The sequence below is a fragment of the Brienomyrus brachyistius genome, chromosome 9 (assembly GCF_023856365.1).
Source record: "Brienomyrus brachyistius isolate T26 chromosome 9, BBRACH_0.4, whole genome shotgun sequence".
Lineage (NCBI taxonomy): Eukaryota > Metazoa > Chordata > Actinopteri > Osteoglossiformes > Mormyridae > Brienomyrus > Brienomyrus brachyistius.
The window spans coordinates 19,846,332-19,986,263 of record NC_064541.1 but is presented as its reverse complement, the minus strand read 5'-3'; the positions used below and the strand labels follow the sequence as shown (position 1 = coordinate 19,986,263).

Genomic DNA, 139,932 nt, shown 5'->3' with positions numbered 1-139,932 from the left:
TACTATAGATTTGCATTGCTCTCTGAAAATAAAACCCCAGGCTGGCAGTTCATTGTTGTTCACTGTGTATTTGTTGCATCAATCTCAGGAGTTTAGAATTCATTATCTCTCATCCATCCATCCATCTATCTATCCATCCATCTATCTATCTATCTATCTATCTATCTATCTATCTATCTATCTATCTATCTATCTATCTACCAGTCTGTTATATATTTGGAAATGTTTCCTTTCACTCAGTACAATAAGACTTGCCCTATAGTACTTCCATGTCGCTGTTTTTAACGGCCATGTGATGCTACAGAGGTCCAGACCAATTGTAAGGAGAGTATGTTCATCACAGACCATGTAACAACATTTTTAGGTTTACAGCCACAATGTTCACCACAGTATTGCCTTTTATCTAGGGGAGATTATTGCTTAAGCTAGTGGTTCTTATCTGCTCTTAATATTTGTGGTAGCCTTAGGACCAATGTCTGCCGTATATCTTTCTGAAAAATGTGGAGAACATCAGCATTTTCTCAGTGCCTCTATGATTCACTGCGGTGTGGATAAATTTTTGTCAGCTGCGGAATCAGCTGCAGCAATGAAGTTCATCACATTAACGCAGAGATGAACCAACGTGCACCGGATCCCTCACAACATCCTCACCATCCCCCCTCTTCAGTGCTTCTGATGCCCAAATGCAAATCAACACTGCCCTCACAACCCTACATTTAATTTAAGTTACTACCAAAACAGATAAGGCGATGGGGACTTTTAATTTACAGATGAATGTTACAGGTGTTCCAAATTATATGCGTAGAGAAAGATGACAAGGCACTTACCATACCCCCAGTAAGAATACCACGGAGTTAGGGAGTGCGGGTTGGGGCCTCCGTCTCGGAGTCGGTACACTGGTCTGGGCATGAACACTCTCCGGTGCGACACGCCTATGCTGTAGCCTCGTCTTCTCTCCGCTAAATTGTTGGAGTAATGAATAAGTTCCCGTTTAGCATTCATTTTGCCGCAAACACATCTCACACTATAATTTACGCCCAAGAACTGTCTGCCTTAAAGGCTACTTCACTAAACTATGTTTTAACCTCTTTTACCAATGTTTTACCTACTTTAATTGTGTATTTATGTTATTTTAGGGGGAATTATTATCTCAGCAGAATCTGTCATAGGGTTGCAGTGAGCCTGGAGTCTGTCATAGGAATCGCAGGGCACAAGGCAGGGGTGCATCCTGGACAGGAAGCCAGTATGCTGTGGGGGGGGGGGGGGCATTCGTACATTATGGCCAATTTAACTGTACAATACAGTTACGATTACCCCTCCACTTACCTTTCACAAAAGCTCACATCCAATGCAACTTTGGGATTCTGAAAGGCGCTATATAAATGTAACCTATAATTATTATTAGTATTACTAATTCAGGATCACCGTGAATCAGACCCTAAGGTCAGTTATCAGATCGCCAGGCTTCCGACCCATGATTTTGTAACCCATTTATTAATTTTCCTGTCAGTTTGCTGCCACTTGTCATGTTTGCTCGGCCCTAAGCTGACTTCCTGCTGATTCCCCTGCTTTTGCTTTATCCCGGCGACTCCACCGGGCTTCTCTGGCGACTCTCTTCATTTCGACATTATTTTTCCCACCTGCACAAGCATCCTGGCATTTTACTGCGGAGTTCATCTGAACCTGACCCAGCTACTGCTGTTCTGGTCATGAGTCAGCAGGACATTCAATATTATGGTCTTAGCCTTGTGACTCAAACATATAGACGCAAAGTCAAGCGAGCACAAGGTGATGAGTCAAACTTAGATTTTAGTAATCTTTCCTTAAATACATTTATTAAAAGCACATTTAATTCAAAATTTTGAACCATTGCTGTAATTGCATTACAATAAAATAGCCAATGCATTTCTTTTTCTATTGTATAAATTACTTTGGAAGTTATCTTTTTATTACTACGATTGTCCATGGAAATACTTAATAAAACATAATTATTAAAATAAGAATATTTTTATATTTAAAACAAAATTAATCAAAGTTAATGATACAGTACTGCAAAAATAAAAAATAAGTCCCAGTACTGGTCATGTGTGTCTGCCTCACATCTTCACGTCACTCCACGTTACTATAATTAGTAGATTTTCCAGAAATACTCCAGCTAACTGTCATCTGATCCTAGATACAGATCAGACGCAGGAACAGTGTACACTCACCGGCTCTGATTTTCATGATTTTCGTTAGCGGGTGTCCAGCTTAGCTTTCCGTCTGTGATTAACAGCACTGTAAGTGTTGCTGTCTTCCCTGGTTTTTACACAGACTCACACGAGTCCCCAGTTCTCCAAGCACGACACTAGTAGTCACAGGAAGTGGTTAGCAAGTAGACTATGGCTGATGTCTCTGAAAAGTGACACAGTATTATGACTCAAGAGTTACAGTTCTTCTTAACAAACTAAAACACTTTGAGATACAGTTTTTTTGTTGAGATACAAATTAAGAGACCACTCTATATTTGTAAACTAATCTTATAATCTAACGTTTCCAAGGCTAAAGTGAAGCAGGAGACACTGGGAACGAGCAGAAACCAGCCAGGTGGAGGGCAGAAGCGACTTTATATTCCCAGACATGACCGTTAACTTATCCGACAGCTACTCATGAATTGTAGGATGACATCAAGTGATCTTCAAAAGGAATGGGAAACATTACGGACAGTTCGTATCAGGCTCCTAGAAGCAGGACTGAAGTCCGATAAAGCAAGGAAGGAGCCCTTCAGTAATGAGAAACAGGGAAGAGCCAGGCTGCAGTTTGCAAAATATATATAATGTACAACGTAGCTAAACTCTGGTGATAATTTTACATACCATACACCTGACATGGAATTTCTAAAACATCCTATTATTCTTCCATTTGCTGTACCTGTTTTTTCACATATGTCTCTCCACTAACTTTCAAACCTCTCCAGTCTTTGACACGATATTCGCCAAATATAAGCATGAGTTTCTTTTTTTTTTTTAACAAGGCTGCTCCTTCTTGGAATGCCGACATGCAAGTCTTGACCTGAATGTAGTGGAACGCTGGAGCATCCTTCATGAAGAAAAACCTTCAGTTGTCTGAACGGTGAACAGGGTTGAAATGTATTTATTCTGCACTGCAAGACGTCCCATTATCATTCAAAGATGTTTAGGGATGATTGGACGGTCCATCGAAATGCATCTGACGTTCTGGTATCTTTGAAAACATTCACGTTTCTCGAACGCTGTGGATAGGGGCATTATCTTCTTGGATAGCAGCACACCATGAGGAAACGGAAGGTGTACCTACTCTTGTAAAATGGCCTCATTGTTTGTTGACCATTACAGAATTATGGAGAGCTAGCATGGAATCTAATGACTCCCACAATCTGGTTACCACAATACATTAACCCCTCCACATATCTGGCAAACGGTCAGGTTTTAAGTCCCTCTTCCAGGTTATGCATCTGTGCGTAACCCCTACAGGATTAAACAAGATCTATCTGTCAATGCTAACCGAGGGTCACTTCATCCACCAAAAATGGCGATCAAATGCACAACTGCCATGAACGGAAGTTTTCTAATATCCATTTTCCATAATTATTTCAGCGACAGAGGGTCACAGTAGGAATGCAGGCTATTCCAGGAGGCAGAGGACCCACCGTGAACAGAACAATCACAAGGTACGCACACACACACACACACACACACACACACACACACACGCACAGCGCGTATAGCAATTCCGAGACACCAACCCACGCAACTTTAGGCCGTAGGAGGAAACCCACGTAAGTAAAAGGTGCAGAATATCTCCCAACACATGGCACTAGGGCAGACATCAAAAGCGGAACTGTGTAGAATGAGGTTCCCTGCTTTATGTACCAAGAAGGACCCCGGGATAAAACACAGAAATCAAGCAACGCAGCACCATCCATTTACATCATGCTGTACTGATTCTGCAGTTCTGATTCAGGCACGAGTGATTTCAAAACAGCAAAACGGGTGCTGGGCTCATACATATCAGACCGGATCATTTCAGTTCTTACGTCCTCCTTCAGGGTCAGATTTGTAGAACAAAAACCATGAGTTGGTGAAAAAGATTCCAGAAGAATTTCAATTCCCTCGCATTTTGAATAGAAACAAGCACTTCTCTCAATTGTCTGAATGTAGAAATCAGCCTTGTCGTTTAAGTGAAGACTTCAAAGTAATTTAAAACAGTCTGTGATGATAATAGACTTTGCCTTTGACAGACCCTTCACTAACTCATGTTTCTAACACATTATAATTAGTATCTATAACTAAGACTCTATAAACATTAAGAAACAGACCTCAGACACATTGTTAAAATGAAATCTGTTTAAAAAAACAACCAAGATAGCACACCAAACTGCTTTGTGCCTGTTAAGCTACACAAGCTAAGTTTGTTCGTACACTATGCTGTGGCAGAGTGTTGCTAAAATTAATATTATTTACTAGCCTGTCAGCATATTTTGGTCGACAGTCACCTAAAGGGAATGTGGACATCTGTTAGATTTGGACTGCCAAGAACAACTGTAATATTTTTTAAAAAAGCATGCAAAATTCTCTGGCGGATTTTGCTAAGGAATAAGGACGGCACTTTCATAAAGACTCTAAGAAAGAAAGTAGTTTTTGGTTATATAGAGTTTATAGGATATGACATTTTCCTTTTCACTGCTTCGGATTTTGAATATTGTCACATTTCAAGGTCAATTTGATCACTCTTAGTGAGTGATAGTTAATTTCAATAGGAATGATGTCATTGAGAATGATGTCATAGTTAAACATACCATTTCTTCCACTCTCAAAAATATAAACTTAAAATCCATCCATCAAGTCACAGGGGGCCTGGAGCATATCACGTGGCAACAAGTGTTATTAGCAGTAAACGGACTGTGTGAGGGAGGCATGGTGGTGCAGTGGTTAGTACTATTGCCTCACGCCTCTGGGAGCCGGGTTCGAGTCTCCGCCTGCATACATGTGTGCGGAGTTTGCATGTTTTCCCCAAGTCGTTGTGGGGTTTCCTCCAGGTACTCTGGTTTCCCCCCATAGTTCAAAGACATACTGAGAGTATTTGGAGTAACTAAATTGCCCATAGGTGTGCATGTGTGAGTGACTGGTGTGTGAGTGTGCCCTGCGATGGGCTGACCCCCCATCCTGGGTTGTTCCCTGCCTCATGCCCGTAGCTCCTGGGATAGGCTCCGGACCCCCTGCAACCTGGATGGATGGATGGATGGACCGTCTGATTTATTCAATATGAAAAGAACAAGTTCAGAAGTATTTCTTAAACTGTAGAAAAGATTGTGCTCGCTGATTTCAGAGCAATATTAAAACTGGTACATAAGACTACATATTCCGTCTAAATTTCTACTCCCTGACCATCCACCTAAACGATTCCCTACATCTATATATTCCTTTAGGTGTGTAGCTAATTAACTCATATCACGTATTCAATTGCGCATATTATACCCTAACTTGCAGGTGTGAGCCGTAAGACACCCAACTAGCTGCCACCGAAAAACCATGAATTACTTTTCTGCATATTTTCTCGTGACGAGGATGCGCACCTGAATGTGCTGATGTCATGACGTCACACACGCCCTCCGATGGGCGGCGGTTTCCGGGTGTCTGTGGTCCTGTGACCGTCACACGCCGGCATGGCCAGAAGCACACGGTCAGGCTGACCAGCCGGTCACAGACATACATCGTACAGCACTGAAAAAATAGTGACGTTCTCCACATTTTTCAGAAAGATATACTGCAGGTATTGGTCCTAAGGCTGACAATACCGACTTTATACTACCGGACAGTGAGATCGGCTCCTCACATGCCCGCAAAATAATCCATCTGAATTCAGGCACTAGATGACCACCTCTGAAGGTTATAGTCACACAACGACAAAATTTACATGCGTTATAATCGAAGGCCGGCTGCTCTTCACTTCACAATGGAGACGCAGCTTAAATGCAACTAAACAACTATACAAGGTTACAGAAAACAAAAGAGCAACCGTTGGCAAGCGAGAATTGATGATGGCATTATTATCCAGCAGGCTATTCAATGCTTTTAACCAAATCCAGAACATTGTTCATTTATACAGCTATATGTTAAATGGTAATTACTGAAGTAGGCCTACCTTTTTTAGCTATTTTAGTCTCCAGGGACATAAACTGGCAATCCTGACAATAAATATATACCCTTAACTATCACTATGTTACCCACTGACCTGTCAAAGGAGGCAGTGAAAGTAATTGCTAAAAATGTCTTTAAAAGATCAGTTCTAGAAAACAAATGATCTACATTAAACTATGATAATCGTAGCAAACACAAAAACGACGTAAGACTGCGTTGAAATTGGGCCACGTCTAATTTCACTGCGGTGTGGGAGTTAAGTTTTAAACCTGAACCTGATTTCAGAATTATATCAGAATTGATCATCTTCAATACATCTTCAAGCAAGAATCCCAGGGAGGTTATTCCTGAAAGCGGATTCGGGTTTAACCTTAACTCCCACGCCGCGGTGAAGTTTGCTTTGTATTTATTTTTCCGGCTGTACCTTTCAACAAAATCAAGCTACAACATTTGGTTTTTCCAGATGTCTTTACGGCAGTTGTAATTCATATTTCAGTGTTTACAGTTCCGCTGCACAGTCGAAAGCTGTCTCGATTATAATAACTGGTGATGAATGGGCGCAATTCATCCATCCATCCATCCATTTTCCAAACCGCTTATCCTACTGGGTCGCGGGGGGTCCGGAGCCTATCCCGGAAACAATGGGCACGAGGCAGGGAACAACCCAGGATGGGGGGCCAGCCCATCGCAGGGCACACTCACACACCATGCTCTCACACATGCACACCTACGGGCAATTCAGCAACTCCAATTAGCCTCAGCATGTTTTTGGACTGTGGGGGGAAACCGGAGTACCCGGAGGAAACCCCACGACGACATGGGGAGAACATGCAAACTCCACACACATGTGACCCAGGCGGAGACTCGAACCCGGGTCCCGGAGGTGTGAGGCAACAGTGCTAACCACTGCACCACCATGCCGCCCCCTGGGCGCAATTCAATTAATAATTATTACGTGCAAAAACACATAATCTGAAAGTTAAATGGTACGCATTTCCCCCATAGCATAATGCTCAAAGCACACTTTACTGGACATAATTTCATACTTATTAGTTAATTAACTCTGCCTCTTAAACTTTGAATGGATACAGTGCAGTTATTAATGGTAACGCAACGGACTCTCCTCCCATGTCCCTGTAGTGAGTCTCTATGTGCCATCAATCGCCAGTGTGGCGATTAAAAAAATTATATAACAACCCAACTTACAACACAATGACCTCTTTTACTTGTCATTTCGAAATCTTAGCTTGCAAACTTAGCTTGTACTTTCTTGCAAGTAGCATTTTTGTCAGAAATGAATAAGTATCGCAAGTTTACGTTTGTAGGTAGGCCTACATTAAAATGATGTCATTTGTTGCTCTGATTTGAAGGTTTTTAAAACTATTTTTACAACATAGGCAGTCAATATGGCATGTTAAACTGTATTACATTTAACTCATAAGAAACGATCAGCTTCTACGATAAGATGCATATTTTACTCAGTTTTTGGTTAGTTTTAAATGCTGATCTGATTAAGTACCTAGAGGCTAAATCGACAGTTCAAACCATGTTTTACTTGACATGCTAAGGAAATGAGTCTGTGTGAATGACTCATATGCTCCCGTTTGTCTTGATGTGACGCAAAAATACTTAATAGTGACTCAGCTACTGCTGAAGTACAAATCATGGACAAATATAGATGCTACTTAAGAAGAAAGATGTGTCATGATTCATTAATAATGACATCAGTATTTCACTTATGTTATTCATGACTTGTTCCTTCAGTACTTCCTTTGCAAGTTACAAAGATTTAGAGAATTAACAGAAATACTAACAAGTTTAGTACTTGCTTGAGATAAAAGATGTGTGACAATTCATTAATGATGAACAAACATGAGATCAGTGACGCTTGACTTGTGGTTTATTAACACACAATGGTATTATACTGCATTATTTGTGTCCCCTCAAGAGAAGTGTTGCTCTCCATTGGTCTAGATCAGTGTTTCCCAACCTTTTTTGAATTGTGTACCCCCTGAGAGATTTTCTCATACCACAAGTACCCCCTTTGTCAAATGTGTTGATGATTCAATAAAAGTAGAACGTACAACTGATTATCAAATTTAAAACATTTTATTAAATCTCCATAACTTGAACATTTAATTCATTAAGCAACACATCCCAGATAGATTTTCTTTCTATACCAGGGCACAGCTAATGGAATGGCTGATAATATTTACCCATCATCAGGGAAATTAAATATAAAATTTTTTTCCACGTACCCCCTGTAATGTGCTCGCGTACCACTAGGGGTACGCGTACCCCCGGTTGGGAATCACTGGTCTAGATAGCCACCACAGTTGCAGTACAGTCAGCCAAGTATGTGAGACACAGACACAGGTGGCTGTACTTCTATAATACTCTAATACAGCCAACTTACTGTAAACTGCCAAGCATTTCAAACCACTGGCACAATCTCAGAGGGAACCATTTTTATGATCCATAAATCGCTGGGTTGTATACCATTTTTTATAAATCAATTAAATTATGGAAGCATAGTAAACAAATAAGTTTTACCTCAGTACAAAGAATTATAATACTTTAATTTAACATTGCACTATTGTAAATTCAATTTTAAATGCATTGATATTTTCTCTGGAAATACCCGATTCTTACTAAAATGCATAGTTAATGCTGTATAAATGCATGCTTGAACTGAACTGTCTAATAATCAGCAATGAAGAAATCCTTTTATATAGGCCTACTGAAAAGCATAATATATACATGAAGGTATTTATAGTGCATTATAGATGAGAGCTTCACAGAGCATTCATAATGCATTATAAATATTGCTATAAACGCGTTATGCCTTTTTTATAAATAGTTATAGCTCTATTTATAGTACTTTAAGAATGAATTTTAATGCATTACAATATGAAGGTATCTATAATGCATTATAGTGACTGCTTTAGTAAAGTGTTACCAAATTTTCTTTATTATTGACCTACTTACCCACCCCCACAGTGTTATCTACTTAAACAGTCTGAACAATTAAGATTTTTAATGGTGACACTGCAAAAGTACCAGTTTGTGGGCTCGGTTATTTCGGGTTTGGGTGCTTTTCTTAAGGACTGTTTAGTGCACATGGAGCGAAGGTTTATTTTCAAGTCCGAAATGCACAAAAAGCACGTCCAGCTTAGCAAACAGCGACGTGGATCCCGACCAGACGAAACCTTACAGCTTCCTGCGTCTGCAGGAGGTAACAGAAAGACACATACTGTGAACATATTCCTTGCAAGTATTCTTACTTGTGTGTCTAATTTGAAAATATAAGGTTAGAAAATAACTAAAAATATCAGTCAGCATAGACTAAATAGATATTCTATTAGCATAGAAGAAGGAAATCTACTGATCTGTCAGCATAGATGTTGCCAGATCAGCTTACATTTTTCTTGGCGAGCACATTTCCCACAGGGTCTCTGCGGTCGGCTTAACAGACCAATAGCCCCTAAAATAATAAGTGATTGTATTTCTCATGCTAATAATGACTTTAGCCAGTAAGCAGCAATGTGGGACAGATCTGCTCTTACTGTAGATGTTCAGTGATGATTGAAGATCTTTAACACACTTTAGCCAAATTTACAGCTCAGCAAATCTTACTTCTTGAATTGCAGATGATTTAAAACATATAGAAACCCAACAAATGTCAATTATTGATATTAAATATTAAATATTACACCCAGGAGTGCTGCTAGAAATTTTGGGTCCCATGAAAGTCCATCATATTGGGCCCCCAACCCAGACTAATACAATTATATTTTTAGGGTCCCTATCACTCAGAGACCCTTGGAATCGCCCTTCCCCCCCGAATAAAACTCCTTATTACACCAAACAATTGATTTATTTTCTTGTTTGCTGTAACTCAGATAAAAAATACAATTATCAACTTACCGAAACTCTTTTTGTTTTATTGACATCGTTCAAGTTCAGAATATTGCTCAAGGTTACTACCGATCTGTAGCACACCATGAGAATAATATCTAAAAATGAAATAATTTTACTTATTGCTGTGATTGATTATTAACGTGGATTAATATATCGGATTAACATACAGTATCTTAAAACAGAAAGATTGTTCTGACAAAAGTAAAAATATATAGATTTCAAGTGTATATTGCAGATGCAGCAAATATTGCAAAGCTGAAGGTAAAAGTTCCCAGATGTTTTCTTTTTTCCCAACCTGTATGCAGTTAGTTCTCTCATTATTCTTCTTAAAGATACACCGACTTCTGCTATCAGCAGAATCTTTACCACTGATGACAATGACTGATGTGTCGTGCAGATAATGGTGGAAAGAGAATTGGTGTTTGATGCCATCTGACTGAATGAAGGTTTCAGTTGAAATTATAGCAATACAAGGCCCCGCTACCCCATGTATTGAAGAACCCCGAACACCCCCCCCCCCCCCAAGGAAAAATGTCGTTTGATGACAAGCTTATGAACTGCCACTGACTCATGTATTTTTCCTGCCAGTAAACTCAGAATGAAGTGCTTTTGCAACAGGTCAGCAGATCCCGACATTATCACATCTCTACATTCTATAAATTGTGGCAATTCTGCTGATTTTTACTGGATCTTGCACATTTCCCCAGTTTTGTGTCCGTGTTAAAGCTGATGTCCTGTCTGGCGCCTGAATGCCAAGCCGAAGGTTGAATTGCCTGAACGTCTTCTTTATATGGCAACATTCCTTAAAGGTGCTTCTCATCGCACTGTAATAACACCTTTGTCTTTTATGAATCCCTGTTTTTTTTTCCAAACTTGAAAGATTTCCCGCTAACCGCGGCTATCGTCATATACGTCTTCTTATTAAGTAGATCTGCAATAGAATGGCAGCTTTATAACCCATCGTACGTGAGTCTCTCCGAACGCCCTTTGACGTCCCTGATCCTTTCCTCTAACTCAGCCTTGTCTGCTGGGTTTTTGAAGACCGATGGAGGAGCATTGCGCTCCAGCAGGTGTACGAACACGGACAGCCCCGTTCATCCCAGCTCCCCTCCATGTCTGGAGCGAGAGTGCTCCCTCGGGTCGGCAGCAACAGAACGCAGGAGGGGGGTTAGGAAGAGGTCAGTCGCGTGGTCACAGATAAAGAAAAGGAGCTTTTCTGTGTCTGTCATAAGGGTGGAAATCGTCCCAGATGCTTTTTGGTTAGGGGGTAACATTGTGACATTGATTTACTAAGTGAATTGGTATGATTTATGGGTGCTTAACGGTGATTTATTTCAAGTATAGCGACTACATGCAATATTTTTCTTTATGAGTATAGGGGTGACAAATTAGACTGAAGCCAATAAGAAGAAAAGATGAGGCACAAAGCTCATCGTGATTTTCGGCAGGAAAGGACAGGCCTTTATACAGGACGTATATTCAGTTTTAATTCTATATGTGTATGAGTACACTCAGCTGGAATTGTCTTTAGGTATAACAGACAGCTCCTACAAACAGAGAGTCCTGTGGGTGTGACTCAACACAGGAGGATGCAGAAAAGGTCCAGAGGTTAATAAAATTTGCTTCATCAAAAGCGTCGGGGTGCTTTGCAAACCCTACAGATTATTTACAAGGTAATAAGACTGTTACATGTAAATTCTCCATCTGTTAGTGAGTTTTGAGGCAGCTAAAATAAAGCTTAAGTAAGAGAGAGACAGATGTCAAAAGATTATGTGGCTCCCTCATACACTAACTAACTGCATCTAGTTAACTGAAACGTTATAAATGACCTGCTCTATCACAACACTACATCTGATGCTCTTAAAGGCATGTAACTCCTGCCTATCCTCTCCCTTGTCCACACTGCATTCTGGGATAGGATTGACCAACCCTGTGACCCAATGCCAGATAAACAGTTATGGAAGATGGATGAGAGAGGTAGACGTGAGGAGGAAGTGCTGACAGCTCGGTGCCGCACCCCCCACACGACGATCCACCTCAGGGATGAGAGTGCAGCCATGTGGCAGACGATACCTCAGCACCACACCAGTCTGAATGGACCAGTGTGAGGTTTTTTCCAGTGGCTGGAGTGAAAATCCTGCAACCAGCCTGCAAATTCCCTTTTAAGTTGTAGGACCTGCTTGCAGAGCTGCATGTAGATTAACATCCTACCCAGGAAGAAGGGACGAATAGATGGTAATTAAACATACTAAATGTAAAATGTTCAGTATTGTTTATTATTATTTATTGCTCTTGTGTCTTGTGAATTGACATTCACTGACTGAGGAGTGTGCCATCGCACAGCAGTGTGAAAACGTGACTCTGCCTAGTTCTGTGTTTATTACATGACCTGCTATGCACAGAATGTCACGCAGCCTTTCATAAACTACATTTAATAACCACAGCATCTCCGTTCCATTACTTCCAATATCCTCCGGTATCTGCCTTCTCCACTTCTGCTCTTCCTTTTAGGCGTATATTCTAGATTATCCAGATTATCCGCCTCCCAAATGCGGGCGGTTTGGTAGCTCAGGCTCTCATGTCCGCAGGCCGCGCCCGGGAACACACACTGCGAGGGATAATCGTGTTCCCAGAGCACACGGGCAAGAACAAGCGGGTGGGGCCTCCCCCCCCCCCCCCCACTTGGCCTGTAGGCCTTCCACTCACAAGTCACTGCGCTTGCAAATTACAGAACTGGTTCCATCACACCAGAGCTGCTGGACGTCTCGCTAAGGTCCCAGTCTGACATGTGCTGCAGTGTTACTGATTACACCATCACTGTAACGTCTAACGTTTAGAAAAATGGCATGTTTTGTTTGTCCACATCGAAAAAATCCCATTCAATGTTATGTTGTGTTTAAACCTTTTTTAAGTTTCCATTTTTCTCTGAATGACATGACCCTTTGACTTAATTTGTGCTTGATTCAAAATATCACAAAGACTTTTATAATTAAATACTTCATATTGCCAGCTTGTTATCAGTATTCATTGCTCACTATAGACTGCCTACGTCTCCTAGACTGCCTACGTCTCCAGCCTGAAGGACCTGGTTATGCACTGGATAAGAGGGCGTGCCCTGTGTGGGTTTTTGCAGTGCGCCCATGCTCCGCATCTGAACATGTTCCACCCTATTTTTGTTTTCCTCTCACCCCTTTCCAAGTGTTGTAATCTAAGTGCCAATCAAACGCTTACGCTTTGAATTAAATATGCTGCTGAACTGCAGGGAATCATCAGTGGCCCTTTTTAAGGAACAGCTGGAATCTGCAGTGAATGTGTCATGCAGTGCTTCTCGCAGAACCAACCGTGGCATCTCGCTCTGGAGCTTCCTGGCTGTGATAACAAGGTTTAAGACCCAAGGCTTGGGCGTTTCGTGAAAGGTTACAGCACCACCTAGTGCATGCAGTTAGACGTCATCCTGGTTCGTGTTAAAGGGTTAATAGACTGAGTACATTATGGCATGAAAGACTATGAGTTATTTATTCTAGTGACATCTGGTCTAGCCACAGGATCAAAATTCTAATAAGTATTTTAAGAATATAATGCTTTGCTGTCATTGCAGCTAGTACAACAACATTTTGAGATCTTGAGTGCTCACTTTTCTGCATTCCCCCCATACTCGCCCCAGCAACAAATCCCCCAGGCCCATTGCATGAAGCATTTAAACAGCGTGTGCAAAGCATTTAAAGTCAGCCCACGGCTGGCCCGGGTTACGGCTTCAAAACCAAGAGTCCCCCGCCCACCCCAGCAATTGGTCTTCAAAGTCCACCGTGGACCAAAAAGCCCTGAACGGCACGTCTTTTCCCACTGTTTAGATTACATCACTGATCATCAATGTGACTGTTTGAGGAGGGTGAGTCTTTCATCTGCAGAGAGAGCAAAGGCCTGTGAGATTAGCGTCGATTATATGCAGATTTGTCATCGTCATAAATCCACAGCTGCCCAGCTCTTCACATTTTTATATGTCACTTCAAAGAGCCCTTCACCATCTATCTGTCTTTTGACTGCTTCTGTTCAGCTGACAATCGTCTTCGCTTCGGAATCCCCGTCTTTGTTTCCTGTTTTTGTTTGTCTTATTAAACAAACACATTTTTATTGTTAACTCAGAACCGGTCTTTCTAACGTTGTAGTCAAGACTGATTCTCATGAAGCCCTGGAGGCAGATGAGGTGCTTGGCCTTGAACCATGACAGATCAGCTTCTTTTCACCCATGGGAGAGGAACGAGTGTTTGAAGACGAATGCCAGGTATTTTCTGAAGCAGTTCGTCCACGCAACATACTGTAAGGGGCTACCATAAAACATGCAGGTGTATTGTGAGAAATGAATCAGACGTTTGCATCTGTGTTCCAGCGACCAAGAAATTCACAGATCCAGTACTACTGTATATACACAGCCGATACATAAACGGTCGTACAGAGGGGATCGATTACACTGAAAAAGGCTGGTAAATATATGTGGAAGGGGATATGTGGACGTTCACACATACAGCAGGAGTTTGTTCTGCAAACCTCAGTCATCTGACCTTTGTTCACACAATGAGGATGATTTGTACCCTTTCATAATTCTTTTAGAATTATGCTATTTATTAATACGTGTGGGATTTTTTTGGTGGTGCCGTCTTTACCTTGATGTACTGTTCATGTGAATTTAGCAAACCTGACCTCTTGGGACCGCTAATGTAAGCCTTCAACACCCATTTGTAGCTATACACTGATTGGACCATTAGCTGATCCTGTGTCAGTACTGCATTGGCTGAGTTGGTTGATCGTGAGCTTGAACAATATTAACCCTGAGTGAAATTTTAATTATATTGTAATTTTGTACATTTGCATGCAAGCATAATATTATCAGAAAGTGAACAAAAGGTCCAATAAACTGAAGATGTTTCCTTTCCCTCAGTCTAGTTGGTTTGCCTGCTAAATGTTAGGAAAACAAGTTAAACTACCAGAAATGTGACCTTTAACGCCGGCTGATTGCTGAGTTGCATACTCTAAGTCTCCATAGCAACCAAAGGCCCACCTACTCTCATGCGTTTTGTTTAAGTTGAACTCGTGCTCTGTGAAGCTCGTAATAATATTACAATTAACTTCTTGTACTTTGATTTTCTTTTACAGATGAATGTTTTAAAAAACTACACTGTATTAGCCAGTATAACTGTATTCCTGCAGTCAATATAATCGTTCCAAGAAGGCAACTTTGCTTAATCATTCTACATCAGTTCCACCGTATAATACATTACATTGAAAATGCTGGAAATCATTTGTTCGGTGAGAAACTGTGTTGAAATGCCTCTGTGTTTAGCTCAACGCTGGTTAAATACAGAAGAGGACTAAAAAGCATTATTTATATCCATATATTTATATCCATTGTTATTTATCTCAGCCGTGTTTCACCTTCGGTGGGCGAATGTACAGATTCTTATCGGAATGTCCAGACAGCAGCCGAAAGGCTCGCTGAGTGATGGTCTTCCAAATCGCTTTTCCATCGCTTGCAGATGTTTCATAAAAACACCCGACTACCGAAAAAGGCACTCGTCACAAGAGCCTCATGAATCGTCACTCCGGGGCCCACTGGGAGCCGCCGGGGCCACCTGCAGGGCTGGAGAGAGGCACTCCATAACTCTGGGTGGTGGGGGTGGAGTAGGGTCGGGGGGGGGGGTAACACCCCTTTCATCCTCTCAGGATCTACGTGCTCCAGCTGTTCACAATTTATCACGCTAGTATCTAAGGGGGACGACTCTGCAGAAGTGCAGCCCAGTGGACTGTACTGGATGTGGCTTGCGGCCTCCGGGGAACAGACCGGATCGGAGGTGCTGATCGCCAGGAGGAGTCCTTTGGCTTTACGTGCCAGGGATAAATACCTCATAACGATTAATGGCTTGAAATCGAGCCACACCATTTTTAGACCATCAAAATGCATACGGTCAATGATGAGCATCTTAGAAGAGTTTGTCGGGTACTAATTGGATTTTAATCAAATATCCATTTTGTTTTGCCAAGAGTGCGTAAATCGTTAGTCTTCGGACACTGGTTTACTGACCAGGAATGCTCATAATCCATATTTGAACTAGTGGAAAAATGACCCACAGCTAACCATGACGAAGCATTTAAAATAAGCTAAAGTTCATACATAATGCGTTGTCACACACCGTGAACAGGATAATGTTGCAATACAAAATTATAATGTAGTCTAAATTTGTTGCATTGCTTCCAGTTATTGCATAATGCATTATTACATGGTGGCTGATAACACTTTATGTAATAACATTACATTATGTGATGAAAATTTGTTACATTTAGTGTAGTTATTAAATAATGTGGCATTATTACATAATGCATTGTTACATCCGTCTGAGTTTAAATGTAAAACACACATAAGAGTAAATGCCTGCCCACCACTCAGAAAGCCTCCCTTGCTAACCTGGGAGCAGAACCTCTCCCAAACTCCAACAGCGCCGCCTACAATGTGCGTCACTTGCCAGCTGTCTGTCCCGTAATCACTCATAGGGTGTGGGTCCAACCAGACTGCATTGTTTTATAGATCAGGAGGAGCAGATGCTGGACAGGTGCCACAAACGAGAGCACATGAGAGGAGTCACCAGGGGTGAGAAGACATGGGGAGCGAAGCCTTGAGCGGCCAATAGCTGATCCGACACGCGTAGGAAGCAGAGACGGGCACCTTGGCCTGGCACCTGTTTTCTCCATCTCGGCTCCTTTTCTCTCATCTCCCTGCATTTTACACCCTTTAATTTCATTTTGTAGGGACCCATCTCCCCACCGCCCCCCCCAACTCTTTTTCAACATCTCAGCCACCCCAAGCGAGAGTGCATTCCAGCCATTGCACTTGGGGTTAGGGGACAGATCTGAGAGGATTAATTACTCCCAGCTGAGGGAAATGACAGCCCCCCCCAAACCCCCACCTCTCTTCAGGAAACTTGAGAACCTGTCAGAGAAGCACAGATCGCACGGCCTAAATGCTTCCTCAGTGTCCCATCCTGGACCATTCTTCTTCATTCCTTCATTGCCTGTTACATGTTACATGCTCAGATGAAAATCCAGGGAGGTCATTGAATGAATGAATGAATGAATCAATCAATCGATCGATCAATCTGTCAGTCAATGGATAGATATCCATCTATTAAACCAATTCTCATGATGAGAGTCAATGCGATTATACTATGTTTTATGAAATAATTATTGTCATTTCATGCTTTTTGGGTGGTGAAATGAAGTGCGTCTCTTAATGCTGATGTTACTTTTAATACCTAAATACCTCGTTGACCCTCCTCCCCCCCTTCCAGCCACCTGCTCATGCCTTTTCCACTTTCTTCCATGAGAGGGTGGCAGCCACTGACAGCCAGTTCTCTGCACAAACCACCCGCATGGAGCCCCACATTCACAGCCCTTTGCCTCCCTCATTCAATCTCCCTCCCCAACCCGGTTGTTTCTAACTTGTTTGCCCACCAGCCCACAACCTGTGCCTTGGACCCCATCCCTTCCCATCTCCGCCAGGCCATCTCTCCTATATTTACCCCAACACTTCCCCCTTTGATGAACTCTTACCATTTCACCGGGACATTCTCTGCTGAATTTAAGCAGGCTCAGGTAACACTGCTGCTTAAAAAACCCTCATTCAATCCATCACAGACTGAGAACTATAAGCCAGTCTTCTTCCTACTATTCTTGTCCATAACTCTTGAAAGTGCTGTCCTCTGTCAAATCTCTGAATAAAGAAGAACCTCCTGGGCCATCTTCAGTCTGGCTTCAGACCTGGACCCTCGACTGAGACACTCAGAAAGTCATGTTCTGATCCTACTAGACCTCTCTGACACAGTTAATCAGCGAATCCTCCTGGCCACCCTTTCTAGGCTTGGCATCACAGGGACGGCTCTGCACTGGTTTGACTCGTACTTGTCAGTCAGATTATTCTAAGTGTGCCTTAGGGTGCAGAGGTGTCTAAATCACAACAGGCAACAACCGGTCTTCCCCAAGTCTCTGTCCTTGGTCCTCTCCTCCTGTCTCTTTATATTACCTAGGTCAGATCATCTAGTTTCATGGTTTCTCCTATCTCTAATATGCCAGTGACATCCAGATCTACATGACCTTCTTTCCTTATTGCACCATGGTCCCTGCTTTGATCTCTGCGTTCCTGGCTGACGTTGCAGTCTGAATGAGGGACTATCACCTCCATCTCATTCTTTTCAGGACTAGGCTTCTTGTATTCCCTCCCAGCCAACCATCCATCATGACATCACTGTTCAGCTTGGATCATCCACACTGTCTCCATCAAGGAATGCCTGGAGCCGAGGGGTAATGATGGACAACCAGCAGTCCTTTGCTGAGCGCCTAACAGTTGAATAGCTGTGTAGGTGCTGTGTAGCTCCTGCTTCAATACCGCTTACACTTGTACATGGACATTCATTGGAAGCTCAACCTACTGTAGCTGCATCTATGCCTAGTTGACCCCGTAGAAGCATGAATGTTTGCAAAGTGCTATTCGCCTTGTTTGTACATCACTTTGGTCAAGAGCATCTGCTAAATATTTCCATGTAAATGTAAAAATGTGTTTCACACTCATTTAAACATATGTGACTAAAAAGAATAGTTCTTTATGTTGCTTGTGTCTTTAAAATAATACTCTTTCACACAGACACACTGTTGCATTCAGCAGATTTATTTTATTATTTTATTAACTTGTTTTATGGTAATAACCCTCTTTGGAATGTTCCCAACTGCGTGGAATCCTAAACTATGGCATCCCATTTCCAGAGGGAAGACTTGGACCTGCATGCTCCTCGGACAGCCATTCCTGAACAACTGGTGCTGGCACTTCTTACTGGAATTTGCATCGAGGCCAGTGGGTTGTCTCTGGAATTCCTGCAACAGTAGACTGGCATTCAACTCTAGAGATAAGCCTGATACTGCTAGATGCACTGGAACTGCACGTGCAGATCACAGCACTCCTTCCCGAAATGGACTTTTTCCACATTTCCAGCTGATATTTCAGATAAAGCAACAAAATTATACCTGTAAAAACCTGCAGGGAGTCACACACACACACACACACACACACACTCATATATATAAATTTGTGGGAACAGTGTATCACTTGAAATACATCGTTCGTATTATAAAATGGAGTTTATATATTGTTTTTATTCATATTCACAGTGCTTACGTTGATTATTTTTTTATTTCAGGGCATTTCATGCAACACATGATGGTGCAGCCAGAGGCACTGTTCCAGTTTGAGGTGCAAAATAGGTTTCGGTGATGAACACCAGCATTCCTGTCACATGCTGAGTTTGTCATGAGGAACCAGGCTCCCAGAATCACTAGTAGCTCAGATGGAATTCAGTCGCACCAGTCTGAAGACCAGATTTCATAAGGGAGCCTGCACAAGGATAGAAGTTCTAAATAAACACCCTCCGACAATCAGGCAAGTGTTCCTGAGTTATATTCAGAATCTATAGAAGAATAATCCACTTTCAGTTTTGTTGTTTCGTAATGTCTAAATTTAGCACAAGTACCACTTGAAACAGTGCAATACTGCCATCTAGTGGTTATAAAAAGCCAACCTATATTAAAACAGAACAAATAACATGGGCTGAATTGTACACATTACTGAAACACCTGCTTAATGATTACATGTAATGGCTGTCAGGTACGCAGTACTGCACATTATATGATGACCACAGTGCAATCCTTCATTTTTCTCTCAGAGGCACATTTGTTTTGAGAATCTTTTTGGGTGTTTGTATAAGATTTACAAAAACATGTATCCATTCATCCATCACAAGCAATGGCGTAGGTTTAGGAGAGTTTGATACAGTGGAATCCACTTATAGTGATCACGTCTGTCTGGGTGAAATTGACCACAATAACCGCATACAAAACAATTAGCCTCGAGTAGCCGGAAGCAGATGGGTTACTGCATAGCAAAATAGTAGGCTTATCAATGTTAAAAGAAAAAAGGATTCGCTTAGTTTTAATTTTTTACTCATGTTGTCATATATGAAAAGACACAAAATGAACACTGAAAATGGACTGCTTGATTAGTATAAGTGAATAAACAGTATTTGTGCAGAAATGATTCTGTCCCAAGCTTTTTGATCCACGTTCATCCACTGCAGCAATGCTGCTGTGTTTAGACGCGAACCAGGAAACAGCCGAGGAAAATGGACCCGTCAAACTTATTAAATCTCCTCTGCAGATCGAACCACTGGCAGCATCACCGTCTTTTTACCACTGGCAAGTTATCCCTGTGCCCCCCCCCAACAATTCACAGCTGGTGCCAGGCCTGAGTCAAGCTTCTTTTTTTATACATCATCAGGCCCCATTCTTCCACTGACTGTGGTCTTGTTTTGCCCCCATGTACTGACAGTGAAAGTGGTAGGAATGGGAGCCACTTGGGGAACAGCTACTTAAACAACAGAGCCCCAGGACAGGTTGACTTTTCTGCCCTCTGCTGGCCATGTAAAGAAACACCAGCTCACTCGCATTAGCACCCCTGTACCATCCTCCAGCAGTCTTCCGTTGACTGTGACATCCGTGTGTCATGGTGTTATGGTCTTCACTATTATAACACAGCGCATTTTGCATGTTAATCGGCCCATTTAATGAACTGAACAGACTTGCAATTTTAAAAAGAAAAATGAGAAGAGATCTTTTCTGACCTCAGAACGGGTCGTGCCCAAAAAACGACAATGTGCAATCAACAAATGGGTTATAGGTATCTTTTTAATGGGCTGGATATGCAGGATAAGGAAAGTCAGGGCCGAGCAGAAAAAATGATGTGTTTCACTTCACAGCCATTAGGGGGCAGCTGCGAGTCTGCACTTTGCTTAGTAAAAACAGGAACTGCCGAGTGTACGGATCAGGCATGTAAGCAGATGACTATACAGAACGATTTACCCAAACCTGAACCTAATTATTATTAATGGGGTGTTTTTAAATGTGCTTTATTTTATTACGTAGTTTAAGCAAACTGAGCACAGTGTCTGTCTCAATGAGTCGGTATAAACGAAAATCAGCTGAGCTTAAAGTATCAAAGGTAATGGCCGACCCAAAGACGAAGAGGAAAATAATATCACATACAACATGTACCAGTTGGACTCCTTAACAAATTTACTTTTAAATTAACGACAAACATGAAACACTTATTGGACATTGCAAAATATATTACTAAATGCCAGAAAAATGTTTTATAAAGTAAACCAAACTGTTAATTGCGCAAATTTCACGCATAGTCTCCTGTGAGTGGTACACGTTCTTCCTGAATAAATCCTACGGCAGGAGAAACGTGCGTAAACATGGAGGCCGACAGCAAACCATCCCTGTAAATTCTGGCATTTATTCTCATGGACCTGCCCAGCCACCTCGTTCATCTGAATCAGCGTAGGCTCACTATCATTTAATGTTCTGCGTATTTCCTTACAAAATGTGCGTATTCCACGTCCTAACCTTTGTGGGTTGATCTAACCCGATGTGAACAATACTGCCCACTTGCAGCCCCCCCGTGAAACACTGCAGCTCCATGACCCCCACCTCCCCCCAAACTGTACAACTTCAGGTAATACTCCATACAAATGGTTGTAACAAGTATAAAAATCTTTTTTAAAAAAAAACCTTAAAATTGAAACCTGTATAACAAACATTTTTATAGAAATTACTACAAAAGTTTGTTTTTCTTCACCGAAATTTAACATACTGTTGGTTTTGCTTTGTTGAAAAATGGTCCCAACAACATCAAAATAACACGTTTTTATCACACGGTGGGGGACAATTGGTCCCCACAATGTAATAAAAACCTAATCCACACACACACACACACAGAGGTTTGCAATTATATCTTTGTGGGGACTCTCCATTCATGTCTATGGGAAATATTCTAATCCCAACATGACGACCTTAACCATAAGTAACCAAACAAAAGACTTTTGCCATTTTTAGTTTTTCGATTGCATTCACAGGTGTTTGTGGGGACCTGAAAATGTTCCCCGTAACGTCAAAATAACAGGTTTTCATCACATCGAGGGGAACATTTATACCCCAGCCTCCCATCTCCGACATTGTGCATTGTTGTCCCTTGAGACCACTGCTAAGAAGTCCCCCCCCCCATTCCGGAATCCCCACCGGCGGACACTCAGCCGAGCCATGGGCGTGAGGACCTTGCAAAGGCCCCCAGGAAGAGGTCAGGGTACAGGGCGCTCATGCAGGGAAGCTGCTGCAGTGGCTCCCCCTGCTGTTGGAAGGAGGACAGCATGCAGGAGTCCTGGTAAAACACGTCCATGTCACCGTTGCCACTCTGAAACGTAGATAAACATGAAAATTAACAAGCAAGAGAGCAAAAACACACACAATCCGCAGACACACTCCTGCGTCAGGCAAAATTTCCGAAACAAGCATTTTCACCTTTTCTAAGAATTCCGCTCAACTACAAATGTACGGTTTGAATACAGCCCATTAATATTATACACACAAGGCCCGCATTTATCACGCTAATAACACTGCAGTAATAACTAGCATGGTGTGGCAGCCTTTGGACAGATCTGCATACCGTATTAATGCACATCTGCACACCCGCTTATTCTGTGTGACATACCATGGGGTCCAGTACCTGTGAGTGGGCCTGTGAGTGGGCCTGTGAGTGGGCCCATGGGGGCACGGCTCTCTCCTCCAAGCCAGGCAGGTCAGCCACAGACACACACTGAGACACGGGTGGGTCGTCGTCAGTGACGCCGGCTTTGCCCCCAACACCTCCAAGCTCTGGGATTCCCAACAGCTCCTCCAGGTCTAGTGCAGGGAAGTGGTCCTCCGGAACCACAGGGGATTTGGGAAGCCGGGCTGAAATTAGGCCCTGAAGGTGGCCATCGGGGTCCGAGCCCAGCCCATCCCAGCCGTGGAGCCCTGGGGGTGCCCCCTCCCCAATGAAGCATTCATATAATGGAGGGGACAGCATCTGCAGGTCGGGATGATCCAACTTGAATGAGGAAGGATGTCCGTTCATAGCGTCCATGGCAACAGAAGAGGGCAGGTCCCCGCTGACCTGCATGTGGGTCAACCTGTGATGTAGCTGCTGCAGATTTGGACAGTCGGCCAGGAGATCATCCCGAGGCGGTAACAGTCGCGGATGTTTACACGAGTTCTGCTGCTCCGCCGCCCTTCCTTGTGTCCATGCATCCAGGGACGCGTCCGGCCAGGCGGGTGCTGGTGAACACCGCTGCGGATCCGGGGCCTGTTGGTGGCGGCTCTGGCACGGAGGACTGTGAGCTTTCTGGCACTGTGTTATTCGGGCTGCCGTCCCAGAATCGCCGGCGAGCACACAGCCGGACTGGATCGTGAGGGATTCCCCTACGTACGCCAGAATCTCATCGGCTACATCGGCTACATCGCCGTTTCCAGTCGTGTCCTTCTTGAATAAGGCCTCATCGCGCTGGAAGAGCCCGAGGTCCTCGCTGCACATGCCCAGGCTGCTCATCAAAGTCCACAGGTCGGCGTTTTTATCTTCTTCTGATCGGCTATCCAGCTCCGCGACGATACTTTCCGGAATTATCAAATGGTTGTGGTTCCAGTCACTGTGAAATACGGAGCCCACATCCCCAGCGGTGTTGGGGAGGGAGCCCTGGTCTTGCCCTGGAACGCAGACATAGATGGAGTGATCCTGCTTCAGCATGGCACCCAGGAGGGAGTTGGGGTCCAGTGACCCCTCCCCTGAGGAGACTCCACCTCCCAGGGCAGCATCACTGAGGGACTTATGGGAGCCGGTGTCATACAGGAGCGCCTCTCCTGTGGCAAAGTGAAAAGGCAGCCTGAGATTGCGTTTTCTAAGGTTGTCCTCCCCCTCTTCATCCCTGTAGACCAACAACACGATGGAAAAATATTAAAAATAAGAAAACATTTGCTTAATATGGATCACCAAATATAGGAGAGAGATATTCTCTATTTCACTAACAAAAGAGTCCGTGCCGTTGTATCGCAACATGAAGGAGGAAAAAACTCCTTTGGATTTGCACTCCAGCCACCGTAAAGAAACTCACACTGGTCCATTCGGACCAAAGGTGGACCTACGTGAGGACCTTCTGAGAAGCGATGATGTAGTCGGGTTTGCCGTTCTTGTAGATCAGCTGGGCATTGGCCTGGATCCACAACCATCGGCTCTGTTTGTTGAGCAGCCTGAAGACGGTCATCCCGCTGTCTCCGGTCTTCATCACTGCAGAGGAGACAGTCAACAGCCATTGGTTGGAAGCGTGGCAGGTCTCAGCATCTACAAATGCGTCTTTCTGTCAGGTCACACGGCCACTCATCGACCACGCAGGCGCAGTTTGTCGCCCGCATCCCGAGGCTCAACATCAGGGCATCCTCGCCCAGCGGGGACCCCAGCACTCACTGCGAATGTGATTCTCGGCGCAGTACAGCATGTCTGCCGCGTGGATGAACTGGTAACCTGTCCCTCGGTCACAAAGCTCGGCCTCTGTGTAGCCCAGAACAACCTTCCCTCTGAATATGGGGTAAAAAAATTTGAGAGAAACAAATAAATAACAGAGTAAGTAAAAAAAGAACAATATTCCCCCTAATAACAATTATCCTATAAAGATACTTCTCTGCAACCATTTAGACTACTGCTATTCAAAATACCCAAAGATACTTTGGATGGATGGATGGATGGATGGATGGATGGATGGATGGATGGATGGATTATTTAATTTAAGTTATCTACCTATTACATCTCAAACTGTATTAGCCTGTCATCGACCCCCCCCCCAAACACACACACACAGTGAACTTCCCAGTGTGTCCAGGAGCTCAGCCATCTCACCTGGCATCACAGGCCGTGGGGGTGAAGTCCAGCTTGTGTTTGGTCCTGAAGAGGAAGTTCCTCGTGCGGATCTCCACAATGGAGGGTGGCTGGAGGGGCGTGACCAAGGCAAAGAGGGCCAGCTGAGGCGGCACAAAGGAGCCATCCGGGGATCTCCGCTTCTGCCCGTGCAGGAACTTTAGGTGACCTTGAACATTCATGGCCTGCAAGAGCCACGAAGAAACATCCTGCAGTTAAGCTGGGGCGGGGAGACACAGGGGAACCGGTAAAGATGCATTTGGCATTTACCCAGTTATTTTACAGCACTGTTATAAACGCATGCTTCTCACCTCTTTTTAAAGCAGATCTGCTGAATTGACTGTTGTTAAAAGCACTATATAAATAACTCAATTTTGCATGATTGTCGTCAGGCACGCAGCTATATATTCTGGGCTCCCTGAAATAATGTCACATTCCATCCAATTTTATTTATAATTTTCTTACTCAAGGGCCCCTGCAAAGTCCAGGACCCCCAGAATCTGCCAGGGTATCCATGCCCCTATTGCAAGCCTGACTGTCGTCAGTCTCTAAACGCTGAGACACAAAGTTGTCATTTCACATGACGTGTGACAGGTTGAACCTACATCTGGTACACCTGCATATTAACACCCTGCCCCCCCCTCCCCCGACCCCCCAGCAGAAAATCACGGGGCCTGCAATTATATATGTAATGCATGAAAGAGGTTAAAAGGTTTGGCCGCCGTCCCACTAAACATGAGAAGAATCAGGGCGCGAGATGTTAGTGATGTTGGTGTGACTGTTGGTGTCAGACATGGTGCTTCCTGCATCTCAGAAACTTTCCATCATCTGAGGATTTCCACACAATGTCTGGAGTTTACAGGGCATGGCGCAATAAACAAATGCAAAGCATCCAATCAGAGGCAGCTTTGTGGGAGAAAACACAATGTTGATGCAAGTCATTAAAGGAGATTGACCAGACTTGTTTTACCCACAAATAAAGGTCATAAATGTATAGATAACAGCTCAATAGAAGAGTGTCCACAATCTGAGCAGGCAATGAATGTACACCATTCTAGAGGGGGTCCAAACTGGTATGGGGCAGTTGTAGATACTATGTATGTACATAGTTGTAGAGTATGTACCTGACATGGGTGTCAGATGACCATAGCAACAGGAATGAACCATTCGCATGGGACTAAGAAAATGGTAAAACTCACGTGGAGTTCAAAAGGTCACCAGGAAATCAAAGCTTGTGTTTTACTTCGTGTTTTCATTTCCCGTTGTACGTTTATGTAACCATTCGGCTTCTGACAGCTCCTCGCAGACCGCAGCCGCACGAGCGGCGCCACAACGCAGCTTGGCCGTACCAACCACGCTCCGCTTGACTTCAGCTTAACCAGCGACGAGGGCTAATAACGGCACGCGAGGAGCGGACGCCGGTGGGTGGGATTCCAGAAACGCCTTTGTGTGCAGACTGTGAGAGCAATGCAGCCCCAGCGGGCCCCCAGCTTGCGTGCTAAACCAGCAGTACGATCGTTTCCTGTTCTGAATAAGCAACCGGTGACCCTTACGTGAACCCACACGGAGGGATGGGAAACGAAAGAAACCTTGGTGTGAACTTTAGCCGACCAGCCCTCAGCCGTAACTCAGAGACACACCTAACCCTTCGCTCTCCTTCAGAGTTATGGAAATCAACGTATCGCAGGCAAGGCGCCAATCGCCCGACCACACCTAGACCATCTCCCTCAAACATCTAGGGCTTCACTGTCTAGCAACGCAGGCATTTTTGCTTCTCGGCATAAACCCATTTCTCTCCGACTTACCAGAAATCCAGATGAGTTGTCCAGAAAAGATCTCAACCTGCACACGAAATTCCTCTTGAGGAAGGCGGAGTTCTCAGGAGGAAGGTTTTCGGGATTGCAGCCGGTTAACGGTAACCCTGGGCTGATGCCCGCTGGAAGAGGGCAGCATTTCTTTGTCAGATCACCAGTATGACATCTACCTTCTGGCAACTTGACAGGCAGTTACATTTTAACAATACCTTATATTTTTAAGATAAATTGCAATGATAACACTGGGGGTATTATGGGCTACAGGTTTGACACAATCGCTTCCTTTCTAAAAGTAAAAAAGTCCCTCTTAATAAGCAGGTCAAATAACCACTTAGAAAATAAACTCAAAGGATAGAAAATAAAATTCAACTCACTGCAGCTAATCAGACAGGTTATCGTTAGCTATTTATTCAAAATATGCAGACCCACAATCTTGTCTTAAGGCCAGGGAATGAAGATCAGAACGCCATATACGATTGCATACGCTTCATATCTTAGAGCGTCGTAAAACTTCATTCTTCCCGAGTTAATCAGATGAAGGAAAATTCTGAACGGGGCTATAAAGCTATGAATGGGAGATTCTTTATCACAATGCGTGTTGTCACAATAGCCACATCTCAGTGTCAATCTCAAGGTGAAGATAGAATCGAGAGGCCGAATCACCACTGTAGAGTACCGTCGACGTCCTCGTGAAGTTCAGGCAGCGAGTGGACAGCAAAGGAAGAGAAGCCCCTTCCCAAACTGAACCAGATCTCAGTGGATCTCAGTGTTGAATATGCTGATCCTGAGCAGGCGCTGCCACTCTGTGGAGATATCTGTCCACAGTACTCAGGGAGTTTTCTTTCCAGATAGCCACACAGCACTCAGACATACACACCTTTCCTTTACAGGGTCTTCTGGTACTTTCTACCCTGTCAGTGATTCCTTGAAGGGTCTTAAAGGTCTTAGAAGGTATGGGAATTACAGGTGAATTACAGGTGAGACACCAAGTAAGCCCAGTTATTCCTCAAAGGTGTCAGTAATGCATTGGCAGGTCCAGCAAAATGCCCAGTAAACAAAGACCAAAGAAGCTCATCCCCACACATATTAAAACCTTCTCAAATTGGGTAACTGTCACACTGATATGCTATTTTGGGCAGAGACCAGAAGAAGGGAGATTAAATCCAAGCTGTGAAAACCAAAAAAGAACAAATATGGTGTGAAAAGCGGGTCACGGCACAAGCCGCAATGATACAAAAGGGAAAGAAAACTGAAACAGGTGATGTGTCTTTCCCATGGAGGGAACAGCAAGAATGGAGGCAGCTGATAGCTGGATTTGAAAACTTGATTTTCCTTTGAAAGGTTTTTAAAAGTTTGGCAGTTCACAATGCACCTCCTGAACTCCCCATGTCTGTCCGTCTGTCTGTCTGTCTTCCAACCATTTCACCAGGATCAGGGAGGAGGCCTGTATCCTTTCCCAGGCAGCATACAGCATGTCACAGTGGGACGTGGTACATGAGATGCCAGTCCTACTCAACCAATCATTCTTCATTTCTGAGCTTCTCTGCAGTTCAAAGGTTGTCACCAAGCAGACAAGAGGAAAGCCTTCAAGCTAGCAGTTCCTGCCACTGATCTTAAATGTCCCTAAACGCAAACAGAGCTCTCCACTGGCTTTAGAATCGGCCGGCCATATTATTTATACGTAATGTATCACTCTGGACCTGGCTCATGTTTCAGGAGACGGGTCTTACAGGAGTCCTCTGGGCTGCCTTCAGGGCTGGGGGGCGGCTTGAACGCCCAGTGGAGCTGCTTCCGGAACTCGAAGCGGTCCTCTGTGTGGATGAGCTCGTAGGCACTCTGGTGGATGACGTCAGACTGTCGGGGAGAGGGGTTTGCATCAACCGAAGGACGGACACGTCAAAATGCACACGGGTGTCATTCTTTAAAGTTCTCTTTCTACCTTCGATCCATGTTTTTTTGCTGTCCAGTAGGGTGGACATTTGGTCATTTGACGTTTTATCCAATAAAAATTCGGACATTCTGGCAGTTTCCCACAGGCCGCTAAAATAACATAGCATGTTTCCCTGCTTGCTCGTGTAACTCACTATCCAGGAGTAATTTGGTTCCAAATTCATTTCACGGACATATTTAACAAAATAAAGTATGGTAGCTGATAACTGCTGCTATTCAAAATGTATAAACCAATAGCATTGCTTGACAGACACTCCTCCCGCCTCCTCAGTCGATGCCTAAATGACAACCACGGCAGCCATGGCAACAGCCATTTTGTTGTGCGAGTCGGCTTGCCAAAGGTTTCATGTGCAGTGGCCCACCCCATTAACCTCTGCGGGACACCGACGCCTGCCTGACACTAACCCCAACCTTAGGGTAACCGCAGTGGTAGGTAATGGTGTAGCGTTGGTGGAGGACTGGAAAGGCTGAACGCCATCCAGGAGCTATCAAGGAAACACAGGCTCAGAGACTGTGCACTCGTGAGCTTTATTTACAAAGGGGGACATTCTGTGTTATAAATAAAACCACAATCCTGCAGCCTGCAAGCTAAACTGTGAAATCATGTCCAAAACAAGAGATCAGAGTTCAGTCTGATTTATGGTACCGCTGTTTATCAAGATCGATCAAAATATGACAGATATCTTACTTATAAATATTAACAGTTTCTTAGTCCATTTCCATTAACCTAACATAAACCAGGTAAAGTAAAATTTGTTTTTTCGTTTTCCAAAAGTTGAGAAAATCTGTCCCCATGTAAACTGCTAAGATGAAGATGGAATCAGACGAGCAGGAAACGCATGCGTTGTGTTCGTAACCTTAATGTCAGGCCTTCAACTTTCAGAGCAAACGGTCACCTGATGGAAGCCGAGGTAGTCCTTTATGCCAGGAGAGACGTAGAAGATCATCCCACCAGCAGTAACCACCAGCAGGAAGCCATTTAGCACCTGATGGAGGTCGTGAAGAATTTGTTCAGGAACAAATATAATTGCAAACATAAAACCACTTCTACTTAGAAGAGAAGTGAATAAGTGTTTTAAAGTAACAATGCTTTGTTTAAACTAATCCAGTGTCATTGAAATGTAGCTTAAGAGGAGAGTCAGCCTCTTAAATGAGATCATGCTTTCAGGTCATGGTGTTTGTAAAAGCAAAAACCGAACATGTCCCGTTCTGAGAGCTTGGCATAGCACTGACTTCCGCATGCAGACGCCACGGCACGCACCTTCAGCAGGAGCTCCACTTCCAGAAGCTCCTCCCCCTGGAGACTGGGGCCGCTGGCGTCCGAGGATCCGAGGACCACTGGAGCGCACAGACATTCACACAACGTAAGGGTGGGCCACACGTAAGGAACCGAGGTCCGATTCAAGCGACCGATACAACGATTCATCACATCACACACCCGGCCTCCGCATCAGCTGGCATCAGGTTCACAGCCCAGCCCCGTGTTCGTGCAAAGGCCCAGTGCACACAGGAGACCAGATGCACAGCCTGCGATTGGTCAGCGTGCAGCGCGTGCGTGAGAGCTACTGTGGGCACGAGCCAAACTCCAGACAAGCCAAACGCTTCCGAAGAAGACTCTTCAAATCTGTCATCGAAAATACTGCTGATCCAGAGCCAGGCAAAACAAACCGGGTTTAACGTGACAACAGAGACAGATTATCTGTACTTGAAAAACTGCAGGGACACAGTGCCAGTATCTAACTGAAGCCTCACGGGAGAGAGAGCAGCACTTATGTATCACATAAGTGAAAGTCACTAAGTGATGACGATTTTGCCAGAAGGACGACGTCTAATCAAATCCCGTACAGAATGTCTGGGGTGCATTTGACTTCAATCACACAGCGTTTGTAGAAAAACCACAAAAATGGCCTGGACTGAAGCCCCATGTTTACAGAAGCTCTGGAAATGTACTTACGGGCAGAGACAAGAGTGTGACAGATTTGCAACAGCACTTATATTAGGCACTAGATCAGACTGCCTGCGAAATTACACATCCTGTTATTCTTGGCCATAATCCAGCACAGGAAATACAGGCTTATTCACTTCCTATAGAGTTTTCTCACCTAAGAGAGCAGGCTGAGCCCAAGATGCTAAGATAACCAGGAGGAGCGTCTAAAGCAGGGGTCTACAACTCCGGTCCTGGAGAGCTACTATCCAGTAGGTTTTCTATCCTACCCAGCTTCTGATGAGTCACACCTGTTCCTGGTATTTACCTGACAGCAGGTGTGGCTCATCAGAAGCCAGGTATGATAGAAAACCTACTGGATGGTAGCTCTCCAGGACCGGAACTGGAGACCCCTGGTCTAGAGGCACTTCATTACCCAAAAATGGGCATCGTCAGTGGGACAAGCAGCTGTGACTGGGACCAGAGCTCTGATTATTGCCTTTGCAACTCATTAATTGGCCATTTATAAAATATATCCATCCATCCATCCATCCATCCATCTTCCAAACCGCTTATCCTACTGGGTCACGGGGGTCCGGAGCCTATCCCAGAAGCAATGGACACGAGGCAGGGAACAACCCAGGATGGGGGGCCAGCCCATCGCAGGGCACACTCACACACCATTCATTCTCACATGCATTCCTACGGGCAATTTAGCAACTCCAATCAGCCTCAGCATGTTTTTGGACTGTGGGGGGAAACCGGAGTACCTGGAGGAAACCCCACGACGACATGGGGAGAACATGCAAACTCCACACACATGTGACCCAGGCGGAGATTCGAAACCGGGTCCCAGAGGTGTGAGGCAACAGTGCTAACCACTGCACCACCATACCACCCCAATTTGTTCAGGAACAAATATAATTGCAAACATAAAGCCACTTCTACTTAGAGGAGTGAATAAAATACAATTCTACTTAACTGACTGCACGATATTAAAATATCATTGAAATGGGAGGACTGTCTGATATGATAACAGGAGTAAAAGGTTAAAAGGTTTTAAACGTTCAATGAACGCTAGAAAATGTATGAATCAGCCTAATTGTTTGAGGTCCCACCGTAAAGCACCGGCAGGCCTATCTCAAAATAAGCAACCAATTCAGGTATAAACACAGCTTATGATCTGGGAAAGATAAGAGTACGATGAACACCTCCACAACCCAGAAGGTTGCAAGGAGTATAAATAAAAAATCTGAACTGGGGGGGGGGGTTAGTGACACACACCAGCAGACACGATAAGACTTTCCGTTTAAGAATCTACTTTAGATATTCCTCAAAATCATCTCTACGGTGACTGTGAACATGACGCATGGTGCCATGAAACTGGGCTACATTTGACGTGCATCCGAAACTCTTCCAGCCACAAACTGCCCTCATTCTGCCTGCCATGGATCTTCAGCGCTTACCTTCCTCTCCTCGCCAATGATCTGAACCCCCCGAGCAGTGAACGTAAGCATTTGATCATTTCCTCATTCTGAGCTACTGCATGACCAGATTTTCACACCAGTGCAGCAAAACTCCTCTTGCAAGTCAAATGTTTTTATGTAGATTGTAAATATATACCTATCAGGCACACTTTTACCTTCTATCTAAGACTTCTGCAGTGAGAAAGTCACCAGTTCAAATCCTATGGTTTGCATAGTGTCCATACCACTGTTGGCTCCTTCAGCAAGGCCCTCAACCCCAAATGACCCCCATGCTTTGCACTCAGCTTTGTGTGTCTTATAAGCACACAAAATGGAATATGTGAAAACAAAGGGACTGCTATGTCCCCGTGCAAACCACAAAATAAAGTTACTGTTTTGTTTTCAACGAAACGTGCATTTCCCATGACATCAGCGGGAAGCGTTTGCATTCCTTGCATTCTACACAGAAACTGCACACATGGAGCAACAGTGCGTTCATTAAAGCTATTTTAGACATAAAGACACCCAGAGCACCAATGAAGGCGAGACAGTGTAACACGACAAACAGCCGCAGTATTTATGCTCTGAAATGTAACACGTGTATCAGTTAGATATTGTTCAAAGCTCAGGAACCAGCCAGTGCAACTTCAGCTCAGCTTGTTCTCACACAAATATTTAGTAACAACACAAACAGACCAAGAACAAATCAATTTCTGTGCAGCTTTTAGGTTTGGCCTCTTATTACATTCCCAGCCTAGCTGACATTGGGTTGGTTTTCCCATGCATGATTTTAAGCAGTGTTCTATTAAAGCTATTTTGCAGTTATCCTTCACAATATGTAGCTAATATACATTAGGGCTGGGTGACAGTGATAAAATATCACATTGTATCTCTTTGAGAGGATTCAAGGAAAATACTCCAATTTACGTGTTTCTTTTTAAATAAAATCTTACATACATTCAAAAACAAGTGAACAGCTCTGAGATATGAAACCCAGCTATTCTTCTGCAGCCTTGTTACTGTACTATGGGGCCCCCAGCCCCCGCCAGCAGGAAAACCGTCCATGACCAGCTGATTCTAATGCCTTAAATAAACAATCCCTCAGGCTTAAACAATCTGTGCAAGCAAATCATTAAGATATTATCACAAGCAGGATCTCAGAGTCACTCACATGCAAACCCCCTTTGACCATGAAGACCCCGCCCCCCCCCCCAACACACACACACACACACACACACACACACACACACACATACACACACACACACGTACTACAGAGTCACATATCAGCGCTTCAAATCCCTGGTATTCAGTTATACAGGTCAGGGTTTGCAGTTTGAGCCAGCAGCTATCTAAGTGTTTCGTAACCTATGTCTGCAGAGTCAAGAGTTCAACAAAAGTATTCTAGATTACTCACGCAAGCCCCCACGGCCCCCCCTCCCCCGGGAGTCTGTCTAAACGGCAGCACAGTGCGGAATGTTCATAACGCAGCAACCGTCGAAACAAAACAAGCCCCGACAGACAGAAAAGGCCGCACAGCTCATACAACCTGAAGGACAGACGCAGCGGTGAAACATTCCCCGAGACGATTTCCCGGGCAGTGCCGCGCTGCTCGTACGCCTCACCCACTCCAGCCGCTTAGCTCATCGTATATTTCCTTTTTTAATTTATTATCTATCCATTCATTCATTTTTTTATCTTCTTATCCTGGAACTTATCCCAGAGAATACAGGGCTGGCGTACACACTGGGCGGGATGCCAGTCCATGGTAGGGCATGTTTATGTTATTATTTATTATTATACTACATATTTAAGACTTAGCAGTTGGGGTGGCATGGTGATACAGTGGTTTGAACTATAGCCTCACAGCTCTGATGTCCAGAGTTCCAGTCTCCACTGCATTCCCTCCCATCTCCTATGTGTGTGAAGCTTGCATGATCTCCCCAGGTCGTTGTGGGGTTCTCCCCAATATCTCCCCAAGATCCTAAGACATGCTAAGGGGAACTGGAGGTTGCCAGATTATTCCCTGATTGCATAAAACAAGTGGGTATGAAAAACCACGGCCTCACCAGTGACATCACTCAGATCAGCTGTGGGATTTGAACCCGTAACATAACTGTACGAGTCGCGACCCACAGACACAAACACTCCCACTGGTGCAGGAACAATAAATGTTACCTAGAAGCAGCTTCGGTGTGTGATAACCATGATTAGGGAGCCAAACCCTCGACGGCCTGCGCAGACAGGCCACAGACACCCCAGCGCATGCAGAAGGACGGACGTCTGCACAGCTGCGGCTGCAAACCGCCTCAGGAAGGTAAAGGAACAGGAGAAAGGAGGGAAACTCGAGTAGAGGACACAGGTCCACGCATGACATTATGCTATGTGTGAGATCACTTTAACACCTTTAAATAATGATCGTTAAAAAGACACAGACTGTCAAAACAAGGCAACTCCATGAATATGGGAAAAAAGAACTTTTTCCAGAACCTCAGTGTTGGCAAGTTAGGGCATAGAGGGCCCTTAAAATCCATCGCAGGGCCTTGGATGGAACGATAGCATAGCAGAGAACAACATTTCCCATAAACCAATGCAGTCCAGATGATGTGCTGAGACATTTGCTCAAGAAGACAATGATGGTATATAGAGGTATGAGCAAGGTGTACATGGGACACACTTTCAAAGGATGTTTATGCAGTAACAAGGCCTGACGGCAAAACAGCTGAAGGGGGAGTCGACCCAACAAGGTGACCCTGCGATCCTGCACAGGCGGCTTCGATCCTGGCAGAATCTCACAGCAGATGCAAATGGGGCAAGAGGACAGATGACCAATTAATCAGACTTAAACGAACAGGTAGCTAGGTCAGGTGAAATTGTCACTCTCACAGTGTCCATGGACGGCGTTCGGGTCCATGTCAAGGCCTTCTGGCCAAAATCAATCCTGACAAACAGGCTGATAAGAACGTGCATAGTCATGGCAAATGTTTGCTGTTATGGAGGGCAACTACCCACCTATATACCCATATGCCACCTGCCACAGGACAAATACCCCTCATCTGATCTTGCTGCCATTTAACACTCAGCTTGAGTTATTTAATCTCGTTTCATCTTTTGCAGAACTAAATCACAATATAGGCAGTAATGTTTCTAAACACTCAAAGAATGTTACCAATATCATACATTTAACGATTAAATAAGCAACTGGAGCAACAGTTAAATAAAGTTCTGCAATCTCTACAAATTGGAAGCGTTTCCACAATTTTGTCCACTAGCAGGACAGGAACAATTCAAAGTATTGCGTGTAATATCTGGGTCTCTTTTGAAGGTTTCCAAAAACAAAGCATCTATATGTTTATTTTTCTTCAGAAAAGCATCCATTGTTGCAGCACAGACTTCCTCAGAGGAGATTATACGATTATGCATTTTTTATTTCACTTTCCGCAGGATCTTACACACCCTAATAGCGTCCTGTTATTTACTGGAGAGCTTCCCCAGGCCCCACTCAGTGTGTTGGCTTCGTGAATCATGCGACCCCCCCCCCCCCCCCCCCCCCCCCCCCCAGCGCCCCTTTCTCAGTTAATAGCTAGGAAATATTACTTTGTCACTACTACCATTGAGAAACTACTGGGGAGTGGCTGGGTTAGGGGGCACAGATAAAACAATAAACACATCCAGGAACCATCAATGGTTCACTTTCACTTATCTGGGCAAAACCAAGTCCTGTACAAAAGAGTTAAAAACGTCAGATTTAACAGATTTAAGATCTTTAGAGCGCAGGATAATAAACAATAAAAAATACTGCATCAGCAGACATTTCACTCATTGGCTCTTTAATGAGCAACACTATATTCATATAGATAAAAACTGCAGACGTATTCCTTTTTGCTAGGGAAAATTAGCCCGCATGCAGTGAAATGTACCCCACTGAAATCGACTTCACTGGAGAAACCACGGTGATGCTTGGCACACAGCACAGCCCGATGCTTCTCAAAAACAAAACTGACGGTGTTTCAAATAATCAAGGGTCCTTTCTTGTATTATCACCGTGCATCTTTTCTTTCATGCAAATTAAATATTTCTAATGATGCAGGGTCTCCCACGGGCAGGTCTTACCGCTGAAGAAGCTCTTGGCCCGGAGGTAGCTGACGCACAGGCGGAGCACAGTAAGCTTGTCCAGTTTGGAGACGACATCCTGCGGAAACGGGAGCAAGCTGGCCAGAATCTCCAGTTCTCCATTCAGGCGGTCCCGGTGCCTCTTGGAAGGGTTTGATTTCACACCAACAGGGCTGGACTTTACACTGCAAGGAATATATGTGTGTGTATACATATAAAAAGTATTTCAACCTGCATGATTGAGAAAATACTGTTTAAACAAAGTAAATAAGTAAAAGATGAAAAAGTATGAAAAAAAAGTTTACAAGTTAAGTTCTGGGGAAAAGCAGGTTTGGTTGACGTATGCTGGTTGATGCATGTTCGCATGAAAGTTACGAATGTCTATCTGTGAGTTTAACGAGCTTAGCATTGGAGTTAAGAATGACAGTAAATGAGAGGATTCTTGGAACAATAACACTATTCCATTTCCAGGATCTGTGTTATAGTATTCTTTTAGTAAATCATCGGCTTAAAACACCTCTAGGAACAATTAAAACTCAATTCTATATTTAAGAGGCAATTTCAGGGTGTAATTCGTGGGAATTCCGATGCAAGCGATTCTGGAAAACGTGCACAATTTCCTTGTCCGTCATCTTCAATTTTGACCAAAAACTACAGATAGTCTGTTTCCATGTATTACTAACGTTACAGTATTTTTGAAAATGCAAGTTTCCGACATTCACATTTACAGAAAGACATGACGGTACAAAGCAGGAAGCAGAGCAACGCAGTCTTTCGGAATGAGTGGAGCTGCAAAAAACATAATGGGTTTGAGCGCGTTACGAAAGAAATCAATGTCAAATGTTTTTTTGTTCATACAAAGACGCATGAACAGCTGAGTACTTTGCAGTAACCAGGAAGAACCATATCGAGTGAAGATATTACATCTGAATCAGACTCATTTAGAAAACGGCACGAGACATAATAAACGGCAGGGTTAATGCTGTCAGTATGCAGCACTGGCTCTAACTGGGACTCTAACTTCAACTGCAAACACTTAGAGGAATTTCTGATTCAGCAAATTACATACTAACACTTAAACCGATGGAAAAGTAAGACAGGAAAAGCCCACCGTGCAGCCCCCCTTCAAAGTTGCATTACACCCATATGGAAAAGTTTAAAAAAAATAATAATAACACATGACTTTTATGCATTTTACCCAAATCATATAAGCTCTTTATTTGATACTCAAAATAAATATACAATCCATATTAACTTTCGACATATGTCTCCTTTATTAATGTGAAATATATATGAAATGAATGTACCAGTTTGCACCTTTGCTTGTCACTGCGACTGTACCTTACATTTCTGTACTTTTTAAGGTACAGAAAAGGACTCCCCAAGGTACAAACAACATTAATGTAGCCCAATGGTACAAAAAAATCCTCAGTGTCAATTTCTGTACCTTAAAAGGTATAACGACCTACAGCTAAGGGTACAATTCTCTGACAAACTGAGTGCACGTGTCATCTATTCATGTAAAATATACATGTTAAGTTGATGTTTTCGTTTTTATGCATAACTCGATTATGAATGAACTCGACTGAGTCACACACAGAGGTTCCACACAACTAGAATGAGCATTTTGATAAGGAAACATTTTTTTTTAAGTTGATGCATTTTGTGTTCTGAGAACAAAACATTAATTTTCACACGTATAATTAAACAAACTGGGTGTGGAGAGATACGTATACATGCCTTTTATTAGAACAATATAAAAGCAATATACATTTTTATTAAGAAACAACAAGCAATAAACATGTATTTTCCGCTAAAGCTAGATGTTTTTCATGTATGGTATAATATAAGTTCATATAACGCTTTTATATTTTTCCTATAGGTTTTTCCCGTGGGTCAACACATGTCAAGTGTGGTTTTGGTATGAAAGTGACCATAACCAAACGAGAAAAACACTGACTTGTATAGTGAACAAATAAGAAACGCCATGTGTTGTCATATTAACTGAAATAAGAAAAACGCTTGATAACCTTAAATGAACTAAGCTGGAACTGGGACGGAGAGCAGATGTCTGAAAAAGTGACGTTAAGCCTTAACATTTCATTCCGCACTACTGTTTAACGTCTGTAACGTAGCAAAGCACTACAGCCCAACGATCCTACGTGCTCAGAGAAGTGTTATGAATTCTTTACAAAAAAATACCCGGAAAACAAATCTTACCACGTAAACATCGTGCAGTAAAGACACATTTTATATGCTCATAAATTCATCTGCACACCTATAATTTCTTATCTTAACTTTCCAACCAAAAATGAAGTCAAATAGACTAATTAAGCAAACATTTTATGCTATAGTATTACAGGTATAAAGCTATCAAATAAATTATTTTACGGGCAAGAAGATAGGAAGTGAGCGCACTACAAAGTGAGCATTAAGAAGTAAATAAGAACACGTGTTTTTGTAATTAGAGCAAGATTAATATTTCGATGGACTGCGCAGGTGAGGTCTATGGTGGGGACAATGTCCCCGTCTCACGTACCTTTTCTGCACGGGCTTTCTCCTCTTTGGCTTTGCATATAAACCATAATTGTTGTTCATCTTCAGCTCTATAAAAAGTTCGTTTCCGCTTAAACGTGACTTCGCCTTATATTCTTGGCAAACATATACAAATAATAATGGAAATGCCAAAAACTCGAGTGATCAAGTGTCACCCAGCACGGAAGACGACGCATTAATGGTGTTTTCCTGCTTGAATCGGGCCACTCAAGCAATTTCGGTGATCAGCCAAGAATCAAACCTCGTGTCAAGCTGCCTTTACAGTGATACCCAGCCGCACAACTACAAATCAGATATATAATCAGCAACGCGGCGCGGCCAGGAAACTACCGCAGGGCGACGCCTACAGAAGCTCAATGAGTTCGAATAAAAGACAGTGTCTCGACTCCGCTCCATAAATATTTCGGGACAAATTAGGTTGTCAGCGATCCGTCGGAGACGAATCCTCCTTTATGTACCGATCCTGGTACTTGCCCGGCTGGGCGCTGCACCGAGCGGCGCTTCACTTCCACTGTCGCTCGTTCCTTTTTACATATAAAATGTGTTTTGCATAAATTTTTCTGGTGTCATTCTGTGACAAGTTTTAACATTGAAATAGACCCGCTAATGTTGGACTGACTATATTTTGTTTTACAAAAAAGAGCGCGCCAGGGGCAGGACGCAAAGAGGCTTCGAAGCAACGCAAATGTGCACATATAAAGTATTCTGACTCCGGAAAGCAAATGTCAACCTGAAACAACGTGAAATCCCGAACATTTCAGGTCCGGGGAAAAGAGTACTTGTCAGCGTAGCTCATGTGTCGCTTTGGCTGCCTATGCATTCCCAAGAAGCAGGTAATACCACTGAATAAAATAAAATAAATAAGCCCATGTACCGTTGATAAAAATAGGTTAGATAATGCCCACTAAGTAAATGGAGCCGTATCTCTGACCGAGGTTAATTAAGGTTTCTTCCTTGGCATACGGTGCTTGAGAACAGTTTTTATTTGTAAAGCTTTTTCATTTATCTGTCTGCTCAGCATCCTCCTATCAAGGCGGTCGGTCGGGGGGTCGCAATGTTCAAATACGCATTTATTTGTTTAAAGTTTTTTGGTTTGAGTGGATTTTGATTAGGAACTTAATGTTTAACGTGATTTTCGTTTCAATGATGCTTAAGGTTAGACTTGTTTATTATAATAATTATGAAGGATTAGATGTAATATTGGCTTATGGGTCTCATATAGCCAGTAAAGAGCACTTATATTAAAACTTTAATATCCTAATAAGTGTAATAAAAACAAAAACTGGATTGTTAAATTTATTTCCACTTTTATTTGAATACATATGCAAATAATTGTGCTGCTTTAACAAATACAGATACAGATACAAATATTGGGCTCTCTGTCCGTCCTTACTCGGAACTTCGGGAGAACATGTAATACCTCACACAGAAATCGGCAGCAATCACACTCAGAGCCCAGAAAGGGAGGCCACTCCCCCACTGACATCATACCGTGATGACATCATCGCCCTAGTTCATTGGTTTATGTGAAATCGTCCACTTGATCTGTGTTCTGCCATATTCTATGCTAATTCTTTGTTTCTTTATATACTTTTTATTGATCCCCATGGGGAAATTCTCCTTTCACCTCCCCCATCTTGCTCTGGAGATGAGCGCAAAGCGGCCAGGAAGGGCAGTGACCCGCATCAGCTCCTTATGAACATTGCTGAAGGTCAACAGACATGCCAAGGCCAGGCTGGAACCAGCAACCTTCTGATCACAGACACAGAGGCTTAGCCCACCAAGCCAACAAAGAGAGCATGGCATTAGTTGGGCATTAGTTGGGCATTGCGCCACTTTAGAGCCCTGAATGTTCATTCCCGTACAATTCAAAAGAAGTTACATTCCCTTTCGAGTAACTCATTGTAACCTGAGGAACGCTCTTGCGGATTTGAAGAAATAAGAGCGTCTGGTTCCTTCTGCTTTCATTTTTGAGACAAGCCTGGCATCGTGGGCTAGGCGACAAAAATGACATAAAAAACATTCTGCATATAGTATTCAAATTAGTGCATCTCCTAGGTAGATTTTACAGAAACACTCTTTTCAATAATGCCTACAACCTCACTGGAATAAGTGTTCCATTCAAATTGACATGCTGTACTTAAAAAAAATATGATGAAGACGTACAAGCAGGGCATTCGATGCCTGTTTAAATCCTAAAACAGGATGAACAACCTTTCGCAACTAAAGTACCTGGAAAATTGGCCTCGCTTGAGCAAACGAGAAGGAAGTTGTCATTTACAAGTGTAGCTTTACAACAAACGGAATTTTGCCAGGAAAAGTGGCATCACTGTAGTACTAAAAGCGTAAAAAAAAAAACATGTAGTAAAGATGTACTGGAGTCGTTAGTCTCCATCTAACCTGATGCTACAACAGGTTGAGATTAGAAACTTCCATAAATTCTGGAAACGTACACATAGTAATTCATAAATGGGAGATATTATAGGCCTCTATTGATTGTTATTGTTTTATTGTCCAACCAAAGTCAAGAATGAAATTAATTCTCAAGTTAACAGTGTTACGTAGTGATGTTTACATTGTGAAATGAAATGAGGTGCTTTATTTGCCATTCGTATTAGTAACGGTCCATTGAAATGCTTCTTTTCATACATCCCAACTTCTTGCTCACCTGTGAGAGGCTATATATATTATTTGCCTTATTAGTGTCATGACGGATGGGACGAAGGACTCGGGGGCAGATATGGTAGCAGGACAAAAAGGAGTTTTATTGAACAGAGACTGGAAATAAACAGAACCGCAAGGGATCAGAATGGGGGCACTGGAACAAAGCAGGCCACAGGTAACAAGAAGGTTAGATGACTAGGAAACACAGGACTGGGAAACACATGTATATATGAGACTAGTGAGGGAAATAATGAGAGGCAGCTGGGTAACAACAAGTAACAGGCGTGGCTTGTTAGGGTCACGCTGAGGAGGAGACAGGAGGGTCACGTGGACATAACAGGCAGGACCTGACAATTAGCTACTCAATGCTGTATGTCATTCAAAGACGTTTTCACATCTAACATTTGTAAATTTAAGTTTTTATGATATTAAAAACGATGATAGAACATAAACAGATACATGAAATTCGTAGTTTGTGTGACAAAAACTATTCAAAGTTCTTTGTTATACATAATGCCTCAGCTGTGGTCATATGATTGATTGTAAATCTGTATTACTCAAATGGTTACAAAGTAAACAGCCATGATGTTGAAAAATAACTCCTACTTAAAATAAAGCCTAAATGTTTCCTTTGTGAGTTGGATTCTGCGGTACTCGTAACCGGTAGTTCCTCTTTTAAAATAACATGCAGCAGATAATCTGACACTGCAGGGCTGATGTTGGAAAGAGTCCACTGGCAGTGCTAATTAATGCAGTATTTTCCTTGCCCCAGGTTTTGGAAAGTTATGACACAATGAATGTAATCTAAGGGATGATGAAATATATTTAACATTATATAAGTATAGTGACATTAATGACATTAATGATTAAACAACTTCATTCTCAACAACATTGAAATGGTTAGATAACTTAATAACTTGGTAATATCACTTCTCAACCAACAAAGAAAAAACAATTAAAACGGATAATGAAATACGTGTCCCTGCCGTGTACCTGTCGAGAAACGCCAATAATAATTGAGGTGACTCAATAAGTGGGGTTTTGGGAAATACCGTCTAGATAACCGACTCATTACACCACCTCAGATTATCACACTGACGGTCATATTCGCTGTGTTGAACAGTTGTTTGTAACGTTTTTATCTAAACGACAATTTTTTTGTTAATATCACTTATCAAAGAGCATAAACAGTACGTTGTTATCTCCTATGTGCCCATTAGATGGAGACAATGCTCCATAAGGTTGACAGTCCATTACCTCGCGTTAATGTCTATTAGGTACGAATACAACGTAAGTCCAAAAACAGAATAAGAATTATTCGCTGCATCTTACAATCTTTTACGTCCACTAATTAAAATCACCAATAAAACTAACTATATACTATCTGCCGTGATATATGAAAATAAAGAGAATAAATTGAGTATTTTATAAATAATTAAGATAAAAGTCCACTCCTCCCGACCGTGCGCTTCACGCGTCTTTGTGTTTCGGCAGCCGATAGTATTGTAATCGGCCTTTCATGTGTAATAACTGAAACTGATTTAGCAATAAACTGAATGGTCCAAAATCTGGAATATCAGAGTCAGTCTGCCTCAAAACTCTTCTGGAAAACATAGATCCAGCCAAAGCTTTGAATAAGCTTGATAGAAACCAGGTTTGGTCATATTTAATGCCATATATTTTTCCATAAATAAAATACATTTTAAAATATACAAAACAAAACGCAAAAGGTACCAAAGCAGCGTTAAAGAATAATAACTATCAATGGCCTCGACAACAAAAACTTCAAAAAAGATATCCAAAAAGCTAAACAGGTTTCAATGGGTAATTAATCTTCACCGTTTTTCTGAAGCAATTCCCCAAAAATGCTCGTGGGCTGCTTCAGTTTGATTTTTCTGTTCAGGGTGTTTTGTGCACTGAGGTCTGGACACTGGGTAGCTGTCCTGTGCTCTCATTCTCTGCCATATTTCTCTTGCTGAAGAACGAGGCACTGGCCAAGCAGCTGTAATCTTGATGGAATGGTGTGTCTTTGAAGCATACTAAGGCAGTCACGCGGGTTGAGAGTGATACGGACACTGCACCAGCAAAATAACCCCAACGATGTCAATGCCACCTCAGTGCTCGACAAAGGGAACCAGACACGCAGGATTCATGTTGTCATCGTATGTGTCTTATAAATACAATAGGTGGACCCAAATATTTCAAATTTCAACTCATTAGTCCATAAGACCAGATTGCTCTCCAATACCAGTTTAAAACGCCCAGAGATGGATAGTTCAGGTCCAGAAAGTAAAAATCCAAGATTTTGTTTCAACCAACCAGCTGAGTCCTCTGTGACTCTGTGACCATGACTCTTCATACTCAATTGGTTGGTTGAAACAAAATCTTGGTCTGGATTTTTACTTTCTAGACTTTTACTTTCACACCCCTGAACACACAAACCTTTTATCTGTCTGTGTATAATTCGTTGTTTGTCACAGTTCTACTTTAGACAAGCAGTTAAAAACATAAACACTACCAAATTACACAAAGAATGTAATTAACTGTTGTCTCGTACTTATATTAATGTCCCTCTGTGTGTGTGTGTGTGTGTGTGTGTGTGTGTGTGTGTGTGTGTGTGTGTGTGTGTGTGTGGATGAACTGAAATAACTGAACTAACGCGTACAAATGTTTGGTCCTTTTAAAAACCAAATCAGCAGCGATCCTTTAAGTAAAGCATCTTCAAAGGAAAGGCTGCAGCCATCACAACAGGGGTTAAAGCTTTCGCTCAGTCTCAGCAATAGCGGACCTACCGTAGCCCTTTTTGCTGCTGGTCCGGCCCCCTTTTGCAGCCAATCAGTGCAACTTTAGCTCGATGACGGTGGCGGTAATGTTATGGACCTTTTTGTGCGTGTGTATGCGCTCGTGTATATACCCAGCCGTGGTACACAGAATAAGCAAAGCGCAGGGTCTGGGCCCAATGCACAGTACGGAGAGAAACGAGTAGCGATCTGAAGCACGCCTGTGCCTCTGAGCTCCTCCACAAGCAGCTTGGATTTCAATGAGTTTTCATGCTATACGGGATCCCCGACGACGCTGTGCAGACATGGCGATCCTCAGGATCCGTGAGCAGGTACGCGGCTCGCCACGCGGGGACACGGCGGCTCACGTGCTTCCGAGCCGAACCTAACCGAAGCGAAGCGAGCGGTCGCCAGCTGTCAGCTCGCGCCCGCCGACTATCTCCGGGCCGATGGCGGTGTGCAGGACTTCGGCGGGTAGGACTGTGTCAGTCGCTTAGTCAAGTAAAACGTGCGGTGCTAGTGGTAATAAGAGTGCCGTATGTTTGGTGTGCATGTGAGTTGTTTGCGGAGCACGGTGTCTTACCGACGCATTACCTCTAACCTGTATATTAAAGGTTCGCAAACGGATGTCATGCACAGGGTGAGTGGTACCGTAAATCGTAGGGGGTTACCTGGTGAAACACCGGATTAATCACAGTGCCTGGGTAAGAATACACCCCCCATCCCCGTTACCATCTTAAAAAGGGAAGCAAACATAGAGCTCGCTTTTATTCAAGTGTGCTACAGTCATATGGGCGGGTACAGCAAGATGTACCCCGAGGTAACTGACATAATACCATCATTCCAAAGTACATACCAAACATAGAAAGGAATGTTCCTTAGTGGTTTTCACGTGCGTGTTTTGAGACATAATAAGTACACTTTCATAAGTGTTTTGGGAGTCGACGACGAGATTTATGCCAAGTTTTACCAAAAAACTAGCCATAGCAACATAAAAACATTAGAATGTCAACTGTATAAGCAGTTCTGAAAATGGATGTATTGGTAATTGTATAGCAACCTGTATGGCCAGGGGGGAAAAGTAAAATATTTTCTCCAGTGAAATGTATCTATGTGGTGCTGTGCCATGCCAGAAGTGCTGCATGTTGTAAAAAGAAATATTAAGTGACATTTCCCCTAAACGCAGGCTTTCTGGGCTTTGCACGGAGCTTAAACATGCGCACAAGGACACAGGAAACCTGTCACTCAAACCCCTTTGCAGGCTTTGGTTACAAAGGGCTTCCTTTAGGAAATAAGAATGTCCTCAATGAGTTTCAGACCAGTTACTTTTAAATGGCAAATAATAAGAAACAAAATAGACCGTCAAATAGAGAAAGGCATCCTCTGTTGAAGCATTTCTTGTTAAAGCTGTAGTAGAATTAAAAAAAATAAGTAAATAAAACCAGCCAGCAAACTGCTATGGTCAGCGTGGCCGGAAGGTGAGTCATTGTGGCAACGTGACAATTGTAGGAAAGAGCTGTGTGTCTGTAATTAGAATTACCGCTCCTCTGACAGAGTTTCTCCTCTTCACTGGTAGTCTATCAAAATCCGGTGCTTTTTCACACAAGTATCTTGGCCTAAAGTGCTTTACATTTGTGTAAATCCGGAACTGACTATCCCATAACCCTCATGCAGGAATGTGATTGGATGTAATCCTCAGGGCAGCAATAAATGCGCAAATCACAGACGAGTCTCTTCCCCGCGGTACAAATGGGCGTCTTTGTTCCGCGGCTGACTGTCTGAGGCTTTCACGATCAGCTGATCCCATTCCCAGTGGCACGCTGTCTCACAGGGAGTTTGTTGTGGATGACTGGATGACTTGTCCCCCCCGCCCTGAGGCTGCCGGTCTTCTCCCGGGCCGGACGCGTAGGTGCCATCGCCACTCTGTGAGGCCGAGAGCAAAAACTTCATTGTCTCGTATTCTGCGGTTTTCCGTGTGACCACTGATAGTGGATACTGCTTATGGTACAGTCATGAATAGGTTTTGTAGTGCCTTATTAATTCACAGATATTCCAGTTTGTCTGTTACTGCCTGACCCCCTGTGTGGTTATTAAAGTTCTTAAATAGCTTTTTAAAACCTCACTGGTTACTGCTTCACATGGTGTCTCTTTCAGTAGATGAACAAAATCTGATAATGGTGATTAGTCCCCGTCACAGTTTCTGCGTCCCAGTGCAAGTTCAGGGTTCTCCCCTCGTCAGGGAAGCCGCCGGCCCCCCCACATCGATCCCCCACGCCGGTCCCCCACACCGGTCCCCCACGCCGGTCCCCCACACCGGTCCCCCACACCGGTCCCCCACACCGGTCCCCCACATCGATCCCCCACACCGGTCCCCCACACCGGTCCCCCCACACCGGTCCCCCACGTCGGTCCCTCACGCCGGCCCCCCACATCGATCCCCCATGCCACTCTCCCATGCCGGTCCCCCACGCCACTCCCCACATCGATCCCCCACACCGGTCCCCCACACCGGTCCCCCACACCGGTCCCCCACACCGGCCCCCCACGCCGGTCCCCCACGTCGGTCCCTCACGCCGGCCCCCCACATCGATCCCCCATGCCACTCTCCCATGCCGGTCCCCCACGCCACTCCCCACATCGATCCCCCACACCGGTCCCCCACACCGGTCCCCCACGTCGGTCCCTCACGCCGGCCCCCCACATCGATCCCCCATGCCACTCTCCCATGCCGGTCCCCCACGCCACTCCCCACGCCGGTCCCCCACACCGGTCCCCCACGTCGGTCCCTCACGCCGGCCCCCCACATCGATCCCCCATGCCACTCTCCCATGCCACTCCCCACATCGATCCCCCACACCGGTCCCCCACACCGGTCCCCCACACCGGCCCCCCACGTCGGTCCCTCACGCCGGCCCCCCACATCGATCCCCCATGCCACTCTCCCATGCCGGTCCCCCACGCCACTCCCCACGCCGGTCCCCCACGCCGGCCCCCCACATCGATCCCCCATGCCACTCTCCCATGCCGGTCCCCCACGCCACTCCCCACGTCGGTCCCTCACGCCGGCCCCCCACATCGATCCCCCATGCCACTCTCCCATGCCGGTCCCCCACGCCACTCCCCACGCCGGTCCCCCACACCGGTCCCCCACACCGGTCCCCCACGCCGGTCCCCCACGCCGGTCCCCCACGTCGGTCCCTCACGCCGGCCCCCCACATCGATCCCCCATGCCACTCTCCCATGCCGGTCCCCCACGCCACTCCCCACATCGATCCCCCACACCGGTCCCCCACACCGGCCCCCCACACCGGTCCCCCACGTCGGTCCCTCACGCCGGCCCCCCACATCGATCCCCCATGCCACTCTCCCATGCCGGTCCCCCACGCCACTCCCCACATCGATCCCCCACACCGGTCCCCCACACCGGTCCCCCACACCGGCCCCCCACACCGGCCCCCCACACCGGTCCCCCATGCCACTCCCCACACCGGTCCCCCCATGCCACTCTCCCACGTCGGTCCCCCCCATAGTTTTTATCCCGATCTCCTGGGCTTAGCTGTGTGTTTCGGCGCAGTTCTGTCCTGTACCCGATGTCCTGTTATATAATCTCGTCCCCCTGCCTCCTGCCCTGTGCTTCTTTGGACAGGCATCTTGCCAGCTGTCACCATTTATTGGCTTTGGGTTATTGAAGACGACTGGCTTGTGTGTGTGAGATTTCCTCGTGGGTGTGTTTGACAAGATGTCTTGCTTTTTGTCTTTTTTTTTGTTGTGCGTAGGGTGTGACCTTAGGTGGTGTGTAAAGAGGCCTAACTGCCATTCTGCAAACCTAACGTGGCTGTAAACCTCCGCATAACTAGAGAACGGGGTCTCCGTGTTTACAGGTGCCCCGCTGCCAGCCAGGGGTTACTCCGGGCCTTTGGCTTCTCTTGTTGCCCTCCGACCGCAGGGCAGTTGGATGAGTCCTGCACTCCTCTCACCCCCCCCCCCCCGCCCGCCCCGCGCTCATTTGCAAACAGACCTACACAAAGGAACGCTTGTTGGCCACAGAGAGACTGGATGCAAATGATTCGTCTGACGTGCTGGTCGGGGTTTCGTGGATGCAGCACGGGTTGCTTTTGTCAGTCTAATGTCCGCTCAGGGTCTCCTGGGCTTGGGATTCTGTCTGCTTTTCGGAATACGGGTTGGGGTATGACACTCGAACAAGCTTGCTGCCCGGCCTGGAATGCTGCCGCTCTACTCCATTAGAGTAGGATTGTTTCGTACCGAGTACCGAACGGCTTGGTGGCGGTTTAGTGGGCCGCATGAGTCGTGTGTGCGTGGTTGTCCTGGAGGAGGCGACGGACCGGCCCGTGAGGCGTTCCCGTCCTCCCCGGAACGATTTCTCCAGGGGTGCAGCTGAGCGTGACTCATTGAAATCAAAGGTAAGCAGGATTGGCTGCTCCTGCTTTCTGTTCGGCATTCGTTACAAACTCGGAGCGTCTGTCCCGTGAGCCTTCGGGGGTCTTTGTACCTGTCAGTGTGAAACGCTCGCCATTATTAAACTGACACGTGTTAATCTTTAGTGAAGCAGGGCCCTCGCTGTCTCTGTCGCGTACAGATCATGCCACAGGCTACTGGGAATTTCAACAGTCCAGCAGAAGTTAGGAAAATCGGGCTTTGCTGCTCAGTGTCAGGGTGGTGATGTAAATAAAGGAAGCCAACCTGCTTTGTTTCCAGTGAAGCTGCAGGCGTGAACCAGCCAGTGAGTCGGCTTGTCAGGTGACCAGCTACGTGAGATGGGGGTTGAGATGTGCCCTCTGGTCTGATTGTTTTGTTTTCACTTTTGTCTGTTTGCCTGCCCTTCCGCGACTGGTGCTTTGTTTCACTTAGTGTCTGTTTTATTTCTGTGAGTAAATAGTTATGAAGTACCATCCTAGCCACACGCTGCAGTAATTATCCAACCACCTTTTGTCTGTAAAATTATAAGATAAATGTATAGTGATGTGCGCTAACGTTATGCGCTGTAGTGACTGGGATTGAATTTGGTGTTTTCTGCTTTTGTTTTGTTTGGGTTCAGTTGGTGATAAATGTCTTAGTCTGCCTGCCTTTCTGGAACTTTCCATTGTAAGTCCCCGCCTGCGAAAACACACGGCCCACGCCAGGAGGGCTGAAGCCCAGCTCCCTCGTCTGCTCCCTCGGGCTTCTCCCTCTTTTCGGCCTGCTGTTTACAAACCCAGGAAATTCCCCCCCAGGCGGAACCTCAAACTCTTGGCGTTCCCCCTTCAGCAGCTTCTCCACCTGGCGGGTGGGGTTTGTGAACATCTTTGTCCGTCCTGCTGGCAGAGCCTAGCCGCTCTACTCACGTTTTGTTTACCACAACTAACTTGTGTGAAAAACTAACTTCGGAATCCCGCCCTTCGGTAACCATGCCGCCTGTTCCCATCTCTCCTCCAGCCCGCCCTGCTTAAGGCCATATTTAACGTGGACCCGGACGAGGTCCGCACCCTCGTACACAAGAAGGAAGATATCAATGTGCAGGTGTGTTATCCCGGTCACCTCAGCAGTGTCCGCTCAGCATGTGGCGGAGCAAGACGTTCCATCTGCCTAAATCCCAATCCTGACTCTCTCCCTTAATGCTTGACGTAGGACAGCGAAAAGCGGACCCCCTTACACGCAGCCGCTTACCTGGGCGACGCTGAGATCGTGGAGTTGCTCATTTTATCAGGTGATGGTCTGCGTCTCCCGGTTCTCCAACACCATCGGGGTGTTTAGTGGGGCCATTGTGGCATTGCTGGAGTGACCGTAAAGATTAACATGCAACCTTTGACGTTTGCCGAAAATACAAAGAGAATAGCCACGTCTCCTTTGGGCCCGTGAGCGAGGCCCTTAGCCTCCCAGCATGCTCCAGGGGGGCCAGATAAATGTCAGACCCTGTGTGTGTATATATGTCTTGAAGGAGAGCATGATGGGATATGCAAAGAGAAGCATGCCGTTGTAACCTGTACTCAGACTTGTGCAAATGGCAAATGAATGTTTATCTTGTATGGATTTATCCCCAGAAATTTTGCTTAACAAGTAGAATTGTCCAAATTTAGGAGCAAGAGTGAACGCCAAGGATACCAGATGGTTGACCCCTCTCCATCGGGCGGTGGCATCCTGCAGCGAGGTATGTTGGTTCAGTCTTGCTGTGCACGCATACAGGCGCACGCGTGGTCTCTCCTAATGACACCCACCCCTCCCCGTCCCGCACAGGAGGCCGTCCAGGTCCTGCTGAAGCACTCGGCCGACGTGAACGCGCGCGACAAGAACTGGCAGACGCCGCTGCACGTGGCAGCCGCCAACAAGGCCATGCGCTGCACCGAGTCACTGGTGCCGCTGCTGGGCAATGCCAACGTGTCGGACCGAGCCGGCCGCACACCCCTGCACCACGCTGCTGTCAGTGGGCACCAGGAGGTTGGTGCCCAGGCCATGCACACGCAGCTGGGGTCGTTTAAATTGGCATGTCGTATTTGCGTGATGCTATTGCTTATTGTCGGCAGTCTTGTGTTTATCCCCAAGGAAACCGGACAGCTGTAATTCAATTTATTGTCATTTGTTTGATGAGCTAGAACTCAAAAATGTACTCTGTTTATGAATGCAAGCTGTCCGTTCATTTTTCAGGGGAGAGTAGCTTCGTAGTGTGTCGCATGGCATTAGACGCGTTTATCATTTGATGGCGTTCTGCGATGCAGTGTGCTTTACCTGCCTGAGCTCTTCCTCTTCAGTATTCAGGCTAGCTGTCATTTTTAAAATACGAACGTCTGCAGATAAAGGTTTAGATTTAACGCATGGTGATGATTCGTATCATGTGACCAGCTTGTCTCCTCACCTAGATGGTGAAGCTGCTGCTGTCCAGAGGTGCCAACATCAACGCCTTTGATAAGAAGGACCGGAGAGCGATCCACTGGGCAGCATATATGGGTGGGTGTCTGTCTGTCTGTCTGTCTGTGTGTGTGTGTGTGTGTGTGTGTGTGTGTGTGTGTGAGAGAGAGAGAGAGGTGCCCCATCACCACCAGAGGGCGTGGAAGGGGCCACTTAGATGACATTTCCATCCTGAGATACCTGTGCCTTTACACCCCCCTCAGTTACTGTGAGATATCGAGATACCTGTGCCTTTACACCCCCCTCAGTTACTGTGAGATATCGAGATACCTGTGCCTTTAAACCCCCCTCAGTTACTGTGAGATATCGAGATACCTGTGCCTTTACACCCCCCTCAGTTACTGTGAGATATCGAGATACCTGTGCCTTTAAACCCCCCTCAGTTACTGTGAGATATCGAGATACCTGTGCCTTTACACCCCCCTCAGTTACTGTGAGATATCGAGATACCTGTGCCTTTAAACCCCCCTCAGTTACTGTGAGTTATCGAGATACCTGTGCCTTTACACCCCCCTCAGTTACTGTGAGATACCAGGATACCTGTGCCTTTACACCCCCCTCAGTTACTGTGAGATACCAGGATACCTGTGCCATTACACCCCCCTCAGTTACTGTGAGATATCGAGATACCTGTGCCTTTACACCCCCCTCAGTTACTGTGAGATATCGAGATACCTGTGCCTTTACACCCCCCTCAGTTACTGTGAGATATCGAGATACCTGTGCCTTTAAACCCCCCTCAGTTACTGTGAGATATCGAGATACCTGTGCCTTTAAACCCCCCTCAGTTACTGTGAGATATCGAGATACCTGTGCCTTTACACCCCCCTCAGTTACTGTGAGATATCGAGATACCTGTGCCTTTACACCCCCCTCAGTTACTGTGAGATATCGAGATACCTGTGCCTTTAAACCCCCCTCAGTTACTGTGAGTTATCGAGATACCTGTGCCTTTACACCCCCCTCAGTTACTGTGAGATACCAGGATACCTGTGCCTTTACACCCCCCTCAGTTACTGTGAGATACCAGGATACCTGTGCCATTACACCCCCCTCAGTTACTGTGAGATATCGAGATACCTGTGCCTTTAAACCCCCCTCAGTTACTGTGAGTTATCGAGATACCTGTGCCTTTACACCCCCCTCAGTTACTGTGAGATACCAGGATACCTGTGCCATTACACCCCCCTCAGTTACTGTGAGATATCGAGATACCTGTGCCTTTACACCCCCCTCAGTTACTGTGAGATATCGAGATACCTGTGCCTTTACACCCCCCTCAGTTACTGTGAGATATCGAGATACCTGTGCCTTTAAACCCCCCTCAGTTACTGTGAGTTATCGAGATACCTGTGCCTTTACACCCCCCTCAGTTACTGTGAGATACCAGGATACCTGTGCCATTACACCCCCCTCAGTTACTGTGAGATATCGAGATACCTGTGCCTTTACACCCCCCTCAGTTACTGTGAGATACCAGGATACCTGTGCCTTTACACCCCCCTCAGTTACTGTGAGATACCAGGATACCTGTGCCATTACACCCCCCTCAGTTACTGTGAGATATCGAGATACCTGTGCCTTTACACCCCCCTCAGTTACTGTGAGATATCGAGATACCTGTGCCTTTACACCCCCCTCAGTTACTGTGAGATACCAGGATACCTGTGCCTTTAAACCCCCCTCAGTTACTGTGAGATATCTGCTGATGGGTGGTGGATACCTTTCAGGGCATGTGGAGGTGGTGAAGCTGTTGGTTTCCCATGGTGCAGAGGTGACCTGCAAAGACAAGATGTCCTACACCCCCCTGCACGCAGCCGCCTCCAGCGGCATGATCAGCGTGGTGAAGTACCTGCTGGGCCTGGGAGTTGACGTGAGTTTGGGTCTCGCGCTCACCGCCGAAGGTGTGCCTACGTGCATAGTTCCATGTCACCAATTGATTAGTGCACAATAATCCCGCCCATCTTGAATTTCAATGCCCCTCCGCCGTTTTCTGTCAACAAGCGAATGAAAACCCGAGCAGTGAAATGGGAGCTAACCACCACCACCTCCCCCCCCCCCCCCCCCCCACCAGATTAACGAGCCCAATGCCTTTGGCAACACTGCGCTCCATGTGGCCTGCTACAACGGGCAGGATGTGGTGGTGAACGAGCTGATCGAGTGCGGCGCTAACGTCAACTGCAGCAATGGCGAGGGCTTGGGGCCGCTGCACTTCACCGCTGCGTCGCGCCACGGGGCACTCTGCCTGGAGCTGCTGGTGGCCAGCGGGGCCGACGTCAACATCAAGGTGAGCGCGGGGACAGTGCCCCCTGCAGGTTCTCTCACCAAAATGCAGCTTTAACACTGTTAACCCCCTTCGCCCCACCCTAGAATTCCACCTTCAGTTTTAATATTAAATGTCTTGGCTTGGGTACGCCACGCACAGCAACCAGCCTGGCTCACGTGTCGCCCACCATTCCGACTCCGGCATTTCCGATGCCGGCGATGGGCGGACTGATGCTGGAGCAGAGAGAGACATGGAGACGTGCTTGCTTAGGAAATCGCGATCTTTAACAGTCCTTTACCCTTGTATTGTTGTTGTTGTTAATGGTTGCATTTCCATACTGTCCCACGTGTATTTGCCCGTGTCTTGTACGTACCCGGTCCGATCCTCGCGTGTATTTAGTGTGTGTAAATCTTCCACCGTATGTGCATTTTGCAGTTCGGCGTCTTACAGCCTTGTGTTTCCCGTTTGTTTATTTGGGTTCATTGCTCGTTGGGTGCCTGTTCTGATTCTTCTATTTACAATTGCACGCGGGGCATGCTGGGATATGCGCCCCGCCGCTACTACACTAGTATAAAAAAAGGAATCTGGTGCAGGAATCTGTTCATCGGCCAAATTTTGTACGCGAACCGATGCATTTTTTTCACAAAAGTTTTGGTCGTGGACCAAATTGTTCATAAACCACAGCGTTTGCAAACCACTGTATAAGGCTGAGGCTGGAGGTGCCTCTTACTCACAGAACTCTAACGTCCATGGGGATCTTCCTCCCGTAACCCGGTGTGAATGGGTGACCTTATTTCCTCACAGTCCACATAATAACTCTGCCATCCATGTTTTGCCGAACAGCTGTGACGTGGCCCTCACTGTTTATGGTATGTTGCACTAAGGCCACAAGAATTTTCACTACTTTTATCTGATAGAAAATCTGATCAGTTTCTTACTCCCACACCCCCCCCCCCCCCCCAATAACTGTCCAGAATTTTTGTCCACTATCGGTACGATGTCGATAGTGGGTATTGGAAACGTTCCATCCCTTTGTGTGTGCAAATAAGCCCCTTTCTTCCACCGCAGAGCAAAGATGGGAAGAGCCCCCTGCACATGACGGCCATTCATGGAAGGTTTTCCCGTTCCCAGGCTATCATCCAGAGTGGTGAGTGTGCTCTGTGAGTGTGCTCTGTGAGTGTGCTCTGTGAGTGTGCTCTGTGAGTGTGCTCTGTGAGTGCGCTCTGTGAGTGCGCTCGCTCTGTGAGTGCGCTCGCTCTGTGAGTGCGCTCGCTCTGTGAGTGCGCTCGCTCTGTGAGTGCGCTCTGAGTACATTCCTTCTTCAGCTTTGAAGAACCACCCTGGTCAGGGACACAGCAGTTTGATATCCTTTGGTTTGATGTTTTGGCCCTTTGACCTTAGGTCACACACTGTGTGTCAGGGACTCGCAGGGAAGACACGCCCACTTTGTCCATTGTAGAGCTGAGTGTGTTTTCCTGTGGTTGTGCTGTGTTTGACACACCAGCATAAAGTAGCGTGTAATTACCCGGGGGAAGAATATTCTGGAAGTGCAGTCCCTTGCATCCCCAGGCGCCGAGATAGACTGTGAAGACGTGAATGGAAACACTCCCCTGCACATAGCCGCACGGTACGGACATGAACTGCTCATTAACACGCTCATCGCCAGCGGGGCTGACACTGCCAAGTGAGTACTCCCTCACCTCCCCCCCCCCGGTGGGCCAGTTGCCCACCCCACTGACCCCCCTCCCTGTATCCCTGCAGGCGCGGCATTCACGGCATGTTCCCCCTGCACCTGGCCGCCCTCAGCGGCTTCTCCGACTGCTGCCGCAAGCTCCTCTCCCCCGGTAAGCACGCCGTCCGCTCTCTCTCTGCGTCTCTCTCTGCGTCTCTCTCTGCGTCTCTCTCTGCGTCTCTCTCTGCGTCTCTCTCTCTGCCTGTTTTTCTTCATTCTCCTTCACGCTCTCTGCCGCCCTCTGCTGGTGCCCCATACTCACTTAAAGTCTCCTCAGACTTCAGCGTTGACAGCCCCGACGACCTGGGAAGGACCTGTCTGCACGCGGCAGCGGCCGGAGGGTAAGCCGGGGTGGGCTGGCGTGGTGCCTACGCCCCACCGTTTATTATGGTCTGGAGTGTTAACCGGACACGCATGTCTGCATCTCAGGAACCTGGAGTGCCTGAATTTGCTGCTTAACACCGGGGCAGATTTCAACAGGAAGGATATGTCCGGAAGGCGAGTGCACATCACTCTTGTCTAGGGGTGACGGGTCAGTGGATAAAACCTAAGGCTGTGGGGGGGGTGGTGCTGCTTTGAACATTACCTCCGTCTCACGAACAGGACCCCCCTACATTACGCTGCGGGCAACTGCAACTACCAATGCCTGTTCGCCCTTGTGGGCTCCGGCGCTGCTGTGAACGATGCTGACGAGCGAGGCCGCACTCCGCTGCATTTCGCCGCCGCCTCCGACGCCCACGGCAAGTGAGTAGCCCCTCCCACCGCTGCGGGCCCTCATGCGCTCCGCCAGACTCTAGCCATGGGCTTGCCACAGTCTCCACACCGTTCCCCACCCCAGGTGCCTGGAATATCTGCTGAGGAACGACGCCAATCCGGGGATCCGCGACAAGCGGGGCTACAACGCCGTGCACTATGCTTCTGCGCGCGGCCACCGCCTGTGCCTGGAGCTGGTGAGTCGCGGCCCGGCGCCACACGTGCACCGTGCCACCACCAGGGGGTGCCAATGACACAGCGTAAAAACTTCGCAGCAAGTTTGCGGTCATCTGCATTGCCATGGGGTTAGATCTCTCTCTCTTTCTCCCTCTCTATTAGATCGCAAGTGAAACACCCCTAGATGTGGTGAGTGGTCCCCACCCTGCATGTTCTGGGGGCACCTGAGTTGTCGTTTTGTGCTGCTTTGCTGGGATGGTTGCATACTTCTGCATACTCATTAACCCGACTGTAATTAAACCGTATCCAACAGCAGTGACTTCAGACGCTGCGTTTCGTTTAAACGGCTTAAGTTTAGCATTGCTAGCTTTCAACTGTTGGCTTCTCACAGCTCATGGAGACGACTGGGCCAGATCTTCTGTGCGACACTGATATGCTGGTTCCCGTCAGCCCACTGCACTTAGCCGTGAGTTAAATGGCCGTTCACCAACGCCAGTTGCACCATGGCGCCGTCAAACTCTCAGATCTGAAGGGTGCTGATTTAATTTTCTATAACTGCACGTGTGCAGCCAGCGAGGCGAATCGCGGTAGTTTATCAATCAGTATCAACAGAAATTATAAAAGCGAGGGAGTCACTGCATTCATGTAGACTGTGCTTCAGGCCAATGACCAGCACCTGTGGTCAGTGATTAAATACCAAAATGATTTACTGATATAATGCAGTTGTAGTCCAGTCCAGTGTACTAAGCCTAAACCAGTTTTTATAATTGGTAAACACTAAATAAGTTGTTTTTTTCCCATAATGCAGCTGAGTACCAGGAGCTACATGAAGCTAACTTAATAAAACAGTGGCTGAATATATATTTATATTTGCATTTATAAATGTATAGTACGTGTTGGTGCTTGTCAGAAGTTGACCCTCACGTAAATTAGCTACTCTTGCAATGGTTACATTCCTTCTCCTCGTCTCTGTGCCGGTCCATTAGTGCAGACTTTCCTTTTCCAGGCTCGTCACGGCCACCACCAGGCAGTGGAGGTCCTTGTGCAGTCCCTGCTAGACCTGGACGTGCGGAATAAAGACGGCCGCACACCCCTGGACCTGGCAGCCCTGCATGGTCACGTGGAGTGCGTGGACATCCTGATCAACCAGGGCGCCTCCATCTTGGTCAAGGACTACGTTCTGAAGCGGACTCCCATTCACGCCGCAGGTTAGAGAGTCAGAGGTCCCACAGATCCTGCTTATGGTGGCCCTGAAGGACAAAACACATCGAGAAAATGCATAACTAAAAAAAGAAGACCCACTGGCCTGGGGCAGGCGTCCGCAGCTGTCGCAGCTCCTGCCAGCATGACTTCTCTGTTTCTCTGCAGCTGCAAACGGCCACGCGGAGTGTCTGCGTCTGCTGGTGGGGAATGCAGACGCGCAGGCGGCCGTGGACGTGCAGGACGGCGCTGGGCAGTGAGTGCGGAGCACAGTGCCGCCGCTCCAGGGCCTCGTGAGCCTCTCTGACGCTGTCCCGTTGACTCCTGTCAGGACCCCCCTGATGCTGTCCGTGCTGAATGGAAACTCGGACTGCGTGTGCTCTCTGCTCAACAAGGGAGCTGACGTCAATATCAAGGACAGGTTGGGTAGGACTGGCTTACACCGTGCGGTAAGAGCCCCCTGCTTCCCACACCGCCCTGGTTAATTGTGTTGACAGAAGTCAACAGATGTGTTGTTTAGTTAACCTAGTCTGTTTTCCCATTCAATTAGCCGATTATGTGACCCTACTTGATTCACCCTGGGTGCTGGTGAATCCGTTTTTAGCTTCATGAAATTAAATTAAGATACTATAATCCATGATGGGGTCATATCTAGTTTCCTGTTTAATGCTAATAAATGTAACGTGATTGGTTACCGGTGAGCCTATGAGGTTCGACCGCATGCCTCGGCCATGTTGAGTGTGGCTCTCCCGCCTCAGGTGGCGATGGGCCGTGAGGACAGTGTGGACCTCCTGTTGCAAAACGGGGCAAACATCTTGGCCCGGGACAGTAGGGGCCGCACTCCTGTGCACCTGGCGGCCGCTGGCGGACACGTCAGCATCCTGGGGCTGATGCTGCAGGCTGCACGGTCATTGGAAACGCCCCCCCTCATCACCGACAATCGGAGATACACCCCTTTGCACTGGGCCTGCTACAACGGTGACTTGGTGTTCCTCAGGGTTGCATGTGCTGCTGGCTTGTACCGCCCCTACTGAAATCTGACTTGCGGTTCTCTCTTCCAGGTCATGACCCCTGTGTCGAATTGTTGCTGGAGCAAAACGTGTATCATGGAGATGGAAACCCTTTCAGTCCTCTGCACTGTGCCGTGTAAGGAGTGCGCCCCTGACCTGCGCCTTTGTCTCGGTGAATCGCTCACGTGGTCACACCCTCCGCCTACCCTTTCAGGATAAATAACAACGAGGGCGCTGCCGAGATGCTAATCGAAACCATGGGTCCCGCCATCGTGAATGCCACGGATTCGAAAAACAGGTCAGCTGATCTTCTCCCTTCTTCCTTAAAGGCTAAAACGAGGAAAATTCAAACGATTGGAGATGTTGGAGTCGGTGTGGGTTAAATATCTTTAGTGTAAATCAACGAGTATTTTATCTTGTGGTACCTCCACCCTGCCACCTGAGGGTGCTCAGGGATTGGCTGGGTGGCCCGGGATGCTGACGGTGGTTATAATTCCCGGTGCTCACCCTCTGGTGCAGGACGCCACTGCATGCCGCTGCCTTTGCAGACCACGTGCAGTGCCTGCAACTCCTGCTGGGACAGAGCTCGCAGGTGAACAGTGCCGACACGTCCGGGAAGAGCCCACTCATGATGGCCGCCGAGAACGGGCAGACCAACGCCGTCGGTGAATAGTCCTGGGGGGCATCCAGAGATCAGTGTTTTATACAGGTTGTGTGTCTGGGGGTGTCACCACTGATGAGTCTTGTCCTGCCGATTACAGAGGTGCTGGTGAACAACACGAACGTGGATCTTTCACTGCAGGATGCCAACAAGAACACTGCCCTTCATCTCGCCTGCAGCAAGGTGCCCGGCATTACTGCCTACTACCAGCAGGGGGTGTATCCCTCCTGACCTCTCAGTACCAAGAGATGTTGACTTCTGTCTGCTGGAGGTTGGCTTGCAAATGATTTCTTTCCATTTACCTTCCAAAGGGGCATGAAACTAGTGCCTTGTTAATACTTGAGAAGATAACTGACCGGAACCTCATCATATCAACGAACGCTGCTTTGCAGACGTATGTATTCCCACGGCAAATGTCACCCACCCTGCAAGTTTTTTCTTTGCTATTTCAACTTTACCCATCATCCTGTATGTATATTCTGAAAAGGTGGACCAAGGTTTCTGGTGCCCTCTAGTGGCACTGTTATGCAATTGAATTTTCAGGTTCCTCCACTTGAGTGTGATGCTTTTTCCTGATGTGATGCCCATGCATTCCCAGCTCCTGTTGAGTTTCCTGTCTCCTCTGTGCTGTCTGTGTTTATCTGTGTGCCTCCCATCTCTCACAGTCCCCTACACGTGGCGGCCCATAATGGTTTGACCTTGGTGGTACAGGAACTGCTCGGAAAGGGTGCGAGTGTTCTTGCCATCGACGAAAATGGTAAGGAGCCGTTCCTGTTCAGCGTGACAGGTGGCCGTGTTGTCGTGCCGGAGTTCCCCTGCGTGGGGTGCCATTCGATGTTTGACGTTTTGTCCGTTAATCGACCGGGCCTACACTCTTGAACTCGGAAACTACGTTTAAGAAACGCTGTCCAGTAACCTCCAAAATGAATCTCTAACATACGGGTGCCCTCCAGGATACACACCAGCCCTGGCCTGCACTCCGAACAGAGACGTGGCCGACTGCCTGGCCCTCATCCTGGCGACGATGATGCCAGCCTCCCCCAGCCCAACAACCCCCAACCTCTGCTTCAGTGCCCTTAACCACTACCCAAGTGCCTTCAAGGCAGTGACCTTCAGGGGCAGCTCTGTCTCCTACTGCGGCCTCAACAGCATCAGCCGGCACGATGGCGTCCACGCGCCAGGCGAGGAGCTCAACGACTCCGACTCCGAGACCTACTGAGGGGGGACGGGTGCCTGAACCCTGGCTGGAGACGGAGGAGGCCACTTGGACCTCTCTGCAGAAAGCCCCTCCGTCCAGCTTCATCCTCTTCTACTGCCTTTGCTCTAGTTCCCCAGGTTGCTTTTCTTGTCTGGTTTTTAAAAATGGAAAAAGGAAGCTCAGAGTGAATTGGGGTGGAGTCCTTAAAGACCCCACGGACCGATCCGGAAGACGTTACCGGTCCAAAGAAGCAATGGGCTTGTCACAAAAGAGACACCAGCTAAAATCTGTGCCATTCCGACTGACAAAAACACGCGACCTTTTCTATAGATGTGGGCAAACAGCAGTTGGGGAAATGAACTTTCCCGTGACCCTTGACGAGAGAATGTGGTGCCGTTTTTTTTTCCAGAAGGGGCGGAGAAACTGTATATTTACGGTATTTATGAGTTAGAATCTTAGTGGATGTGTTCAGCACTGTGAGGGGAGCTGAGTAGCGAGCACATGCCCCTGATTGCTAGTGATCTTTTTAATGACTGTTTTACATTAGCGACACGTGCGGTGTGTCGATGCACGTGCGTTTGTGCCTTCATGAAGTGTGACGTGGCCCAGCTACATCCCCGCGTCCCTCTTCACTGAGTAGCACTGCTAGTCTGAGTAAGTGATCCTGGATTTCTGTACATCATACAGTTTGTACCAGTTGCAGGTCAGCGGTGGGATTTTTCCCTAAATATTATTACGGTTGAATTAAAAATTGGATAAAAGTGTATGATTGAAATACATCTGTTCAAACATTCTTACAAGTGTTTTAAATTGGAGATGTGTACAATTTATAAAGCTTATATTAAACGTGGAAGAACATTAATTTGACTTTCATTCTTATATTTTTTGATTTTTATAGGGAGATGGTTTGATCATTTTTGTTCTAACAGTAGTTTTTCATTCAAAGGAGATGCATTTAAATATGAGGTGTGGCCTCTTAAGCAAAAATGGGCCCCCAGTGGCAGGATTTTCTATCTGGGGAAGCATGAGAAAAACATGGGGGGGCAGAGAAGCAAATAAAAGAGATTCTGGAAGAGGTTTTTAAGACCAAAAGAAGGGTAAAATAGCAAAAAGCAAAATGGGAGATGAGAAGAATGCTGTGGAGAAGGAAGAGAAGGCTGAAGAAATTAAAGTGGTAGTGGAGGAGAAGGAGGAAAGGAATGAGGTTAAAGAAAAGCTGGAGCTGGAAGCTAAGATGTAGGTGATGGAGGAGATAGAGGAGATAGAGAAGGCGATAAAAGATGGATACCTGGTTCAAGGCAGTTTGGAGCAGTTTACAGCCTCTGCGTGAGACAATCAGAGACTGTCGATATCAGGGACATCGATTCCATGTATTTCAGGGGTGAAATATGTTATATGATTGTCACACCAGGCATGTGCAAATGTAAATAAAAATACAAACCAATTAGAAGATCAATGAAAACTTAAGACCAAAATAAATTAAACTATTTGTTGAAAATGTAATAATAGGCTTAAAATGTGATGATGTGTCCTGTTTATAAAAGTGAGCAGCAATAACGAAAGGAAGTAGCACCTCAAAAGAAGCCTTAAAACAACTTGAGGAGGTGGTCAAAATATACTTTAATAAAGTGACTACTGTAGTGTCATGCAGCATACTACACATAACAGGAACAGCATGGCAGCGTTCATGGGGAAATCTCAGTGCTCCCAAGGACTCGTGTGTGTGTGTGTGTGTATAGGCACCAGAATCTCATCTTCCACATGCCCAAAGCACACCCTACAGCAGCGTGTGTCTATGCTGTGCAGTGTGCTACATCTCCGCAGTCACGGCTTGGGGATTCAACACTGGTATCAGCAGGTATTTGCTAAGAGGATACCTGCTGTCTCCCAGTAACCAGCCACCAGTAAACACAGCATCCTTTGCCGACTCTCCAAGCTGCTCTCCAAGCTCCGGTCTCCAGATATAAGCATCCTGTGTACTCAGGCCACTTGGTGACAATGTCTGTAAGATATCCTTCATGGGTGCATATCAGCTGGACATTTAGATCTAGTGCCATGAACAATTTTGTACAGATGCAGGTGGGATTCGAGGGGCTGTGAGTAAAGTCCAGCCTGCAGAATACAGTGCCTGACTTAAAGGATGCACACATCTCCAGACACAGATAGACTGCGGTTGGTCATGCAGTGCTTGCTCGTGATTAAAAGTGAAGAACAAGATGAACACTAGGGGTTGTGAGTGTTCAGACTGGCCTGCTCTTGTACTGCATTGATGCAGGCGCCCCTGAGGAATGGAGACTTCATGTTGACCAGCTCCTCCCTCATCAGACCCAACCCATCTCTGACAGGTCAGTAAATCAGGACCTGCCTTTTCTACCAGATGCTGTTATAATAACCTCCACAGCTGATGTGCATCTTCCAGCAGAACCAAAAACAACACAGGGTAAATTTAAGGGTAATCATGGGGGGGCACAGAAGCCATTCCTGCTTCACAAACCACTGCCACAACTGAGGAAGGTGACAGGAGTTATCGCCGCCGCCGGATCAACTGACACTGTAGTACAGAATTATGAAGAACATTATGGAAAGTCATGGACTGGATAGTCTCCTTAATGATCCTGTTTCAAAAGAGATAGAGATGGAGTTAACATTTGTAGACATTCTAAATAAGTGCCGTTGCACACACAAAAGTTACGTGTTAACATTTGTTAATGTTAAGTGCGTTTTTCTTCTAAAAGGGGAGGAAAATGTTATGCATTAATTTCAAGTTGCTGTTTTTACAACCTGTCAATAGGTGGCACTCTTACTTCTGCCCAGAAAGTAAAACAAACAGATATACGTCATTAAAGGAAGCAGAGATGATCTCAAGTGAATGCGTGTCACCTGCGTTACTAAACGCTCCTCAATCCTTACGCGGATATTTGGTGGGCAGTGCAGCAGCCAGGGTGTAATATCGGGCTGGTCGCTAGAGGGTAGTGTAACTGCGTGAAAGAGGGAGTAAAAGGACCGTCATTACTAGCAGATATAAAACACAGCGGAGAAAGTTGTATTGTAGAATAATGTAAATTGGAGGTATTGATGAACATGGTCTCTTTCCTGCCTCAAGTCATTACATGTAACTTTACTTTATAATGTTGTCAAAAAGCGGAAACTTCTACGAACATGAAATCACCAAAAAAGTAAGTCTATTTATCCAACGTTTTCCACTTCAGCTTTACGATTTCAGGACAGAGCAGCCACTCTGCTAGGAACATTGCTGCATTTTGGTTGAGGGTGTTTGATTTGACCGCTGTTAACAATAACGGTAAATGAGCGCAAACAAAAGGGCCGCTTACGCCCAAGTACGTCTTGCCGAGTCTGAATGAATGAATGTGACGCCATTGGCGCGGGAAACAGCGGCTCTAGTGTTAAAGCGCCGCTCCGCCCCAAACAACTGAACGCTTCTCAAACTGTAGGGTCCTTGATCCTACCGGAAGGGTGAGCTCAGTGCCTGACCTCTGGAAGTCAACACTCATACTTTCTGGTTTGTCAAAGCCATTTTGTCTTAAGTTTTCTCCAGTCCCTCATCTCAGCGCTATGCGGGTTCATCACTGCCACCACTGTGGCACACGGTAAGATCTTGGTCACAGAAAGGAAAAAAAATCAGAAAACCGTTTATCAATAACAATAATAATAATAATACAATAACACTAGGCTAATAATAATAATGATAATAATTGATAATAGTACTGATAATAATGGATAATACTGATAGTAATAATAATAATTAACACTTTTTTCCTCGATATTTTTAAAGTTCTGACTACGGCCCTGATCCAGAGTAATAAGAAAGAGTCTGTCAACTACTTCAGCAGCAGCAACCGTATAATCCATCTCAGGTAGTATTTTACTTGAACTTTGAAAATCGTATTTTAAAGGCATATTTATTCAAGCACTCATTAGATATTGAACGGCTGTAAGTGATGTGTACTATTATTGTTTTAAGCATTATTTACATTTATTTAACAGACTTGTCTGTCCTGTGAAGTGCTCCGGTAAAGTCTGACATTCTGACTGATAATAACGGGAAAGTAATGGATTTTTTATTCGCAATCAAAGCAACGCAGTTTAACCCAAAATACAAGCGGAGGCACGCAACTTGCGGTCCGGTTCCGTAACCGCGGCGCGCACGTCACTACCCGTGAGTGTATTATGGTAAAGCTTAACGGGCTACAAATTATGATCAAACGAGGTGGTTGTTTGAGATGAAAGATGCGTCACAATTAATGATGAACAAACATGAGATCAGTATTTAGGCCTGACTGATTCATCCCTTCCGTGATTCCTTCAGTAGTTCCTGTTCACAAAGTTCACAAAGGTTTGCAGAATTTATAGATATGGTAACAAATACGACGTAGTTTGTGGTTATGATAGCATAATATTTTATTTGTGCCAAGTTGCAAGTTGTTTTATTTGTGTCAAATTCAGTGTTACCTGCATGCATCAATCCAAGGATCAAAACAAGAATCAGAATTTATGAATGATAACATCCATCCATCCATCCATTTTTCAAATCGCTTATCCTTCTGGGTCGCGAGGGGTCCTATGGGCATGAGGCAGGGAACAACCCAGGATGGGGGGCCAGCCCATCGCAGGGCACACTCACACACCATTCACTCACGCATGCACACCTACGGGCAATTTAGTACCTCCAAATAGCCTCAGCATGTTTTTGGACCATGGGGGGAAACCGGAGTACCCGGAGGAAACCCCATGACGACATGGGGAGAACATGCAAACTCCACACACACGTAACCCAGGCGGAGACTCCAACCCGGGTCCCAGAGGTGTGAGGTAACAGTGCTAACCACTGCACCACCATGCTAACCACTGCACCACCATGCTAACCACTGCACCACCATGCCGCCTCCTGAATGATAGCATGTTAGGACTAAACGCAAGTTTAATAGTAACAATGATCTTAATTTTGATTTGACTCAAACATTTAATGACTCCTTCAGATGGACTTCAGTATAGTAGTGGCAGCCAGAGGCACCATAAAGGGGAGGGAAGTTCAGAAGTTCAAATAGCACATTTCATACACGAAGCAGGCATTCAAGAAAAAAAATAGTGTAATCTGAGTAATGGGGGGGCCTGTGCCCCAGGAAAGATTTATGTCCAGCAGGAGCCCTGCTTTTGTCCAATGTAATGTAGCGATAGAGGATACATTAGAAGCATACGACTGTCGACACATATGCTGCAGGCTGAGCTTGTAATGAATGATCACAAGCTGAGCAGCGTAAAGCAGCGTGAGGGTCAGCTATGTATTGTATCTGTATTATAAGATGCAGTTCTCCACCTCAGCTCATAGACATGCATTTCAGTATTATGGGGGTATTTCATGTGATATTTTTGTCAAGTTAGAAGTTTAAATGTGAGATGCCTGGCGAAGCCGTGTTTGTAAGGTCCATAACTAACAGTGACTCTGCGTCTAACTCTGTGTCTCCACATGGGAACATCTACACCCCTAATTGTGTCTGCAAGGGCAGCGTGAACTCTGTGAAATTTACTAAATGAGGGGCCTGGTTCCCAACCCATACAGATGGAGGTATGACCGTCAGTCAGACGTAACACTACAGCCATCCGCACTATGTACTCTGCTACCGTGACAACCTTAAGCAATAATACAGAACCAAGATAGTTCTGTGAGGGTTCTTACAGGATCTACAGGATACTGTGAGGGTCTTGGCGTGAGGGTCTTGGCATGTGTGTCACTGAGAACTATTTTGGTTTCCATTGTTCCTCAAACCAGTCCTTGGGTACCCCCCGGACCGTCCACCTTTTTGCTCCCCTCTAATGTTGGGAGGGAGCAAAAACGTGGAGATGTATATACACACAGTGAAGAATATGCTTTATCTATGCTGAAGTTTAAGGCTCCTACACGAACATAGCAGCTGCGTGACTGACTGACGCTACAGGTGATTGTGAGATTTTAAAAATTTTATGTTTAAAAGCATCAGATCCTGAAGGCTTAGACCACAGACAGCCAGTCTGAGCTTTTATCTTTCAGAATATCCTTCATGTATGAGTCCTGGCATCTTTCATCTCACTTTTCTCTGACTGTAGGCTGGTGATCAAACTTCTCCTGGTCCTCTGGCTTGTACAATATCTCCAGTTTGTCTTGGCGACAGGTAGGTGCCTCGTGTTGATTCTGTGAGCTAATTATCGGTATGAATGTAAATTCATGTCCATTCGATCAGTTGTGTTGTCATGTGATTGTCCGACAGGGCTGTATTCTGTAAAATTCTCCTCTCTAAGGGGATAATTGCATCTCTCACTGTTTATCAATCTCTTGTGCTTTAAAGACTTTAACATAGTCGATTGCTTGTTTGCTCTCTGTTCTGTAGGACGGGTTGTAGTATGTAATCAGTGCAAATACCCCTGGTACAATGTGTGGAGAGCTGGCGCTGTATGTAATTGTAATAATGACCTTTTAATGACTTTCTTCTGTATATTAAGCAGATATAGAAACTCATCTTGGAAAGACTGTCACACTGCCCTGTGATGGACCAATAGGTGAAGTCAGCGAGGAGGTTGATGTCTTGTGGCAGTTTAACGGAATGCCTGCCGCTCGGTTTCACAACGGGACTTGGTGTGAACATGGTGACTTTGTAGGCCGAACTCAGCTTGGATCCATCCGACAGAACAACTTCTCTTTGGTCATTAACAATGTCAGACTGGAGGATCAAGGGGAATATAGGTGTCAAATCAACAGCAAAGAAACGCAACGGTTTCACCTCTTCGTTAAAAGTAAATCATTCTTCTGACCTTTCGCCACATAACTCAGTCTGTCTCCCCTGATCTGTGTGACCACATCCCTAACCCAGAAGATGAGAGCAGCAGGGAGATCTCTCCGCACCTCGTCTTTATTCCCAGACCTCCAGGTCCCTTGGTCACCTTGCGTTTCCCCCCCAAACTGCTGTGCCTCTAGTATTTTATACGAGTCAGCAGACTCGGCTGAATGCAGTGCTAGTGGGAGAACATTCCAAAGCCTTGGAGGAACAGACTGAAAGGCACAATCCCCATGTGTGGTTAGCTGGGTACAGGGGACGACGAAGGGGCCCTGTAGCCCAGACCTAAGTACCAGAGAAGCTGCATAATGGTGCATGAGGCCAGTGATATATTCCAGTGCTTTCCAATGCATTTAAGGTTAGGGTTGGGTAAGAGTGAGGATTAATATAGTTGGGATTAGGGGTATGCCCATAGACATGAATGGAGGGGTTAGGGTTAATATAGCTGGGATTAGGGGTATGCCCATAGACATGAATGGAGGGTTAGGGTTAATATAGTTGGGATTAGGGGTATGCCCATAGACATGAATGGAAGTCATCAGAATTCATGCAGGATTATCTGATTTTGTTTCTTTGCTTCCTACCTAGATCAAGGTAGTCGTGTATGTAGGCCATACAGAGAGAAACAAGCTTCAGATGAAAACACCTCAGGTGAGTTTATACCCTGTGAAATAAACACACTTCTGCTCCGGTGTGAATCTCATGTTAGTTTTCTCTGCTGAGATATGGGGGTAAGATGTGCAGGGAACTGAATGATGTGACTCTACTTACCGTTTAACCCAGATTGCAGACTTACTGAAGGTTTTATGCCTGTAACGAAACGTGTCTGGACAGTTCTTTCTCTTCACTCCACAGCGTCCCCTTCAGGAGGACACATGTTAGTGGGGCTTTGTGTGATGGGTGGTGTTGTGGCCAGTTTGGTGGCTGCAGTGTTAATCATACTACTGAAAAAGAACAGATGAAACCTGGGCTGATCCAGCACCATCTTCTGAGGATCTTCTGTAGATGTTCATGTCTGTTTCCTCATTCCTTGTGTAACAGGTTGTTATTTTACTTTTTAATTTATAATTATACAAGATTCTGTTTTCCTTTTTCTGTTTTACCTGATGGGTACAATATCCCTTAAACTTCCCATGATGCTCTTGTCCTGCATCGCCCCTCCCTCTGTCTTTTCCCCTTTATAAGGGTCCCGACCTCATTTCCTCTTCCCTTTGGTGTATTGCACACGCGGGAAGAGGTGAGGATCTAGTGGAAGGGTCCCCCCAGTTAATAAATCAATTGTATAATTATGTTCCATATATCATATATTATATTTGATTTATTATAAGTAGGGGATATAAAACATGGCTATACATAAGTATGTACATCGTTTTACTTTGTGCAGAGACAGCGAGAGGGCCAGAGCAGACGAAGTTTACCCCTTTCCCTAATGTTCCCAACAGGTTCAATAAAAAAATTCGGGAACGACAACGGCGTCTAATATCCTTTCCTCCTGCACCCCACACACACCTGATAACACCCTTAACACAACGCAGAGTACAGGCAGGGACTGACCGGTTACACTTACAGTAACATGCAGCCTGCACTATTTCTACTTTTGCACAGTGCCGTCCAAACTCACAGGAGTGCCATAAAAATCTGTAAAAAATAAGGAAGCATGTTGAAATAGGAAAGCAAAAGAAATACAAATGAAAGTAAAAGTAACAATATAAATGTTTTCCTTTGCTGCTTTTGTTTTTACCCTGTAACTTTCGGTATTGCTTATTGTTTTTGCTTTCCCCTTATTGCTTTTACATTTATTTATTGCTCGTCCTGAGTACAGAAGTACGTAAGAGTACACTTTATTGTCCTGCCGAAAAGTTTAACTGGATTGGAGTGGCAAACACCTCTGAAAAATAAAATCTTTACTTTTAGCATCCATACATTTTTTAACTCGCATTGTCTTTAGTGTTTTTATGTAATTTGTAGTACATTTAATGACTTTAAAGTGAAAATATTACGATGTTTTGTCATTCTGCATCTAAATAAGTAAACTGCTATGCAATTCACTGCAAAGAGAGATGCACTTTTTTTCTTTTTAGTCTGTCATGAGAGAATTCACCCCTTAATTACAAGAGTATAAAAAAACTACGAATCACTTGTAACAAACACTCATCATAGCATTGTAATAAGACACATTTATTACAGTTAGAGACAGAATTGTTTTTAAAAATCTAGCATAGCCTCTGTTAAATTTGTGTCCATGATAGCATCCGAGCGAGGCGCACGTTGGCTATCGGATCAAATATTAACTATATCGTAATTCCAGTTAATTAACTGGCTGACCATATGAAACAGCAGTGTTGACGTTTATTTATTGCATAGTATTTGCTTTTGTTAATGCGAAGGTTAGCGATCATCGATCAGTTTTCTTCAGCCAATCAGAATGGGAGCCCACGCGCCTCCGGCGGACGGGATCGCAGGGGGCGTGGTTACTGGAACTGGGTTGGAAATAGCGCTTGCACGTTTTGTTTGGCCGTCAGTTCGGTGCTCTTTCACCCTTATTGGAAATGGGGGAAGTGACAGGGGCGCAGGTTATTGCCGAGGCTCTCAGGGTTCAGGTGAGATATGAATAGCTTTTTAATTTGCAAAGCCTATAGCACAGATTGTTAATGAACCCACTAGTCAAAGATCTTAACTGAAAACTTTGTAAATGGTTCGCAGCTAGCTAGCTAGTTAGCTTCTTAGAAATTTACTGGATGTTTCTGAGCAGAGGGGCTCAATACTTTACCTCGCAATGAGCGATCTCATAAGCTACAGGAAAGGGCATGGGAGTTATTTTGTAAAATCAATCGATTACTCCCTTTACAGTATATTTTATTTATATGTATCAGAGGCGGCTGCTCCATTGCGGTAGTACATGCTCTGTGTTTGAAAGTAAATTATGAAACAAGTAACTTTGACATAACACATTACTAGAATTTAATAATTATTTAAAATTTCTCCGTTTTTTGAAAAAAATTAAGTATTGTCATACTGTTAAACGTATTATTCTGTAATCTATTTGTTTAGCCACCAGCCGCCACTGATACTTACTGCCCCACATTACACTACAGGTGCGTGCAAGAAAGATACACTATATAGGTCAAAGTACTGGGACACACTACTTAATCATGGAATTCGGGTGTGTCATTCAGACCCATTGCCACAGATGTATAAAATCAAGCACCTATCCATGCACTGCATGCAGACATTTGTGAAAGAATGGGTCATTCTGAAGAGCTCAGTGAATTCAGGTGTGGTGCTCTCACAGGATGCCACCTTCACAATAAGTCACTACGTGAAATTTCTTCCCTGCTAAATATCACATGGTCAGCTGTAAGTGGTATTATTGCAAAGTGGAAGTGTTTAGGAACACCAGTAACTGACTCGATAACTGCAGAGCTCCAAACTTCCTCTGGCATTAACTGCAGCACAAAAACTGTACACTGCGACCTTCATGGAATGGGCTTCCATGGCCGAGCAGCTGCATGCAAGCCTCACATCACCAAATGCAATGCCAGGCGTCAGATGGAGTGGTGTAAAGCATGATGTCACTGGATTCTGGAGCAGTGGAACCATTGCCTGTATTACTGCAATGTGTGAACTGTAAAGATTAGTGGAGGAGGGATAATGGTATGGGGTTGTTTTTCAGGGGTTGGGCTCGGCCCCCTAGTTCCAGTGAAGGGAACTCTTTGTGCTTCAGCATGCCAAGATATTTTGGATAATTCTACACTTCCAGCTTTGTAGTAACAGTTTGAGGAAGGCCCTTTTCTGTTCAGCATGACTGTGCCCCAGTGCACAAAGCAAGGTCAATAAAGACAGTTGAAGTTTGGTGTGGAAGAACATGCCTGCACACACAAGCTTCTGCAGGTGTAATGGCCAGGTGCCCCAATCTCCATATAGTGTATATTTTTGTGCCATTTTTAAATGTGGTGCGTGGATATTTTTGCACTGCTTTCTTGTTAGTATTTAGGAGTACAGGCACAGAACCTGTGATTTATCACATTTTCAAGTCAATATCTCATAATCACTTTCAATCTTCTTATGATCAGAATGTGGAGTATATGTTTGGCATCGTCGGCGTGCCAGTCATTGAGATCGCCATGGCAGCTCAAGCCGCAGGGATCAAGTACGTGGGAATGCGCAATGAACAAGCGGTGCGGTATTTCTCTGAAACTCTTCGTGAACCGTAATCCCATAAGATGATGATGTTGATGATGACGACGATAATGATGAAGGTTTGTCTTGCTGCAGGCTTGCTATGCAGCGTCTGCGGTCGGGTACCTCACTGGACGGTATGGACATGCTTAGATCTTCAGAAATCAAAGTTGAATTTAAAGATGTTAATCGGGCTGGTGAACAGTACTTGAAGATCTGTCTGGCACCCAGCAATGCCGCCCACTAGACTGCTCAGACATAATTCAACCAGATATTGTGTCGTGATTATGAACATTCATATCGCCATTGCTTTGAATATCATTTGTATTGCAGTATAGCCAAAACACTTGTTTGAATGTTATAATGCATTATTTTTTGACAAATTCCATCAAGGCATTAGTCTGTTGTTGGTGTAATTCATCATCATACCATCACACACTCCATAAGCTCCATAAATATTAGTAAAACAATTTGGCCATCATAATAAAAAAAAAAACTAAAAACCACCTGCCGTATTTTACTATTTTCTACATATGAATTTTAGAATATCATGAGAAATATTGATATTGTGAAAATCTCGGAAAATATCGCGATGATATTTTTAGGGTTGCCACTAATTAATGTTTTTTTATGGATTGATCAGTCGACTATTTTACCGATTGGTCAACTAAATCTGAACGATTCATTTTCCTTCAGATAATCAAATAGACCGTTTAAATATTACAAAGTGATATTAAAGGAAAACATTTGTTATAATGCGTTGAAGCGTTTTAGAAATCATAATGGTAATTTAATAAAAAATCATTAAAAAAAACGATGTGTCGATTTCAAATATTGCTGTCGACACTGTAAAGTATGTTGACCAATCCCGGCAACCCTAAATATTTTTAGGGCATGTCGCCCAGCCCTGCCCATGACGTTTGTTTAAGTAGAAGTTTGGAGAAGACAGAATAACTTGTCAGAGAAAATGCTGGCCTCTAATTTAGGTCTGTATCTTAAGCACTATAATACGTATCATTTATTTATTTAACTTTTTTTTTTTTACTTACCCACAGCCCTGCAGTGTGCTTAGTGGTATCAGGTCCCGGGCTCATCCATGCCCTGGGAGGGATGGCGAACGCCAACATTAACTGCTGGTACGGTACCACTCAGAGCCACACTGTTACACAGTTGGCTTCCTGCGGGTCAGTTTGCCTTCCGTTGCCCCAAAGGGCTGATTCCTCCAGTTTCACATCCGCAGGCCTCTGCTTGTTATTGGCGGCTCCTCGGATCGAAACCAAGAAACCATGGGGGCTTTCCAGGAGTTTCCTCAGGTACAGCACTACTCCATAACCTGCTTATGAAGTACAGGGTCTGGATGGGGTCTGCTGCATGGTACGCTGATCCACAGAGGTTCAGCCAACCAACTTCTCTGTCACTCTTTATACTCGATTGGTTGGTTGAAACATAATCTTCGTCTGGACCTTCTGGGCCTGAACTGTCCACCTCTGCTAATCCGTCACAGAGCAAAGTCACACACAAGAAGGTCTGCCTCTTTTTTAAGGGCTAAAATAATCATCCTCCTTCCACTCAACCTTCTCAGGTGGAAGCCTGTCGACTGTACAGCAAGTTTGCCGGCAGACCGAGCAGTGTTGGGGCCATTCCGTCAGTGATCGAGAAGGTACCTGGGCGGCACCTGGGCGGCACCTGCGCTCTCATTTGACAAACTTTGCTTAAGTTTTATTGTGAGAAATTGCATACATAAAAAATAAAAAATGTTCAAACCTGGCGTACGCATATATTTACGCAATTTCCTCTTGATAAATCTTTTAAATTCACATAAGCCTGACGTCCTGCCTATTTGGCACCCATAAATAACCGTAAATGAACAATGAAAATGAATGCAACACTCATATAATATGCAAATTAAGCCTTTCTGACTACAAAGTCCTGCAGTGCCTGCAGGTGGCGTAAAGGAGGAATCTTTTAACTTTCTGTGCAAGTTTGCAAAGGGCTTCGGCTTCGGTTTGGTCTTTAGTGAACCTTAGTACTGAGTAACTAGATGGTTTTGTCCAAAAATGCGTAAGTTTTATTTAGTATGATAATGTTCATGAACTACATGAACAAGAATAAATACTCCATGCACCTCCCACCCACTTGTATATAAATGTTCTCCGTCAAAATTCTCAGATACCTAAAACTGTTGGTGAGTTTTTCCACTGTCTCACATTTCAATCTGGGATGGGCTGTGTTGTCCCGCAGGCCGTTCGGACCAGTATCTACGGCCGTCCAGGTGCCTGCTACATCGATATCGCCGGAGACATGGTGACCGCTAGCGTGGACAAATCTGGAGTGAGGTCTGCTCCAAGTGTCGGCACTGTAAACCGAAACCGGACTATCCCACTAAAGCAGGGGTCTCCAACTCCGGTCCTGGAGAGCTACCGTCCAGCAGGTTTTCTGTCCCACCCGGCTTCTGATGAGCCACACCTGTTCCTGGTATTTACCTGACAGCAGGTGTGGCTCATCAGAAGCCGGGTAGGATAGAAAACCTGCTGGACGGTAGCCCTGCAGGACCGGAGTTGGAGACCCATGCACTAAAGAATAAAAAAAAAAATGTATTGCGTTATTGCACAGTAATGAATATTACACACATTAGGTTAGAATTGGACATATTTGGGCACATTTTCATGCTCGTGTCTGATTGATTCTGATTGGCAGGGTCGTGCCACGTTGCCCGCCCCCACCCCTGAGCTTGGCTGATCCCGCGGAAGTCGCAGAAGCAGTCTCTGTATTGAAGGCATCCAAACGGCCACTGATAATTGTTGGAAAAGGTGAGGGGAGAGAGATCCTCAAGGGGGCGTTTACGGGACGGGAGAGTTTAAGTATGGGCTGTAAGCAACTTACCTGGGGGGGCGCTGTTCTGCAGGGGCAGCCTATGGGCGAGCGGAGGATGAGATTTGCCAGCTGGTGGAGCTCTGCGGATTGCCCTTCCTGCCCACCCCCATGGGTAAGGGCGTCCTGCCAGACGATCACCCGAACTGCGTGGCTGCAGCTCGATCCAGGTCTGTGCCCCCCCCTCCAGTTGCTGTCAGTACTGTTGATTCCCGAGTCTTTTTCCTCAGGTACCTGGCACTTCATCCTCCCAGTAACATTAAAGTATTATACTCAAGAATTATCAAGCTCTTGGATTTAAGTTTCTGGTTCAGGATCAGGACCTTAACCTCAGCATGATCATATTTTGGTTCTACACCAAAAGGTAGAGGGGTGTCAAGCTTGTGAATTCATGTCCATGAAGATATCAGCCTGTAACCTTTAAGTTGCTGGTTCTGTTCCCACTGAGGTACTCGTTTGGAATCGGATCAGTAAAGTGTATGAACGAGGTCAAAGGGGCGGCCCTTTTGTTGAATTTGGATGCAGGGCTCTGCTCGAGGCTGATGTCGTGCTGCTCCTGGGCGCGAGGCTCAACTGGATCCTGCACTTCGGCCACCCTCCCAGATTTAGCCCCCAAGTGAAGGTCATCCAGGTTTGTTGAAGGTCCCTGAAGGTGCAGTAGCCGCCTGTGATGGGCACCGCCTTGTTTCGCGTGCGGGTGTCTGTATATGGTGTGGCGCGGTGAGTATTTATGCTGTGACCACACATGCATGCTGATGGATGCTGGTACCCAGTAGTGTTATGGCTTTCCAGCTTAGTATGGAGGTGGTTGAGATTACTTCTGGAAGTGGCCCAAGAGTGGCTGTGCCATGTGGCTCTAGGTTGACCTTTGTGCGGAGGAGCTGGGGAACAACGTGAAACCGGCCGTCGCCCTCTTAGGAGATGTTCGCAGCGTCGTCACTCAGGTGCTGCTCCCTTAAGGCCGTCTTTCGTCCATTAGACTGATAAGTTTGCCGGCCTGTTAAATGTCAGGGCAGATTTGAACAGGTGCATAACTTGAAGGCTCTTGTTGATCTCTCTGCTGTCTTTTGTCGGCGTGTTCGGGTTTTCAGATTCTGGGGTGTGTCCGCAAAGACACGTGGAAGTATGGCTCTGATACAGAGTGGTGGAAGAGGCTGAGGGAGAAGATGGCCGCCAATGAAAAAGTGTCCCAGGTAGGTGACTGGCTGATGAACAGACGAGAGTGTGTGTCCGATTTGGGTCGTGTCAGAGATGTTCATGAGATGCAAAATGCAAGCCTGACAAGTCTGTAGCCTCTGAGTTAGACCAAGTCATGTCCTAAGTTTCTGAGGGACGATTCCAAGTCGAGTCTCAAGGCTCTGCTTACAACTTATATATTCCGAGAGCTGCGCCGTGGAGGACTGTGTTAAGTCAAGCACCTCCAATGGGATAATGCAATATTGCAGTGTTAAGTTCCTCCTTAAAAAGTTCATGAGTTCATGTTCATGAGTCAAGTCAAATCTTACGTTAGAAACAAGTTGTAAGTCAAGTTCGAAGCCTATTTATGTGATACAGGTGCCCATTTCTGGGTTGTGTGCATCTAATTTGCATAGTCGAAGCGTCTCACTGTGATTGGTTCGACTCTTGTATACATTTGCCAGGTGATGGGATCAGTCCAGTCAGGTGACGCGTGCTGGCTGTTCTCAGAGCATGAGGAACGCTTCTCTCTCCACAGGCGCTGGCTCTTCGCTCATCACTCCCAATGAACTACTACACCGTGTTCCAGCATGTCTCTCAGCTCCTGCCACGCGATTGCATCATCGTGAGTGAAGGAGCCAATACCATGGACATTGGGCGCACCATGCTCCATAACTCCCTCCCGAGGCACAGGTAGAACACTAATAATCAAACACTAGGGGGCAGTGTGTGTCATCGAAAGAATATCATTTTGAATCCAGGGGCCAGCAGGCTGATGCCGCCTTTGGGCCCTTGAGTAGGGGCCCTTAACCTGCTGCTGCAGGGCCGCTGTATGCTGGCTGACCCTGCGTTGTATCTGTGTGTCATGGAAAGCAAGGTGGGAAAGGTGAAAAGACGATTTCCCCATAGGGATGCATAAAGTATCGCTGTTCTATGTTTTAGAATGTGAAATGTGAGCAGATGATACTAATAAAATGCAAAAATAGTGAGACTAATGGAAATGTGAGCGCATGCGATTCCAGTGTGGTCGTGCGGAATTCTGGCTCGGCCACGTGACGCCCTGGTTGGATCCCGCAGGCTGGATGCCGGGACGTTCGGGACCATGGGGGTGGGGCTTGGCTTCAGCATCGCCGCTGCTATGGTGCAGAGTGACCCGAGCACAAGGCAGCGAGTGGTCTGTGTGGAGGGGGACAGCGCCTTTGGGTTCTCCGGCATGGAAGTGGAAACCATCTGCAGGTGAGGTAGTCCGTGCCCTATCCCACCGCTACAGTCCTGCAATTATAACATCCGTCCCCCCGTTTGGTTGACTGATGACAGTTATACGGCGTCAGGACCGCTGACACCTGCTGGTTTCTGTCAGGATTGCTATATCGGTGTACTTATTATTCCAACAAATGCAGCTCGTGTTGCGTAAGCGGTAATTCAGAAAGTAAGTTTTCGCTGTCATTTCCGGGATTAATTGGCGAGGCAACAATCCTGTACGTTTTTGGAGAAATGAATCGGTAAACTGCTTAGTTCTCACGCCTACCCTGGGGTCAAATTGACCCCCAAAGGCACCTGTCAGGTGACGTCTCATAACATAATATTCATGTAATCATGTCAAAGATCCATAATGACTTAATTGAGGGTCATCACTCAGGTACAAGCTGCCGGTGATCATCATCGTCGTCAATAACAACGGGATATACAGCGGCTTCGACGTGGAGACGTGGAACGAGATGGCAAAGATGGGCGACCTCACCACCATGTAAGTGTCTTGGGAGGTGTGCGTCGCCCCCCGGGGAAGAGATTTAGCGGCGGGTGGGAGATGTGCATGATGACGGCCGACGCCCCCATCCCACAGGGCCCCTCCCGTCACGCTGCTGCCGGAAGCCCGCTACGATGAGGTCATGTCGGCGTTTGGTGGGCGGGGCTTCCTGGTACGGACACCGCGGGAGCTGCGGGAGGCGCTCAGCGTCAGCCTGGACGACTGGGAGAGGCCGAGCTTACTGAACGTGCTGATAGACCCAGCTTCAGACAGGAAGCAGCAGGTGAGGCCAATCAGGTGCTTGAGTGAGGCTCCTCTTTGCTGCGTTACTGCATTACGTATCACATGCCAGGCAGCAGCATGAAGCACGAACCCCTCGTCAGTGTTTTAGTTTTTCCCCTGTATGCGACACTTTTCATCCTACATGGTCTTTATGCATCGGATGCTATGGCCTCTGGACTTTATCGGACTCGAACCAGTAACATTCAAATCGCGCCGCCCTTAATGAGCTGCATTGGGGCCTGGTACCCAATGTCAGCTGGTCTCTCTCTGAGTGGCCCCTTTGTCATTAAGGACAGGGCAGCTTGCTGAAGTCCTGCCTTCCTCAGTGTCCTATTGAAGCAGATGTTACACAAGCCGCCACCGGGGGGGGGGGCTTCTCACTAATATCCTACATTTGTATGGTAATAATAGTGGCAGCCTCTCTTCTGGGGAAAATGCAAGAGCCTCATAAAAGATGCTTTTCTGAAATTGCAGTAGTCATGAATTGTAGGAATGGGTAGCCTGGAAGTGTCTGTATCATACTTCATTCAGTTGAAGATAAAGGTAAGTTACCCTTCAAAATGAGTCCAGGCAGTTTTATTTCTTACCTACAGTATGTAAGTCTAGAAACGTCATAAAAAATATTTTTGATGCGATTTTTTTTATTTTCCAAAAGTTGCTTTTTGCTGATATTTTTATGATTATATTAGTGGTGTCAACCAGTTGAAAAAATGAATCCAGCTAATCACAATAATACGCTGTGATTAATCACGATTAATCACTAGTTTAAAAAGATTTTTAAAAAATTTTGTAAGATGAAACAAAAACCTGTGTGGTCTTGGAACAAAGAAATGCACGACAAACTGGTAAGAAGAATCTAATTTTTTTCATATAACGTCTTGGTTTTGATAGTTGACACCATTCGGTTGCATGGTTCCAAATGAGTAAGTCACTAACGTAATTAGCAAGTATGTTTTTTGGGAAATGTACCCCCCTCCCCTTCTGTTTTTAGTTTTTAATTTTGCAACACAACTTCGTTCCTTCCATTTTTGAACAAACAGAGAACAGCCTTATACTTCAGTCTCATAAAGGTGGTAAAAAATGAAAGAACAACCTAGTTACCGACAGTTTGCTTATTTTTACAATAATGATCAAAATTAGAGACAAGTGACATTTTGTAATTTACTAAAATTACATAGTTTTATAAGTTACTGCTCATCTGAATTTGCTTTTATCCGTGAATTGAATTTTTATCACAGAATCAGTGTGTGTAAACAGTCAGTGTAAACAGTCAGTGTAGACAGTCAGTATAGACAGTCAGTGTAGACAGTCAGTGTAGACAGTCAGTATAGACAGTCAGTGTAGACAGTCAGTGTAGACAGTCGGTGTAGACAGTCAGTGTAGACAGTCAGTGCAAACAGTCAGTGCAGACAGTCAGTGCAGACAGTCAGTGTAGACAGTCAGTGTAGACAGTCGGTGTAGACAGTCAGTGTAGACAGTCAGTGTAAACAGTCAGTGCAGACAGTCAGTGCAGACAGTCAGTGCAGACGGAACTTGCACATCTGCTCTTGTCAGTGTGAGTGAATTTTGACTTGTTTTTCTGCCCCAATAACTGCTGGTGTGTTACAATGTCAATCATAAATTTGAAAAATTGTTCAAAACTTCTGGGGGGGGGGGGGTGTCTTTGCCGAATTTTTTAAACAGTTTGTTGGGATCTCTGTTCTATCCTGCAGTCAGGAGCGCCAACTCCAAAGGGTTCATTTGCGTTAAAAACTAAATTGTACGCTAGGGTTCCCAAATTAATCACGGGCGTTAATGTGTTGTGTATATATATATATATCTTTTATCTGACTTGGCTGGACAAACCTGCAGTACACATCAGCACAATCGGCATCAGTAAATCAGCTTACTTTTCATAAAAAGTTTCAAACTGAAGTTTATTTAATCAACATAATGAGGCCCACAGCTGGCAATGTGCCGTCTGAGAGATACAAGGCATGTCATCGTTATTACGACAAGGAAACAAAATAATAGTGAGAAACAAGTTTTGGTGGGGGGGCAAAGAATAGTGATGCAAGGCCTTTCTTACCCCCCCACCACTTTTCATCTTACTCTGAATGCGAGCTCACGGTAATTCCGTAATACCCCGTGTCTGTATCAGCTGACTGACCTTAGTGGACACCCACCCCGCCCCCCGCAGCTATATGACTGACAGGCAGTGGCCCGGTAATCCCCCCTCCCAGGTGCACTGCAGTGAGGCGGGGTATTCCACTCGCCGCCTCTCCTATTTTGGGTTCCCGTTATAGAGAGCGCGACCCCCTCTGTTTATGCCGATTTGTGTTTGGGCCTCCTCGGAATTGGTTGTCATGGCAATGGTGGGCTGGACCCTGTGTCCCATGCAAAGCCAGAGGGGGGTGGATCACGACCCCGTGTTGGAAACGCAGCCTGTTCTCAGTCTGGCTGGTCTGTCGCCATGGGCACCTTTAACATTCCAACATTGTAATGCAAGATCTCTAATTTCATGTCGTGTTGTTTTCTGCTATTTGTCATGTATATTTGAACTAAATCATGATCCGGACTTTTTATATTCATGTGCTTTAGAGGAGTTATTTGTTTAAAAAAATTGGCTTAGAAGCATGAGCTGTTGATCAGGCTGGTTTTTGAAATCTCTCACCCTGTGATATTTTATTCTTTAGGAGTTCCCCTGGTTGACACGCTCTAACCTGTGACGGAATGAATGGGGCAGCCTGCAGGAGTCCTGCCCCCCCCCCCCCCCCCCCCCCCGGCCAGAGAGAACAGCATTTTCTGTACTTCATATTCTGTTATCAGAATTTTCTAATTGCTTTGAAATTTGTAGAATGTGTAACCAGGATATATGAAATGTACAATACTGTGGAAATGTTTTAGGGACTTGCAAAAAATGCTCTAAAGTGTGAATGCTTTGAAAAACAATACCATGATTAATTATTATTAATTAACATAAAACGTGCATAAAGAGACAAAAACGTAAATCAAATCAATATTTGGTGCAACCCTCCTTTGCTTTTAAAACATCAATTGTCTTAGGTATTCATGAACACAGGTAAAGAGTTTGTAGGCATATAGTCCATGACTGATCAATTAGACAATCATTACGCAAAGCAGAAATGGCTGTGAAGGAGGAATGAAACTGGGTGAGTTACTTGTATGATCCATGACAGTGTCATTCTAAGAATCTAGTACCATGGCTGGCCTTTGTTACAGACACACAGTGCTCTAACTGCATCATCAAGCTCTCTCTGAAGTAGAAAGGCAAACTGGTCTTTTCAGATGTGCTGTCCAAGGTCTTCTGCGGTACAAAGAATCGGGCGTCACTAAGGACTGAAGGTGCAGCGGTCGGCCAAGGAAATTTAGCGCCGCAGATGAGATGCATCATGTTGGCTTCCCCTGGCAGTTGGAAGATGTCCAGCGGCACCGTCAGCTCATACTAGGCGGAAATCAGCGGGACCTCGGTACGCTCGTGTGCAGTCCAAGGAAGTCTGGTCAGAAGGGGTCTTCATGCAAGAATCGCAGCTAATAAAACTACCTCTGTCATGGAAACAAGGTTAAGCAACTCGCCGCTGCACAGACACAGAAGAACTGGGGGCAGGAAGGTGGCAGCAGGTGTTCTGAACTGACGAGTCAAAATTCTAAGTATTTGGCTGCAACAGAAGGTAGTTTATTCACTGAATGGCCTAAAGAACTAACTTCAAGGATAAGAACGACAGTGGTTGCTGGAAGAGGCAGATTGACCTGCACAGCTCCCACACAGCCTTCATTTCAGCATGGAGACATTTTGCACAATTCTTTGTGTTCTAATTCTTCTTCAGCCATATTAAAACCACAAAAGGCATAATATTTTGACTTCCAGGCTGTTTATAACATAATTACTCGTTTATGATTAAATTGTGTACAGTACAGTAATAACTGTAATAATACAGTAATAATAATTTGCAGTTACAATAGTAGTAAGGCTTGTTCTATGCCAAAGGGTGATATTCTCACAAGCTGAGTGTAAAACTTTAAACAATTGAAGGAAATGCTTTTTGTGCCGCATCTCGGTTGTGTAGAAGTTGAAGGGAGGCAGCAGAGTTTATATCGAGGTTTTCCATATGTCACATGGACCTAGTTTGTCCAAAAAATTGCATAACATTTACATCAGTGCTGCACAAGGCTTTGTGTGTTTCTCTCTACAAATTGTGTTTTCACTTTGACGTTAATAAGGTATCCATTGTGTCTGCTGGCTTAGTGTTATATGACCTGCTGATTTCCAGGTTCATCATGGCCTGTTTGTGATCTGCTTTAATGATCTTTAATAAATTATGTAAATATTCATTGAGTAAATAAGTGAATTATGTATTGAACATGTTTACACTGCGCCCGACATTCTTAAAACAGCAATTTCATTCTTCTGTTCTTAGACTCAGCTGCGTGATCTCTGCACGTTTTTAGGGAAACCTTTTAAATAACTGCTGTATATTTTTGTCATCATTTTGAGTCGCCCCAGAGTTCTAAAGGGAAATGCGTAATCGTGTCTCTTCTGGTTAAGGGACTGTGTATCTGTGCAGTTATAGTGACGGCGTCTGATTTCAGTCAGTCCAAGTCTCCTGTGACATGCACATCCTCTTTGTTCATCAACAAACATCAATTTCATTTCTGATTTTTATCTTGACAATGTCTCCACTAAAGTGTAAAGCCTGTTTGTTGAGATATAGCACATAGCGATGCATGTGTGGAGCAGAGTTTTCAGGGCCAGTCAAAAGTCTGGACATACTGTACCTACCTTTAAAGCATTTGTTTTTATTTTAGCTACATTATTCACCTTATAGTAAAAGCCCTCAAGGCAATAAAATAATACATATGAGTTACTTCATCAACCAAGAGAAGTATTCAGAACCTCAACAACTTCTCAAACTCTAGACTCCTTTTGCTTTGATGACTGCAGTACAGACTCTTGACATTCTTTCAGCCAGCTTCCATTTGTAGGTCCCTAGAATGCTTCTCCAACAGGGACCAGGTCGTCTGTCACATCACCCCATCACTAGGTAAGTTAAGTAGGTGTGTCCCATCTTGTGCCTGGTACTGTGTGTGGCCCGGGCATTTGAGGATATTTGCCAAAGGTCGCATCAAGGCTGCCGGGTTATGACTTCTACAATCTTCACTTTATTTATTTAACGTCATGCTATTAATTCTGAGGCTGAGTTGCCGGGGCCTTGTTGGAATAATGGCTTGACGGAGTTAAACGCCATGAGTCAGTGGTTTTCGGAAGCAGATAGACAAATAAATTCAGCTTAAACTGGGCTGATCGATAACCCCTGACTACAGCGCAATCCAAAGCGGACGGCTGCGCGGTCTGTGCTCTGCAGGCCTCTGAACGTGCGGAGTCAAACGGAGGCGTGATGCAGGGAAGGTTTACTATATTTACATCATCATCATATTCTTTTTAATTATAAGATAAGATAAGAATTTGAGTCAGATGTAATGCCTTCATTTACTTTTGAAAAAAGATGAACGCTTCATTATTATCATTATTATTATTATTATTATTTTGTTTGCTTGCTTGTTTGTTTATCCCTCACACTACCTATCCTGGTGACGGTTGTGATATAATTATTATTTGTAACTATATAATTATTATTTGTAACTCCACCTTAATTAAAATGACCTCACTCAGTTTTGTGTTTGTCTCACACGCAGATGGGTGGGGTCGGGGGGGGGGGACAAAGCACACTTACAGTAGTAGTATAAGCATCTAACATTGGCACGGGGGGCAGCTGACAGGCTTACCCCATAATTATAGCCCTGTCTCGTTTTCATGGGCACCGTCTGACATTCCTCCTGTTTATGGGCTTGCAGGGGGAGAGGATCCAGCGGCAGAGAGGGGAGAGAGAGAACGCGAGGAAGTCTCCCTCAGTCATCAAGCCGGAGTGAGAGAGAGGGAGGGGGGAGAGAGAGAGAGAGAGAGAGAGAGAGAGAGAGAGAGAGAGACATACAGCCACGAACGATGAGACCTAGAAAACCTGAAGCCAACCCAAGGCTCTCAAGCTAAATGAGAACAGAGATCCTGCCCAGCATTTTTTCAGTCATGCTTGGACTTAGAATTCAGCTCCTGCTCTGCTGCATGCTGTCCCAATTCTGGGCCATGGACAGCTTCCTCTCCACTCCGGCAGGTAGGTTTGCTTATGGGGGGGGGGGGGGGGGGGGTACCTGCATGGCAGACGTGTGCATGTCACAAGCGGAAGGATTCAGGGCTGGAGCATCAGCGGTCCAGCGGTTCTGGAAGCCCCCGTTGGCCTGTTCGTCCCATAGTGAGAAGCACAACAGCTGCTGTGTACGTACATGTTAGACGTGGACAAACGGTCATGCAGTGAAAGCGGTGATTTTCGCTGCATCTTACATGGGGCGGCATACTGCACGTGTAGCGTCATTTAGAGCAGATGGAGGACAGCCAGTCAGGACTGACCCCGTCACAGAGGCTGCCAAACTTTCTTCAAGTGGCGTGAGATTCTCTACGCTTTCATTACGCACAGTGCCTCTTTTCCAGTGATGAGTCTGTCGCCATTTGATTGAGAGGATCTCAGGGTTGCTGCTTGGTTGTCACCCAACCGACTGTGAGAGTCGTTTGTGAGCTTTTAAAGGAAGTCACTAACTCTGTATGGCTGCAATCTGTTTAGTTTACAGAACTCCGGAGCACAAGACAAAATTCAACCTTTGCTGTCTGCTGACTCCGCCCCCTCCCCCAATGTTCCCACCTCCGTCTGCGCTATGGGAACAGTACAGTCCTGTGAGTTTGTTACCTTGACTCGTCATGTGACGCCTGTGAGTCTTCCCTCTTAAGAGTAGCATGGTCACGTGACTTGGAGAGGTTCCAAATCGCCCTCCCTGCAGCGATGCTGAGGCTGGGGGGTGCAGGATCGGTCACCCACCGGACGCTGACCAGGGAAGAGCATAGTTTCAACAAAAGTCAGGCAAAAATAACCATTTGGGAACCACGTTCCATCTATGTAATCACAAGTGTTTTTGAAGATATCTCAAAAGCGCAATGTGCTGTAAATGCTTGAATTCACCCTATAATGACCTACAATGTATCAAAATTAGATATGCCTTCTAGGAGGGAATTATACGATCCCTTAAAATGATCAACAGTCGTTGTTCTTTCTATCAGTAATTTTGGTTTTATAAGCAAGAACTTATATCAACCTGTACAGTGCAGATTTTGTACCCCGACATTTGTGTTTTCCTGTAAACTCACGCATTTCGGCTCTGTGCTTTAGATTAAGCCCTCTCAGACAGAGGAAGGAAGCCAAGCTGAATCAGAGTCTGAGAAGCACAAGCCTGATGTCTGCGTCCTCGGCCCCCCTGGCCCTCCTGGCCCCTCAGGACCAGCAGGTCCTCAGGTAGGAAACTCAATTTTGCCCCAAGCCATCTCGAAGTCGGTGAGCATCAAGCCAGCCGGAAAGCTTCAGCAGGTCCTTCAGAATAATTAGATCCAGAGGGATATTTGTGCACAGGGACATATGATGCAGCTCTGTACTCACTGAGGTGTGCATGAAACCCGTTATGCGGTGGTGTGACTCAAACACGGGCAGGAGATTTAGCGTCAGTTTGAGGCATGATTGTGCAGAATGGCGACAGTTACGCTTTACCAGAGTAAAGAAGGTGAACGGGCAAAAAGCAGTTTATGTGAGTAAGCGTAAATTTAAAATGCGGTACGGCGGTGATGTAATCTCTGGATTGCTCTGCCAGTAGTGGGGTAAGGAGGCGATGACGAGGAAGTGTGTGACCGTGTGACTCGCAGCTGCTGTTTTCTGCTCGGACCTCCAGCAGCCACCCATTAACAATTCGCTTTTAGCCGAGACGGAAATGGAGACTTTCCACTGGCAGTCCGCACTGCAGGAACTGCTCGCCTTGACTTTTTAGGTTCTACTGCCAAACGCCCAGGAACAAAAAAGCTATTAGCTGATTAACAGTAAATCCCTCTGTGCAGTTAAGCTCAATTGTGGTACAAATACTGCGTGTAAGAATTAAGCGTACATTTAAATAGCATTCTCGAATTAACATTCTGAGTTATAATTGGATTTTGAGTTCTGATATAGACTCGTCACGTAACATGAACTGGATAAACAGTTGGACAATGAATGGATGGATGGATGTTGTTTGCTGAGCTGGGATTAGAAGCGACCAAAACTAACTGACGCGAGCGAGAATAACTTTTAATCAGCTTGAATCACACTTGGTGGGTTACATAATGGGGAAAAAAATACCAAGAACTTATATGAAATACAAATAAAAATCACTTTAAAATCTATCACATCAAGCAATAATGTGGAACAGCAAATATATGGATCTCTAAAGTAGGTGACTTGGTTTCCAGGGTCCAAGCGGAATTCCCGGAGTGAAAGGACCAAAGGGGGAGAAAGTAAGACCGTTTTCCTGGAATCACAGGGCATCGTGCCATATGCTGTCACTTCTTGTTTGTCTAGCTCAGTGTTTCCCATCCTGGACTCAGGACCCCCCTCCAGACAGGTCACATTTTTGGATTGTCTGGGGGTTCCCAAGGACCGGGTTAGGAAACACTGGTCGAGCTTATTGTCCAGTTAAACTTAACTGCATTAATTGTACTCTCTTACCACCCCCCCCCCATTCTAAGGGCGAAATTGGAAGACCAGGAAAGAAGGTGAGTGCATCTATTAAGTCTTAATTTCGTTATAAACTAACTTCAGGGTCACTAAATGGCCACTTCGACATGGATGTCATCTATTTCGTTTGAATACCAGTTGCAGAGAATGAGATTCTAGAGGAGCCTCATCCTGGCAGAACCTACATGTCAGCCTTTTCGGAGGACAGAGTGGACAAATTGATCTTTCCATGTCAGGATAATTCAGTGACACCCGCTGTGTCCCAAAGTGAATCATCCTACCAGAAAGGCCTGCACAGCGGTGGGCTGCATCTCCTGTGGTCTAGGGGGTGGTACCATGGCAGTGGGAACGGGGGAAAGGGGCTGATGGAGATGCTACCAAAACACTAGGCAGGCCTGGAAATACTGTTACCTAATTTAGCTTAGTGTAGGTGCAATCCCATAAGTCATTTGTCTTTCATAAGCAGAGACCGCTGCTCGGCATACAGTCTGTCATTTAATTAAGGAAGGCGTGTTTAATGTCAGTTTCCGCCTCCGTAGATGGAAATAAAGCAAGAAATCTCTTCTCTTGCTTGCCCTGGGATTAAACCTTTCTGGAAAATGAAGGCAATGGGCACACATATACATAAACAAATAAAGCATTTGTTTGTTAGGTTAGCGAATGTGTTGGCATCACCCATCCTGCTAACTTGGGAAGAATTTTTTTTTTTTGCATTTACATTTATTTATATATAAATAAGGCAAAGAGCACAGTGCAAACATACATGCTGTCAAGGATTGAATTCGGCATCAGTACAGCTGAGCTTCCAAAGAAGACCCAGGTACAGGTGTAAGCAGTAATGGAGCAAGAGCTACACAACATCTCCAGACCAGAAGTGCAACATAAGAACATTCAGGGAATCTAAAGAGGCATCAGGCTAGTAGAGGAATTCATGGAACAGATGGGTCTTGAGGCGTTTATAAAAGGTGGAGAGGGAGTCTGATGACCGGACGTGATTCTGAAGCTCATTCTACTATCAGGGAACCAAATCCGACACTTCTCACACGGTGGAGGGAGCTACAAGTTAGCAACGGTTTGTTAACCTACTTTTTTTGGACTTATTGCCCTTTTTCAGGGTCACACTGGGCCACCCGGTCTGCCGGGGCTACAGGGACCACCAGGTTGGCCAGGACCATATGGGCCCAAAGTGAGTAAGTCAGATTTTTAGTACAGATAACCCTAATTTAACTTAAAATCCTTTACCTTGCGTTATCTTATATTGTACTATACTAATCAGTGTATGGAACTGTCCACACTGATTGTGGTCCGGGTTGTGGGGGCTCGGACGCCCACCGCAGGCAATAACGGCATGAAGCTGGGGTGGGATGCCAGTCCTTCTCAGGGCACAGCAACACCCATGCTGTGAAACACTGCCGGTAGTTTAGAGACACCAGTCGCCAATCGTTTTGGCCACATGCTTTTGGACTGTTAAAGGAAACCGAAGGTCCCTGTATGACGTGATGAGAACATGCAAACTCCATGCACACACACAGAAAGTAGGATTCGAACCTTCTATCCTGAAGCTGTCAGCCCACAGTGTTAATCCAGATGAGCACTTCACTGCTTCACTAATCGGAATATATCAGCATCAGTTAGTAAATTCAATACTGATAAAAAACTTCATGCAGCTTGTTTCTTTTTGCCACCATAAATCTCTATTTTAAGTGCAATATGATTAGCCTGAGTCCTTGCCGTGCTTAAGGCTGCCATCACTGCACTGGTCCCATTGCAGGGGGAGAAGGGAGATCCTGGGCTGATGGGAATGCCTGGTGCAAGAGGACCAGTGGGACAGAAGGTAGGCAGTCCTCGGGGGGCTACTCCCCATCGACGCGAGAGCGTTGGCATCACACAGACGCTGGTGCTTCGCCGTGTTGCACTATTCTACCCTAAAGTGACTCGCAACGGCACCGATTCCACACCCAGATATATAAATAGGTAAAATTGTAAATCACTCTGGATAGAAGTGTCTGTTAAGGAGTAAATTAATAATGGTGTGCGAGTGCTGCTGGAAATGCTATATTAATGTCAGACTGTTATTTTAGAAGTAAATGTTTAAACAAAAGGCAGGGAGAGTCTTTTTTGGCTTCACCCATTCGGGTCACTGAGACTGAGCACCGTCTCACCTACAGGGGTTGCCTGGATACAAAGGGGAGAAGGTGAGTTCACAGTCATCTCTGTTGTGATGTGTCATTCCTAGTGGTCCTAGTGGTGGTGCTTGTTGCTTTTGGATGCTACACACAACTACTCACTGTCTCGTTTTTATAAGTTAGATTCATTTCAGGTCCTGTATTTATCGGTTTTGTTTTTTTAATGAATGTCCCCTCAGGGTTCTCGAGGCGAACGGGGGGAACCTGGCCCGAAGGGTTTTAAGGTTGGTTCCTAAGGTCCAGGGTTTAATCTGATACACATTCTATGACTATCAGCTTTCAGTATTAAGATTCGGTTCCCCATTGTATGTGCACATGTTCTTTATCCGCCATCAATCTGTAACTTACTCAATTGCTAACAGCAACTCAGTATTACCTTCTGAAACCAAAGGTGCAATAAGGGCAGCATCTTGCATCAAATCGTTCTTCCCATGGGCAGATAACATGGTTGTGTTCAGCGCTTAACTCTTAACTTAACTTATGTTCTTGTGTTTTTTTGCGATCTAGGGTGCGATGGGTTTCCCAGGGATGCTGGGGCAGAAGGTGAGCAGACATAGTCATCATTATTTCAGCAAGTGGTTAATTACTGTTGCTTTTATGTGTCCGGTAATTTACTGACAATAAGCCTTAACCTCCCAATCTTAGGGTGAAATGGGTCCAAAGGGAGAGTCTGGAGAGACGGGAAACAGAGGACCGACCGGTCGACCAGGCAAGAGAGGCAAACAGGTATGATGGAGAGTCCTCATCTGGACACAGGTGTCCTCTGGAACATTCATGCCCCGCGAAGTTTGCTAGAGTATTGTTATGGGATTGTTTTTGCATGGGGATAGCAAGCAGATGAACATGATGTAGTTAAGGAAATGGTTCATTTATCAGGGAAAAGTTTTTATTTTCAGGGTTAGGGATGGGACAAGAATATAAGGGACAAGAGGCACGATGAAAATGCTTTTTTTTTTTTGCATGAGTAACTAAATAAAATTCCAGTTTAGGTTTGGATGTTTGAAAGCTGAGGCATGGAGAAAAGGACAAGCATTGAGTCTGGCTACACTTACTGAAGTGACTTATTAGGGACGTTTGAACGTTTGGTTCAGCCCATATGACAGAACCGTAAAAGTACAAACCACGACCCGGTAGGTGGAACTGCTGTTGTTTTGCTGACTGTTTTGAGACTTGCTAGAATTATCCAAGCCTTGGGGTTACGCAGAAGCCCCCTCCTCCAGGTCCGTTTAAAGAATGGGTTTGACCGTTCGGCTTTAGCCTGCTCTCTGACCTTAAATGATATTGTTGATCACTTGTTTGCGATTTGAGATTTGCATGTCAGACGTGTATCACAAAGCAACGTGCTGCCGTAAGCAGAGGAGCACAGACAGCTCTGACTGGCCAAGGGAAAGTTGTCGAGTCAGTGGTGCGACGGATCATATAAACAAACGACTGTGCTTTCCATTCAGGGGACGAAGGGAGACCCTGGAGTAGCTGGCCCCATGGGTCCCATCGGCCACCCTGGCCCCTCCGGACCCCCCGGCCCCCCAGGCCTGCCAGCCTCGGGTGAGAATACCTGTATCATGTCAACTAGAGCAGCTCACATGAGGGAGCTAAAAGTGTCATGTGGGAGTCACCATAACTAGAGCGTTAGGACTTGAATGGTAGAGCTAGAGTGTCAATTGAGAATCTGATACCAGCTCAAGTGGAAGGCTTATGCCAAAGGATCCTCAAGATGTGACATCATAGTTTTTTAAGGGGCAGGGCTCAAGCTTCTCACTGCTGAAGCGTGTAAATTCCCAGGACATTTGAGTAGGTTCTTGTTTTGTGTTTCTTGGCCTGGCAAACTACTTCACATTAGTACTGTATAGAGAAACTTGTAATGTTTTGTTAGAAGTTATTTTGATGCCTTTGCTTTTCTACATGCTCAGTGAGTAAATCGTGTAAGATGGGGGGGACAGTTACTATGATTCCAAGAGCCCTGTAGAAAAAAACTGGAACATAGTTTTATTGGTCTGGGTTGGGGGGCCCTTATGATCTGCTTTCATGGGGCCTACAACTTCTAACAGTGCCCCTGTATTCAAGCAAATGATTAATCATCTTCAGTTTACTTTCTTAAGTCTTAAGAAATTTACAAATGAGAGGCCATTCGGGCCATCAGGCTCGTTTGGGGAGAACTTAACTAATAGGTCAAAAGAGTCAGAGAAACACTAATGGGATTTTTTCATAAAGGATTACAGAATTCTGCCTCTATCTCTGCATGACCACTGCTGCTGTAACCTCTACGTCTTTGGGTTTGACTGTAACCTCTACGTCTTTGGGTTTGACTGTAACCTCTACGTCTTTGGGTTTGACTGTAACCTCTACGTCTTTGCTTTGCTCTCAAAGGAGTTTTTGTGGTTGGACAGAAGGGAGAGAAGGGATTTCCTGGCTCTCCTGGTCGATGCAACTGCAACACCCCCATGAGCGTAAACAGTCCCCCCCATGACGAACACTCCCATATGGGTAATTATGACAAAGTACCCATGGTAAGCATCTCAACTTCTGACAGTTTTTGTCATTTGCTTGTAATTGGTTAATTGAACCTTACATCACTTTAGATGGATAAAGAAGAAATAAGCACATCCTCACCAGGTCTGGACTGGTATAATTTGTACATTAAGGCCGCCTAGTGACTAGTCTGTTGACTAAACCCCTATATTTGAAATAAAAAGCTTCTATTTTTCCTCTAAAATCTGTGAGGACTCACCAGGTGATATAGAGTTAAATGATACATGGGCACTCGGTGCAGGGAGGAAGAAGCAATCGGGACGAGGTTTAGGGTTAGGGTTAGGGTTAGGGTTAGGTTTAGGTTTAGGGTTAGGTTTAGGGTTAGGGTTAGGGTTAGGGTTAGGGTTAGGTTTAGGGTTAGGTTTAGGTTTAGGGTTAGGTTTAGGGTTAGGGTTAGGGTTAGGGTTAGGGTTAGGTTTAGGGTCACGGTCACTCAAACTCTTTGTTATTTAAGAACCCAACCAAAGAAGAGCCAGGAGACTGAAAACGCAAGGAGTGCCGAACTACCACTTGAGCTAAACAATTTACTCTTGGCTGAGACTCGGCAACTGGGGGAATGGAGACACAGCAATTAAACAACCCACCCCCAGCTGGCAATACTCATTATTTTATTATGCCAATCTCGCTGTTCTAGACTAGGCATCATTACAGGTGACACAGGAATTCTGAAAATGCACAAGGCCACATGAGCAACAGCCAAGACCCTGGGAGAGACCAAGTGTTAGGGGACAAAACACTCATCTTCGATCCTGATGACAAAGGACTTCTGAGCTTATGACATATGGGACTTCAACTTGATACTACACAGTTAGCCGTGGCAAGCAGAAGGCCGCTGAAAATCCAGATCCAATGGACAGTAGTTAGAATATATCTGGTAGCCTAATATTTGTAGTAGTGGACACCATGTGGGATTACCTAAAAAGAAATAACTTCAAGCAAACCGAAACTACTTTAAAAGGTAACCAATTTCCCCTCTTTTCTCCTAGATATTTGTGGTCAATAATGAAGAAGAGCTGTACCACCTAGACACGAAAAATGCAATTGCATTTCGAAAAGATCAGAGATCTCTTTATTTTAAAGATGTTGGAGGATGGAAACCAATTCAGGTATTTCACACATCGTCGCCATATATGTGGTACTGATAACCACTGGGGTGGCATGTGGATCACTAGTTTCAATCCTGTGCCCAGCAGAGTGATCATATCTCTAAGGCCACTGACAGACGGCCTTAAATCTGAAAATGCTCCAGCAATGGATAAACCAGTACTCTGACCCCAAGCAGAGTAGAGTAAGATGGGATATGCGAAAGCCGAATTCCTGTGTACTTGCACAAATGGCAAGATAAAGTATTATCATTTTGACAGAAAATTCGAAGAATTATTGTTATGAAAATCCCAATAAACCCAAAAGACCATCATAGGTTTTAAATTCTACAAAGACACTTTTATTTTTCAGCTCAGCCCATTCCAATCCATGGACCACACCCCAGATGTGGAGGGGGTCTGCGGTGACAGACTAGTACAGACCCACAACGGAGAGGAATGCGACGACGGCAACAAGGTGGTCACTGACGGCTGCGTCAGTAAGTGGCACTAACGGTCGCATCGCCACTCCCCATTTGGGTCTGGTCATGTTTCACCAAGCAGACAGACCACCCAGGCATCAAGAACAGCTAAAACCATCCAGCACCTGTTTCCTATGCAGGGTGCAAATTAGCATACTGTGGAGATGGATATCGCCATGAAGGAGTCGAAGAGTGTGATGGGAAGGACTTCGGCTATCAAACGTGCAAAGTATATCTTCCTGGGTGCGTCCTTGTTTATCTCTCATTGAGTTTTCTGCTTGATTTCCCATAGTGTCATACCCAACTGTACATACTGTATGTACAAACGTACAATTTTCTAAACTGTTCTGGCTTATATGTTTACACAGACTTAAAGTTCCTTAATGCTCTCCCCGTTACAGCAAAATGGGGCCGACATTAAGCTTAACATCAATCATAGTGATGTTTGAAAACAGAAATAATGTTGGCTATTAACCCTTCAAGGGACCGTTCACCAGTCTCACAAAACAGTTTGCAATACTTTGTCCTAAATCATGCATTTTATATGAAAACAAATATGGCAAGTGTATGGCTGAAATAATATTCTCTTTTATACTCGCAAAGATTGTTTCAGTATGTTGTGATGGTGCCTCTTTTGCTTTGAAGGTCATATGGACAGCTCAGGTGCACTGAGAAGTGCTTCATCGACTCTACAAACTGCAAGTATTTCACATGAGAGAGAGACCAGGGACGTTGCAGGACCCACCCTGCTGTCCCAGGATGGAAAGGTGACTTAGGTGAAAAGACCAAGCTGCTAGGAATAAGACAACATGATCATCTAAGACAAACCACAAGCATGACTCGTCTACTACACTGTTTCTATAAAGGCACATAGTTGGCGGAGAAGCTCTTCAACGCAGGAAACGTATCATCAGAAAGGATACAGGACCACTGCATTCTGTCTTAATGGCTGAGCCAGCAGTGCCCTGTGGAGCTGAGCTGTAGACCTACGATTAGGCTCCTCCCCAGGGGACGAAGCCCCTTTTGGCTACAGGAGATTTATATTACCAAATTACCGCTTTTTCAGGTTTCGTGGGAGTGATTCTTCCAACTGGTCTTGACCAAGGTGCTGTGCATATTTTCAGTAATAAAACGCTGTACTATTTGCATGAGGATCATAAGGCAGAAGTTAATGCCAGGTAGACAGACTACTTATCAGAATAAGCTATGTAAATCAAGCTATTTATGTTTGTTCCTGTAATATTATGTTATATGACCCAATGGGCATTCAGTCCGGGGTTTTTTCCCTGCCTTGTAGCCTTTGGTCCCTGGGATGAGATCCAGACTCACCACTGACTGTATACTGGATGAGTGATTATGGAAAACTGATGGATGGATGACCCAGTAATTACAGAAAAGAAAAAAAAAATGTACTGCTAGTTTGTAGCACAGACGGACATGAAAGATGCAGGTTGCATAGTACCCTGACCTCTCAGGAAATGATTTTCACTTGTTTCCTGGCTACTGAGAAGGACAGGCGGACTGCCTGATGTTACCGTGAAATAGTGATTCCATCCCCAGGTGAGCATCAGCAGCGTCTATTGTCTTAAAGCTCCAGCGCTGTTTTTGCTAGCAGGATTTTTAGCACAGCTGTGGCTGTCATGCTAGGGTAGTAGGAGTAAATAGTCGTGCGTGAGCAAATCATATTGGTTTGCCTTGTATAGCACCGAAGACTAAGCTGCCTTAGTTCTCAGTTATCTTAGCTAATGTCCAGGTAAGTGTTGAATTATCATCAGCAACTGTGCATCATTTTTATAACTGGGGTCGTGGTTGAACTGCACGTTCATATATACAGTTTACATGTCAAAGTGCATTTGATACGTTAGCATGTGCCAATACATTAAGGACTGCACTGTAATATGCTATGAGTGACTCACGAGGCCACATTTATGAGTACTGTGGTCTGTACAAAGTGCTACATTCTCTGCCACGCGAGTGGACGAGCAAAAGCCTTTTGTGAACCTTTAATTTATTCCAAAAATGTCTGATTTACGCCTGCGATGTGGTTGAATAAACAAGCGAAATCAAGCCATGAGAATTTATACCATCTTACTAATGTACCCTTCATTACTCTAATTGCAATCTTTCTCCCCAACGACCTGAACTACCTCCCAGATCTTTTAAATATGTCGCCCGAATCGACGGGTTGCCGTCATGGATCTTTACAAAGTACGCTCTCACTGTATTGGTGAGCCAGCCAGTGAGGAGCGGGAGGGGCTGGGCCGCTCCACTCAGTGAATTGCTCTATTTGGCAGTGACACTGATGGACTGGGTACTGGAGATTTTGCAGCAGGACGACTTTGCTGTGATTGGGCAGGATGACTGTGCTAAGCCTCCCCCTCAATGCTGAGCCAGCTCCTGTGGCCAATGGGTCGAGCTGACACAGCACATGGGCGGGGCATGGCACACCTCCATGGGAACAGAAGGAGACGGGTTCGAAGCCGAGGTCTGCCGCTAACCGCATTAGCTGGCCGCGCTTCTCACCCGAATTACATTAAGAAAATTTACTCACAGACACGCCCGTCGAGAAGACTTGCCTAAGCTATTTTTTTCCTTCTAGCACTAATTACCTCGCCTGAGATAAATCAGAGACTTATGCCTTTCGCCATGGCCATACTTTCTCATATATGACATTAAAATTTCCATTAGCAGGTCTACTGTCACTTAGGAATTGGATGCTTATCCTAAAAGAATTCCATTCTGTTGGGTCCATAAAGGGTCTGGAATATTCTAGAGGCTTTCTGAACTTGGCCTTGGGTCTAAGCAGTTAATTTGCCTCAAAAAGGTGGTGTCTTACCAACATCAGCTAAGAGAGCGTTAGTAGCAGAACCCGGGGGCCAGACCAGGACGTGCTCGCAATTCACTGCCATAACCGGAAACTCGGCAGAGTGTTGTGAAATAAAAACCAGCCCGCAACTTTTCCAGTCAAACCAGTGATTATTTTGGGGCTGACTGAAAAGTGTCACATTACTGTTGACGTGGGGCAGAAGTGACCCCGGCAGGAAACAGGCAGGGGACCAGCTGTCGGACTAGGCCCAGTGAAAAAACCCTGGCCTATAAGGAGGAATCTCTGGTATGCTAGGTACTCAGGAAATTACTGAATACATCTCTGGATGTAAGGAGAGGTGTCCTGTAATGTTAGGAGAGCAAAATCTGTAAAATAGGTCATCTGTGTTAGGGGCTAGTGTAAGATACAGGTACACATGGATTTTCTCATGTGAATTTGTCTGCAGTAGTGTCTGGACCTAGAGTTCTGTTCTAGGGTTTAATCTTGAGCCATTGGCAGACTGGGCCTGGATTTCAGAATCTCTGACTTCATGACCTCAAACCATGAGTCTCAAGCAAGTATCTCCATCAGGAACAGAGCATGGCAGGAGAAGAAGAATCATCCAGAGAGTGGTCGATCTACCCATCAACCCTTCTTTATCCCACATGGCCTTTAGAGTTGCTGGTAAATAATATTTCCACAAAAGCAGCTAAGTAAATTTGGTTTAATAAATCTGGAAAAAACAGCAATTAAAAGAGCATTCTTCCATTAAAATTGTTATTCTGTCTTGGACATTCTTTGATAAGGAAAGGTCATGTGCTAGCAAGAGTTCATATCTACATTCCAGGCTCAAGCGAGCCCCCCCCCCCCCCCACACTCAGATGAAGAATTCATTGGTGTATACATATTTATCTTGTCCGCTATTGGTCGAAGCCCACTAACACCAAAGCATCTGTGGATCGAGATGCTTTCCTACAGCAAAGGTAGGTTTCTCTGCATGGAATATAAGAATAAGAAAGCAACTCCCCCCCCCCTCTGTTTCACATACAGTTGGCAAATAAAGCAGGTGGCAACTTCGATTTGTTCACGCAATAAAATAAAATATATTAAATATCCCACAAGATACACTGGTTAACGGAACATGACCGCAGTGGCCTAACATAAAACAAAAGAAATGCATATATATTTTCCAAGGAAAAATAAATAAAAAGTAGCATAAGTGTTATATTCATGCCCAATGTGTATCGCTTCCATGTAGCCACCCAGCACAGGTCTCCTGACTGCCGCTAGTGTTGACGATGGCGTGGGATTGTGCCGGAAGGGACAACGTGTCTCCTTTTGGTCCACAACATCCCACAACCTACCACGAGTCCCACTACAAAAATGCATGCTATTAATATAACATCAGATACAGAATACTGCCGTGTTACTGGGTCATGCAAGGCACACGCTTTGCACGACCATCATACATTCTGCAGAAGAAGGGCACACATCCAGTTGCGCAGCTGCCGACACAGGCAGTGAGCCCTCCCACCCCCCACCCCCCCCCAACAACGCCACCTCGATTACACTTGGTATTTCCTCCCCGAAATGATCACGATAAAAAGTATCAGTATACAGAAATGTTCTCTGGCTGAACTTCCAACTGAACCCGAAGTTCACACCATCTCGTATTGGCCTGTAAATCCTCACAGCTGAAGATGATTTAAAGGGGGAGATTCCAGCTCTAACATGTCGGCGTCCTTCAGCTACAGAGCGAGACTCGGGAGGAGAAACATCCCATAAAATAAAGCTGCTATTACGAGAATCTCCACGTCTTCGGCAGAAGACCTTTCCCCATCATTTACACCATCTTCACAAGTGGTGAGGGTGAAAGCATCTAGACCGAGGGGAGGGCGCAGTTATTACAGGTAGAGTCTGAAATGTAAACTTAATGAGCTCCCAGAACTCGGATCGGCGAATGCAATCACAGCGGAAGGAGCCGGAATGACTGCTTGCAGGCTCTATGTGCTTGTTTCCAACCCAGATCTCGCCACATATCACTTGGACCAGGTGCTCTGGAAACAAGCTCTGCTCTGAGCCCACTCCTCCTGCCAGGGCAGGCGAGCCACTGGTCAAGTCCACATGGTCACACCACCTCGTCCGACTCCAGGCCATATTCATCATACAGGGAGTCCAGGACACCCAGCTGCTGATCCATGGCTGGCAGGTACATCCCCAGGTCCCGGTGCATGCCGCTAACGAAGCCCTCCTTCAGCTCATCCCCTTCCCTGGACACCAGTGCCCCCGTGAAGGTCCTATACGATGGGGCAGCCCTTAAGGCAAGCTGGAGAGAAACATGAGTCAGACAGGACACTCACGCAGCAAAAGTAAGAAAAACGACAAACAATACAATTTCAGGAAAGCAGAGAGATGTCTTTATAGCAAGAACTCACAGCAAAGACCCCTCGTACGACCCATCCATGGTACTGCCGCAACGTCTTCCCGTAGGCGTTGTCTATGAGGAGAAAGATATGGAGTGAACACTACGGTCCTCCATGATCTGTGGAGCATGCCCAGTGTGACCGTCAGCTTCAGTCACCGCTGCCCTGTGACTCACTGAGCGCTCCAGGGATGTCCCGCTCGCCCCGCTTGACTTCCGACAGGAATTCCTGGAGGAACTTGAGACCCCGTTTGAGCCAGAGCAGCGCTTCCGTGGCCGAGTTCCGCACCTGTGCTACCTCCGTCTCCAGCTCATGCATCACTATCGCCTGCAAGGTGGGGAATCTCTCCGGATCAGACAAGAACTTCTGATGGACTTTCTGTAGGAAGCCAGAACAGATCGATTTTAGTTATCACACTGTTACAGACATCAAAGTTGATTGATTTGTTTACAGTTCAGCACATTATACTTGCGCACTTATGCATTCGTTACCTGACACTACAGATATATTTTACTTAAAAAGATCTAGTACCTTAACCAACAACAGCAGAGCATCCCCTGGGACTTGAATCAGAAACTCTAAGAAGCCAATATTCTCACGATCCAAGCTGTCTGCCACCCATCCTGCTTAAACGCCATTCACACTTTGTAAGACCACCTGAGGACCATAGCAGCTATGATCGCTAATACAATAAACCCCAAAACAGCCCGAGCCAATCAAATAAAGCCAGGTAAAAGGAGAGCACATATTTGAAATTAGTTGTCAGTGCAAAACTTCTGCATGTTTTTAAATTAAATGTTGCAATTAGGAGACCGGAATGCCTCTCTGTGGTCAAGTTAGGAACTGCAACTTTATCCTTTTCCATGTAGATGAGCCATCTCCATACTACATTCCCTCCTGCCTGTATCTAAAAATCATAGCACATGTATTGCCAGGTGTAATGTTAATAGATGGTGCTTATTACAGGGTCAATTCAACCCTGAGGGCTGGCCTTCACCCCCAGAAGCACAGCGATGCAGCCACCCACCCACCATGCTGCTTGTTATGTGAATGTTTTATCTTGCCCAGCTGAAAGCATCCGAAAAAAAGAACATCGTACTTCGTGAACCTACCTTGATATTTCCCACAAAGTCCATTTTAACTGGTGCGAATACTGTGGGGCCCAACTTATCTGAAGGAGAAAATTAACACAAGTCAGCTGCATAAGTTGCCCTCATATCAGTTAATTAAAAACAACAGTTAGACTTATCAAAAGTCAAAATTTCACCAGCAGGTTCTTTGAATCTGTAATATTTCTGGTAGACAGACCCAAGTCCATAGTTTCATCTCTTTAAATAATTCAGATTTCACAAAGTGAGCTCTTTGTTAGCGACAAAAAGGCTCATTTAGCTACCTAAAGGAAATTGATAGCCCTAGAGAGACCATTACATTTCTAAAGACTGGGAGGATAAATAACAGAGTATTAAACAGGGAATTTGCCAGAGAGAGGGAGGAGTCCGCATACCCAACACTGGGACTATGGCATAACAGGAGTCCAGAAACGGCTGAGTTGGGATTCCACTGTTCTCTTCCAGTTCTATATCACTGAAGCTGTGAATCAAAAAATATCCAAAATGAAGTGGAATTACAGGCCGTTACTGCAAGAAGATACATCTATACCAATACAAGCAAAAGGACTTTGTTTTGTTATTCAACGCAATAGAATACTGTTATTTTATATGGCTCAAAAGTGCTTCATCACAGTGAAATTTAAGCAGGAAAACTGCAAGTGAGAAGAAAGTGCAAATAAGCCGAGAGACGAGACGATAATCATTTGCCTTAGAAGATGTACATTACATTGCAACGATATCAGTCCAATGGAATATGTCCCTTAACGAGAACAGGTAGACAAGACTAAACACCACACAACATTTTACGTTGCCAGAACATTATGGTTTAAACACTGACACTGACCTAAAAAATTATGTGAGCCTCTAAGAGTATTTCATACCTCTTGAAAAGAAGGTAATTAGAGGCAAGATGTGGGTTTAACCTGCCCTGGTTATCTGCTCTTCACAAGAGAATTGTGCAATAAGGTCTGATCAAATGAGATTTCAGAAAAACAGTCAGTCCTGCTACAACACGACCAATGTGTCCCTCCGCGCACCGTAATCCACACACCAGGTTTTCCAGGAACACATTGGTCGTGTTGTAGCAGGACTGACTGCAGCTTAATTTCCATTTTATATAGCTGCGTATCTATCATATTATTCCTGCATTTACTCTATGTTAATGTTATTTTAGGTTGTATCTGTTATTTGGTACAATGTAGTAGGTAATGGAAAGCTCAAAAACTCCCCCAAATAATTTAAAGGTAATTGCTTCTTTGCTTTACACCATTTTAGCTTACAGAAGATTTCAAAGGAATCCTCTACTTTTGGATAATGAGGGGAAACCTATATAACGGTGAGGAGCTCTTTTGTTGCCCTATGACCCACATGATTCGCCTTCAGTGAGGGACCAATATATTCTAGGATGTTCCAAGATATTCTACAGCAGAAGGTGTTTGTCTGTAATCTCAAAGTTAAAAAAGTTGGGTCATGCAACCGGACAACGATCCAAAACACAAAATAACAACAGAGCAGTTCAAACAGAAGACATTCTGTACTGTGGAATGGTTAAGTAAAAGGCCTGATCTCAATACTACTACTATATGCTGTGGCCTGATCTGAAGCAAGCTGTCCAAAAACGTACATGAACTGAAATCTTTGTAGAGGAATTCCCCAAATTACCATCCTACTACTGTGCAGACCCAATCAGCAGGTACAGACAGCATTTGGTTGAACTAACACCAGTCATTAAATATGATTCACCTTTTTCCATCTATGATTTTGATCGTTTAAACAGTTTAAACCATTTTTTCAGTCTAGATATGGCAATGTAAAATGTTTATGTAGGCTTTGTTCAACAAGACTTCAATGGATATTATTTCAGGGTTAGCTTGTGTAAAGAAAACAGACAGTTTCAAAGAGTGATGTATGTAATTCCACAATCTTGACTTTCAGGCATCATGTATTAAAGGCACAGCAAGCTCTGATTACTTCTGTCTTCACGACACGTCAATAGAAAGGGGTCATCATACCGGTGACTCATAGTACTGAAGAATGTTTCCACCTGCTCTGGATCTTCACGGGGGGTCTGCGTTTTAGCGGGGTCAACCACTTCTCCCACGCCTTGATCAGAAGAAATCACTTCTTGGTCCCGAGGCTGTACGGCTCTTACTTCTTGCCGATCTTGGAGGCGATCAATGTCCTGGTCAGGCAAAGGTGCCTCCCCCTGCTTCATCGCTTCCATCTGCCCCCCATCAGGCTGTTCAGGAACCTGATGCCGGCCATCCACGTCCTCGGCGTGCCGAAATGGTCCGTTATCTGCATTGATACCTAGACCAAAGTCACACACCCAGCACAGGCAAGCAATTGAGATTTCAAAGACCAATGAAAAAAGCTGGAAATCATCTGGCCTCAAATTTAATAGGATTGTGGAAAAACTAGGAAAAACTAAAAGGTTTTAAATAGACGTATACAGGACTGTGCCTGAAAACAGGTTCACGTTGCTTAGATCCATTAGTCACCAACCTGGGCTTAACTGAATTCCTTTTCACCCTCACCTGTAGGACAAAGGTTAGCAGTAGCGGTGCAGCTGGCATGGTGAGGTGACCTACCCTCTGGTTGGGTTTTTGTGTTTTCAGGAGATGAGCTTAGACTCGTCAGCCCCGCCATTGCAGACTCCAGTAGCTCACTCCCCGAGACACTTCCAGAACTGCTCTTTCGTTCCTTTTTCCTGAACATAACAGATAATCAAAATTTAAAACAAATCTCTGGAACGTGCCCTGATCTTTACATATCACTGTTATTTTGAACATGGACTGCAACGAACACCAACGCGGAAAAACAGTAGAAGTTACTAGCTAAAGCAACCTTCAGAAGCTGCACTTTTACCCATTTGACTTTGTACAAACTAAAATTAATTCCACAGCTGCGTAGAGAGCACCCAAAGGAACTCAGTGTCATGAAGACACGTACATGGCATTCAGACTGAATAACCTACTTTTCAATGGAGTTCTGGCTTGACTGGCTCGCAAACTTGACCTATGAGAGAGGGAGCAGTTGATTATTAGATCAATCATGTGACAAGTATTACTTAACGAACAATAGATACAAACAACAGGGCTTTCAAGACATTGGGAGGCCTTCCTAAGCTACAATACTTAAATGACTAACGCAAATACTATTTATACTACTTTCCTCAGTGACGTAGTACATTCTAATAATGTGAATTAAAATATTCCATTATTTAGGCAACTGTTATTTGGGAATAGACCTCTGTGAAAAGCACGTTGTCTGCACAGTGTCGTACTAGTGCGCTTCCGGTTTTTACAAGAAATTTAAAAAGTGCAAAATAAGTTTAAAATTAAAGCACCATTCAAAGATATTAAGCAGACAATTTAATGTAAAAAAAGATGGCATTTTCCTTTGCTGCGTGGTCCCTGAGTTGTGGTCTCACCTTGTGGGGTTTGATGGTCAGAACTGGAGGAGACGCCGGTGGGGTCAAAAGATCAGAACTGAAGGTACGGCTGGCGATCAGCATGCACTCCTCAAGTGTCTTCAGGAAGGTGGTGCAGGTGGTTCTTACCAGGGTCCCCACCGCTTCACCCTCCTCCGCCTCCAGGGAAAGAGCCGTGAAAACCCAGAATGAACGGCGTACACCATAACTCCAGTGGCCCTACCTCACCTCTGCCGCAGGGGCTGATAGCTCAGCCTGAGAGCCATCCTTGATCTTGGTGACTTGCTGAAGGAGAAGGTCGCAGTATATCCGCAGCTCAGACATCTTGATTTTCAAGGCTTCTGCATTCTCCTGAAGCTCTAAAGAGAGAAAAAATCAGAGAAGCTGGGTGAGCTTCGAAGGTCGTAAATAGCTATAAACAGAACAGTAGCTGGTTTGAAAGAATGTGATTAGAAATAATCAGAGAACCACTGAGTGGGGAAACAGTACTGAGCTTTGGCTGTAGAGGGACTGAAGGGTAGGCAGGGGACACAGCAGTGACCGGGGACAGTTAGCACACAGGAGCTCACCTTTCTCTCTCTTGGTCCGGTTGTCTGTAAGACAAGCCTTTGCAGTTCCCAAGGCAACCAACCACTTCTGCCGTTGTGCAGCATTGATGGCTCTGAGATAAAAATATTGTTCCCCTGGGATGGTTAGGTCCACCCTGGTAGAGTCTGAGGAGTGAACTGGAATAAAGCACCAGAAAGTGTAGTCACTCGAGTGGAAAAATACACCCAACTTAATGAAACGTGATACATTGCCGAGATGCTCGTACCTTGTATTTCACACACAGAGATTTTGATACTGCCCTTGCAGCCTTTCCAAACATCCTCTTGAGAGTCATAATAAGACAGTGTGTCTCCTTCAAGCACAAACCAACGGGGCTGCCAACCTAAACAAGACATTTTTCACATCAGTAAACCAGGAGCTATTGGTCACATGCTGCATATCTATGCGGTTAGCTGTCCCCATGACCTTTAGAGACACTCGACGCGGGTCTTATCTTGCTTAAGGCAATGTTGTCAGTCGTTTATCCTGTCAAACCAGTACTAGGTGCCCTGCCTCCCCTAATCATTCAGTCATCAACACAGACGACCAAAGTTGTATTTTATGAATGCAAACATGTCCGACTTTAGCCGCATAAAGACATCTCCTTGGCAATAGATTTTCTATACTTGGATTAGATGCTACACAAGAGAGCTGTCTAAATGAGAAAACAAGGCAATGTTTTGGGTCAACTAAAAAAATAAACTTACAGAACAAATTTGGAAAATTCGCGAAGAAATTGGATACGAAATGAAGGTTTCCTAATTTAGCTCGTTTAAACTTAAATCCAATGTCTATTATTTTCCTGTCTTGAGCATCACGATTCGGACGAAATAAAAAGTAGAGCTAAGTAACAAGGTATCTCAGTATTTACAGTATTTAGCTAGCTGGTTAGCTACAAACATCAAACGTTTTTCACGTTCACGACACTTACGTTTAGTTAGCAAGCGTCACCATACTTACCACTTATATAATTAGTCCACTTATAAAGCATTCCTTCCATGATTTATGTTGTTTATCTGTCGCAGGTCATTGTTGAAACGTGAGGAAAGCTTCACTCATCCTCCGGTCTTCATTTAATTCGGCAGCACAAATTCCGTAACTTTCTGAGTGAGCGGCTCTCCTCTTACAACCGCTACGCTGCTTGTGGGCGTAAAGTCTTCGTGAATGCTACGTACATGCGAAGTCCCGCCCTATTTTCGTACTTCACACAAATTTAACGTATAAAAATGACAGAACTAAAGATGGTGGATTTCCTACACTGAGCGTCGGGCAAAGCAAAACCAGGCTTCACAGCAAACCGACAAGTATTTAATTTTTAAGACTGTTTTGAAAAACTTTACTCTCACGACCGTCTGCGTTCCCCATTGCCCCCACCCGGGGTTTTAAGTCTGTCAAGCTGCGATTAAGAAATTAAAAAGTATTCACCATATAAAACAAAGCATAAACGCATCTCACGTCTTTACCTATATGTAATACGTTAAACTCAGCTCAATTTACTATAATATAGGGATCATTTGGGGCTCTTGCTGAGAGAATGGGCGTGGTCAATAAAATTAGCAGGAGTTATATCCAATTAAAAAGCTAATCTTTATTTTAAGGCGTTGCCTTCCTTACATTTCAGCCAATGGGGTGCAATGTGGGTCTTTCTCGCAAACTGAAGGACTGTGTCTGAAACAAAAATATCCCGTCCTGAAAAATGCTAGGGCTGCCACGTATTCGGGTAGCGGTTATAGGAGTAGCGGCCGGGGGACCTTCATACTTGAAATACAGACAAACTATCAACAGACGTTTTCTTAACGTAAAATGTTACTTGCATGTATCAGTTGGCTTTGCACATCATTCTTCTTATATGTCACTGGAGCAAAACTTCCAGAGCCGGAGGTGAAAATCGAGGTTTTACACAAACCTTTCCTCTGCCACCGCAAGTCCAAGTACGGGGATATGCTGCTGGTGCACTACGAGGGATTTTTGGAGAGCAATGGCACCATGTTCCATTCCAGGTGAAATATCGACTTGGTTCGGCAATAATTGGCAACTTGTTTATCCAAAGAAGACGATGCTGCTGACACCAGTTAGTCAGTCAACCAAATTGTATGCTATCCAGTTCTGGGTCCTGCCGAACCTGGAGATATGTGGTCTTAGATCGTGTAATAAGCATTGGTAAAGTTAACTGATTACTAGTTTTATCATTTTACATTTAGTTTTATAATTGCTGCATTTACTTCTCCATTCGCCACTTGCTTATCGTAGTAAAATACTCTTCAGAAGATATGTTTGACAATTTAGTATTTAAATCATTGCTAAATCGCGTACAACCACGTGCAGGGGGTGATCATATAGACCTGAAATAAGGCCTTGATGCTCCTAACAGTTAGGCAGAGAACGTTTAACACTGGTGTTCACCTAAAATGCTTTGCTGAATCTGTGTGCCCCTTGGCAGCCGCACCTATGGCGATAAGCACCCGATATGGTTCACCTTGGGTATCCGAGAAGCGATTAAAGGCTGGGACAAGGGTTTGCAGGACATGTGCACAGGGGAGAGGAGAAAACTGACTGTCCCCCCCTCCCTTGCATATGGGAAAGAAGGGAAAGGTAAAGTATCTTATCAGAAATTCATTAACACATGAGTAGTATTATGTACATTTAGTGGGCGGGGGTTGTGTGTACCTGAGTGGGTTAAGTTTCTGTATCTGTGATCAGAAGGTTACTGATTCAAGCCTTGGCAAAATACTCACATCTCCACGGGGTTCTCCAGCAAGTCCTCTAACTCTCCCCCCCCAAGAAAATAAATGTTCTGGATGGGCTAAATAAATGGCCTGTCCATGTACTCAGGGTCCTTCGAAGGCACGCAGGATGGGATATGCAGTAATATTCATTCCACGTGCCTGTACTTGTGCAAATGGCGAATAAAGGGTCATTTCGTTTCAAATAATAACTGGAGACGGTTGCTTGTTACATTTACAGCCAAATATAAAGTATTTTCATTCAGGTGAAACCTTGTCTACTTAGGAAAAATCCCTCCGGAAAGTACACTGATCTTTGACATAGAGATCATGGAAATCCGAAATGGGCCGAGGTCTCACGAGTCGTTCCAGGAGATGGATCTTAATGACGACTGGAAGCTGTCCAAAGCAGAGGTGAGCCTCTGCGATGCTGCCTTGTGAGAAGGGGGGGGGGGGGGGGTGTCCCGTGTGTTTATGCTTTACCATCAGGTTTCTAGGTCTCTTTGCATTTTTGTCTTTGATGCCAAGTTGAAAATGCTTCTGACAGGTGAAGGAGTACCTGAGGAAAGAGTTCGAGAAGCACGGCTACCCCTCCAACGACACCCACCATGAGGTTATGGTTGAAGATATATTCAACAAGGAAGATGAGGACAAAGATGGGTACATATCAGCTAGAGAATTTACCTACAAACACGATGAACTCTAGACAATAATGGAGTTCTTACATCTCAGAGGATCATTTTGGTAGTTTTGACTGTAAACCTGGGTGTTGTTACAAACACGGGTGTGACATTCGATATGTACTTGGGTTTGATGAATTCCTGTCGAAGTGTCTTTGGATGTGACGGACGAAACCATTTCAAGCTTCCAGACATTTCTTTTTGACAGTTTTTCCTTTCCGTTTGACTGAGGATGTTGATCTTTGTGTCTTAACATATTTTTTTTAATAGGCACCCTGCTTTTATACTACATTTTTAAGCTTTTTACTAGAATAAATTATCCGCGTGAGAATAATTTGGCTCTGCATTTGTGTCTTGAAGCCACAAGGTGGCACTGCTCCTCTGATGTGGGAAGACCGCTGAGCAGTGACGTCAGATTTGGATTTCCCCGTATGTCTGTTGATGTTTTTTTTTTCTTTATCTGTCATTGAAGGTAGTGTCGTGGAAAGGCTATCCCAGGAAGTACAGGGAACACTTAGTGCAATGGGATCCCTTACACGCACACACACACACGCAGGTTCATAATTATATCTTTGTGGGGACTCTTAACCCCTACCCAGCCCCTTATCCTAACCCTAAGTAACCAAGTAAAAATACAAGACTTTTGGCATTTTTAGTTTTTTGATTGCATTCTCAGATCAGCCTGAAAAACAGTCCACACAATGTAAAAAAATCAGGTTTTTATTACATTGTGAGGGACATTTTGGTCCCCACAATGTAATATAAACATAATTCATACACACGCACACAAACAAACTGCACACTGACAGAACTGAGTTAGTGTGCAAGGCTATAGACTTATCCACACGAATCCTCCAAATATGGAACAAATAATATGATAGAATTAAAATGTTGTTAAATGGATATTGTGTATAAGGTTTATGCATCATGCATTTAACTGAGCACTCTCACCCCCTGCTTTCTTTGGGCTGTTCACAAAGCCTTTTGTGAAATGTTCTATATACAAAAACTGGCACTTATTCTTTGAACCGCCCATCCACCTTTTAATTGCCTATCTTGGTCGGGGTCACCTGGAGTCTGTTCCAGACAGGCAGGGGGACACCTGGAATGGGATACCTGTGGAAACGATTGCAGGCAGTCGACATGATCCCAGTCTGTCTTTCAATCAAATTTGGTAAGTCGCAAGAATAATAATACAGGACATCCCAATAGTAATAAATATACAGTAATAATAAAAGTAACTACAGATAGTACTATACTGAACAAAGTAATTACAGGCAATACTGTACTGAATAAAGTAACTACAGACAGTACTGTACTGAATAAAGTAACTACAGGCAATACTGTACTGTACCTCGAGCCGATGAACCGCTGAAGCTGCACGATGTGTTCATTAGCATCACAAAATAGTGCGTGAACTTATGAACCATTGAATTTAACCAGAATTTTTTATTTAATAGGCTTTGTGGCCATTTGTTCTTAAGTATGAGTTGCCTGTCAGTCATAGGAACTGCTTGTAATTCATTTAGCCAACCGTGTTCTGTCTCGCCCAACTGACACCTTCTTTGGTTTGAACGTGGTCCGTTAGCACGTTATACTCATTCACTGAGAGATACTGACATGGTGGTTTAGACTTACTAGTTTAAAGCTTGATGGGCAGGCATGGAGACAGACGGCGTTGGATAGAAACATCTCGCTTCTCACACGTGAGCTAATGGACACTGTGAGAAATGGCAGAATGATGTTGTGGTCAACAAAATGAGGAGAGGTATTTGTGTTAAGCTGGATATAAATAGCTCCATCAGCTTAATACATTGGGGATTTCAAGTCCTAAGACTGACTTAATTGGTTCCAGGTTCATGTATTTTCTTGTTCTTGGCTATTTTGTTTAAACTCCTCAGAACTTCCTGCATGGGAATTCATAACTGAATTCATAACCCATTGCTCATAAGCAGTCATTCATTTAGTTTGATTAAAAGAAAAAAAAATGTCAAAAAAGAAAAACTGAAATGACCTCTCTAGTGCCCTAGGGGGCAGTACCGGACTTTGACCTTGGCCCAAACCAGTCGGCATGACCAGAACATTTAATGGTTTGCTTACAGTAACCCTAACAATATGTTACCACGCCAGCAACTTCCATAACCCTTCACTTTTGGCAGTGCTCAGAAAGAACAGAAAATGAAAACAGATAAGATTTATCCTTTCAGTTTGAAGGTGGCACACACTTTCCAAGTTAAATTGTGTATCAGTACAACTTCTGATTTATTTTTTATGAACTGGGAATGACAGCTTCAGTTGTGCTTGTTCTCACTGAAGTAAATTTATTCGGTCATTTGAGTAATATTTACATCAGATTCAGCTCTTAGTTACTATGTTCCAGAAGGACATTCAGTACAAGTTTGTTCAGCAGAAGATGTAAGCCTCTTCTTTCACTCAAATATTACCACGAAAGAACATATTGAAGCAAGAATGTGAGTAAAGCAGGGGATGAAAGGGGTTCACATTTAAAAGAACACATATTTACACACACAAAGGCCAGGGAATGTATCAGCGCTGTCTAGTCATTGATTTTCAGAATACCATTCACATCTAGCTGCACTTTCAGAGGAGATTAAAAGAGAGAATGGGTTGGGCATAAGCTTTTCTGTTCAATACAGAATTACACAGTTCATTGACATGCATACAGGAAAAAAACCATTAAAATACATCAGAGATTTAAATCACAGATGAATCACGAAAGGAAGGTTAAAATTTTGTTCAACAAATGTGTTTAAGTCATGGAAATTTAAATATAAACTAACGTAAAGCTCTCTTCATTTTATTAACACAAGTAAAAAGTACAATCGTTGTAATTAAAACTGCATGGCGACAAAGTTAAAAGAAAAGGTTGCACATTTAGTTTAGTGTGCATTTCTAAGGTTTGAACTGACTCTGCTGTGAATTGTGTAATATATTGTGTAAAGAAGAAAATTGACAGAATAAATATTCACCCTTCATTTACACTCTTGCCCATAGCAATTCTTCATAGTATGTCCTTCATATAATTACTGAAATGACATCTCACCACCAATATATCTACTCTATAATAAATAACAGCCTATTAACATACAAAAAGTAATGTAATATACTAAAACAGAAACAGGCCTATATTTGGGTTATTTTAGTGTACGTTGTGTCCCTTGGTCTTCTTTAGAGGAGCCACAAATTGTTCAGTAAACTAAATAATGTGCGTTTAATTAAAGGCATTAGGCTACTCCTCGGGGAATTCCTATGTCATTTTTGTTCGGAAGTATGTATATGGGCCTATATAATGCACATCTATGCATCTCAGTTTTCATTACACACAGAAAGCAGCCGGGGTTCCCCGTCAGCGGAAGGTCTCTTTGCCAGACGCGCTGTTTCCTTCGTAGAAGTTGTTATTTTCGGGTAGCGTGGCTCTTATTCTCCGTTTCTCTTTAAAACGTCCGGAACGGGAAACTTTCCAGGTGCGCCGACACGTTTTCTCATTAAACACGGGCTCAAACTGCGAATCGTCATAGGTCTCGTTGCTTATTAAGCTGGAGTCCTTGTTCTCCTTAGATTCCGTGGACGGTTTGCCACCGCCGGCCGGGATCTTCTCCGGACCAGGTTGGCTCTCCGGGCCGCTCTCCTTATGGGTTACTTCGGAGTCCCTGGAAGAGACTTTCTTCCTAACCAAAGATTTCCACCAGGGGCTTCTCTCTGCCATCTCCTTCAGCGGTCGTAGGAATATCTACGATAACAATAATAATAATTAATAATAATAGGCTATACATGATAAGATATTCATATTCATGTCATAGAAATCACGATGGTTCGCTGGTTTCAAAGTCTCATAAAGAGAATTTTTAATAGTTTAGTTTTTTATAATTATTCTACTAATCTGTCATTCTTTTATTATCAGTAGGCCTATGTTAATATGAAAAATGACCCGGCGAAACATGCGTACAATGTGACAAACGAAACCACAAACCGTACGCGATCGACAGTCACGCACCTGCTTGCAGTCGGCTGCACTAGTCACGCCTGCCTCCGAAACTTAGTACGGAGAAAATATCTTCCCTTTAACAATGTATTAGGTTATATGTAATCCATGTTAGGGGCTGCGATGGTAATCCGTTTACGACGGAGTGAGACGAGATTGACGCGATCTGCAGTGATAAAGCATATTCCCAGGTGATATTAGATCCTCCTTGGCTGGACAGGTAATTCTTCCAGAGAAATGTGTGAACGCCAGCCTGCGAGTTAGTTATATCCTGTGGACGCGCAACATTCCTTTCGCACCGATTGGCTCATTCTCACCTGTTCGGCCGTCCTACTGGCAGGTAAAGCGCTGTCGAACAAAGTTTATTTAAAGCAAATCTGGGTACGGCTGACAGTGGAGAAATCAAGCTCTGGAGAAGTGCCAAGGTCACCTGCCAAAATATACGTGGAATAATTAGCAAGATTATATAGCTAGTGAGCAAAAGATATGTTGAATATGCCAGCTGCTGGGCCACTGTGCCTAGGTGATGAAAAACTGTTGTAGTTTGTACAGTATGGTGACAATCAAATCTCTAATTACAGACATATATGCAGTTCCGAGACAGGTGTGCCTCACATTTCAAGTGAGCATCCATCCATCTCTCCATCCATCCATCTATCTATCCATCCATTCATTTTCCCATCCATCCGTCATCTTCTAGCAAGGTATCCTTGTCAGTATCGCTGTGACACTCTAAGTAATCACTTAGCGCTGACATTTATCATCTCAAGCAATTTGAAGGATTCAACGCCCATTAGGTTATTTTTAGCTTTTGTTAAGAACAAATTATCCAATAAATAAAAGAAGTTTGATCTGGGCTTGTTTTACTTGTAGACCTGTGTCATGTCTGGAGCGAGATGAGAAACACTGTAAATTTCACTTTTTGTTTCCATAAGAATCACGCTTTTATCCAAAGCAGCTTCCAGTGGAAGGAAAGATCACCACTGATTTGCTGTAGGATTTCAATCCACAACCTTTGTGTCATTAGTACCTTATTCTACTTGTTGAGCTACAGGGGCAGTATGTGACGTTCTCTGTGAAGTTACCTCTTCTTTTAAAAGGTGTGGCTTACTGGCTTAGCTCTGTGACTAGTGTGGCCACCTAACCCACGTCAGGAGGGAGAACATGAGCTACTTCAGCTCTTACCTTCTGCTTTAAAACCGAACAAGTTCTTGCTTTCGGCTAAATTGTTTGGTTCGTCTTGTACTTTTACTTTGTTTCCTTGATTGAAAGACTGATCCAGCTGCTTCACATTGACAATAGTGACACACGCATGATTATAGGAAACTGACCAATCAGCACACAGCAAGTGAAATCCAGCCCCTTTTAATCGAAATGGTCGTGGTGACCCTCCTGACACGGATTAAATGGTCACCCCACCTGTGACCCTCCCTTGCAGGGGTGTGGGTTTCATTCCCTCCCTCGCCTCCCTGGCTGTGGAGTTTGCATGTGTTTCCTCCCACGGTGCAAAAGCATAGTCTGCTGACCCCCCCGATGTACTGCGGGCCCCCAACCCTGAGATTCTTGGAAGAGGTTCCAGACTCACTGCAGCTCTGTATTAAAAATAGGGACGGTAGATGTATGGAAATTTATCATATTCCCTGAATAAAATGTACAATCATGCCAAATGCATTATTAAATATAGACTGTTCAGAACTATCTACTATTGACATTTTTAAAAGTACTTCTTCCCTGTAATAAATAAATTCATTTGAAACACTCTGATTCAGTCCAGTTTTATCCAAACTTTGTCCATTCATTTTTGATAACTGGTGGTTTATTTCGGACCAGAGTAATGCCGCATTTACCCCAAGACACACACATGAATCTCAGGAGACACGGAATTCTCTGTCACTTGAAGCAGTCGTCAGTTTGGGGAAACATTTAACATCTCTAACAAACAAAACCCATTTACACGATTAAAAACACACCTAAGCTTTATGCAAAAAACATCTGAAGGCAAGTTTCTTTTTACAAGCGAGAGTCATTATGCTTCGAAATCACAGAGTCATGACTTTGGGGACATATGTAATAAATCAAATAAAAAAAATCCATTCAGTAAATTAAAAACATACTTGATCTTTACGCAAATAACATCTGAAAGCAAATTTCGTTTCATTACATATTAACCAAATAACCAGATAAACCAGTTTTAACCAAATCACCAGATAAAGTCACCACTGGGATACAAGGACAATCCTTTCTTGTGGGTGAAGAGTTTTTTTTTTGCAGTGGACTGATAAGGAAAATCCAGGTGATTAAAGAAAGGCGAGGCAGTATGACAATGTAAGTGACAGTAACCTCCTGCCTATATCCTAAGAGGACCGGAGGCAACAGGCTCTCCTCTGTCTCATGCACTCATTGTGCTATAAATCTTGTTTTGTAAAACTGATGAAATATGGATGTTTGTCATTTTAAGCATTTTAAACATTTTACATAGTTGACTACTTAACATCGGAAATTCAATGCATAGTCGTTTGGCCTGTAATAGACCCTGATTTTAAAAAAGTCATCAGAATCCGAAAAGAAGACATCTCAGTTTGCACATGGACCATCCTGCAGAGCAGTGTTTCTCCAGCTGGTCCTCGGGGACCCCAGAAGGTCCATATTTTTGCTCCCTCCCAGCTCCCAGAGCAAAAACATGGACTGTTTGGGGGTCCCCAGGAACCGGCTGGAGAAATGCGGCCATAGACAGACTGTATATATTTTTCTTCACAATTTAAGCTGTCAAATCCTTCAGGTACGTTTCTTGCCCATGTGGATTTCTTTATATATTTTTTTGCATTAAATCTGTCATGCATACTATGAAAACCACACTTTCCAAAACTCTGTTGGAATTACACATAAAAGCTTCAATGCATATTGTGCAACATCAAATTAAAAATATTTGTACCGGTGTTGAAAATCTCACCATGACAATATTATCCAGTGACTTCACTGTCTTTAAAAGGTGACTCCATTCTGATTCTTTAAAACAAGACGTCTTCATGCTCGATCAAGAGCTGAACGATTAATTTCTGGTGCTGCGTGTCGTTCAGAGTTTCTAGAGTGTTGCGGCTCGGTGGTTGCATTAACGTCGGCCCGAACACGATACCCAGATTTTCTGCATTCATAAAATTTTCCTTTTCGAACAAGGTGACCCTAAGGGGAAAGCAGAAAAGCAGAAAAATAAACGCTGTCAAAATCAAGACGGAAAACAAAATGTTTCCCAGGGAACAATCAGTAACCCCAACGTCGGTGGTCCTGCAATGGCAGTCATGTGACAGGAAGCCTCCCGGACTCACCTCTTCAGGTGCGCCAGCAAGTGACGTAGTGTCTCATGGTGAGCGGCCGGCAGGAGGGGCAGAGCTTGGCGAACAGCCGCCAGTCTGGCGCTTGGATCCGGCATTTCTGCAAAAGGGAATCCGCCATTACAGAAGGGCCCACATCCCCATGGAAACAAGCAGCAGCACAACAGGACTGTGATTGTACACAACACCCGTACTGTACACTGGGAGGTGCATGCAGAACAAAACTATAAAACACAATGTCGCAAATAAAGTCTATCCATCTGTTCATGTCCATAACTGCTTATCTAGTACAGGGTGTCAGTGTTTTTAAGAAAGTTCTTATCATTAATATCTTGTAATAGATACAGACTATATATTTAGTGGCTCGCTGCACGCTAAAGTTGTCTTACTTGCTGCATGTATGAACTTGGGGTAAACGTCGTAAGTGACGATGGGAACTGGCAGCTCTCGCAGATAGAGCTTCAGCGCCCCGGCGATGGCATTGATGTCCGCGTACATGTGGGCGCTGATGTCCGCCTTCTCTCCTTCTGCAAGGTGACAGCGGAGTTACGCTGCCCGCATCTCCACACCCACCCGCTTGTGTTAAAACACACCCCGGACTCTGCCCAGCTTGACCCGCCTCCTGTTCCTGCATCTCCCCGTTTTTGACGGGGGGGGGGGGGGGGGGCAGCAGGAGAGGTCGTTATGCACCCACCTCGATCGAAGGCCAGCTTCACGTGCTCCACATGTTCCGTGCAGCCGGAGACCCTGTAGAGCCCTTCGGACTTGAGACCTGCAAGAGGATGATGACACCATTTGATGTTATGCAGATGCCATCTGCTCCCCAGTATTCCCATTCAGTCCAGTCATGTTCCCAGGATCCCTCACCCTCCTTTAACTGAATTCCTCACCATCAGAAAGTGTAGGTTGCAGGCAAATTTCTAGATGTACAGTAACACTTTCAAACACAGCTTGAAGGCCTTTTTATAAAAACACACACTTCTCAACAACACACCTCTCTGCTCTATCTCCCGAATACACATGTCCACAACCATAGGGCGCTCTGTGTCGTGAGCCTTGACCAGCGTGGTGAGGTCACAGCTGAAAACCTTCTTTATCTTTTGTGGATCTGGCCGACAGTCCCTGGGTACGAGCCTGGCGCATTGCTTGTGTGCGTTTAGCCCACAGTCTGGAGAAACCAGAAGAAAGTGGTCAGCAGGCGATACAACAAAAACAGCAGAGGAGTGAGTGACAATGCCGCACAGGACCTAAACAATGCAAATATACAAAGTAAGATGCAAAGGAAAAACAGGTAGGGCTCAAACGGCCAGTCAGTATTATACTTCTGATTGTATTGTAGAGAGGGATAGATGTACGTGTGTTTAGCAAATGTTGCACTTAGAAAACAGTGGTTTGCACATACAGTTGTTGACAGTATCGCACATTATAAACAGTACGACAGTTATAAAATGCATATACAGACACTCCCTAGGTTATGATGGTCCGTGTTACACTGTTACACTGTCGACCTTACGACGGGTATTCAAATTCCATTAATGTTTTTCACTCTCGGTACATTATTCAATAAAATACATGAGAAATTCAACACTTCATTATAAAATAGGCTTTGTGTTAATGATTTTGCCCAACTGTAGGCTAATGTAAGTATTCTAGGCATGTTTAAGGTGGGCTAGGCTAGGCTATGATGTTTGTTAGGTTGGGTTTACTGTATTAAAATGCATTTTTGCTTTACAATAGGTTTTTTGGAACGCAACACCATCATAACCCGGGGAGTGTCTGCATAATGCGCTTCAATGATAGTGGTAGTAGTCAGTGTTCTGCAGAGTTACTGCTCTCAGAAAGAAGCTATTTTGTCATTTGCTTGTTGGGGTGTGTATAGCCCTTTAGCATTTTCCTCATGGCAGCACAAAATGCCCATGGTAGGGGAGTGCTGGACATTTGGGACTTTCCGGGAGCAACAAGTGCTGTAACCGTCTTCGAGTTCTGGTGGCTACGAGCCGATGAGGCACCAGCTGCCTTAAGCACCTGGTTTAAGGGTTCTTTGTCAGCAGAAGAGCAGGTGGTGTCCTTCACTGCTGTGCAGTAAGTCAGAATAGAGGCTGTGCTGCACTTGTAGAAATGTTTCGGGGGCTGCTCTGGCAGGTGGGCTTCCTGCAGCCTCCCTGGGATGTGTAGGCTCTGCTGTGACCTTTTAAGCAAACAGGAGGTGTTGAAAGGTCATGGGAGGTCCTGAGTGATGTGCATTCCCAGGAATTCAAAGCTGTGAACCTGCTGTACATCATCTCTGTTGATGATCCGTTGAAGCGAATGGCTGAGTACACACTTCGTTTAATCCACTATAAGGTCTTTTGTCTTCTTGATGTTGAGGACTAGGTTGTTGGCTGTGCACCACATTGCCACATAGCATCCTCATCTGGTGTTTATGACCTGGAAGCAAACTGGTATTGGTCCTGTGTGGAGGTACAGCATCATGAGCTCTGGAAGCCATAGAACATACTTGCAGAAGATGCTGGACATTGTTGATTATCCATGATTCTTGGTTAAGGGACACTTGGATGTTTTATTTATCCATACATTGTCTATGTAGCAGTTCGTGTAATAATTTCATGCCATCCCTCCATTTGCATGACTGCTTATCTGTTACAGAGTCACCGTGAGCCTGAGGTCCACACCACAGCCTACCACCACACCAGGAATCACAGGACACACAGCAGTGGGCACCAGGTATGGGATGCCAGTACATATCAAGGCCCACACTCACAACTGCGATCTCTGGACTGTGGGTTGAAACTGAAGTATCTCCAGAGAACCAATGAGCAACATGAAAACTAGACAATGCTGTGGGCGTGAGCCTACAGTGCTACCTATTGAACCACCATGTGTGTTTGTGTGTGGTCTGTGTAGTTCCTACTTAATTATTCTGGCCTCCAGGCGCTGGATTAAGGCTGCTACCATCATGCCTTGGGAACAACGATATTACATTCATAGAGTAACACATGAGTGACCTTGATTTTCCCTCTGCCTATTTTCTTACAGTCGGTCTTTTCACAGGTGACAAGACAAGCACTCGAACCCTTGAGCAAAATGATTTGGAATCACTCTAATTAAATATCCAGTTGAATGAGCAGATAAAAATCAGAACTCGGTCTAGCTTATTCGGGGAGCGGCGTGTAGCCCAGCACGTTGGGAGACTGTATTCGTTATAGTGAAACGCCCAGGGGCGACATAAAGGGGAGGGAAGTTGAGTGACAGGGGCCATAAAATCCTCAGAACATAAATAAACTGTCCTGGGTTTGGGGCCTGATATATGCTTTCATGGGGCCCAAAGCCGCTAGCGGCGCCCCTGATTAAAAGGTTGCCAGTTCAAATCCCACAGTCGGTAGTGTGATATTACCATTCGACCCTTGAGCAAGGCCTTTAATACCAATCGCTCCAAGGACTGACTTTCTCAGAAATGTACATTGCTTTGGAAGTGTCTGCTAAACGTAAATTATAAGTCAATAGCCAAATCTAAACAATTCATGGAAATAAAAGAATACTGAATTACTATCTCCTGCGATACATTGCATTAAGTTTTTTTTTTTTTACTGTACCTGTGTTCACTCATAATTTCTCATAATGATCCAAATGAGAAAAGCTACTGAGTGACGAGTGTGAAACTGGAATCTACAGTTTCTTTTCTAGGAAAGTGTCAGGGAGAGAAGAGCCCAGAGCTAAAAATGACAAAATGTCAGCAGTCTTTCAGAATTTTGAATAAGAGATCAATAATCGAATATTATTCCGTCAGTATGTCGAATATTATACCCCCCACCACCAACCCCGCCCCCCTGCACGCATCATCGCACTGTCCTTCTGATGTCACACTGAAACAGCCATCGTCATGGCAAAGGCTTGGAGGTTAGTACATATGCGTGTGTGTGTGGGCGGGGGGAATTACCAGCATGCAGCTGGTTCCCAGTTTATGCCACGCTGCGTGATTGTTTCACACTGGGTGTGTCTCATTCACGCAGTTTCAGCTCGTCTCTGGGCCGGTTAAATATAGCCCAGTCCTGAGAAAGGAGCAGAACTGGTTTGTGTCAGGTTTCCTGAAGGAATGTGAAATGCCTGCATTTCAGACCCAGAACTGACTCACAGGTACAAAATCAGTGCAGGGCTCTGCAACAGACCCGCAGCACTGACTGGAATCAAGTCTAAAACCTGTTTGCACCATTCTGTTCCACTCTGAGACAGGTCTGGTAAAATGTGTTCAGTAGGTTGGAAAAAGTTTACAGGAAAGCACAAGAGGTGCAACGAAAAAAGCTAAATCATCCACACATCTCCCCTCTAACCAAATAGCCTGCTCCAGGATGCAGAGAAGCTATTAAAATATAAGAGTTTTCATGTAAGGAAATTATAAGATTTTTTGATAATACCACATATAGTGCTATAAAATTGACTGATAACGCTGAAGTTGCCGTTCCTTGCAGGAAACCATAAGAATTCATGCAAGTCCTTATTCGAAGCTCCACACCAGCAGATCACTGCATACAGTGGTGATAGGGTCACGTTTCTTTTTTTTGGCCGTCTTTTATACAAAGCAACACACATTTTCAAGGAAGCAGGGTCAGACAGCCCCTGGATCAGGTGGGGGTTAAGGCACTGGTGCATGGGCCCAATGGTGACATAGTGACATCACGATGCCGACCCTGGGATTTGAAACGACAACCTTCCGGTCCCCCTTGACCAACAAAATCCTTTATACAGAATATAATGAGGGATTAGGTCAATAGAAAGTAAAAGCATGGACAGCGTGAATATTGACGTTATGGACTGACAGCACGGCTTCTCCGGGACGAGTGAGGAACAATTACCTGTGCAGTGGAGCCCCTGGGTAATCAAGCCCCACATGAAGTTGGCACAGAACTCGCACCACTGCGGCCCTTGGAACGTGTGTACCTGTAGTGCAGGAAAACATGCAATCATTAACCAGCTCAGTCAGCCGTCAGCGCACTTGGTCAGCGTCTTCCAGGGTAGACAAACTGCAGAACCCAGCTGGGAGGGAGAGCAAATGTCCACCTCAGATCCAAGAAAACTTCACTCCAACTCCAGCTCTCCACAGTGGCACTAGGGTTCTCTGAGTACCTACACTTTCTAAGAAAATACTGAATCACTTTTACAATGAACAGAATGAAATGACTGAAAAAGCAAGACACTAACACAGTTACGACTGCTGTCCAACCCGTAAAAAAAAGGATAAAGACTCTCCTTTTAATTGTATCCCCTTCACTGCAACTATTTCAACATTCATTACATCACATGTCTTGGTAAAGATAAGCACATCCGTGATTGACAAGAGCCTCACAAATGGGTTTTGTGTTGGTATGCAAGTAGGCCGAGGAGTGGTTTACACACGTTAAAGCATGAATTGTCAGAGGGGTGCTTTGTGTTTTGGCTTGAGCCTGGGAAAAAAAAGAAAATCTGCTGGTAAATGTAACGATGGCTCTGTTGTGTTGCCAGTGTGGGAGTCCATGTAGGGCGTTGTCAGTTGTCAGTCGATGCACCAACAACGGTGGCATTTTCCCAGGCTGAGAAAGAAAAGCCTCGTCAGTGAAGCGAGTTCCGTCGTCCGTAGGTGTGCGATTAGGTCGGCAGGGACTTTGCACTATGAAAACATCCACAAATAAGACAAATTACAGGATTTAGAGAATTCTGTGAGGTACTGCTGAAAGGTTTCTCTTATCACACACGAACAAAGGTTTGTGGACAAGCTGAGACACAGAACAATGTGCTTATGTCGCGATGATGTCGTAATAATGTTGTAACAATATTAGACCCAGCCACACTTTCTAATTTACTTATTGTCTGAATAACACATCACCACTAATAATTTTAATGGGCAAAAAAAATAAAAACAGGAGTCCACTCTCCGCCCGCACGAATCGTGTCGCCTTCGGGGATTCCCCCTGCAGGTCACGCCGTCAGGGACATGCCCAGACACGAGCCGACCTGCAGCCTCTAAAAATGGCGCTGAAATGTAAAGGGAGCAAATTGGGAAAAAGGCGAAATCCAGCGAACGGGGCCCCGGCGAGGCACTGCCTTCCTTCCGGAAGCGGTGAGAGTGCGACGCGAAAGTGACCGAAACCCAGGAGGAACAATGGAAAGAATGTGTGGAGGGAGTATGGGGATGCCAGTACCACCTCTCGTGTAGAAAACACGCGTGAACATGCGGGGGTGGGGGGGCAACCCTTTTGCAACAGCTGAGCCCGTCGGAGACACCCGTCACTCGCCATAAAATAAACACGGGTGTGTGGAGGTCCTCAGCACGTCTCCTTCCAAGAAAGGTACATCCTAATGAGCACCTACCGCCCCAGTGACACTGAAATCTGCAACACTTAGTCGTCAGGGGCTGCTAGTAACCAAAGCCACGTCTCCCAGCGACTCCCTCCTCTGTCCTAAAACGCGGAACCCATGGCAAATTCCTGAAAGGCCCATCCAAGTACCAAAGAACAGAAGAACCTCCACCCCGGGCCCTAAGAGTAAGTACTCAAGGCTCAACAAGGCTCAGCACTACTCATAGTACTCAGATGTCATTCGAAGTACTTGGCTGGAGAATGAATCATAGTACAGTGCAGTTTACCTTGAAATTATGGCCCTTCTCGTAGGCACGGCTCCTCTCGTTCTCCGCCAGCGAGGGTCGTTTCTCCAGGGGCGAGGTGTGCTTGGGGAAGGCGAGGATCTTGAAGGGCTTCCAGAGTAACGTGTGGCTACCCAGCTTCAGCCCCAGTGTGAGGGCCAGGATCTGCTGGCGTGTGAAGCCCCGCTTGGGCTTGTGCCGTACCAGGTCCATATCGGGCCTGGGCCCCTCCAGGGCTGACGGTTCTGGCTTCCGCGATGAGTCCATGTCCTCGGCACGTGCAGAGGCGGCGCCGCGGACAGGAGCTGCACTCCAGCGCAGCAGCTACTCTCTGCAGTGGTGACCTGGGCTGACTGGCAGGCAGGAGGGAGTCCGTGTATCTGAAAGTAGCAGTGCGGGGGTGCACTGGGGGGCGGGAGTGTGCCTCACACAATAGGTTCCATTCACACTTAGACAAGAAGAACAAGAAGGGGAGTTTTTTTTTTTTTTTGGGGGGGGGGGGGGGCTGTCAGGGCCAATCCACATGGCTGAAGAGTCTCCTAAAGCAGAATTGATTTGGTTGTCAGACACCAACCGAAAACAAAGTCCTGCCTTCTGCCTGCTGCAGCTCCCCCACCCCCACCCCCACCCCCACCCCCACCCTCACCCCCACCCTCACCCCCACCCTCACCCCCACCCCCACCCCCACCCTCACCCCCACCCTCACCCCCACCCCCACCCCCACCCCCACCCCCACCCCCACCCTCACCCCCACCCCCACCCTCACCCCCACCCCCACCCCCACCCCCACCAACACAAAAACCACTACAGACCCCCTTCCACCCTCCTGGCTACTGGAATCTATCTGTAGCCCTGCTATTTCAAGCCTGTTGAATACAACAATGACCCCACATTCCTCCCTGGTCTGCTACATCAGAATGGGTTACCTGAGCTCACCCAGTCTGAGCCCCCGTCCTCGAGACTGTCACCTAGGTACCCTCCACCCACCCCCCCAGATCTATACCATGGCACAGAGGGGTGACTTCCTTCAGACTGCGGGGAGATTAGGGACATAACACCCACTAGAAAGGTAGCCCCATTGGTAGCTCAGCAATGCCTGGAACACCCCCTCCCCCCCCAAGGAGCAGCAGATGGCTGTCTCTGCTTCGGACAGCACTGCAGCGTCTCCTCTCACCACAACCGGCAGCCTCGTGGCTCCCTGAAAGCTCAGACCCTGCAGGGGAAGCTTGCGATCGCACCGGTGGGTGGCGGGAAGCGGAGCCTGAAACCCTATAACTCAAAAAGCAGGGCTACGAACAAAATGAAAGCAGAGTAATGAATCACCGGGGTGTAATAGCCACAGGCAGGCTGATCAGATATTCTCCACAAATGGCTTCCAGTCACTTGAACAACGGCAGCCACACATACAATGCAGAGATTTTATTACAGGATAAAAATACTGAAATAGAAATGAAAAACAGAATTATTATTTAAGTGGTCATTTAATGAAGCACATCCCCTCCTACTCTGCAGGTGGGCGCAGAGGCTACACCAGCATGGAGGCCATATTCCCAGATCTACCTAAACAGCGAGATGGTGCTGAGTTTCAGGGGAGGACCCGTCACGGCCCTTAATGCCAGCGGACCGGCCGGATCTGGTCCGCACACCTGGGCTCGCGGGACAATGGGGGGCAGGACAGCAAGCGATAGAGGGCCGCCCCCCCGTCCAATGGACAACCGGGGGAGCAGAGTGGAGGAACACAAAAGGGGTTGGAGGGGGCAAGCGGCGAGAGGAGTGTGAGAGAGGGATGAACTCTTTGTTCCTGAGCAGATGGCTCCTTGTGTTCCGCAGGAGCAGGAAGACGAGCACAAAAGCTGCCCCCCCCAAAGAAAAAAGGACTTCTCTCCAGTTGGTTCCTTTCAGGACTCTGGCTTTGTTCTCGTCATCCCAATTTAATGGGGCTGCACTGGGTTCTGCACTGATGTGGCACCATTTAGCCGAGAGAAGCACGTGACATGAGCGCATACTGAGCATGCCCAGACAGCCAAGGGACGCCAAGGCAGAACGTGCCAGAAAGCGGGCAGCGTCTTGGACACGCTCTGCGGGAGCCAATCAAAGATCGGCCACATGCTGCTGCTGTTTACACTGAGGCAGCGTGACATGTTATATATGCCTGTGTTATCATAACAGAGCCGGGTCACTGCACACTAGGGACTCGCAAGTTTGAGCACTTTGTCTCTGATACTGATACAGATTTCAAGGAGCTAAAAATTCAGATAATATCACCTACATCACCTACTATTAGTGCAGACACTAACAGTTTCCCTTAAACTGTGCTTTATGATATGGGTTTGTCAAACTCAGGGATAAACAAGCTGTTAAAATAATAAATAAAATAATCAGTTTTAGTTGCTGGTTATCAATGGAGCTCATACATGCAGTGCACAGGCCTCCATGCAGAGCAGGACCGCCGACTCCCACTCATCTGCCGTGACACTCACGCTTTCAGACTCACGCACATGTAAGAAACCTTAGGGTGAATCTATATTGTTCCATTATAAACCTAAAATTAGCTACATCAAAGTGTTGCGGTAGTTTGCAAACCCTACTGACTGTTTTCAAGGTAATAAAACTGTTACATACATGTAAGTGTGTGTGCGGACCTCTCTCAAATTGAAAATTTCATGTCAGCCAGCTGACCAAAGTTGGAAACACTGACAGAGTTAAGACAAGACAAGACAAGACAATGTCACATACGTTTTGGTTGATATATACAATTTGCATGTGTGGTTGATAAACACAAGGTTGATAAATGCATAAAAAGGGCAAGAGGAAGTGTCATTGAAGGAAATGTTCTCATGAACACAATATGTACAAAACAATTCAGTAAGTACAGTGAGAACAAGCAGGTACAGAAAATGGATGGATGGTTGGATGGAGGTATTGCTTATTGGGGGGGGGGGGGGGGGGTGACAGCGCAACTGGGCTGAGGGAACTGGATCAGCTGCCCATATGAGTGACGGTTCGTAGGAAGGAACTGTTCTTGTGCGTGTTTATTTTGGCTGTTTTGATCTGTATCTGCTTCAGGGAAGAAGTTCAAAGAGGTTCTGGGTGTGAGGGGTTTGTGATGATTTCCCTGCCTATTTGCTGATTATGGATGAACACAGAAGAGCGAGCAGCAGAACACCAACGTTCTCCGCAGACCTGACTATTCGGTCTAACCCGTCCTTGTCTTTTTAGGTGCTTGATGTTTTTTTTTTTTTTTACAAATGTTTAAAGACACATTATTGTTATGTTACCTGATCTGTTAGGGTGGGGGCCACGGCTAAGGGACGGAGCTGCTCCAACAAAAAGGGGGTTTAACAAACTGAGCAGATCACAAAGGGGAAACGAGAAGATAAAGGCACCGCGAGAGGTCAAAACCGGAACAGGTAATACTGACATGAACTGCATGAACTGCATGAACTGCAAAAGAAACACAAACACTGGAAATTAATCTACACTGGTACAGCTAAAGCATAGATGAGTAGGAGCACAGCAATAAGCTACACTGCGGTCCCTGAGCTTCGCCATTTCATCTCTCTGTAAACTTGTTTATGGCGGAGATGAGCATAAAGTAAAATTTGAAACTGACAAGCAGAACAACTACAAACACGTAGAACAAATAGCACGATTACAACAAAGCGTTAATGAGCAGAGTGAGAGCGGGCACTTAAATCAACACAAATAACAGGGCCTAACAAGGGCACATGTGGTCCATAACAAAATCAGCCAATCAGTACAGACACTGGACAACAAGAAATTGGTGGAATAAATCAGAATTGACTAACACAGGAAGTAGGAAACATTAACATTAATAAATACAGAGGGCTAACAACACTAGAAAAAGACCAGGAACGTAAGTACAAGCAGCATAACCATAATCACAGACATGAAGATAAAACCATAACAGACACTAAAGAAAACATAAAATCAGCAAATATAAAGAGGGGGGATGGTCTCTGCTTAGCCTGGAATTCAAGGCTAGAGGAGGTCAGACTCTGAACTGCACCCATTGAGATATGCATTGATCTGGGGAGCAGGGAAACACACTAGGGGCTAAAGGGCTATAAAACAGATAGGCGTGGAAGCAGGATGACTAGTGCCACCTGCTGGCCAAAAGGAAACAAGACACGCAGAACAGTGTCCGATGGGCACCGACCCTAATAGTTATCAACGATGCGATATAGCGGTTGAGCCCGGCTGCGCTCTGTGTCGACCTGAGGGGGGGGGGGGGTCTCTCCTGGCTTCTGACAAACATCAAGGATGACGAACACCACGAGGAGATGCAACCTTCACCCCCATCTAGATCTGTACATGCTGCTAAAAACATAAAAAAGCAAATCTCTTGAAAAGTGACATTCTTTTCCTGTCCATCAGCTTCATACTTTGAAGAAAAGTCAACACTGTGAGGCTGAAGTTGCTGAGGTGTGGTGAGCCTACAGGCAAAAAGAAAAAAATAGCCCTGTAGCAAAGATAGGGGTTATAATTAGCTTCCCTGGAATCTAAATTGCAACCAGTTGCCTGACACGACTGGCACATTCCTCGGCAAATTGGCTTTCGTATGAATGGCATGGTGATCAGGGCCCACACAATAGGCGAGGTGTGTGAACCGAGATCAAGGAGCAGAGCTGCTGGACAGGTATAGTCAGCTGTGATGACTGGTGTCCATGGCGACAGAGTGGAGCGACTACACGATGCACATGCTTACCTAAGCAGGACGGGGAGAAGCCTTACAGCACGCAGGTGCATCAGTTGCGTGGCCGTACCCTGGGTGCAGTGTGGCGTAGGAGGGAACAGCACAGGAAGCCAGATGCTGGCATCAGGGTCACCGATAGAGATTTTGGGCCCCATGAAAGCATATCATATTGGGCCCCCAACCCAGACCAATCCCTGGATAGGATGCCAGTCCAGTACAGGGCACCGGGCAGGGACGGATTACGGACCGGGCCAGCGGGGCCGCTGCCCAGGGGCCCTTGGGGTGCAGGGGGCCCGTGGGGCCCCTAGCCCAAAACAATTTGCAACGCTTATCAACAATGTATTTTCGTTTGTCTATTTTAGAGGGTCTACATTCTTTGATCCTCTGCCTACAAGGGCCCCTGACCCTATAGGGAGGGCGTTTGGCTGCCAAGGGCCCTTGAATTGTGGTGGTTGTGGTGGTGGTGCTGGTGGTGGTGGGGGGCCCTCGCGAACGTTTTGCCCAGGGGCCCACACAACCCATAATCCCTCCCTGGCACCGGGTACCGGGCATCCCTGGATAGGATGCCAGTCCAGTACAGGGCATTGGGTACCGGGTATCCCTGGATAGGATGCCACACATATACTAAGGTCAATTTAGAGACACAAGTTTACATGATTTCTTGTCTTTGGACTGCAGGAGGAAATTTGCCAAACAACTCCATACACACACACACACACACACACACACACACACATAAACACACACACACACACACACACATATAAACACACACACACACACATAAACACACACACACACACACACATATAAACACACACACACACACATATAAACACACACACACACATATAAACACACACATACACACACACACACAATCATACCCAAAACCTTGGAGACATGAAGTAAATATAAGACCTGAATAAAACCAAAATACCACCAATAACACAGCAAGATATAAAGAAAATGTAATGTTGAATAATAGCCCATCTGTGCGGGCAGTTCCCAGTAAATGCTTATGCAGTGATTCGGAGCCCACCAGAGTGGGAATAGCGCTTTTCAGTACGATGACTGTTCAGTTGAATCTAGTTGCTATTGTCTCACATAAACAGAGATGGCAGTGCAGCGTCTCATTGTGAAAATGCAAACATTTATAATGAACATTCTCTGAGGCTAATTTAGAACTGTGAACATGCCCCCTCAGGAAGAGAACAGTCCGAAATCAAAGCGTTCTAACATTCTACGTTCTAACATTCTACGTTCTAACATTCTACGTTCTAACGTTCTAACTCCAGCAGGTGTCTGTGGCCCTGCTTTACACGTCAAACGGTTTTGCCTGTAGGGTTGTTTGGCCGCAACTTTTTAATGTGGCGATTTTTCTTGCCAAAATCCAGATGTACTTTACTGTATTAATGAGAAAAGTAAAGTCTGAGAGGTATGAATTTGACAAGTAAAAGAAGGGCTTGTAATTAGCTTCCAAATTCAGGCCTCACTGGTTAAATCCTTTCACTGAGGGCAGCGGTAGGCTGTGCATCATTTACCATCTCCTACCCAAATCAATGCTTATATACAAAAGGCATTCTATCATGTTTAGACAGATGTCCAGCTTCACAAGCAATAACTGCTGCTTCTGTATTTCCAAACTCTTTGTGTTGAGCTGCACAGAACTAAGCATTTCTGACCATTTTGAACCATTCAGCTGGAAATCAGAAGAGCGATACTGAAGGAATTAGCATCATCGGATGACTGGTATTTTACACACAAAAGTGTGTAAATGCGATTAATGCAACAACCCTATTCTGTCTGTTCTTCGTCAGCATCTGGCCACGTGTTTGAGTTACTGTTCTCATTAAAATTACTCCTTTACCCATAGCTTTGGCGGCATGGTGTTGCAGTGGTTAGCATGGTGTTGCAGTGGTTAGCACTGGGGACGGCATGGTGGTGCAGTGGTCAGGGTGAGGGGGGCGGCATGGTGTTGCAGTGGTTAGCACTGTTGCCTCACACCTCTGGGACCCGGGTTCAAGTCTCCGCCTGGGTCACATGTGTGTGGAGTTTGCATGTTCTCCCCATGTCATCGTGGGGTTTCCTCCGGGTACTCCGGTTTCCCCCCACAGTACAAAAACATGCTGAGGCTAATTGGAGTTGCTAAATTGCCCATAGGAATGCATTTGAGAGTGAATGGTGTGTGAGTGTGCCCTGCGATGGGCTGGCCCCCCATCCTGGGTTGTTCCCTGCCTCGTGCCCATTGCTTCCGGGATAGGCTCCGGACCCCCCGCGACCCAGTAGGATAAGCGGTTTGGAAAATGGATGGATGGATGTATGGATGAATACCCATAGCTTCTGGGACGGACTTTGGATCCTCCCAACCCTGAATAGAAAAATTGGGAATGGAAATAGATGTTGGATGTTAGATGATTATCGGAGTTCTCCAAAGATCTACTTACTGTATTTGTTGAGGACTCCCAAACACATGAGATTTAAGTTAAATTGTATCTCTAACGATTTCTTCCTGTCATGGACGGGCTTCATATCTTGACAGTACCCAGGCTTGTGCCCCGCGGCTAAGAAGTGATGTTAAACGAAATCATGTTAACTTTCAAATTAATTATTCACGGGCTCCACCATGTGGACAGTTATGGGATGATACCACAACGCAAATCATCTCGTTTCATTCTCAAACTTGGAAACCTGAAGTGAGATTTTGGAATACGCTGACGCCTCATAACCCCCCGGGTTAAAACAGAGCCCCCGCCTGTCCTCTTCCGCTCCAAAGACGTGCAGTCAAGTTAAATTTACCATGTTGTGTGTGGGCGCGTACATAATGCATGGCGGGGAGCAAATTAACCCACAATGGGATAAAAGCTGTCATTATGACGTTGTGGGGGGGATTTTTATCCCCGTAAAGGAAGCTCAAATCTGTGAATGCAAAAAAAAATCTGTGAATGCAAAAAAACTACAAATGACCAAAGTCTTGTATTTTGTTTAGCTACTTATGGCTAAGGTTGTCGCAGCTGGAATGAGGGTTTTGCTCATAGTGCGACCTCTGCTGTTTCAGCGAACAGAAGACGAGTGGATTTGCGTTACTCGGGATAACGCTGTTAGGTTTGCAAGCTACGACAACGTAGTACGTTGTAGGTAGTTCTAGGTTTATAATGGACTGGCTATTAGACCTATAAATACGTAAGCTATTCTAAAAACGTTCAAGCAGTTGCAATACTTCACTGGTGACAAGTGATTAAATATCTCTCTTCCGAGCTGGTCACGCTAGACGTCTCTTTCCATGATCAGACACTCCAGCTTCTTCTGGGGCATCCCTGGACGTTCCCCTAGCTGTCATCCGCTCTTTCCTGCTATCACACCCATTCATCACGCCATCCGTATCAAACGCACCAGAACCTGAGCATAAACTGCGCACGCTCGCCTGACATTAGGTCACGTGACGGCAGGTCATATGACAATTCTTCAAGCATGTATCTCTGCTGTTTGGGTCACTGAGGAAGGGGACACCGTCGTTAACAGACTGTTTGCTGGGTCAGTATGTATTTAAAAAAGAAAAGCATTAATTCTATTGTGTTTCATTGTCTCGTGTCATTATTAAATATAGATAACTCACTTCAGTGTTGTGCATTGTTGAAATAACCGCGCGCCAGCAATGCCAGTGGAATCGCTGCATCCTCAAGGATTATGCAGTCATCGCATGCCAGCATTTGCTGATTAATACATGGTAATCCTTGGCTGCTTTTATAGAGCAACAACGTTGGCGATATCTAGCGAAAAGGAATGCAGTTATCGCCAGGGTGCCTAGCTTGCCACGTCTTTCTTGGAAAATAATACGGATTTGTTCGCTCTTGTATTTAATTACACAACATTGGCTTATTCCCAGACGCTCTCAGTCACCCCTGCTAAGAGAAGCTATATTTTGATATTCAATACGTCTAACTGCTTGTTTTTTGTTATTCAGTCCTTCAGTTCAAGCTCCACAAGATGCTGAAGGAAACACTTTGTCTCGTATTTCTCTGGAGCCTCGTCTATCTGGGTCTATCCACTGGCTGTTCCAGTTTCTTCTGTCGAAGATCTCGAAGGACGAGCAACTTTCAGGGATCCGACCCGGGGAAACCTCTCTTCCTATCGCCGTACATCGAGCGGGGAAACATCGAGGAAGGTGAGCTCTCTGCATTAATAGTCCTCGGCAACTAAGTGGTGACTCCTGCGTCCTTCAGTCAAATTAAATACTGACATTTTTCCTCGGCATCTGTATTTTAGATTGCGACATAAGTGTCAAAGTTCCTTTGTGTTTTGGTCGTTTCACGGAATTGAAATGTCTAAGCAATGAAGGTTTTTAATGCATTGTCAGCATAAATGTTTAGTATGACTGGAAATGTCTCTTCTCTGAAATGAGTAGATCTGATGTAGGGAGAGTTCAAGAAACTGAACACTAGTCCCCTAACTAGTAAAAAAAACACTTTGACATTTTGTTGTGAAAGGCACTGTATAATAATAAATTAATTTGATTTTGGGAATAAACATTGTGTAGGACTAGGGGTAAATGTAGGAGTAGTTGATTCTGCATTCATGTGACAGTTCTGTGACACTTTTATCCAAGCCAGGAAACTCAGCCTTGTGGGGCCTCTGCCTGGAGCCAATGTTAAGAGTTACTCTGGGTACCTCACAGTGAACAAGACCTACAACAGCAATCTCTTCTTCTGGTTCTTTCCTGCGCAGGTATATTCGGCTGTTGCCCTACACCAGTATTTTCCAGTCCGGTCCTTGGGGATTCTCAGTCCACATTTTTTGCTTGGACACTCTGGGGGGGTCCCCAAGGATCAGGTTGGGAAACGCTGATCTGCACTGAGCTCATGCACCTATGAGACCTCATCTGCTGCTCGCCGGGCAGGACTTTGGTCTAATGAAAATAGAAGGAAATTGCATATGGAGTTTAAGTCTCGGTTGGAAATCTTAGCATTGAGCGCTACAGGAAGCGTGACTGTGCTTCTGATATTGAGTATAGATTTCCATGAGCCCCATAAATTAAACTCTCTCAAATGGGATTTAAAGACCTCGCTCTGCAGGCCTGCCTGTTTTGGAGCACTTGGAGTTTTCGCAGCTTTTCCCCCTCTCAGTAAACCGCTCGGCATTCGAGTACTTAGGAGGGATGTTTAGCTGATTTGGTCTAGGTGGTGATTGCTGGAGTCGTGTGATTTTGGGATTGAATGCTTTAAAAGCCTGTAATTTGCTGTCCCTTTACAGCTTAGCGCTGGGCACGACTTTTGAAGAGCCTGACAGTGCCGGACTGTTTGGGTTTGATTAATCGGTTAATCCAGTTATCCGTTCCAAAGAATTAGGCTGAAATGTGTTTACATGCTTATGTTCGTACTCTTTGTGTGTGTGTGTGTGTGTGTGTGTGTGTGACCGCTTTTCCTCAGGTGCTGCCTGAAGTTGCCCCAGTCCTGCTATGGCTGCAGGGGGGGCCGGGGGGCAGCTCTCTGTTCGGACTTTTCGTTGAGCACGGACCATACGTTGTGCACCAGAACCTGACAGGTAAACCTCCCTCTGCGAATGGATGGATTTCGGCCGATGGGGATACTGTCTGGTGATTGACAGCTTCTGCGGCTCCTTCCATTTTGGCAGTTGGGTTCCGGAGTTATCCGTGGACGTCCCGATACTCCATCCTGTACATCGACAATCCAGTGAGTCACTCCGCCACCCCTGTGATCCTTCAACACTCTGATAACTGGGCACTTTGGGCTCGAGTGTCCCCCTGTATATCTGTCAGGAATGGTTTGTCCCGCACTGGCATCTGTGTGTCTGCGATTTACACCCCCCTTCCCGCCAGACCAATTCATCTACTGCTTCTGTATAACCCTTGGGGGTTGAACTTTTGCTCTAGGCTGGCTGAAGTATTAATCTTAAAATAAATATGATAAGACATGGCCAACGGTCCGTTCCAGTGTGAAGACCCCCGTCATATCGGGGGCAAACACCAGCTGCTGCTTAATCTTCACTCTTATCTTTTCTCCGGTTCCTTCCAGGTAGGCACAGGCTTTAGTTTCTGCGACGACGATCGAGGCTATGCGCGTAATCAGGACGATGTGGCGCGAGACCTATACAGGTAGGGGATGGTGGGGTGAGACAGAGGTCATACGATGCTGGGGCATTGTATACTGCTGTTTTGTGGTTGATGGTAGAGGTTACTAAAACTCTCTCTCTGTCTCTCTGTCTGTCTCTCTGTCTGTCTCTCTGTCTGTCTGTCTGTCTGTCTGTCTGTCTGTCTGTCTGTCTGTCTGTGTCTGTCTCTCTCTCTGTCTGTCTGTCTCTCTGTCTGTCTGTCTCCATATAGTGCCCTCACTCAGTTCTTCCAGATCTTCAGCGAGTTCCAGCTCAATGACTTCTACGCTACCGGGGAGGTGAGTCCCAAGGTCTCAATATCTAATTTCACCACAGTTCCGAACAAATAATAATGGAGAAAAAATGTTGTTTGTGTGTCTATAGCCATATATTCCCAGAGCGAGGCGCCCTGCCGAAATGCTTAATATAACAAATAGTTTTTGGTTTGCTTTAAGATCATTCACTGCACTGTTTTAAAATGCTTTTAATATTTACACTTCCTTGTTTCTTCAGTCATACGCAGGCAAGTATGTTCCTGCGATTGGATATTACATCCACCAAAACAACCCCTCAGGCAAGGTGAAGATCAACTTCAAGGGCGTCGCCATCGGCGACGGCCTGTGTGACCCGGAAGTGGTGCGTGTCACTTCCTCCGCTCGTCCTCCTTTGCGTCACCGGTGTGCCGGTAACACTGGCCCCCTCTCCAGGGACGGGGGGGGGTATGTGTAGCTTTGTGTTCATTCACTTGATTCGCTGAGTGGGAGCCCGAACTTTGGGGTGCATCCCCCCTCCCCCCTCCATGATCTTGATGCCCCCCCTTCTATGCCCTCCCCTCACCTTCAGATGCTAGGAGGCTATGCTGACTTCCTGTACCAGACGGGCATGGTGGATGAGCAGCAGAAGCAATACGTACAGGAGCAGACGGACATCGGGGTGCAACTTATCAAGAGCGAGAAATGGCTGGAGGCTTTCATGGTGAGACACACACACACACACACACAACACACACACACACACACACACACACACACAACACACACACACACACACACACACACACACACACAGGCTTCCTAACCCTAGCAGAAGGTCATGTTCTTCCAAAGCAGGTGAAGCTTTAGATGAAGCTCAGGTTGCTTTGGACAGTTCTTTGGATTCCCCCCCCCCCCCCCCACATAGATCCTAATCCCAGTATATATGCACCCCCCGCAGTCTGTATTTGTTGAGACATTTGTCTTTCTTGCGTACCCCCACGTTCCAGGTGTTTGACAGCTTGCTGACTGGAGACATGACCCCCTACCCCTCCTTCTTCCAGAACGTCACAGGCTGCACCAATTACTTTCAACTACCTTCAGTGTGAGGTACCTGTGGTTTGCAGTCTTATGACATTTTTTATTATTTTTTTTTGCTTCCCATACAAATCCAGCTCACCCAGCAGTAACGGAGAGGTGAGCGTTTTGTTTGCAGTTTCCGTTTGTGTGCCGCAGGAGCCTGAGGACCAGGAGTACTTCACCCGATTCGTGACGCTCCCGCAGGTGAGGGCTTGCCATCCACGTGGGGAACCTCACGTTCAACGACGGCTCCCGCGTGGAGAAGTACCTGCAGGAGGATGTCATGAAGTCCATCAAACCGTGGCTGGCCGTCCTCATGGATAACTACAGGGTGAGCGCTAGGCTAGCGCAGCAGTCATCCCGGGATCCTGCACCGGCTTGCCGATTAGGCTGCTGCTTTGCTCTTAGTGGAAGTGTGAATGCTGATTTCAAAACCTCAGAGCTTTTAAGGAAGCGTTTTCGCAATGGCTGATTCAGGGCAACCTCAGGTGGGCGTGTAGAAGCAGGCCGACTGGCTGGTGCTGGTTGGTATTTTTAAGGAACGTAGTTATTCCACACCCATATCACACGTTGAAAAAGTAAATTACCCCCAATTTCCTATTATTGCATATCTGCTACACTTAATAGTTTCAGATCTTCAGGCAGAATGTAACATTAGACAGAGGAACTGTAATAAACACCCAGCACATTTTTAAAGTCGTTTACTTATGGAACAGGATTATCCCACTCATGTCCCCCCATGTGGGAAAAAAACCTGTGTCCTCTTCCTGATTTCCTTATTTCATATTTATCACACTGAATAGTTTCAGATCCTCAGGCGGAATGTAATGCTAGACAAAGTAATCATGTAACGCATTTTTTTAAATGATTTCACTTACGGGAGTGGGGATGACTGTTCCTTATCACCCATGTAAAAAAGCAAAACTAACCTCTTGCGCCCCCTTTAGGGCATGAGTTGTCACGATCCCCTGGTAGAGATTTCGCCAGGTCATCTCCTTCTGGGGAAGTTCACGTCTCCTTGTCATGTTCCCCTTTAGAGCAAACATCTCACTGGTCCAGTGGAATCCCAGAGCCTTTGTAACCCTATAAACGGCTGATAAAGGAATTTTCTTTCTATGAGTGACTGCTGGATGCAGTCAGTCCAGGCTCTGTTCAGATCACTGCATATGTTTTATATGCATATGTGTTTTAGCAGGGAAGTCGGCAAACTGTGTTGGATTCTGAGTTAATGATGAATGAAACTTTTATTCTGCTGGTCTTTGGTTCACAGATAACTAAAGTGGCGTCACGTAAGCACCATGCAAGTTGACTTTGTACCTTAAATGAAACGGTTAAAGAATGTTGGGCGTTTGCTCACCTGCCCTTTGTCTAGTATCGCATTTTGTCTAAAAATCTGAAGCTGTTCAGTGAGACAAACAGGCAGGGAAAGTTGGCCATAGGCTTCAGATCCCCCTGCACCCTGTGTGGGGAAAAGTGGCTGGAAGGAGGACGGACGGTTCCCGATAAATCATGGCTGCGTTCAACTTAGAGATGGTGTTGGGAGCATGCAAAAGCCACAGTTCTAGACATTAAACCTCCGACCAATCCACTGAGCTAAGAAAAGGGCAGGAGGGCGAATGCGCAGTCCTGATTGGCCGCCGACACGTGGACTTCCTGTCCTGCAGGTGCTCATCTACAGCGGGCAGCTGGATGTCATTGTGGCGACGCCCCTCACCGAGCGCTTCCTGCCCACCGTAGCCTGGAAGGGGGCTGAGGAGTACAGCAAGGCCGAGCGACTCAGCTGGAGGATCCAGCCCAAGGATCGGGAGGTGGCCGGCTACGTGCGCCAAGTGGGAGAGTTCTTCCAGGTGGGGGCCAGCGGCTCGACAGTGTTACACAGCTGCAAGGGCCTGTGTCTGTGGTGTCTGCTAATCTCACATTCTGGATGCCGTGTTCCACGGCAGCTAATGCAAGCGACTTCTCAAGTGATTTCAAATTTTCGCTGTCAGAATAAAATCACGATTTTCGCTAGAGTTGTGGCTCGCTCCTGTCATCTCAGTCGTTTGCTGTAAGGTGGTCAGGATAGGGGTCTTAATCTTTTTCTTGACTATTCTGATCAAAATAAGTGTTTAATATTATCATAGGTCTTTAGTCTTAGCTCATGCAAATAGTCACATGCACGTTGTCAACAACCAATAGATGAGCTCTCTATAGCAGCAAACAGGAAGCAGCATTGTAGTTATGAGATCTCAGGTAGGGTAGATATGGAGCATTCCGTTTGTAATCAAACGTCGCAATTTACGAGTTCCTTGTTACTTTCAACTGCAACACCCCAGAGAGTCTGAGTTCTCACTCGGTGAAGGTCACAGGAACCTCTGCAGGCCGGACCCTCAGAATTCAAGATGGCTGTGCCCTTGATCAACAGAAATGAATGCTGTAGTTATATACTGTCTTTTAGGACTTATGTCTGATTTATGTCTCATTAAGTCGGTCATTCTTAGAGTACTGTCCAACTTTTATCTGTGGACGTGTTGGTATGTTTTTTTTGTATCCACAAAAATACCACATATTGCATTATTAACTGGTATTGTTAACGACAATCAATACGCTAACAACGTATCTGGATAGAAGTGGTATTGCTGAATAGCTTGCTGTTCACCCAGCCGGGGTTGTGTCCATATTCTCTTATCTCTCTCGCTGTTTTATCACAGCAAAGAATTTCAAACACAAGCAGCTGTGGCCAAAAGCTGTTTCTGTTCCTTTTCCATTGTTCAATAGGTTTTCTCTTCCTGGAAATTTACACAGGAGCATGATGGGAAATAATCTCAAAAGGAATCTAGTTGCAGTCTTGCAAATAGTGACCCTGCAGGATCTCCAGTTTTTGCAAAGTGTGTGGCAAAAAAAACTCTGAATAATGACACATTGTCTTTGAGGGGAGACCCTCTCATACCTGAAGTCTTCTAGTGCAGGTTCTCAGCTGGGAGGTCGTCGCCCACTGGGGGGTTTCAGCGAGGACCGGGGGGGGGGGGGGGGGGGGTGCCATGTAATTTACTTGAAAAGAGCAGGAAAAACATGACTTTTTCAGTCAGTCTTTTTTTGGGGGAAATGCAAGGAATCATTGTGACTTTGTTCACTTTCTTTACTTTTTTTTTCGGTTTTGTGCGTATTAGTTTTTAAGCTTCTGATTTTGGAACCATTTGCAAATTGATTCTACATTTACTTTTTTGCTAATAAACATCCACCTTCTGGTTTGAGAGCAACGTCATGAACTTGAGGGGGAAAAAACACAAGTGTTGGACTTAGAGGAGTGAAATCTTGTTTGTGTGCAATGGACATGACGTTTGGCAATGTAACCGAATCAATATTATATAAATAAAACTCTCTGTCTCTCTCTCTGTCTCTCTCTCTGTCTCTCTCTCTCTCTCTCTCTCGTGCAGGTGGTTGTCCGAGGTGGAGGACACATTCTGCCTTACGACCAGCCGGAAAGGTCCTTTGATATGATTGACAGATTTCTGTCCACAAAGGGATGGTAACTGACTTCACTTAATGGGAGAAATGTTTGAGTTTTTAGTAGAAATATCTCATTTTATGATTGTAAGAAGCGTTTGCATTGCTTTTCAGTGCAGCTGGAGTGCAGTGTAATGCTTTCCTATTCTGCATATTCTGGATACAGTATTTTAAAGCTGGAAAAGTTTGTGATGAAATTAAATTAGCGTACAAAATTTGACAGTATAAGCCGGACATACTAAATCAGCACTTTGTCCTGCAGTTCTGTTTCTCTGATGATGAATCTCACTAATACATGGAGTAACAATCACATAATGTACATTAAGTAGCCCTTTGGCGGCTGGCTTTCCGAGGTACTGCCTTCAGTCTGTAGCTCCGCCCCCATGTCATGTGACCTGAAGGGCCAAGCCGGTGGAGCAAGTGTGTTGGCCTGCAGGGTGGACAGAGGCAGGGGTGTAGCTGCTGTTGCAGATTCTGGGGGGGTGGGAAGGGGGGGTTCAACCGGAGAAACTAAATGTGCTGGGGGGGGGGGGGGGGAGTTGATTGTTTTCCTAAGTTTCGCTGGCAGATAAATAAAATAAATTCAACATGAAGACTGCCGTGTTGCTCTGTGTACATATCTGGCACCTGTGGATTGACTAATCTCTGGTTTTTAGTACTGGGGTTAGGGTTGGTCCAGAGAGAACGGCCACATTACATTACCAGCGCCCTCTACACCCCTGTGTGAGGCTACTTGCTCTTGCAGTGTGTTTTCTAAGAGCCCCTGTTGGATCCTTGTCAGCACTGTGTGGGTGTTTCCAAATAGGATTGTGCTTTAATGAAATTGCTTATTTGTATTGATTATAGTAATGATGGGTTTGAGGCCAGAACCTGCTACAGTGTTCAGTTATCTGCAAAGCAGTCATTCAAAATGAATCAGGTCTTTTAATACATTAAATGCAATTTAATTGTTTGTTATAGCCGGACACCAGCAGGTCATTAAGTACTGATGACAGGCAGAGCCAATTTCCTCTTTTGTCATATTTGGGTAATTAATAGCTCAGAATTACTCTATTATGCAGCTTTGTGAGTTGCACAGTAGCACAGTGGTTAGCGATGTCACCTCACACCTCCAGGAACCAGGGTTGGAGTCTCTGCTGTGGCCCCATGTGTGTGGAGCTCACATGTTCTCTCCCATGTCATCTGCTGTGTCCTCCAGGTATTACAACTCTCTCCACCCACAGTCCAAAAACCTGCGGAAGCTAACTGGGGTGCTGAATTGCTCCTATGTGTGAGCGAGCTCTGTGATGGGTTGGCACCCCATCCTGGGTTGTCTGCCTTGCAACCATTGACTCCAGAACCCCTGCAACCTTGAATAGGATAAGTTGTTACTGAGGATGGATGGATGGAAGTCTTACAGAATAAACTCTGAGAGGGAGTTGGGAGTTACAGGGTCCTGACAGTACTGCTTCAATTTCCCTTATTTTAGAAAATGAATTCTAATGCACCATTTTCTCTGTAGCATAACAGATTTCGGCCCCAAATATGCTATGAAAGCATAGCATATTGGCCCCCAACCCAGAGCAATCCATTTATTTTACAATCTTTAGGGCTCCTTTCCCCTGCCCATGGTTAAATGACAGATGGTGAAGTATCCATTCAAATAATTAGCTATTCAATTCTGGGAATCAAACGTACTGCAATTTTCTTTCCAATATGACCTGTCTAGTAACTTAAGCGAACTGTACGAGATTTATCTTTGTTTTCATTTCAATTTAAAGAAGGGCGCCGACTACTTCCGTGATATCACTTCGTTGTAATTCTGACCGCGTACACCAGGGGGCTCTACTGGCCCATTTCTGTCATTTGTGCATTAAACAAAACTGACGCCGGCGGCTTTAGAGGGTACTTGAAATGGCTTACAGTTACACGAAAGTACGGCATTTGGAGCAACGAAAAGGCCGATGTCATTTTGTTTTCAGTATTGAAGTAAAGTGTTACATTTACATAGATTGCTAAATCACGGCTTGCATGTCACATTTAACTTTCTTATGACCTTTTGCAAAGTACGTGCCCCTCCTGTGTTGGGTGTAGATTGCGTTTTGTGACCAGAGATGTCAAGGGATCTATCTGAATTTAAGCTGTGCACCACAGCCTTTCATATGAATGTGCAGTAACTGGCTACTTTATTAGGTACATCTTGCTAATGCTGGGTTGGACCTCGTTTTGTCTTCAGAACTGCCTTATTCTTCATGGCGTAGATGCAGCAGGGGGCTTGGAGCACTCTGGTCCATGCTGACATGATAACATCATGCAACTGCTGCAGATGCATCAGCTGCACCTTCATGATGCGAGTCTCCCGTTCCACCACATCCCACAGCTGCACTATTGGATTGAGATCTGGTGACTGTGGAGGCCATTTGAGTACAGGGAACTCATTGCCATGTTTGACATGATGTGAGCTGTGTGGCATGGAGCGTTATCCTGCTAGAAGTAGCCATTAGAAGCTGGGGACACTGTGGCCATAGTGGGATGGAGATGGTCAGTGATAATACCCAGGAAGGCTGTGGCATTAAAACGATGCTCAGTTGGTATTAAGGGGCCCAAAATGTGCCAAGAAAATACCCCCCACACCATTACACCACCAGCAGCCTGAATTGTTGATACAAGGCAGGATGGATCCATGCTTTCATGTTACTTATGCCAAATTCTGACTCTATCACCTGCATGCTGCAGCAGAAATTGAGACTCATCTGACCAGAACATTTTTCCAATCTTCTTTTGTCCAGTTTAGATGAGCCTGTGGCCACTCAAGCCTCAGTGTCCTGTTCTTAGCTGACAGGAGTGGCATCCGCTGTGGTCTTCTGCTGCTGTAGCCCATCTGCTTTAGGGTTTGTCATGTTGTGTGTTCAGAGATGCTCTTCTGCATACCTTGGCTGTAGCGAGTGGTTATTTCAGTTACTTTTGTCTTTCTATCAGCATGAACCGGCCTGGCTGTTCTCCTCTGACCTCTGCCATCAACAAGCATTTTCACCCAGAGACCCTCCACTAGTGTTTTATTTTTTTCTTTTTCAGCCCATTCTCTGTAAACCCTAGAGATGGTTGTGTGTGAAAATCCCTGTAGATCAGCAGTTCCTGAAATACTCATAGCCAGTCCGTCTGGCACCAGCAACCAAGCAGTGTTCAAAGTCCCTTAAATCCCCTTTCTTCCCCATTCTGGTGTTTGATATGAATATAAACTGGGTGTGACCTGTATCTGTATGATTGGCTGATTTAGATGTTTGCTTCAATGAGCAGTTGAGCTGGTGTGCCTATTAAACTGGCCAGTGAGTGTACATTTACTTATCAAGAATGTACTAACAAAGACCTTTCTTTACTATGCATAAGTACCAATGATACCTGTCATCAAGCAGTGAAGAAATTTTTGTGCTACTTGTCAGTATTAATATATTATTTTTAGAGGTTTGCTGTATAAATAAGACCTCTGTGCTAATTTTGTTACACGTTCCTACACTTTAAAGGAAGTCTTCAGGATCCCAAGTGGATTTCAATGATGGAATGATATTTGCGTGTAGATATTCTATTTTAAAACATTCATTTGGTTAGGATTCCCATTTCTATTCGGCGGCTTTTCCTACGAATAACTCCGTATAAGATAATACTGATCAATATTAGGAAGGTCATCGCCTATAATGTACGATGGGTTTAAGTAGGAAAAGCATATTGGGCAGAAAGTGTTTTTTTTTTCTTATGGGAATCAAGTGCTTTTGAAAAAGAGAGGGCAGGCTGTGGCTTAGACCACACCAGACAAGTGAGGTAAACCAACATATTATTTTGTCATTTCGCAGCGTCTAGACGGGCTCAGAAGTTGGTTGTTTTCTGTGAAGCGCTATTTGGGTCGCTGGCTAGTTGCAGCGAGTCCCGGTCAGCTGGGGGGCGCCCAACCTGGAGGCGGAAGCTGTAACCAAAAGTGTGCGGCGGCCGCCGGGAGTCCGTACCCGCTGGGGTCTCATGACGGGCCAGCTTTGGCCATGGTTATTTATAATCGTACAACACGCACTACTGTGTTGCGAAACACTAAGTCCCCGTGCATTACTGATATATCCCACTGACCCCCTACCGCAGCATTATCGAGTTAGACCAAACGTCGCTGTGCGGTGTCGCTGGACCTCGCCGGTGATCCACCCGATCGCTGCTTTTCAACCCCGTCTTGATCCGTCAGTCCGTATTTTCGTTCTGTCCTACCAGCTGCACACATGACTTTTTGTCAACTAATTATAAAGATTTAATTATAATTAGCTGACAAGCAAAATCTAATGTTTATTTTTTAAAAATGGACTGCTTTGAGAGGGGGAGGGTTATAGATCCGTTTGAGATTAATTTGCCAGATTTGTCCTGGCGTATCTGTATGGTCCTCCCGATATATTTGTCAGAAATGGGCGAGCTTCTGTAGATGTTTCCCGTGCAGTAGAACATGGGTCAAAGAAGGCCC

The 139,932-nt window shown here is 45.2% G+C and overlaps 11 protein-coding genes across 23 annotated transcripts in view; 6 read left to right on the top strand and 5 right to left on the bottom strand.

The window, feature by feature from the left end:
- hdac9b (histone deacetylase 9b) overlaps window positions 1-2,348 on the bottom strand; it is a 49,340-nt gene extending 46,992 nt beyond the window's left edge. For both annotated transcript variants that reach the window (XM_049025280.1, XM_049025281.1), the window contains exons 1-2: window positions 2,211-2,348; window positions 828-959 (exon numbers count right to left, since the gene is read on the bottom strand). In XM_049025280.1, the coding sequence (XP_048881237.1) occupies window positions 828-959; window positions 2,211-2,226 (148 nt within the window). In that variant the 5' untranslated portion in view covers window positions 2,227-2,348. The remainder of the gene's footprint in view (window positions 1-827; window positions 960-2,210) is intronic.
- An 18,489-nt stretch (window positions 2,349-20,837) lies between these two features.
- ahr1a (aryl hydrocarbon receptor 1a) lies at window positions 20,838-39,602 on the bottom strand. Of its 3 annotated transcripts, XM_049025277.1 has the most exons (11): window positions 38,758-39,602; window positions 36,219-36,403; window positions 29,977-30,053; window positions 29,612-29,701; window positions 28,496-28,619; window positions 26,757-26,887; window positions 24,934-25,136; window positions 24,505-24,614; window positions 24,186-24,327; window positions 22,735-23,968; window positions 20,838-22,422 (listed from the first exon to the last, which is right to left on the bottom strand). In XM_049025277.1, exons 1-11 carry the CDS (start codon window positions 38,814-38,816, stop codon window positions 22,261-22,263), a joined length of 2,517 nt encoding a protein of 838 aa, XP_048881234.1. In that variant the 5' UTR covers window positions 38,817-39,602; the 3' UTR covers window positions 20,838-22,260. The 3 variants fall into 3 exon arrangements, with proteins under 3 accessions (XP_048881234.1, XP_048881235.1, XP_048881236.1); XM_049025278.1 differs by lacking the exons at window positions 36,219-36,403; window positions 38,758-39,602 and adding an exon at window positions 31,051-33,288 and having other exon boundaries at window positions 29,977-30,901; XM_049025279.1 differs by lacking the exons at window positions 36,219-36,403; window positions 38,758-39,602 and adding an exon at window positions 31,051-33,288 and having other exon boundaries at window positions 29,977-30,885.
- Window positions 39,603-44,266: 4,664 nt separating this feature from the next.
- Window positions 44,267-60,977, top strand: ankrd28b (ankyrin repeat domain 28b). Of its 3 annotated transcripts, none has more exons than XM_049026073.1 (28): window positions 44,267-44,550; window positions 49,652-49,735; window positions 49,844-49,922; window positions 50,293-50,363; window positions 50,450-50,650; window positions 51,070-51,157; window positions 52,849-52,991; window positions 53,193-53,405; window positions 54,453-54,531; window positions 54,954-55,068; window positions 55,146-55,228; window positions 55,394-55,457; window positions 55,546-55,614; window positions 55,720-55,860; window positions 55,955-56,066; window positions 56,209-56,235; window positions 56,438-56,512; window positions 57,053-57,254; window positions 57,415-57,502; window positions 57,578-57,695; window positions 58,005-58,224; window positions 58,308-58,392; window positions 58,471-58,554; window positions 58,776-58,921; window positions 59,018-59,100; window positions 59,229-59,311; window positions 59,583-59,674; window positions 59,871-60,977. In XM_049026073.1, exons 1-28 carry the CDS (start codon window positions 44,479-44,481, stop codon window positions 60,134-60,136), a joined length of 3,183 nt encoding a protein of 1,060 aa, XP_048882030.1. In that variant the 5' UTR covers window positions 44,267-44,478; the 3' UTR covers window positions 60,137-60,977. The 3 variants fall into 3 exon arrangements, with proteins under 3 accessions (XP_048882030.1, XP_048882031.1, XP_048882029.1); XM_049026074.1 differs by lacking the exon at window positions 44,267-44,550 and adding an exon at window positions 44,572-44,692; XM_049026072.1 differs by lacking the exon at window positions 44,267-44,550 and adding an exon at window positions 48,270-48,639.
- A 2,095-nt stretch (window positions 60,978-63,072) lies between these two features.
- On the top strand, window positions 63,073-68,412 carry LOC125749682 (uncharacterized). 5 transcript variants are annotated; one of them, XM_049027167.1, is made up of 7 exons: window positions 63,073-63,291; window positions 63,647-63,723; window positions 63,909-63,990; window positions 66,218-66,282; window positions 66,614-66,901; window positions 67,531-67,593; window positions 67,798-68,412. In XM_049027167.1, exons 1-7 carry the CDS (start codon window positions 63,275-63,277, stop codon window positions 67,902-67,904), a joined length of 699 nt encoding a protein of 232 aa, XP_048883124.1. In that variant the 5' UTR covers window positions 63,073-63,274; the 3' UTR covers window positions 67,905-68,412. The 5 variants fall into 5 exon arrangements, 1 of the variants encoding a protein (XP_048883124.1); XR_007399983.1 differs by lacking the exon at window positions 63,073-63,291 and adding an exon at window positions 65,641-65,699 and having other exon boundaries at window positions 63,546-63,723; XR_007399982.1 differs by lacking the exon at window positions 63,073-63,291 and having other exon boundaries at window positions 63,546-63,723; window positions 63,909-65,699.
- A 1,001-nt stretch (window positions 68,413-69,413) lies between these two features.
- Window positions 69,414-81,527, top strand: hacl1 (2-hydroxyacyl-CoA lyase 1). Of its 3 annotated transcripts, XM_049026323.1 has the most exons (17): window positions 69,414-69,542; window positions 71,016-71,120; window positions 71,218-71,258; window positions 72,177-72,257; window positions 72,362-72,434; window positions 72,704-72,781; window positions 73,363-73,457; window positions 73,819-73,931; window positions 74,027-74,162; window positions 74,518-74,623; window positions 74,853-74,936; window positions 75,084-75,185; window positions 75,707-75,861; window positions 76,246-76,404; window positions 76,808-76,915; window positions 77,012-77,198; window positions 79,873-81,527. In XM_049026323.1, exons 1-17 carry the CDS (start codon window positions 69,492-69,494, stop codon window positions 79,903-79,905), a joined length of 1,707 nt encoding a protein of 568 aa, XP_048882280.1. In that variant the 5' UTR covers window positions 69,414-69,491; the 3' UTR covers window positions 79,906-81,527. The 3 variants fall into 3 exon arrangements, with proteins under 3 accessions (XP_048882280.1, XP_048882282.1, XP_048882281.1); XM_049026325.1 differs by lacking the exons at window positions 71,016-71,120; window positions 71,218-71,258 and having other exon boundaries at window positions 69,427-69,542; XM_049026324.1 differs by lacking the exons at window positions 69,414-69,542; window positions 71,218-71,258.
- Window positions 81,528-82,990: 1,463 nt separating this feature from the next.
- colq (collagen-like tail subunit (single strand of homotrimer) of asymmetric acetylcholinesterase) lies at window positions 82,991-94,203 on the top strand. Its single transcript, XM_049025841.1, has 17 exons — window positions 82,991-83,364; window positions 83,869-83,978; window positions 84,469-84,591; window positions 85,569-85,613; window positions 85,845-85,871; window positions 86,948-87,019; window positions 87,605-87,667; window positions 88,002-88,028; window positions 88,199-88,243; window positions 88,527-88,562; window positions 88,665-88,745; window positions 89,468-89,564; window positions 90,387-90,526; window positions 91,535-91,654; window positions 92,004-92,130; window positions 92,253-92,355; window positions 92,758-94,203. The coding sequence occupies exons 1-17, from the start codon at window positions 83,244-83,246 to the stop codon at window positions 92,825-92,827; spliced, it is 1,407 nt and encodes a 468-aa protein (XP_048881798.1). The 5' UTR covers window positions 82,991-83,243; the 3' UTR covers window positions 92,828-94,203.
- A 2,254-nt stretch (window positions 94,204-96,457) lies between these two features.
- Window positions 96,458-104,000, bottom strand: plekha8 (pleckstrin homology domain containing, family A (phosphoinositide binding specific) member 8). 2 transcript variants are annotated; one of them, XM_049025839.1, is made up of 13 exons: window positions 103,432-103,999; window positions 102,698-102,814; window positions 102,453-102,608; window positions 102,112-102,242; window positions 101,884-102,042; window positions 101,428-101,468; window positions 101,042-101,160; window positions 100,463-100,760; window positions 98,846-98,931; window positions 98,454-98,512; window positions 97,518-97,719; window positions 97,354-97,415; window positions 96,458-97,244 (listed from the first exon to the last, which is right to left on the bottom strand). In XM_049025839.1, exons 1-13 carry the CDS (start codon window positions 103,469-103,471, stop codon window positions 97,047-97,049), a joined length of 1,668 nt encoding a protein of 555 aa, XP_048881796.1. In that variant the 5' UTR covers window positions 103,472-103,999; the 3' UTR covers window positions 96,458-97,046. The 2 variants fall into 2 exon arrangements, with proteins under 2 accessions (XP_048881796.1, XP_048881797.1); XM_049025840.1 differs by having other exon boundaries at window positions 97,106-97,244; window positions 97,630-97,719; window positions 103,432-104,000.
- A 112-nt stretch (window positions 104,001-104,112) lies between these two features.
- Window positions 104,113-106,208, top strand: fkbp14 (FKBP prolyl isomerase 14). The gene is made up of 4 exons (XM_049025844.1): window positions 104,113-104,471; window positions 104,912-105,063; window positions 105,481-105,608; window positions 105,742-106,208. Exons 1-4 carry the CDS (start codon window positions 104,275-104,277, stop codon window positions 105,898-105,900), a joined length of 636 nt encoding a protein of 211 aa, XP_048881801.1. The 5' UTR covers window positions 104,113-104,274; the 3' UTR covers window positions 105,901-106,208.
- Window positions 106,209-109,241: 3,033 nt separating this feature from the next.
- Window positions 109,242-109,601, bottom strand: LOC125748872 (proline-rich protein 15-like). The gene has a single exon (XM_049025532.1). The coding sequence runs from the start codon at window positions 109,599-109,601 to the stop codon at window positions 109,242-109,244; it is 360 nt and encodes a 119-aa protein (XP_048881489.1).
- Window positions 109,602-111,675: 2,074 nt separating this feature from the next.
- Window positions 111,676-120,244, bottom strand: chn2 (chimerin 2). The gene is made up of 7 exons (XM_049025843.1): window positions 119,823-120,244; window positions 118,057-118,141; window positions 114,201-114,374; window positions 113,901-113,978; window positions 113,596-113,733; window positions 113,201-113,306; window positions 111,676-113,057 (listed from the first exon to the last, which is right to left on the bottom strand). Exons 1-7 carry the CDS (start codon window positions 120,084-120,086, stop codon window positions 112,886-112,888), a joined length of 1,017 nt encoding a protein of 338 aa, XP_048881800.1. The 5' UTR covers window positions 120,087-120,244; the 3' UTR covers window positions 111,676-112,885.
- Window positions 120,245-127,964: 7,720 nt separating this feature from the next.
- cpvl (carboxypeptidase vitellogenic like) lies at window positions 127,965-135,963 on the top strand. The gene is given in 15 exon segments (XM_049026378.1): window positions 127,965-128,070; window positions 128,501-128,701; window positions 129,143-129,261; window positions 129,963-130,077; window positions 130,168-130,226; window positions 130,569-130,648; window positions 130,877-130,943; window positions 131,158-131,280; window positions 131,488-131,619; window positions 131,906-131,983; window positions 131,985-132,005; window positions 132,132-132,188; window positions 132,190-132,306; window positions 133,640-133,822; window positions 135,392-135,963. Coding segments are annotated over 14 exon segments (1,425 nt in total). The 5' UTR covers window positions 127,965-128,070; window positions 128,501-128,523; the 3' UTR covers window positions 135,488-135,963.
- The last annotated feature ends 3,969 nt before the right edge of the window (window positions 135,964-139,932 follow it).

Bases quoted from the DNA above. Each gene is read 5' to 3' on its own strand.
- chn2 (XM_049025843.1), bottom strand. From the start codon at position 120,086: ATGGACTCATCGCGGAAGCCAGAACCGTCAGCCCTGGAGGGGCCCAGG. The intron at 118,142-119,822 runs GTAAACTGCACT...CCTGCACTACAG, and splicing joins AGAAGGGCCATAATTTCAAG to GTACACACGTTCCAAGGGCC. The intron at 113,979-114,200 runs GTGTGTTGTTGA...ATCCTCTTGCAG, and splicing joins TCGGGAGATAGAGCAGAGAG to GTCTCAAGTCCGAAGGGCTC.
- LOC125748872 (XM_049025532.1), bottom strand. From the start codon at position 109,601: ATGGCAGAGAGAAGCCCCTGGTGGAAATCTTTGGTTAGGAAGAAAGTC.
- plekha8 (XM_049025839.1), bottom strand. From the start codon at position 103,471: ATGGAAGGAATGCTTTATAAGTGGACTAATTATATAAGTG. The intron at 102,243-102,452 runs GTGAGCTCCTGT...TTCTCTCTTTAG, and splicing joins CCGGACCAAGAGAGAGAAAG to AGCTTCAGGAGAATGCAGAA. The intron at 97,416-97,517 runs GTGAGTCACAGG...TTCTCCTCATAG, and splicing joins GGACATCCCTGGAGCGCTCA to ACAACGCCTACGGGAAGACG.
- LOC125749682 (XM_049027167.1), top strand. The intron at 66,283-66,613 runs GTAGGTGCCTCG...TATATTAAGCAG, and splicing joins CCAGTTTGTCTTGGCGACAG to ATATAGAAACTCATCTTGGA. The intron at 66,902-67,530 runs GTAAATCATTCT...CTTCCTACCTAG, and splicing joins GTTTCACCTCTTCGTTAAAA to ATCAAGGTAGTCGTGTATGT.
- fkbp14 (XM_049025844.1), top strand. From the start codon at position 104,275: ATGTTACTTGCATGTATCAGTTGGCTTTGCACATCATTCTTCTTATAT. The intron at 104,472-104,911 runs GTGAAATATCGA...GCCCCTTGGCAG, and splicing joins GGCACCATGTTCCATTCCAG to CCGCACCTATGGCGATAAGC. The intron at 105,609-105,741 runs GTGAGCCTCTGC...TGCTTCTGACAG, and splicing joins GGAAGCTGTCCAAAGCAGAG to GTGAAGGAGTACCTGAGGAA.
- hacl1 (XM_049026323.1), top strand. From the start codon at position 69,492: ATGGGGGAAGTGACAGGGGCGCAGGTTATTGCCGAGGCTCTCAGGGTT. The intron at 73,458-73,818 runs GTCTGCTCCAAG...TCTGATTGGCAG, and splicing joins GTGGACAAATCTGGAGTGAG to GGTCGTGCCACGTTGCCCGC. The intron at 74,624-74,852 runs GTTTGTTGAAGG...ATGTGGCTCTAG, and splicing joins CCCAAGTGAAGGTCATCCAG to GTTGACCTTTGTGCGGAGGA.
- ahr1a (XM_049025277.1), bottom strand. From the start codon at position 38,816: ATGAACAACAATTATGGTTTATATGCAAAGCCAAAGAGGAGAAAGCCC. The intron at 29,702-29,976 runs GTGCGTGCCGTG...GACCTCCATCAG, and splicing joins AAGTGGAGCTCCTGCTGAAG to GTGCTAAATGGCTTCCTGCT. The intron at 23,969-24,185 runs GTAGGTCCACCT...GTTGGTCTACAG, and splicing joins GCTTCTCAGAAGGTCCTCAC to GGATGAAGAGGGGGAGGACA.
- colq (XM_049025841.1), top strand. From the start codon at position 83,244: ATGAGAACAGAGATCCTGCCCAGCATTTTTTCAGTCATGCTTGGACTT. The intron at 88,029-88,198 runs GTGAGTTCACAG...ATGTCCCCTCAG, and splicing joins CTGGATACAAAGGGGAGAAG to GGTTCTCGAGGCGAACGGGG. The intron at 90,527-91,534 runs GTAAGCATCTCA...CTTTTCTCCTAG, and splicing joins ATTATGACAAAGTACCCATG to ATATTTGTGGTCAATAATGA.
- ankrd28b (XM_049026072.1), top strand. From the start codon at position 48,520: ATGAGTCGTGTGTGCGTGGTTGTCCTGGAGGAGGCGACGGACCGGCCC. The intron at 58,225-58,307 runs GTGACTTGGTGT...TCTCTCTTCCAG, and splicing joins GCACTGGGCCTGCTACAACG to GTCATGACCCCTGTGTCGAA. The intron at 58,393-58,470 runs GTAAGGAGTGCG...CTACCCTTTCAG, and splicing joins AGTCCTCTGCACTGTGCCGT to GATAAATAACAACGAGGGCG.